The following is a 144,179-nucleotide window of genomic DNA, read 5'->3' on the forward strand; positions in this document are numbered from 1 at the left end:
TGGATGATGCCATAGTGGGTGAATATCAGTGTAGATTTGTTCCCCCATGTGGTTTATTTTGTCCTGTTGGTCATATCTTTTAATCTTTCTGTACTTTCTCAGATACAGAGTTGCTTTCAGCATTCAAAGTACCTTTGTGGTGTAATCTGTACAGTGATTATATTTTACAAGTTTTTCCAAAACAATTGTGTACATGGTCTTGATGGAAGAAAGAGACTTCTTGTAGGTGACAAGAGTCCTAAACAGTGCTCTTTGAATCAAAAAAATTGTTGATAATTTCAACAAGAAATGAGAAGTAGCTAAAGCTTTTAATGGTAGTCTTCTGAAAGGCAGAAGGGAAGGCCTCGCTCCCTGCTTCCCCCATAGCTTGTCCTTGATTTGAATTAAAAATGTTATCTGACTTTTTTGCTGCATATCTAGGTCTGCTTCACACACACGCATACACGTACACATATTGCTTTCTCTGTAATGGTTACTGAAGTCATTGGCCTAGAAAACTCAGGAATGTGATCTAAGTTGTATACAGAAGAGAGAGCACAGTCCACCTGTGATTTTCTGCTGATAAAAAATATGCTGTCCACTATGGATCTACCATAAGTGGATGAAGGGGTCTAATGCGTTGGTATAGGGTGGTGTTTCTTCACCTAGAAGTTACTCAAAATAGGCTTGCAAGGATTTTTTACTTTTGCACCTCAGGAAAGCTTTTTATGCCAGAGCCAGAAATATATGTGGAAATGTTTAGTCCCCTTTGGCTTTTGGAGCTAACCTCAGCATATGCATGAGTCTTTGCAGGACAAGGAGACATTTTGAAAAGGTCTCTGAGTATTGGTGAGCCAGATAGACATCTCTTTAGCAAGGTTTAGTGCTTATTTAATATAGTGTATTATTTAATTCCCAAATCATAAGAAATCAAATTAATAATAAAGAAGAAGTTCTTTACTGTGAGGGTGGTGAGGCACTGGAACAGGCTGCCCAAAGAAGTGGTAAATGCTCCATCCCTGGCAGTGTTCAAGGCCAGGTTGGAAAGAACCTTAGGCGACATGGTCTAGGGTGAGGTGTCCCTGCCCATGGCAGGGAGGTTGGAACTAGATGATCTTAAGGTCCTTTCCAACCCTAACCATTCTACGATTCTGAGATTCTATGTGCATACCTTGATGTATCTGAGTTGGTACTGGGAAACTAAATAACAGCAGGAAGGATTAGAGAAACATAGGAATTTTTTGTAGTATTTGCTTCAGATATTGCATAGCTAACTTAGGAAGCATGCAGAAGAAAGAAGCCCATTTCATTAGCTTTTTGGCAAGTATCCGTTGCAAATAAAGGCTGTTTTTTCTTGGCTTGTTTTGTACGAGGACTCCTTTTCAGTGGCTACTGAATAGTGCCACAATCTCAAAGTATGATTACGTGGCTTCAGAGCAAGTAATCCAATCAATTTTTTTTACATGTTTCAAGTAGGTGGATTTGACTTCATAAGAGCTAGAAAATACAGGCAGGTAACTTTAGACATCCATCTTTGAAGATCTGTGTCTTCTTCACTAAGGAGATGATCCTTCTTGAGAGGAGCCTGTTAGGTTCCACTGAAGGTGATGGCTCAGTCTGAGGAGTTAATGCTTTGGTTGTGAAAGTTGTCCTGTTTGCAGTGAAATGTTCTCTGACAAATGTGTCTTCCAGAGATACGCTTGATTGTCATGGTCTTTGAGACCAAATAACTTCATATGGGGAGAAGGCAAAGGATGTATCAAACTGAGGAAATAACAATTACTACTAAACTAGTAGAGGTGTAGGTTCAGTAAGTTTGGGTTTAGAGCCAAATAACAAAGGTTTTTCTTCCATGTTTTCATGTTCTAAATGAATTTGTTACCCTCTTATAGAAAAATAGTGGAAGAAATAGGATATGCTTTAGCTCTCAAAGCTATTTTGTAAAGATGCAGTGGCTGTCACCTGATGGTGGTTTCCAGCATGGATGCTTGCACTGCATCCTGGGTCCCCCATGTCAGTGGAGGCACCACAGAAAACTTCTGGGGGTTATGTTTCTGTTTCATTACACCTGGGCACCAATTACGCTTTTTTTTTCTGTAGTTTTCTGTAGTTTTGTAGCATGTTTAAGTTTCAAAATATATGTAAAAGGTACTAGCATGGAAAATTGATTAGTTAGTGATTCATCTAAATGACATGAAGTGGCAGTTTTTTTTTAATATGAGTGAAAGGCAAACAGTGGGTGCTGAGAACCACTCAGTATGTACTTCTTGTAATCTTCAGTGGGAAGCATATTGGCCAAATGAAGAGAGTCTATGTTATTCTCAAGGGAAGATGATGAAGAGCTATTGGAGAAGCTGAGGCACCTAGAACATAATTAAAGAAAAGATTTATTGTTTTCCCTTTTGCATTTGTCAGGTGCTCTAACAGAGTAGAACTTAATTTCACACTTATAACTTTAACATTAAAACTTATATAACATATAGAAATATATAACTCATTTAACATTATTAAACTTATTTAACATTAACACTTATATAACACACTTATAACTTTCACATTTGGCTAAAATCTCTGTAACTGTTTTTGGAAGCTAGATTCGTTAGTCTTTACGAAGTAATGTTCAGTCCTGTCTTTAAGTGGCACTTGCTGCCATTAGTACCAGGTTGGGAATGTTCCCTGATAAGTTTTTAATTTTAATGAAATGTCATGCTTGATGCTTTGCTTTGTTAGGATGGACACAAATGGTTAGATACCAGCAGTAGTGGATCAGGAAGAGAAGGAATGGGAGACTGGCAGGAGGACAGACCATGCCTTGCTCATCTGATTTTTTTATTTATTTTTTAAACTGCTCTTCATAGCATTAAAAATACTAAATGGCAAAACAAAATCTATGAACACTACTGGAACTGTTAGTAGCTAGAATTTATCTGAAACACTAGTGGCTGACCTTTTCAAGGTCATACTGAACTCTGCTCCTTGCATTGCTCCAGGCCAGATGGACTAGCTCAGGATTCTTGGGATCTGTTGAGGGTCAGATGGCTGAGTGGCAGTTAATACTGCCAGTTAATACTGAGTGCCAGTTAATTCTTGCATACTGTCTTCAAAATGCCCTCAATAGATCCCATCTAAGCTTGCCCCCAGTATCAATTGTCACCATATATGGCATTTGCACTGATCAAAATATATAATTTCTCCCATATTCTTTACTTTTTATGCAGTGTTTTTTTCATTAAACCCTGGGCTGCTCTTCTCACAACCTGTTGTTAAGTGTGTTGTTCTAATAAAGGTACTGTGTGAACACTTTTGTTCATGAGTATGTTTCTGTGGTCACTCATGGTTTGACCATTGCTGGTATGCAAGTTACCTTTGCTAATTTGCTTCAGACAAAGGTTTGGTTTAGACGTTTTTTTTTTTTTTGTGGGAGTTTCTTTTGTTTGGGTTTCTGTTTGGGTGGGGGTGGTGGTGGTAGTGTTTGGTTTTGGATTTTTTTTTTAGTAACTGCATGGAATTACTCAGCAGCTATAATTTTTTTCTCCCTATGATTGATTATTTGTGGATACGGCAGACAGAGCTTTCTGTTTACTGGTGAATTGACTCCTATTTCAAAAATTGCCTTTTTCCTGTTTTCCTACTGCTAATGAAATCTGGTCCAGTGTTGCTATTAGATAAAGTCGTTTTCCCAAATAAGATAGCAGAGAAGCAGAGGCACCTAACCATTTCTAAACATTGAGAAGTACAGGAAAATGGATTGGACCTACTATTCGGCTTTATATATTGTTATATGACATTTGTAAGAAAAATACTTGCAGAGAATTAGTATTAAATTCACTGAGCCATTCAAAATTAAAACTTGCTTGTGTATTTCAGAATAGTTTTCTAAATAACATGTGTATTGCATAATTTGTGTTAAAATATTGAATCATTGATCCATAGAGAACCAGTTGTTAATAACTGTTCAATTACTGTTTATAAATCTTCAAAATGAAGCCACAGAAATAAATGACAGTTTTGTCTTCTGTATTGCACAATATGTTTCATTAGACTGTTTCCATGCACTACATTAGAACCATAGAATGGATTAGGTTGGAAGGGACCTTCAAAGGTCATCTACTCCAACTCCCTTGCAATGAGCAGGGACATCTTCAACTAGATCAGGTTGCACAAAACCACATCCCGCCTGGCCTTGAATGTCTCCAGGGATGGCGCATCTACCACCTCATTGTAAAAAAAATTTTCCTCACGTCCAGCCTGAATCTTCCCTCTTTTAGTCTAAAACCATTACCCATTGTCCTATCGCAACAGGCCCTGCTAAAAAATCTCTCCCTGTCTTGCTTATAGGCCCCTTTTAAGAACTGAAAGGGCGCAATAAGGTCTCCCCAGAGTCTTATTTTCTCCAGGCTGAAAAACCCTGTCGTGGTTTAAACCCTAGCCAGACAGCTTGTTCACTCACTCCCAGTGAGTGGTACCAGGCTGAGAGCAATCGAGGCCCCCCCCCCCCCCACTGGGGCTCTCCCCTTCCCCACTCCCAGAGGAACAGGGAGGAGGATCGAAAGAGTGCAACTCCTACAGGTTGAGACAAGAACAGTCCAGCAACCAATGTACAACACAAATCACCACCGCTACTACCAATGACAACAATGATAAGAGAAAATAACAAGGGAAGAGAATACAATACCACCGGCCAAGAAACGAGTCCCACCCGGAAGCCCGTGTCCTTCCGGGTAACTCCCAGTTACCACCCCCCCGGGCATGACGTGCTGTGGTATGGAATACCTCCCTGGCTAGCCTGGGTCAGGTGCCCCGTCTGTGCTTCCTCACAGCTTCCCCTCCTCCCTGGCAGAGCATGAGCCTCACAAAGTCCTTGGTCAGGGTAAACATCACTTAGCAAAAACCGAAAACATCGGTATCACCAACAGTGTTCCCAGGCTGGAAGTCAAAACACAGCACTGCATGAGCTACCACGAAGGAGAAACATGACTGTTACTGCTGAACCCAGGACAAACCCCAACTCACAGAATCAAAAACTAACAGAATCACAAAATCACAGAATCGTTAGGGTTGGAAGGAACCTCTGGAGACCATCTAGTCCAACCCTCCTGCCAAGGCAGGGCCACCTGTGGAGACAGTGTTCTCACAGGAGAATGGATAATTGGTACGTGAAATCTGAATAATCCCAAAAGATGCAGCAAGGCCATGAGAGGCCAGAGGAAGCTTAAGCAAGCAAGATAAGAAGAAGCTGGAATTCACCAAGTTATGAAAACTGTGGACTGTTAGCAAGCTTTCGAAGTCAAGTTCTCACACCTGTGCTTAGCCAATTATATGTTAGTCACTAAGGGTCTTCAAGATATGTATCCAATCATAATATGCCAAATCACTGTAAGTGCATGTAAGCAATAGAATATAAGGAGTTAAGGCTTCGCAATAAATGGCTTTGGTCTGATCATATTGATCTCTGACTGAGTGCATATATTTTCTGTGGCAAACAGCGCCCAATGTGGGGCACACCCCTATTTTTCATACTGAAACTGAAGGAATTAAAGCACGTAGCACTGAAGAAAGTGGAAAACGCGGAGCCACAGAAACGTCATTTGGGTTCGATCCGGCAGGACCAGGATCGAGAGGTAGATGCCTCAGAAGGGAGCCTTGTGAGCCCGGAAGACACCGCACAGTGCAAATAAGGTAACAGCAGACTGTTGACGTGGGAGTCATGGACAACGCAAAGACGATCAATGTGATCAAGCGATTGCCAAATTTATTACAAAGCCTTAACTCCTTATATACTATTTCTTACATGCAGTTACAGTGATTTGGCATATTATGATTGGATACATGTCTTGAAGACCCTTAGTGACTAACATATAATTGGCTAAGCACAGGTGTGAGAACTTGACCTTGAAAGCTTGCCAGCAGTCCACAGTTCTCATTAACTTGGTGAATTCCAGCTTCTTCTTATCTTGCTTGCTTAAGCTTCCTTGGGCCTCTCATGGCCTTGCTGTATCTTTCAGGACTATTCAGAGTTTATGTACCAATTATCCATTCTCCTGTGAGAACACTGTCTCCACATCTCCCCCTTTTTGTTTTATATATGTTTTGGATGACTCTACTTGAGCAGGGGATTTGGACTAGATCATATCTCCAACATATGCCAACTACAGGCTGCTGGGCCTGCCCCTTTTTTCTCCTGTATGGCTCTCTGGTAACAGGGGAAGCCATCCTTCACATCAAGGTCTGGCATGGCATGTGTCCCCACCGCTCCACGCCTGCCGGGTTGCAGCCAACAGCGGAGCTAAAGGTTCTTCTTGGTGGCTAACACAGAGGCCAACCCAGTCTTGCCCTTGATTGTGGTAGCAGGCCTTTTGTCAGCCTCAGTCCTTGCACCTTGTTGTCAATGCACAGTTTCACCTGCTTCATCCAGTAACAAGTCACTACTACAGCAAGGCACACACAAATTTACATTAGCAGAGTACCTATTACAGGGTGCAGCAGTATGTTGAAGATGCTGATGGCAGCGAGGGACTAGCCAAAGAAATTTCTTACCAGTGGAATTCTCCCACCCTCTTAATTTGTTCCATTACCTGCTTTATAGCACTACCATTGTATTAAAATTTCTCTAGCTTTTGCCTTAGCATTTTCTAGCAGCTACTGCAAATTTCCATGCTCTAACATCTCTTTTACGAGTGACAAATCTATATAATACAAGGTGTAGTTTCTTATTAGCAACTGGCTAGTAAATACAAGTGGTTTTATACACAAAATCACAGCCTCTAATAATAGCTACTTTACAAGCACACATATATTCAAGCTGTTACTTTTCATTTGCCCCCAGGTGATGTTTTGCAATCATTCGTTTTTCTCTTCCTCTATCTCATTCTGCTTGGGGTATTCACGGTCAGCTCCTGTAGCTGAGGCATCAGGTTTTTCCATTCGTCTGTCCAGCTCATGGGAAGGCTTGACAAACTTTGCAAGCAGTCCAGGTTATCAGTTCTTGAGAAGTAGACAGGTTAAACTGCATATGTGCAGCATCACTGCTGTTTCCCCCCCCCCCCCCCCCCCTTTTTTTTTCTTCACTCCTCAGCTCTGGCGTCCATCCTGGCCGTTCCAGGAGGTCAGCTTTTTTGGTTTTTTTTTTTGTTTGTTTGGTTTTTTGTGTGGTTTTTTTTTGGCTGTTTGTTTTTCCAAAAAGTCACTCACCCTGCTTTGCACAGCTACAAACACCAGCCTGTTCGGAAGCAGCTATAAAAGCCTGCCTGCTCAGCAACAGCTACAGTTGCCTGCCTGCTTCAGCAGCAACCGTAAACACCTGCCGGCAACCGCACTTTTGCATTAACCCTTTCTTGCCTGAAATGTTAAACTGTTACCGGTTAAAAACTTTTACATGAACCCAACAACAAAAAATACACAGAACACCGTCTGCCCTCAACACACACACACACATACATACACACACGTATGGGATCCCACAGACACACTCCACACAACTACAATATTTGAAGCACAAAATCCAGACAATCATTACTCCCACTGCAGTCCCACGTACAGAATGTGGCCCAAGGACCCTGTGGAGACTATCAGGAAACCAGCTCCGAGAAGCATCATTGCAGTGCGAGGTGGCAGGCTCATCCTTGGTGGGCGTCCCCGCAGAGGCTCTGCCCCCCCCACATCGCATGAGGCCTGGGCTTTTATACTGACCAAAATGCACACTCATTCAGACACAGGTGGCCAGATTATGTTGGAAGAAGTGGCCAGCAATATCTATGAGGGTCTCCAAAGGTCGACAGAAATGTGGACATACTTATATTTACCAACCTCTAGTACATGAGTATCACAGAGAGACTGTATTAAATGAGTCGTATAAGGGGTCCCAAGTCCATGGTCCGTCACAGTATGCCCAATACCCCTGATAAGAGCATAAGAGAGACCTTCCCACAACCAGAAAATCACACAATACATCTGTATTCCCCGCTGGTCTCGCTTCCCTGGAGGTTTGGGGGGGAGGGTGGGGGTGGTGGTGGTGGGTGTTTTTTTCTGTTGTGTTTTTTCTTCTTTTAATGTAAAAAAAGCTTGCTCGCTTCACTTTAAGAAAGGCTGAAAACATTCATAAAACGGATGACAGTTCATTCAATCACTGACAAGGGGGGTGTCCTGGGGTGATGCTGACTCTTTCCAGGGTTTCACCCATCTAGCTGGCACCTACCGCAAACTAGAATCTGTAATTTACACACATATAACCTCAACCAGTTAGTTTTACTTCCGCAGGACCTTTCCAAATGCCAGTTTCCAAATCCTTGTACTGGACAAGAATACCTGGAGTTTTAGTTATATAACCTGAACCTAATGCCTGACCATGTATTATAGCAGGGGGATCATTAAAGTCTCCTGTCAATCGCAAAAAAAATCATAACATATACAGCTTGAGTATAAGAGTATTTTAACCCATATGTGGTCACTGCTTGTCAGGCCTCCTTAACTATTTTGACATAAAAAGCTTCCCACTCTTTAACCCCCTGCTGTGTAGTAAACACAGGATATGCAGAGTCCCAATGCAGAAAATTCACCATTAATTATCACATCTTTGATTAACCCGTGCCAATGCTGAGCAGGACTTGTGTCCCCCAATACCTCTCCCACCCCCTCCCCCTGTTTGCCTTCTTTACGGAAGGGGTTTTGCGGCGGATAAGGTGGAGGTACCATTGGAGATGTCTCAATCCGAGTCCCGAGGGCATCCTGGGTTCAGCAGTAGCAGTCATGTTTTTTTTTTTTCCTTTGTGTTAGCTGGTGCAGTGCTGTGTTTTGACTTCCAGCCTGAGAACAGTGTTGGTGAAGTCGATGTTTTCAGTTGTTGCTAAGTGATGTTTACCCTGACCAAGGACTTTGTGAGGCTCATGCTCTGCCAGGGAGGAGGGGAAGCCGGGAGGAAGCAGAGACGGGGCGCCTGACCCAGGCTAGCCAGGGAGGTATTCCATATCACAGCACATCATGGCCGGGGTGGGGGGTGACTGGGAGTTACCCGGAAGGACAGGGGCTTCCGGGTGGAACTCGTTTTCTTGGCCGGTGGTATCGTATTCTCTTCCCTTGCTATTTTCCCTTATCACTGTTGTAGTTGATAGTAGCGGTGGTGATTTCTGTACATTGGCTGCTGGACTGTTCTTGTCTCAACCCGTGGGAGTTGCACTTTTTCGATCCTCCTCCCCGTTCCTCCGGGAGTGGGGAAGGGGAGAACCCCGGTGGGGGGGGGACACAGACCTCGATTGTTGTCAGCTCGGCACCACTCACTGGGAGTGAGTGAACAAGTTACCTGACTGGGTTTAAACCACGACAGTTCTTTTTGGCGCCCAACGTGGGGCACGAGGGGTTGAGATAAGAACAGATCTGACTGGATTGATAGTCACTCGTCACAATGCTGATTTATTGGCTCTCAAGGTTGTTCCTCTTGATCTCACAGTTTCAGTATATCGTATCTTACGTCCATCCGGTATTTGCTGTATTAGTGTTTTCCAAGTGTGGGGCTTGGGCTAAGGTTTTTGTCCCATTGTACTTTATGGTAATGACTTGTAATACAATAGAATCATTGATCATGAAACTGATCTGGCTTATGTTCCCAGTGTGGTCACCACCTTTATACTTTGGGAGGTATATGATGGAGGTGCTTAGCAATTACACATCTTTTTTCTCCTTCTCAGGTGCTCAACCTGTGAAGGAGACATCCTTTTACCCTCCCAGTCCTCCCCCCAGACCATTTACATTTGAGAGTTTTGAATTTTTTGAATGGCCTTTTAATGCTGTTGAGACTTCTTTGCTGATGGTGATGGGAATCACCATGCTAACACGCATACAGAGTGTGTTTTGCCCACTACTGATTTCAAGAGTTAAGCAGATTCAGGTTTGGGTCTTGTCTGGGGTCAAACGACGATGTAGGAGGACCGAGAGATTTTCCCTGAGGCTGGACAGCCATGAGTGGCAGGGTGTGTGGGATAGTATGGGCAAGTATCTAGGTCAGTGGGCCCCTCCAGTACTTTGGAATTTCACTACCGAACAACTGCAAAATCCAGAAGAATTAGTAAAACACTTAAATGAGGTGTGTGGTCATTCTGGCCATACCAGAGATGGACAAATCACGGCAACGTGCTGGGGCTTGGCCTATGCTTACAGGGCCTTGTTCAACACTATCCAGCACCTTCAAAAGGAAAAGAATGTCGGCGGATTTGAGGGCAAAGTGACAGTCGCTACTCAAACTTTGGCTGCAATGAACTGCGCAGCTACCCCAGTGGCAAGTACAGCAGCTGCTCAAACTTCAACTGCAACAGACAGCGCGGTTACCCCAGCTCCAAGCACAGCAGCTGCACCACCCCCAGCAACAAGTACAGTCGCTACTCAAACCACAGTGATAATCACTGCAGCCAAACCAGAGGACCAATTCGTACCAATATCAGTTGCCCCTGTACGCAAGAGAACAAGCAAAAAGGAGGCAAAAAGGGTGAAGCGAGATGAAGAACCAATGAATTCACCACCCGGTCCAGAATCTGATCAGGAGTCATCATCACATGACGAAGAAGAAGAAGAAGAGGTAACTTCTCGACCTCGGACCTCAACCGAGCTGCGGAATATGCGAAAAGATTTTACCCGTCAACCAGGGGAGCACATCATCACCTGGTTACTCCGATGCTGGGACAATGGGGCCGATGGTCACGAACTAGAAGGTACAGAAGCCAAGCAGCTGGGATCACTTGCTAGAGAAGGGGGAATTGACAAAGCAATTGCAAGAGAGAAAAAGTCCCTCAGCCTTTGGAGGAGGCTCTTGGCAGCTGTGAAAGAAAGGTTTCCGTACAAGGACGATGTTACGAGTCATTCGGCCAAGTGGACTACTATAGACAAAGGCATCCAGTCTCTGAGGGAATCAGCCATCGTAGAGATGATCTATCACATCAAGCCGAATAACGGGGATACACCTATAGATCCAGATGAAGTTGAATGTACACGACCCATGTGGCGAAAACTTACACGGAATGCACCGTCATCATATGCCCATTCATTGGCAACAGTGACCTGGAATGACATAGTACCACTAACAGTGGATGAAATGGTTCATAAACTCCGAGAGTTCGAAGACAACCTCACCCCTTCCATCATCTCAGCTGTGAAAAAACTGTCCCAGGACCTCGAAAAATTGAGGGACGATCTATCTGATTTATCCAGCTCCTCATGTGTACCAACACACGTCTCAGCTATTAACAAAAGGCGTCCTATTGTTCAAGAGAGGAGATACAGAAGGTATACGCCACGGGGTACCCTATGGTTTTACCTGCTGGATCACGGAGAAGACATGACAAAGTGGGATGGAAAACCTACTTCAGCTTTGGAGGAACGGGTGAGTGAACTGAAGAGGGGAGCAAGGGCCAAGACTGATCGTCCCATGAGAGCTACGGCTTCAGTCTCTGGTGAGCAGTTTCCCAGATGGAGTGGAAGAGCTGATTTTACTCCAGCTCCTGTGATAATGAAGAATAATCCCTTTCACCACGACTTAAGTGTCCAACGCTGTGACGACCATTAGAGGGGCCCTGCCTCCAGCCAGGTGGAGGTAGGGGACAATCGGATTTACTGGACTGTGTGGATCAGATGGCCTGGCGCATCAGTCCCACAGAAGTTTAAGGCTCTAGTAGATACCGGTGCACAGTGTACCCTGATGACATCAAGCTGTCAAGGGGTGGAACCCATCTATATTTCTGGAGTAACAGGAGGATCCCAAGAGTTGACTGTGCTGGAGGCTGAAATCAGCCTGACTGGGAGGGAGTGGCAAAAGCACCCCATTGTGACTGGTCCAGAGGATCCATGCATCCTCGGCATAGACTACCTCAAGAGAGGGTACTTCAAAGACCCAAAAGGGTACCGGTGGGCTTTTGGTATTGCTGCTTTGGAGACTGAGGAAATTGAGCAGCTGTCCACCTTGCCTGGTCTCTCAGAAGATCCCTCTGCTGTGGGGTTGCTGAAAGTTGAAGAACAACAAGTGCCAATTGCGACCACAACAGTGCACCGGCGGCAATATCGCACCAACCGAGACTCCCTGATTCCCATCCATCAGTTGATCCGTAGACTGGAGAGTCAGGGGGTGATCAGCAGGACCCGCTCACCCTTCAATAGCCCCATATGGCCAGTGCGAAAGTCTAATGGAGAATGGAGACTAACAGTAGACTATCATGGCCTGAATGAAGTCACACCACCATTGAGTGCTGCCGTACCGGACATGCTAGAACTTCAGTATGAACTACAGTCAAAGGCAGCCAAGTGGTATGCCACAATTGATATTGCCAATGCATTTTTCTCAATTCCTTTGGCAGCAGAGTGCAGGCCACAGTTTGCTTTTACTTGGAGGGGTGTCCAGTTCACTTGGAACCGACTGCCCCAGGGGTGGAAACACAGCCCTACCATTTGCCATGGACTGATCCAGACTGCACTGGAACAGGGGCAAGCTCCAGAACACCTGCAATACATTGATGACATTATTGTGTGGGGCGATACAGAGGAAGAAGTCTTTGAGAAAGGGAGGAAAATAATCCAAATCCTGCTGAAAGCCGGTTTTGCCATAAAACGGAGTAAGGTCAAGGGACCTGCACAGGAGATTCAATTTTGGGGAATAAAATGGCAAGATGGACGTAGACAGATCCCCACAGATGTGATCAACAAGATAACAGCAATGTCTCCACCAACTAATAAGAAAGAAATGCAAGCTTTCTTGGGTGCAGTGGGGTTCTGGAGAATGCACATCCCAAATTACAGTTCGATTGTAAGCCCTCTCTATCATGTGACCTGGAAGAAGAATGATTTTAAATGGGGCCCTGAGCAGCAACAAGCCTTTGAGCAAATTAAATGCGAGACAGTTCATGCAGTAGCCCTTGGACCAGTCCGGACCGGGCCAGATGTAAAAAATGTTCTGTACACTGCAGCTGGGGAGAACGGTCCTACCTGGAGCCTCTGGCAGAAAGCTCCAGGGGAGACTCGAGGTTGACCCCTCGGCTTTTGGAGTCGGGGATATAAAGGATCTGAGGCCAGCTATACCCCAACTGAGAAAGAGATACTGGCAGCCTATGAAGGGGTTCGAGCTGCTTCGGAAGTGATTGGCACTGAAGCACAGCTCCTTCTGGCAGCCCGGTTGCCCGTGCTGGGCTGGATGTTCAAAGGCAGGGTCTCCTCTACACATCATGCAACTGATGCTACATGGAGTAAATGGGCTGCACTAATTACACAACGAACTCGAATAGGAAATCTCAGTCGTCCAGGCATTCTAGAAGTCATCATGAACTGGCCAGAGGGCAAAGATTTTGGAATGTCACCAAAGGAGGAGGTGGTGCGCGCTGAAGAGGCCCCACCATATAATAAACTGTCAGAAAGTGAAAAGCAGTATGCCTTGTTTACTGATGGCTCTTGCCGTATTGTGGGAAAGCATCGGAGATGGAAGGCAGCTGTATGGAGTCCTGGACGACAAGTTGCAGAAACTGCTGATGGAGAGGGTGAATCAAGTCAGTTTGCTGAGGTGAAAGCCATCCAGCTGGCCCTGGACATTGCTGAACGAGAAAAGTGGCCAGTACTTTACCTCTATACTGACTCATGGATGGTGTCAAATGCCCTGTGGGGGTGGTTGAAGCAATGGAAGCAGAGCAACTGGCAACGCAGAGGTAAACCCATCTGGGCTGCTGCACTGTGGAAAGATATTGCTGCCAGGGTGCAGAACCTGGTGGTGAAGGTACGTCATGTAGATGCCCATGTACCCAAGAGTCGGGCCACTGAGGAACACCAGAACAACCAACAAGTGGATAAAGCGGCTAAGATTGAAGTGGCTCAGATGGACTTAGATTGGCAACATAAAGGTGAATTATTTTTGGCCCGGTGGGCCCATGACACTTCAGGCCATCAGGGCAGAGATGCAACATATAGATGGGCCCGTGATCGAGGGGTGTTGCAGAATGACTCTAAGAGCAGGACCATAGAGTTCTGGAGGACTGTGCAAGCAAGGCAGGGGGTGGCCCCCACAGGTGGCCGGAGACCGGACCTGGGAGGAGAATGTGGAGGAAGCTGTGGGGGCTAACCAATACTGTTATGCCAAGAAGGAGTGGCTGAATACCACTCCTATATATGTGTGAACTGCGTCACAAATAAAGAGAAGTTGCTTATCACCCATATTGGGTTGGCCTGTCTGCTTCTCCTCGCCGCTTACAACTGCCACCCGAACAGGGACGCGGGCTACAGGGCCCTGGTCGCTGCGGACCCGGATTACAGGGCCGCAACTAGCGGGGACCCGGGATACAGGGCCCCGGTTTAACGGGGACCCGGATTACAGGGCCCCGGTCGACGGGGACCCGGATTACAGGGCCCCGACTAGCGGGGACCCGGGATACAGGGCCCCGGCCGACGGGGACCCGCGATACAGGGCCCCGGTTTAATGGGGACCCGGATTTCAGGGCCCCGACTAGCGGGTACCCGGGATACAGGGCCCCGGCCAACGGGGACCCGGGATACAGGGCCCCGACTAGCGGGGACCCTGATACAGGGCCCCGGCTGATGGGGACCCGGGATACAGGGCCCCGACTAGCGGGGACCCGGGATACAGGGCCCCGGCCGACGGGGACCCGGAATACAGGGCCCCGGTTTAACGGGGACCCGGATACAGGGCCCCGACTAGCGGGGACCCGGGATACAGGGCCCCGGTCGACGGGGACCCGGAACGGCGAGTGAGCGGCACCGTCGGCAGCGGCCGGGAAGCGCGGGCAATGCTGCTGCGGTGGCGTGACGGACCCGGGTGCTTGGACTAACCGAAAGAATCCGCCGCTGGGGCGAACCAGACACTGCTGCGTCGGGAGGCCGATCCGGAGACTGAGGTTACAGGACGACCCAGAAGAAGACGATCCGGAAAAGGCTGGCCATGAAAATGGACCGAGAGGTAGCCCTGGACTTATTACAGTGCTTCTTATAAAAGCGGGGAACTGAGCCCTGAACTTTTTACAGTGCTTTTTATAAAAGCGGGGAATTGAGCCTGAGACTCTAAAGCAGCTAGCAGGTCTCCTGGCTGTAGGGAAGGCTAAGATTTTTTTTGCAGATCCTAATACAATATTTGAGGAGAGTGAGTGGCGAAGGTTTGGTGATGAACTATTTGACTCAGTGCTTAATGATTATAAAAAGGCAAAGAAACTCGGTAAACCACGGAGGGAAGTAATGAACTGTATAAAAAGATACAAGGCAGAAAAGAAAACTGCCGCGGTAGCAACGGAGAAACTAGGAACAGACGTCCCCGGTCGGTTGAAACCGGGGGAAGATTACAACTCGTTCCCCCCCCCCAACTCGCGGGACCACCGGGTTTCCCACCCCCCCCTTCCTTTTCTCTCCCTCCATCAGAAGGTGCCGCGGAGGAGGTGTAACCCCCTGCTCCCCCACAACCCCAGTTCCGAAAGTAGGGACTTTGAAAAGGACAGAGAAAGTATATTAGAAGGGATACGCATGATAAATGTCGAGGAATCCGAAAGAAAGAGGGCGGTGCCTTGGCGCCGGATCGATTGCGGCGCCACTTTGAAGCACGCAGTAGAAAATAGAGATCATACGCTAGTGGGAGATTTAAAGGAACCGCGAGCCTCTCCAACCCACTATGCCCTAGAGGAAAAAATGTTTAACTCAGTCACGGAGGAGCCAGGTCTGCAGATGGCTACATACCGAACGAGAGACATCTGATAAGAAAGACACAGCTGAGAGCAACGGAGACCCCGAGTTCGGCGCAGGATCAGCCCCCGAATCCCCTGAATCCGAGCCAGATTTATATCCTCTGCTTCCAGACCCTGACTCTTCGTGTCCCGGGTCGGTCTGCTCAGACTTACTGGCTCTGGAGACGCTCAGTTGTAACAATGAGTAACCAAATATGTGATCATTACTGGGGAATTTTCTGCAATGGGCATCTTTGCATATCCTGTGTTTACTACACAGCAGGGGGCTAAAGAGTGGGAAGCTCCTGATCTCAAAATAGTTAAGGAGGACTGACAAACAGTGACCACGTATGCATTAAAATCCTCTTATACTCAAGCTGTATATATTATGATTTTTTCTTGCAATTGACAGGAGGAGCCCATACAATTTCTCTGTGATACTCATGTACTAGAAGTTGGTAAAAATAAGTATGTCCAGGTTTCTATCAACCCTTGGAGACCTCTGTAGATACTGCTGGCCACTTCTTCCAGCACAGGCTGGCCACCTGTGTTGGAATGAGTGTGCATTTTGGTCAGTATAAAAGCCCAAGCCTCATACGATGGGGGGGGGGGGGGGCTGGGGCTCTGCGGGGATGCCCGCTAAGGTTGAGCCTGCCACCTCACACTGCAATGATGCTTCTCGGAGCTGGTTTGCTGTTAGTCTCCACAGGGTACTTGTGCCACGGTCTGTACGTGGGACTGTAGTGGGAGTAATGATGGCTTTTGCAGGGTCTAAAAAAAAAAAAAAGAGGGGGGGAGAGAGAGAGTAATGATGTTACATTTAACTTTAACCTGTCTAACCTGTCTACTTCTGAAGAACTGATAACCTGGGGGATGGGGTATATTTGTGTCCTCCTGCCTACAGGTCCATGGTGACTGCCTGCAAAGTTTGTCAAGCCTTCCCATGAGCTGGACAGATGAATGGAAAAACCTGATGCCTCAGCTACAGGAGCTGACCGTGATTACCCCAAGCAGAATGAGATAGAGGAAGAGAAGGAACAAATAACTGCAAAACATCACTTGGGGGCAACTGAAAAGTAACATCCTGAATATGTGTGCTTGTAAAATAGCTATTATTAGAGGTTGTGATTTTGTGTATAAAACCACCTGTATTTACTAGCTAGTTGCTAATAAGAAACTGCACCTTGTATTGTATAGATTTGTCACTTGTAAAAGAGATGTTAGAGTATGGAAATTTGCAGTAGCTGCTAGAAAATGCTAAGGCAAAAGCTAGAAAAATTTTAATACAATGGTAGTGTTATAAAGCAGGTGATGGAACAAATTAAGAGGGGGGGAGAATTCCACTGGTAAGAAATTTCTTTGGCTAGTCCTTCACTGCCATCAGCATCTTCAACATGCTGCTGCACCCTGTAATAGTTACTCTGCTAATGTAAATGTGTGTGTGCCTTGCTGTAGTAGCGACTTGTTACTGGATAAAACAAAAGGGGGGAGATGTGGAGACAGTGTTCTCACAGGAGAATGCATAATTGGTACATAAACTTTGAATAGTCCTGAAAGATACAGCAAGGCCATGGGAGGCCTGAAGAAGCTTAAGCAAGCAAGATAAGAGGCTGGAATTCACCAAGTTAATGAGAACTGTGGACTGTTGGCAAGCTTTCAAGGTTGAGTTCTCACACCTGTGTTTAACCAATTATATGTTAGTCACTAAGGGTCTTCAAATCATAATATGCCAAATCACTGTAAGTGCTTCAGCCAGGGCCTTGGCTCAACTAAGCAGACTGGGTTGCTGAGTTGCTAAGCAGACAAATGCTACATTGAAGGCAATTCCTGATTTGTTTTAATGTTGACTCTGTCAGACATGCAACACTGCAGAACCTTTTGTTGTTGGAACAGGGACATGGATGTGAAGAGTTTGATGGAATGTGTTGTATGAGTCTCTCTGATTATGCTAATTCTATGCACGCACAGCTGAGAACCCTGGCTCAGCTTACCCAGCAATAGTAAATGAGCAATATCCTAAGAATAACTAGATGGTTGTCTTCACGGGGCATTACAGGTTGAGTCAAACACTGTTGTTTGAAGTATTGCACTTATGTATCATTGTTAGGTTAATCATCGTAGCTATTAGACTTGTTTATAGTTGTGTGATAAAACAGGTGAACAGAATAACCCATAATGCCTTGCTCGCACAAAGAAAAAGGGGGGAATTGTTGCAGAATGACTCTAAGAGCAGGACCATAGAGTTCTGGAGGACTGTGCAAGCAAGGCAGGGGGTGGCCCCCACAGGTGGCCGGAGACCGGACCTGGGAGGAGAATGGGGAGGAAGCTGTGGGGGCTAACCAATACTGTTATGCCAAGAAGGAGTGGCTGAATACCACTCCTATATATGTGTGAACTGCGTCACAAATAAAGTAGAAGTTTGCTTATCACCCATATTGGGTTGGTCTGTCTGCTTCTCCTCGCCGCTTACAGAGGGGTGGACTTAACAATGGACACTATTGCCCAGGTTTTTCATGAGTGTGAATCATGTGCTGCAATTAAACAAGCCAAGCGGTTAAAGTCTCTTTGGTATGGAGGACGATGGTTGAAGTATAAATATGGGGAGGCCTGGCAGATTGACTATATCACACTGCCACCAACCCGCCAAATCAAGCGCCATGTGCTTACCATGGTGGAAGCAACCACCGGGTGGCTGCAAACACATGCTGTGCCCCATGCCACTGCCCGGAACACCATCCTGGGCCTTGAGAAACAGATTTTGTGGTGACACGGCACCCCAGAGAGAATTGAGTCAGACGATGGGACTCATTTCCGGAATAACCTTATAGATATTTGGGCCAATGAGCATGGCATTGAGTGGGTATATCACATCCCCTACCATGCACCAGCCTCTGGGAAAATCGAATGGTACAATGGGCTGTTAAAAACTACACTGAGAGCAATGGGTGGGGGAACTTTCAAGCATTGGGATACACACTTACCAAAGGCCACCTGGTTGGTCAACACCAGAGGATCTGCCAACAGGGCTGGCCCAGCCCAGTCAGAACTTTTACATATTGTTGAGGGGGACAAAGTTCCCGTGGTGCATATGAAGAATTTGCTGGGGAAGACAGTCTGGGTAATTCCTGCTTCAGGTAAAGGCAAACCCACTCGTGGGATTGCTTTTGCTCAGGGACCTGGATATACTTGGTGGGTAATGCGGGAAGATGGGGAAGTCTGATGTATACCTCAAGGGGATTTGATTTTAGGGGAAAACAGCCAGTGAACTCAATTGTATGCTGTTGCCTGCTGTGTAATGCTTTTATAGCCCATCAACTAGATGTCTCCAGGTCACCAGCGACTGGCCCTGACTTCCCTCCAGCCATCATCCCAACAGAGAATGAACTTTGAACATCATGGACCGAATGGACTCGGCAGCATTATAGGGATTGGTCCATGCACTAAGAAAATGATCTTTTCCTCTTGGTCTGTATGTATATGGATGTAGATATATGGGAGAGCGATGGTGTATTGAAAATGTTGGATCTGAGCACGACGTGAATGGTATGGAATAAGGGGTGGATAATGTCCTGGGTTCAGCAGTAGCAGTCATGTTTTTTTTTTTTCCTTTGTGTTAGCTGGTGCAGTGCTGTGTTTTGACTTCCAGCCTGAGAACAGTGTTGGTGAAGTCGATGTTTTCAGTTGTTGCTAAGTGATGTTTACCCTGACCAAGGACTTTGTGAGGCTCATGCTCTGCCAGGGAGGAGGGGAAGCCGGGAGGAAGCAGAGACGGGGCGCCTGACCCGGGCTAGCCAGGGAGGTATTCCATACCACAGCACGTCATGGCCGGGGTGGGGGGTGACTGGGAGTTACCCGGAAGGACAGGGGCTTCCGGGTGGAACTCGCTTTCTTGGCCGGTGGTATCGTATTCTCTTCCCTTGTTATTTTCCCTTATCATTGTTGTAGTTGATAGTAGCGGTGGTGATTTGTGTACATTGGTCGCTGGACTGTTCTTGTCTCAACCCGTGGGAGTTGCACTTTTTCGATCCTCCTCCCCGTTCCTCCGGGAGTGGGGAAGGGGAGAAGCCCGGTGGGGGGGGGACACGGACCTCGATTGTTGTCAGCTCGGCACCACTCACTGGGAGTGAGAGTGAGTGAACAAGTTACCTGACTGGGTTTAAACCACGACAGAGGGCTTCAAGCTTTTTCATCAGTTGTTGCAGCTGAGCGTCTCCAAGCCCAGTAAGTAGTTGCTGATGAGCTGAGCAGACGGACCCGGGAGACGACGAGTCAGAGTCTGGAAGCAGAGGATATAAATCTGGCTCGGATTCAGGGGACTCGGAGTCTGATCCTGGGTCGAACTCAGGGTCTCCGGTGTTCGCATCTATGTCTTTCTTGTCAGGTGTCTCTTGTTCGGTATGTGGCCGTCTGTGGACCTGGCTCTTGCTTTCATCGGCTCGGGGTGTTGATTTTTTCGGCGCCGTTCCAGGTACCACAGGGGGTGCAAAAGTCATAGCCGCAGCACTATGATGGGGGTTAGGGGAGACAGCCCCTTCTGGAGCTGTGGCGGCAAATACAGAAGCTACCGCCGCCCTTTCCAATTTCATCTCTTTCAAAGTCTCAAACACCTATCTCCAAAGTGTAGAGTGTTTCTGTGCATCTTTGGTCCCTTTACTAACCTCGCGATCATGGGACCACTTTAACAGCCATCATATTGCAGTCCTCTCTTAGAGAGAATGTGTTGGAGAAGCTTCACCACCGCCTGTTCCTCTTTGGATAGCAAGTGCCCCATCTCCTCCCCGGTCACTCACCTGATCAGGGCAAGATTCCCGAAGTTTTGCAGACGTCTGACTTCCCAGTGCCAGGGCAGCGCTGAATTTCGGCTGTCTCTCCACCCCCTCCTTTTTGTCGGACCTTCAAACTCGTCTTTGTCGAGTACCCGATCGGAGGGTCCCTGTTCGGGCTCCACTTGTTGACGCGGGAGTCACAGACAATGCAAAGACGATCAATGTGATCAAGCGATTGCCATATTTATTACAAAGCCTTAACTCCTTATATACTATTTCTTACATGCAGTTACAGTGATTTGGCATATTATGATTGGATACATGTCTTGAAGACCCTTAGTGACTAACATATAATTGGTTAAGCACAGGTGTGAGAACTTGACCTCGAAAGCTTGCCAACAGTCCACAGTTTTCATTAACTCAGTGAATTCCAGCTTCTTCTTATCTTGCTTGCTTAAGCTTCCTTGGGCCTCTCACGGCCTTGCTGTATCTTTCAGGATTATTCAGTTTATGTACCAATTATCCATTCTCCTGTGAGAACACTGTCTCCACAGCCGATGGGTCTGGAAGAGAATTAGGATGGGGAATCAATTAAGGAAAGAAGAAACGGCCATCCTCAATCTCTTCCAGCATATCCTCTCAGCGAGAGGGATAGAGTATGACAATCTGTCAAAAAGACTATTGCTCTGCAGTAAAGAAAACGAGCTGATCCAGGGGGTTAATGAAGCCTTTGAGTTTGGGACTTGGGAAAAAATCGCTAAGGAAGAAACCTCTGTTTTTTGGATGTTTTCAGTCCTTCTTAAGGTGAAGGGAGTAACCTTTAAAGAGACAGACTTAAATTTAATGTTGAAATAGTTGAAGACGCGTTATCCAGAGACTGATGAGTCTACCGTGTTTGAGGTCTCTTTGTGCAATGGTGCAGGAGTTAAATTGTGGGATGCAGTTACAAAAGGCAATGACACTGTGAAAAATTTGTTAGTCATTTGGAGATCTATTTTAGAGACGTTAAAGTCAAAAAATGAGATCGTGGAGCTCAGTCGTCATTCCCCTACCCCCCCTCACCCCCCCCACCCCACCACCAACCTCTGCTGGTTGCCGCCATGGCTGCGAAGACTGAGGACAGAGATGAAGATGATCCTTTTAACTCAGGCCCTATTGACCCCTGGAAGGGGCCTGTGCACGTTCATCAGACTGCTGTTGCTGCTCCTGAGGTTCTGATGCCTGATAATTCTGATGCTGACCTGGATGGTTCTTTTGACCTGGAGCCTATTGATCTGGAAAAAGAGCCTGATTTATATCCCCCAGATCCTCATGATAAATGCACCGCTGTAAAGGGAGAAGCGAGACCAGTGGGGGATGCAGGCGTATTGTGTGCTTTCCTGGTGGCGTATGTGCTGGATCAAGACCCACGGTGAGAAGGTCTCCCGTATGCTCTTATCAGGGGTATTGGGCAGACTGTGGCAGACCATGGACTCTGGACCCCATATACAACTCAATTGATACAGTCTGTCTGTGATACCCATGTACTAGAAGTTGGTAAATATAAGTATGTCCAAGTTTCTATCGACCTTTGGAGACCTTTATAGATATTGCTGGCCACTTCTTCCAACGTAGGCTGGCCACCTGTGTCGGAATGAGTGTGCATTTTGGTCAGGATAAAAGCCAAGCCTCATGCGATGTGGGGGGGGCAGAGCCTCTGCGGGGACACCCGCTAAGGTTGAGCCTGCCACCTTGCACTGCGGTGATGCTTCTCGGAGCTGGTTTCCTGATAGTCTTCACAGGGTCCTTGTGCCACGTTCTGTACGTGGGACTGTGTAGTGGGAGTAATGATTGTCTGGATTTTGTGCTTCAAATATTGTAGTTATGTGGAGTGTGCTTCTGGGATCCCATACATGTGTGTGTGCGTGTGTTGAGGGCAGATGGTGTTCTGTGTATTTTTTTGTTGTAGGGTTCATGTAAAAGTTTTCAACTGGTAGCAGTTTAACATTTCGGGCAAGAAAGGGTTAATGCAAAAGTGTGGTTGCCGGCAGGTATTTATGGTTGCTGCTGAAGCAGGCAAGCAGCTGTAGCTGCAGCGGAGCAGGCAGTCATTTATAGCTGCTGCTGAGCAGGCCGGTGTTCGTAGCAGTGCAAAGCAGGTTGAGCAACTTTGGCAAAAAAAAAACGATTCAGCTCCCGGTACTCCACCGGCAGAAGAGCCAGGATGGACGCCAGAGCCGAGGTGTGCAAAAAAAAAAAAAAAAGGCATTCTGTCTGAAACCTCTAAAGTACAAATTGGGAAAACAAATAGGAATGCATAAATTTTTATGCATGCCAAATTCTCTAAAATCTTTATTAGGGCAAGAAGCAACATTTAAAGAAGGAAAAATAAATGGAAAAACAATCAATTAATTGCAGTTTTGAGTTTTTCTTTAATTCAGCAGAAAAGCAAACAGGAGGACCTCCCTGAAATAGAAGAAATCCTTAATCAGGTATATGTGGGAGTATGGGCATCTGAAGTTCCAGGTAAGGAGAAAAATGCTTTGCCTGTTAAAGTGAAAATAAAAAAGGGGGGCCTTCCCAATTAGAATAAAACAATATCCCTTAAAATTAGAAGATCAAAGGGAATAAAAAAAAAAAAAATTGCTAAATTTTAAAATATAGATTATTAATTGAATGTGGTGGGGGTGGTGGGGGGTGGGTGGGGCACACTTTCTTAGACCTTCCTCTTCTGGTTGACATACCTGTAGAAGCCCTTGTTCTTTTCCATCCCTTGCAAGGTTCAGCTCCACCTGCATCTTGGCCTTCCTGACCCCATCTCTGTACAACCAGTCAGTGTCCCTATGTCCTTCCCAGGATATCTGTCCCTGCTTCCAATGCCTGTCCTTTTCCTTCTTGCCCTCTAGTTTGACTAGCAGGTCTCAACTCAGCCGTGACAGTCTCTTGCCTTCCTTACTCTATATCTTACACCTGGGGATCATGAGATCTTGTGATCTATGGAAAGTGTCCTTAAAGATCTTCCAGCTCTGTTCTGCTCCCTTGTCTGTGAGGGCAGTTTTCCAGGTTGAGGTTTTCCAGGTTAGTCCTATTGACTAACTCCTTAAAGAGCTAGAAGTTGGATTTCTTAAAATTCAGCATCCTGACTATACTCTTTGTATGTCCCACCTCCCTCAGGACTGCAAATTCCAGCAGTGCATGATCACTGCAGCCCAGGCTGCCTCCAATCTTGATGTCACCGTTTACCTCACTCACACTGGTGACCATCAGGTCCAGTATCGCATCCCCCTTGGTAGGGCTGTCTATTACCTGGCTTAAGAAGTTATCCTCAATGCACTGGAGTCTCCTGGATTGCCTACAGCTCACCATGCTACTTTTCCAGCAGATGTCATGGTGGTTGAAGTCCCCTAGCAGTTCAAGAGACTGCAAGCGTGATGCCTCCTGTAGCTGGAGTAAGAAATCTTCATCAACAGTCTCCCCCTGATTGGGCAGCCTGTAGTAGACACCAGTCACCAGGTTTCCTTTGTTTCCTTGGTCCCCAATTCTTACCCACCAGCTTTCAACCTGCTCATGGCTCTTCTTCAGAAACAACTCTTTGTGCTCTGCCCATCTCTTGATGTAGAGGACAACCCATCCACCCTTCCTTCCTCGCCTGTCTCTTCTGAACAGCCTGTCGCCATTGATAGCCACACTCCAGTCATGGAATCCATCCCAGCACATTTCAGTAATGGCCACCAGGTCATAGCTTTCCATCTTACTGGTGGCTTCCAACTCCTGCCATTTGTTGCCTATGCTGTGTGCATTGGTGTAGAGGCACTTCAGCTGGGTTGTCAGTCTTGTCACCTTCTTAGAGAAACACCTCTTAATTCCTTTGGAGTGTTTCACTGGTGTTTCCCTGTTGGCATTAATTCTAGTGTATTTAGCTTTATAGTTCATGAAGCAAATAGTTCAGAGTGAACAATGCAATTATTCATGTGCAGACCACTAAGCTTATTCATAAAAAATAATAGTCATCACACTATTGAGCTTTCTCAGTACTTTAGAATTACAATTTGAGTCCATTTCTTAGATTTTCTCAACTAATAAGATGGGAGCTAATATCTGATGGTTTAAAACTAATAATTAAAAGAATTTAAAAGATTCTTAATACTGCTATTTGGGGAGGGGGGGGTAGGTTAGAAGTTAAATTTTATCTGAAAAAAAGCCTTGTGTCCTTTTTGCTTGATTCATGAAAAGCTGAAATGTTTAAGAGCAAAATCGTTGCTTCCTGACAAAGCAGGAGGATTTTGAGAAATGTCAGGCTCCCTGGTCCAAGCTAGCACATCAATATTTTGACTCAGGAATAGTTTTTGTTGTGTGAAAATCAGGATCAAGGCAGGATTGAGTACACTCTGGGCTATTTGGTTTTATTTTTGTGCTGAGGTACAGTAACATGCAGACTGACAACCGAACTGTTGTCATGTAGCTAACTTCAGCTTGACTAGAATAGATGAGGGGTTTTGCTTCAGATGTAAAAATAAACAAAACCTGTAGGCTTAGGCTACAAAATGAGGATCTCCTGCAGTATGTAGGAAACTGTACATTCACAATAAAAATATTTTTTCCACAGATCCAACAGTTTACGAATATTTAATATACTATAGTTTTAGCCAAGCTTGAGTTAAAATAGGAAGGATTTTTTTTGAGTGCTTCAGAAACTGTGTTCTATAAAAATGCACCCAATAATTAAATTCTAAAAAAAGATAACTAGCTTACTAAGCAAAAGCTTTCAGACTTGGTTGGTCTTTCCCACCTGTGTGGAGGAAAAGCACAAGAATTCTTTGTGCAGGCAAGAGTGGATCAATTTTGTTGTCATGTGAGGAATATAGTTGCTTCTGCTTTTTAGAGAACAAGTACAGATTGTGAAGCCTTCACTGTCATATTGCAATTCAAGTCCACGGGCCTTTTTTTTATTATTTTTTTATTTCAGCTGGGATGTTAATCATGGTTATATGAACATATGAAATGCTGTGTTATTCTTTCACTACTGGGATAGTGTTTTCTGTCTTGTATACAAAGTGTTCATGCAACTGACATGGTTTATGCCATGGAATAAATAATAAAACCCAGAGTAACTCTGTTTTTAGCTAGCACCTGTATTATTTTAGTGCTGTACTGTTCCTATACAGACAAAGATTTTTGTTTGAACTATCGGTTTGGTTTTTTTTAACTGAGGGAAAAAGTGTAAATTCAGCCCTTTTTAGACAGTTTTTTTTTCCCCTATTTTAAGCTTTTAGGCATGTTCTCTATTTGAACTCTACCTGCTGATGTAATGTCTTTCTTTTTAATGAAGCACAGCTAGGTTTTGTCTCTTTCTAGAAAGCAATAATATGAAATTTAGTGTTGGGACAAAAGTAACTTGTCCCATTAATCTTGAAGTTAAGCAAGAATTAATGCTTAACCTCTGAAAAAAACATTAAGTCTTAGGTGGATTGTTTTTCTAGTTGTAAACATTTAAGTCTTTAATTGCTAGACAGTTCTGAGTGTCTAAATTTGGTTATTAACAGTAGTTTTAGATGTTGCTTGAAAGAAAATGAATTTTGTTTACAATATCCATCTGCTTATTACATTTTGTTACTGAACAGGAAGTGCTATTTCCTTTCTCAGAATACATTGTTTCCTTGGTGTCTACAATGAGAGAAAAAACCCAAATCCGACACAACTACTCCTTCTGACCAGTGAAAACTTCTCATTTTTTCTAAGTAAGGATTTGTGATAAATGAACTTTAGTAATGCATGGCTGATAGGCATTGTAATTTTAACATCTTATTGCAGTGAACATTGTAGGTAATATGTTGTAGGTCATCATACAATACATAAATGTAGTTTTAACTGCATAGCTAAAAATTTTAGAAATTGAAGACTGGATGCGTGAAAGCAGCTGATGTAAATATGCAATTGCTTCTCACTGTAAGTAAATTTTTATATAGCCTTATCTTCCACTTTAAATTGTGATTTTATTTTTGAAACAATTTTATCGTAAGAGTTGGCTTAATCAAGCTTGCTTATTTTTATATGGCTAACTTCAAGAAGTTAGAAGGGGATCATGTACCGCTGCTTAAGAATGTAGTTTTCTTGGTGATTTAGCAGATAATTCAGGAGAATCAGGAAATCTTCCAGACTGTTCACATTTTTTTTTTCAGTGTCTGACAGTACTTTTTGCTGCACTGTTGTTGCCAGCAATCAAACTACTTTGCTTTAGGTCAAAAAAGCACAAGCCCAGATGGATTATACTTTCACTTCACAGATATGAACTTGCTGTGAGTTTTGCTATTATAGCTGACTTGAAGTGCTTCTGAGTCATCACTCATAAACTAATACACAGTATGTTTAAATTAGACACAGGAATTGTGAAAATAAGGCTAGTGCCCTTGAGAACCATTGAACCCATTGAAACTATTGCAAATAAAAAATCCCTTAACTTACTTTCTTTTAAAAACCTCTTTATTCTTAACAATTTGCAGACTCTTAATTGTGAACCTCTTATTTTTTTAATTAGCTGTTTAACAGGAAATTGTGGTTGACTTTATGAAGTGTATGCATTTATTAAGTTTCTATTTTTAAAAAAGGCGTATTGCTGTGCTGCAATCAGTAAAAGATACTGTAGTGTATAAGTACTGTAGTAGTATAAGATGCTGCTGTGGCAACACTCCCCTCTAATGTTCATTATTGTCCTGGGTTCAGCAGTAGCAGTCATGTTTCTCCTTCTTGGTAGCTGGTGCAGTGCAGTGTTTTGACTTTTGGCCTGGGAACAGAGCTGATAGCGATGTTTTGGTTTGGCCAAGGACTTTGTGAGCCTCATGCTCTGCCAGGGAGGAGGGGAAGCCAGGAGGAAGCAGAGACAGGACACCTGACCCAAACTGACAAAAGAGGTATTCCATACCACAGCACGTCATGCCCAGGAGGTAGCTGGGAGTTAGCCGGAAGGGCTGGGAGACTGCAGGGTTGGAGGAGGTATGGGTCGGTGCTTGGTCGGGCTTGGGGGGCGAGTTATCAGTTGGCTGGTGGTGAGGTGATGTATTCTCTTCCCTTGTTATTTCCTTTATCATTGTTATTATTGGTAGTAGCAGTAGTGGTTTGTGTTATACCTTAGTTACTAAACTGTTCTTATCTCAACCGGTGGGAGTTGCGTTCTTTTTGATTCTCCTCTCTGTCCCTCTGGGAGTAGGGAGAGGGAAAAGAAGGGGGGGAGTGAGTGAACGAGTTACCTGACTGGGTTTAAACCATGACAATTGTGTAAAAAAATACATTTGAGTATAAAACTGTCCTGTAGTGCTTTGTACTCCATTATTTAGGGTTCCATGAGCTTGCATTTCCCTAGTTTGTTAATTTTTTTTTATGTTTCACATGTTGTCCTGAGTTCAGCAGTAGCACTCATTTTTTCTCCTTAGTAGCTGATGCAGTGCTGTGTTGTTGACTTTTGGCCTGGGAAAAGCGCTAATAACACTGATGTTTTTATCTATTGCTCAAATGTTTGGTCTGGCCAAGGACTTTCTGAGTCTCATGATCTGCCAGGGAGTAGGGGAAGCCTGGAGGAAGCAGAGACAGGGCACCTGACCCAAACTAGCCAAAGAGGTATTCCATACTACAGCACGTCATGCCCAGGATGTAACTGGGAGTTACCCGGAAGGGCACTCACTGCTTGGTTGGGTTTGTTTTGGCGGGTGGTATCGTATTCTCTTCCCTTGTTATTTCTGTTATCAGTATTATTATTGGTGGTAGCAGTAGTGATTTGTGTTGTACTTTGGTTGCTGGACTGTTCTTGTCTCAACCCATGGGAGTTGCATTCTTTCGATTCTCCTCCCCATCCCTCTGGGGGGGGGGGGGCGGGGAAGGGGTAGGGAAGAAAGAGGGGGGAGAGAGAAACTGCGTGGCTTGCTAACAGGACTTAAACCACGACACGTGAATTTTTTGCTAGATGAATATACAAACTGCAAGCTTATTAGAACCAGAAAAATCAAATCTAAGTAACTCCTTCACATAAGTTTGAACTCTGCTGAAACTTTGATGCCAGAGTATTCCTATTAGACTTTTTCGGTAATGCTTTTTTATAAATGGCTCAAAAGTAATTTCAAGAGATTTCATTATTTTATTAAACAGTTGTGATTCTAACACTAGCATATTCCGTATAATCATGGTTAATAATAGCAACTAGCTATGCATAAGTGTAGTTGCACTGATCAGTGTGACTCCTGTGTAACACTTGATGGGAGTGCAAATTTAAAGCTAAGATCATCTAATGCAGTAAACAAGTGTTTGGGGGCAGCTTTCCTAGAACAGAAATAAGGGTTATGTTGGTAAGTTTCTTTCATAAGACCATTGAAAATACTGAAAATGCACCAAAAAAGCAATACCTTGAATAATAAAAGACAGTTCTTACTCGAAAAAAATTCTAAATGCATCTTGATTAGTGCATAGCTTGAAATTATGGTTCTCTGCTCAGCTCACTTCCCTTGAGGGTTCTGTTTTTTTCTAATGCAACTTTTGATGCTCCAGATTCTCAGTCATTACCATTTTACATTTAAACTTTTTCAAGCCCTAGCAAATGATAACTAACTTGTCCTTAGGCACATGAATTTACATTTTGATCTTCCAGGAAAGAAAAAAGCAGTAATTGCAGTAATTACATTACTGTAATGCTTTCCCCTAAGCAGGGACCCCCTCCCCCCCCCCCCTTTTTTTTTTTTTCGGAAATTTGAGACTTCTGCAACTCTGCAACTTTATGGGAGAAGTCTGTTCTGTTAATCTCAAGTATTACTTGGAGCTTCCCTCTGGTTTTGAGCCAAGCCTCTAAGACATGGGGCCTTACTCTTCTCATGCATTACGTAAACCTAAGGGGCAAGCAGCTGCAAGTTGTCTTGAAATATTCCATATCTTGGTGTCAAAATTCAGTGATTATGCAACAAAGCACTGTATTAGTAGTGTAAGATCACTCTTCTTGATCACATGTCTTTTCAGGTAGTGCAACACTGTGCACAGTGATTAGCCCAGATACCAGATGCTGTGTAGCTGTTTTACTTGTATTGCAGGCAGAAAAGCTGGCTGTGGTTCTTATAGGGCACAGCACACCTTATTTTTGCTGTATTGCCTTCAGGTTTAACACAATTTTACTTTGCAGCAACCATTCATATTGTGCTGTAGAAATAGAAATCCTAGTATTTATCAACTGATACTGTATGTAGCAGATGGATCCAATGTTATGGCTCTTAAATAAGCAGTCAGCATCTGTAGAAAAAAAATATTTTGGTTCCTACTATCCAAATGGGAGAATTGCTATCCTCTGAGATGCCATGAATGGCAATTGCAGAAGTGCTCTGAGACTCAAATCAGTTGCTGCTACAGCTCTAACATGTGGCACAAATGGACAGGAAAAATGGTTTTTGCTTCTGTGTTGGGTATAGATTAACAAGATGATAGACCCTATTACATGTTAATATCAGTACCTCAGGAATATGAAAGCTTTGCATGTCTAAATAAAAGCTTGATTATAATGTTAGCAAATTTGATAAATTTGTTTTGCTTTAATGTAAAATGATCAATTTGTAACTCTAGCATGGTTTAATTCCTGCAAGGTGGTGAAACCTATTCCTGGGAAAGGAAACGGCTTGGAAATGAACAAACTCTCTCTAGAGCCTCAGGCTGAAGGACAAAGCACTGCTACTTCACCTACACAGAAAAGAAGACATAGTCATCTTTCTAGTAACTCGTCATCATCACTTAGGACAATTAAATCTGAATCACCAGGTGTTAGAAGAAAAAATATATCTCCAGTGCCTGTAAGTTGCAAGCTCTGATGAAATTTTTAATTTAGCTACATACTGCAATCTTTTGCTTACAGAAGCAATAGGTATCATCCTACCTGGGTAAGCAAGATGCTGATATAAAGCATCTTTTATGACAGGGGTTATGACTGACAGGGTATCACTTAGAATCACAGAATCATAGAATAGTTAGGGTTGGAAAGGACCTTAAGATCATCTAGTTCCTGCCCCCTGCCATGGGCAGGAACACCTCACAGTAGACCATGTTGCCCAATGTCCAACCTAGCCTTGAAAACTGCCAGGGATGGAGCATTTACCACATCTTTGGGCAACCAGTCCCAGTGCCTCAGCACCCTCACAGTAAAGAATTTCTTCCTTATATCCAACCTGAACCACCGCAGAAAAAATGTGGACTCAGTCAGAGATCAATATAATCAGACAAAAGCCGTTTATTGCAAAGCCTTAACTCCTTATATACTATTTCTTACATGCACTTACAGTGATTTGGCATATTATGATTGGATACATATCTTGAAGACCCTTAGCGGCTAACATATAATTGGCTAAGCATAGGTGTGAGAACTTGACTTCGAAAGCTTGCCAAAAGTCCACAGTTCTCATAACTCGGTGAATTCCAGCTTCTTTTTATCTTGCTTGCTCAAGCTTCCTCGGGCTTCTCATGGTCTTGCTGTATCTTTTGGGATTATTCAGAGTTCACGTACCAAATATCCATTCTCCTGTGAGAACACTGTCTCCACACTGAACTTCCCCTGATTAATTTTTAACCTATTGCCCCTTCTCCTATCGCTACAATCCCTGATGAAGAGTCCCCCTCCAGCATCCTTGTAGGCCCCGTTCAGATATTGGAAGGCTGCTTTAAATTTTTATTACTAGGAAATAAATTGAGAAATATAAATGTTCAGTTGTGAACACATGTATGTTCTCTTAGCTTGATTTGCATGAAGAGGTGCCAGGAGTTCTTTGCTTTCTGTGGGTTTTTTTGTTTTGTTTTGGGGTGTGTTTTTTTTGTTTTGTTTTGAGACAAGGGGGAGCGCAAAATTACAAAATGAAATGTATAAACCTTTAGAATCAGTTTTAAGCAGTGTTAAGTTTGATGGCTTTGTAACAGTAGCAATGGAAAATTACTGAGGTGCATGATACACAGAAAAAAAAGTAGACTATAGCTAGAGAATATACTGAGAATTCTTGTACAAGATAAATCGTTATAGTTGACATAGTTTTAAGAAAAACAGTCTAGAAGAACAGGACACAGGGATAAGGAGTATCTGGGAATGGCAGGTGTCCAGGATGGGCTACAGTTAAACTAACTGGTAAGTAGGAGGACAGGAGGATTATTATGTCTCTGGTGCTAACAAACCAATTAAGCTGGTATAAGCATCTACTGCTGGTGCTCCAAAGGTGGCCAGATGTGATGAAGATTGTTGGAAGAAGTAAATGACCCTAAGAGACCATTACCACAATTCTGTATGCATGCGGGGAACTTTCTGTAAAATTATGTAATCCATATGTAGCCTCATGAATATGTATGTATGCCCAGTGGCTATAAAAGGATGGCTTGTGCAGCAACACAGGGACACACATTAGGTGGAGCTATCCCCTCTGTCTCCTGATGCCGCAATAAAGAATACCTGCTTGTCAGCTTGAAAACTTTGTTGGCGAGTTTGTTCCTGGAGTTTTCTCCGAATAATTTGGCACCACAGATGGGACACTTTCTGCGCAGTTGCAGGACCTGCTGAGGACAGGGCTCCCTAGGGCCCTCAGGAGTTTTTCCCAGAGGGACCCCTCAACTCATCCAGATCACTGCAGGAGCAGACAAGGACCATCTTCATAAAAGGTATTCTTTTCTTTTGTATAGTCTGTAAGGTGCAGGGGCATCTTGCATAAAGACTAATTTGGTAATTGGGTTGGTTTGGTGAGCGTGCACAAGGTTTTGAAGCCTTCCATAAATCGAGATAGGAAATCTTGTGGGTAAAGGCGTATACCCGGCTGCTAGCCTCCATTTGGTATACACCCACAAGAAGCAGGGGGCTTCTTGTGGTTTTGGTCCTGCAAGACGCAGTGGGCATCTTGTAGAAAAGGTTTTGGAATTTACTGGTATACAGCCACAAGAAGCAGGGGTCTTCCTGTGGTTTGGGTTCTGCAAGACGCAGGGGGTATCTTGTGGAAATGGCTTTCGATCTTGTTGGTAACTGATTTATTTTGTGGCTTGTTACATAAGGATTTTGGTCTTGTGATTTTGGTGTCAGTGACCGACTGTTATAACTAAGCAGGGGGCATCTTGTGATTTGGGTCCTACAAGACACAGGGGTGTCTTGTGGAAATAGTTTTGGGTCCAGTGTGCTATCAACAGCCCATAAAGGATTTGATTCAGTGATGCTGTCAGCATGGGTCCCTGAATAGGTTAGTCAAATCACCGTCCGATACAGTGGGCTGTCCAGTACGGGTCTCACAGTGGGACGCAGACAGGCTGGTCGGCACAAGGGTCTCGTCCTTCTTGGTACACTGACAGGCTGGCCAACTATAAAGGGTTCAAGGAACCCCCCTATTAATGTTACAATATGGTCTGATCCATAGGGGTTAGGATGTATTGCTTTTGATTCTACTGGTATTCATCTTATTTTGCGGCTTGTTACAGTAATGATTTTGGTCTTGTGATTTTGGTATTGCTGACAGGATGTTATAACTGTGTTGTTAACTGTTGTTTGTTTTATTGAATTTTAGTCTCTGTCTTTGTCTCAAGTGTTGTAACTGTGTGGAGTGTGTCTGTGGGATCCCGTTTGTGTATGTGTGTGTGTGTGTGAATGTGTGATTGATAATGGAAAATCAGCAGAGTGAAGAGATCTTGAAAAAGAGTCCTTTTGGGTGCATTTTGACACACTGGAAAGAACTGTGAGGGTCTCCTGGGGGCTCAGTAAATAAGAAAACATTGGTAAAATATTGTAACCAATGGTGGCTTTTGTATATACTATATTACTATAGTAATGTACACAGATATGTTTTTCACTTTAAGAAACCATGCAGATTGACAGACTGAATGCAAAATTAATATAGCTCTGCCAGATTCCTTAATTTTGGCCTTGGAAAAGGACAGAGAAAAACTGAAAGTTAAGCTGAAGAGGTGTTGTTCAGTCTGTGATATTGGGGAAAGATGTTTAAAGTTAAAAAAACAGTAATCAGGAAGAGAGGTTGAAAATTATGTATCACAGGTACCTCTGAGAGGATCACCCTCTGCATCTGTCCAATCTGATACTGATAAGGAGGAAGAGATTGCTGTCACTGGCAACAAGCGGCACATTCACATTCAGAGTTAGGAAGGGGTTAAACCAGAAGTGACAGAAGTGATGTTGCAGAGGCAGGCATCTGCAGGCCCTGTGCAGCTGTGAAAAAAAAAAAAAAAGGGAAAACAGAGGGGGAAAGGGGGGAGCTCGGGCAGCTCCTGTGTTTGAGCATGGAGGAGTGACGACGGGCAGAGGTTGGGGGAGTGGGCTCTTCTGTGGACACGGATCGGTGTGCGTGCTATGGGGAGTTTGGACATTGGAAGTGAGACTGCCTTGGGGGGGGGGGGGGGGGGCAGTGCCATGGGGTGGCTCCGGTGACTGAATTGGAACTAGACTGAGAGGGACCTGGGGAATCTACCCTAGCAGATCCACTGGTTAAATTAAAACTACGGACTAGAGGAAATAAAGAGGAATTTTAGGAATTTTAGTGGATACTGGAGCAACTTATTTGGTGTTAAATCAGAGAGGAAAGAATTCGTTACAGATGTGGGAGCTACTGACCACCAAAAAAAAGCAGGGAAAAAAAAAAAAAGCCATTCTATCTGAAACCTCTAAAGTACAAATTGGGAAAACAAATAGGAATGAATAAATTTCTATGCATGCCAAATTCGAGGGCGAGAAGCAACATTTAAAGAAGGCGAAATGGAACTTAGACTTAAAAAGAGTCAATTAATGGCAGTTTTGAGTTTATCTTTAATTCAACAGAAAAGCAAAAAGAAGGACCTCCCTGAAATAGAAGAAATCCTTAATTAGGTATATGTGGGAGTATGGGCATCTCAAGTTCCAGGTAAGGCAAAAAAATGCTTTGCCTGTTAAAGTGGGGGGCCTGCCCAATTAGAATAAAACAGTATCCCTTAAAATTAGAAGATCAAAGGGAATAAAAAAAAATGTTAAATTTTAAAATATAGATTATTAATTGAATGTGAATTGGAATATAATACTCGTATCTGGACAGGAAAGAAATATGATGGGAAAAGTTGCAGATTGGTTTACGATCTCAGGGTAATCAACAAAATTGCAGAGGATATTTGTCCAGTAGCAGCTAATTCGTATGATTTATTGACTAAATTGAATAATAATCAGAAATGGTTTGCCATCCTGGATTTAAAGGATACTTTCTTTTGCTTACCACTGGCCAAAGAAAGCCAAAATTATTTGCTTTCGAATGAGAAAATCCTGACGCAGGAAGAAAAACTCAATTAACTTGTACAGTATTACCACAGGGGTTTAAAAACAGTCCAGCAATTTTTGGAAATCAGTTAGCATTGGAATTAGAATTATGAAAGCCACCTGCTCAGACAGGGACTCTGTTACAATATGTGGATGACCTGTTAAATGCTACAGAAACAAAGGAAGAATGTGTCCACTGAATGGTGGGATTATTGAATTTCTGGGACTGAATGGTTATTGGGTATCCAGACAAAAGGCCCAACTAATCCAAACCCGAGTTTTCTGCCTAGGATATGAAATTAGAGGAGGGCAGAGACAACTTGGAACTGCCAGAAAGGAAGCCATTTGCCAGACTCGACAACCGTCGACCATCAAGGAGCTCCGGACATTCCTTGGAATGACAGGATGGTGCAGACTTTGGATCCATGATTATGGTGTTCTGGTAAGACCACTATACGAGCTGTTGAAGGGAAGCCCTCCCTCTTTGGGCTGGACTGATAAAGCAGAGGAGGCTTTTAGAAATTTAAAGATAGAGTTAATGAGAGCTCCAGCTCTGGGACTTCCGGGTGTGACTAAACCATTTTGGCTATGTTCCTATGAAAAACAAGGAATAGCCTTGGGGTTCCTTGCTCAGAAACTAGGACCATAGAGAAGGACAGTGGCGTATTTTTCAAAACGGCTGGATGAAGCGAGCAAAGGATAGCCCGGATGCGTAAGAGCTGTGGCAGCAGTCGTCATGAATATTGAAGAGGCTCTCAAATTCACCTTGGGACAAAAGATTACTGTGCTAGTGTCCCATGTGGTATCAGCAGTCCTGGAACAGAAAGGAGCCCACTGGTTATCTCCTTCACGTTTCTTAAAATACCAGGCCACCATTGTAGAACAGGATGATATAGAATTGGGGTCACTAACATTGTGAATCCAGCATCCTTTTTGCAGGAACAATCAACAGAACCACTAACACACGACTGCTTGACCACCATAGAGACTGTATATTCGAGCTGACCAGACTTGAAAGAAAAACCTCTGGAAGATGCTGATTCTTGGTTTACTGATGGTAGTAGTTTCATGAAAAATGGTAAACGAAAGGCAGGATATGCTGTTACCATCACTTCACAGGTAATAGAAGCTAAACCTTTACCCTCGAACACCTCCGCCCAGAAGGCAGAAATAATAGCCCTCTTTTTGGAGTACCAGCAGCAATTAGAAACTGATTGGCAACTACATGTTCCATACAGGCCTCAGGCCAGTGGGCAAGTACGAAAGATGAACCATCTGATTAAACAACAGATTAGTAAAATATGTCAGGAAATGAATTTATATTGGTACCAGGCGTTACCACTGACTTTATTAAGAATTCGAGCTAAACCTCGGTCGAAAGAATAGGTCAGTCCATTTGAGATTTTGCATGGAAGACCATATCAGTCCCAGCTTAAAGGAGAAAGTCTTCAGGAAGTGGGAGAAAGTTATCTCAGGCAGTTTCTGATCAATCTGGGAAAACAATTGGAGGAGATAAATAAGAGAATAGTAGGGACAAGAGCAAGAGGTTTGGATTATCCGATTCACCCTTTCAGATCTGGAGACTGGGTTTATGTTAAGAATTTTTCAGGAGATCCTCTACAGAAGTGCAGCGGACAGCACCAGATATTACTGACCACCTTTACAGCAGTGAAGATAAAGGAACAACCTGCTCAGATGCATTATTCAGGAATCAAGAAAGCACCAGAGCCAGAAAAGACATGGTGGATCAAACCTTCAGGACCCTTATGTATAAAATTGCATCGGTCATAATTTGGACTCATATGATAACTGGCGCACAAACTTGGGACCAGAACTTATACCTGAAATTAGTGCAGAATGGAGTTCCATTTCCTAACAGTGTCTCATGGACAAATTTGTGGGTGAACACTAGCAATCTGTATTCAAAGGAAAGGTTAAAATTTGGAATACCTAATCCTAATCCAGGTAATAAATATTACACCTGTGCACAAAGGTGTATTGCACCAGGAACCAGGGTAGGAAATCTTGCTTAAATGCCACAGATGTAGGTCACCATTCAAATTGCAATCATACTATTAGTATAGATGGTATCATAGTTCAGTGGTGGCCCGTTCCTAAAGGGAAAGGATGGTATTGGTTATGTGGAGAAAATTCTCATGAGATTCTACCCCCAAGCTGGAAGGGGGCATGCACCTTAGATGATGTAATACCCAGTTTTAACCAGGCTGTCTAAAGTGGTATTACAAAACCAAATGGCTCGCGACATGTTATGGGCATCACAAGGAGGGGTTTGTTCCATAATCAGTGAAAGCTGTTGTTCCTATATAGACCAAAGTGGCAGAATCGAAACAGCTCTGGAGGAAATTTGAAAACAAACTAAGATATTTCATGAAATAGCCATGGATGACACCTCCTGGGGTTTTGAAGAAATATGGAAAAAGTTAACTTCATGGTTACCCAATCTCTCCTGATTGAGTCAACTGGTTGCAGGAATATTGATGTTATTTTAAGATTGATTACTTGTGGTATGATACAATGTTCCTTCTGGTGTTTTAAACGCTCTGTGTTTTGAAAAGGAATGAAATTAAGCACTAAGCTGAAATGGGAAATTATTTCAAAAAGAATTTTGATGGTAATGGTAATATACAAAATGTTGCAAAAGAATTTGCAAAAGGACAGAAAAATGGGGGAATTTGAAGCAAGGGGGCACAAAATCACAAAATGGAATATAGAAACCTTTAGAATTGGATTTAAGTAATGTTACGTTTGATGGCTTTGTAACAGTAGCAATGGAAAATTACTGAGGTGCATGATACATAGAGAAAAAAAAATAGAGTACAGCTAGAGAACATACTGACAGTTCTCACAAGATACATCGTTATAGTCATTATAGTTGTGACATAGTTTAAGAAAAACAGTCTAGAAGAACAGGACACAGGGATAAGGAGTATCTGGGAACCGCAGGTGTCCAGGATGGGCTACAGTTAAACTAACTGAGAAGTAGGAGGATAGGAGGATTATTATGTCTCTGGTGCTAATGAACCAATTAAACTGGTATGAGCATCTACTGCCCATGCTTCAAAGACTGCCAGAAGTGATGAAGATTGTTGGAAGAAGTAAACAACCCTCAGAGACCACCACCACAGTTCTATACGCATGCGAGGAACTCTCTGGAAAATGATGTAATCCATACGTAGCCTCATGAATATGTATGTATGCCCAGTGGCTATAAAAGGATGGCTTGTGTCAATGTGGAGACACATGTTAGGAGGAGCTGTCCCCCGTGTCTCCCGCCGCCGCAATAACGAATACCTTCTTGTCAGCTTGAAAACTTTGTTGGCAAGTTTGTTCCTGGAGTTTTCTCCGTATCACAACTGTGTTGGTGATACCGATGTTTTCAGTTGTTCCTAAGTGATGTTTACCCTGACTAAGGACTTTGTGAGGCTCATGCTCTGCCAGGGAGGAGGGGAAGCCGGGAGGAAGCAGAGACGGGGCGCCTGACCCAGACCAGCCAAAGAGGTATTCCACACAACAGCACGTCATGCCCGGGGGGGGGGGGGGGGTAACTGGGAGTTACCCGGAAGGACACGGGCTTCCGGGTGGGATTCGTTTCTTGGCTGGTGATATTGTATTCTCTTCCCTTGTTATTTTCTCTTATCATTGTTGTCATTGATAGTAGCGGTGGTGATTTGTGTTGTACATTGGTTGCTGGACTGTTCTTGTCTCAAGTTGCACTCTTTCGATTCTCCTCCCCATTCCTCTGGGAGCGGGGAAGGGGAGAGCCCCGGTGGGGGAAGGGCCTCGATTGCTCTCAGCCCGGCACCACTCACTGGGAATGAGTGAACAAGCTGTCTGGGTAGGGTTTAAACTACGACAGACTCTGATCAGGAAATTGTAAATAATTTGGCCAATTTTGAAGCGAAACAAGAAATTGAACAATTTCAAATCATGTCCTTAATCTCTGATGGCAAGCTAACAATTGAAAAATCTAAACCTAGGTATTCAAAAGAGGATAGAAAATTGATTGATGATCTAAAGGGCCAGGAAAATAAAGAGGGTTGGGCTCAAATACCTGATGGGCGAATTGTAATCCCCTATAACCAACACTGGAAGTTAGTTCAGGAATAACATAATAAAACTCATTGGGGTAGCAACTCTTTGTATAAATATTTAGTCACACAAATTGTAGGAAGGAATCTATACACCACAGTTCAATTAGTGACAAAACAATGTCAGTTATGTCTTAAGAATAATCCTAAAACTGAAAATTGAAATCAAATTGGGAAAACTGGGAGAGTGTCCTGGGTTCAGCAGTAGCAGTCATTTTTCTCCTTCTTGGTAGCTGGTACAGTGCAGTGTTTTGACTTTAGGCCTGGGAACAGAGCTGATAGCGATGTTTTGGTTTGGCCAAGGACTTTGTGAGCCTCATGCTCTGCCAGGGAGGAGGGGAAGCCAGGAGGAAGCAGAGACAGGACACCTGACCCAAACTGACCAAAGAGGTATTCCATACCACAGCACGTCATGCCCAGGATGTAACTGGGAGTTAGCCGGAAGGGCTGGGAAACGGCGGGGTTGGAGGAGGTATCGGTCGGAGCTTGGTCGGGCTTGGGGGGTGAATTATCGGTCAGCTGGTGCTGAGGTGTTGTATTCTCTTCCCTTGTTATTTCCTTTATCATTACTATTACTGGTGGTAGCAGTAGTGATGTGTGTTATACCTTAGTTACTAAACTGTTCTTATCTCAACCGGTGGGAGTTGCATTCTTTTCGATTCTCCTCTCCGTCCCTCCGGGAGCAGGGGGAGGGCAAGAAAGGGGGGGAAGTGAGCGAACGAATTACCTGACTGGGTTTAAACCACGACAGAGAGGAAGTTATCCGGGACAGCAGTGGTAAACAGATTTTTCTGAATTACCACGAAAAGGGGGTTATCGATATTTGTTGGTGTTAACGGATATTTTTTCAGGCTGGCCAGAAGCATTCCTTTGTAGGATAAATGATGCAAAACAACTGATTAAAACATTATTTAACAAGATAATACCTCATTCTGGCATACCCAAAGCAATTTCTTCCGACCAGGGTTCACACTTTAGTGCAAAATTGTCACAAGGAATTAGCAAAAAATTAGAAACTGATTGGCAACTACATGTTCCATACAGGCCTCAGGCCAGTGGGCAAGCAGAAAAGATGAACAACAGATTAGTAAAATATGTCAGGAAATGAATTTCTATTGGTACCAAGGTTTACCACTGGCTCCATTAAGAATTCAAACTAACCCTCGGTTGAACAAAGAGGTTAGCCCATTTGAAATTTTTTATGGAAGACCATATCAGTCCCAGTTTAAAGGAGAAAGTCTTCAGGAAGAGGGAGAAGGCTATCTCTGAGAGTTTCTGATCAGTCTGAGAAAGCACTTGGAGGAGATAAATAAGAGAATAGTAGGGACAAGAGCAAGAGGTTTGGATTATCTGATTCACCCTTTCAGATCTGGAGACTGGGTTTATGTTAAGAATTTTTCAGGAGATCCTCTACAGGAGAAGTGGAGCAGACCATACCAGATATTATTGACCACCTTTACAGCAGTGAATATAAAGGAACAACCTGCTCAGATACATTATTCAAGAATTAAGAAAGCACCAGAGCCAGAGAAGACATGGCAGATCGAACCTTCAGGACCCTTATGTATGAAATTGCGTCGGCCATTATTTGGACTCATGATAACTGATGCACAAGCTTGGGACCAGAACTTATACGTGAAATTAGTGCAGAATGTTGCTAAGGTTTTAATTGTAGTGACTGTTGGGTGTGTGCACAGTTGCCTAAATCAGGAGAAAATCCGGACCTTCCATTCTCCTAACACTATCTCATGGACATATTTGTGTGTGAACACTAGCATTCTACGTCCGAGGGAAAGGTTAAAATTTGGGATAGTTAAACCTAGTCCCGGTAATAAATATCATACCTGAGCACAAAGATGTATTACACCAGGAACCGAGGTAGGAGACCATGCTTGTTTAAATGCCACAGATGTAAGTCACCATTCAAATTGCAATCATATTATTAACATAGATGGTGTCGTAGTTCAGTGATGGGCCGTTCCTAAAGGGAAAGGATGGTATTGGTTATGTGGAGAAAATGCTTATAAGACTCTACCCCCAAACTGGAAGGGGGCATGCACCTTAGGTGCTGTAATACCCAATTTTACTACTATCAACAGGAATCCTTCCGGGACCTGGATTAGAAGTTTTGCTAAACGAATTAAGCGACGGTTTAACCCTATTGTTGAACGGCACACCACATTTCATAGTTTTGTAAGATGGCTAATTCCATCTTTGGGAGTAAGTGAATTAGAGAAAGCAATTGTAAATATCTCAGCAACCATAGAGGAAATGGAAAGTAAAAACATTGATATAATTCAGGCAGAACAACAAGAGATAACTAGCCTATCTGAGGTGATATTACAAAACTGAATGGCTCTAGACATGTTACTGGTGTGAAATACGAACTCAACAAGGTAACAAGGATTTATTGAGGGGCAAAGTCAGTAAAGCAAAAGCAACAGCGCTGAGTGCATGACCGTAGCCAGAGGCACGAGTGATTAGCATTTGTTACAGGTTTATATACTTTCACTATTACATTAGTTACATGCATATTCATAATTCCTGCATATGGGTGGGGAATATTATAACTAATGCCCAGAACTTATTATCATAAGTCCCCTCCTCTTGGCATCTGCGCACTGCTCTCTGGTGCTTGTGGTCAGGGGTCTTGAGGATAAAGTAAGCAGTCTTCCTCTTGTGAGTGGGGGTCTTCAAGGTGAAGTAAGCATTCTTCCTCACAGTGTACTTTTCACCTTTGGCACAGTTGGACGCCCCAGTAATCAAACAACTAGCTGAAACCAGCTATATCTGTATTCTGATAACTAGCAAAGATTTAAAACAGTGTGACCTTCCTGCAAAATTTATTGCAGGATAGGCAGACAAGGAGTATCCCAAGCTAGCAGATATTTGGGAGGCTGTCTCTAAACTAACTGATAAGTTAGTTTAAACTAACGTTTAGTGCAGCCACTACATTCCACAGATTTACAACATAAACATTGTTCTCTTTCTACAACCTAAGTTAAGCTAAAAAGTACTTTAACTCTTATGTTTTTCAGGCACTACCTTTTCTTATATCAAGCCTCCTCCCTCCCCCCCCTTTCTTTTACCTTTACTAATTCTTTGCTATGTGACTCCGTTTTGCTCAAGAGTTCTGGCCCTTTTTAACTTGTTGTCTAATCTTGTGTCTTTAGCGAGCTTTGTTTCTGTTACTGTAACCTGGTACAGTTATAGCCACATAACCACACCTATGATTTGCAAATACATTTATGTGCTTATCACAATTCTCCCCCTTTTTCTTTTTCTTAATCCATTTGGCTTGAGCCATAATTTCCATTTCCGGCTTTTCTCTTTTTTTTTTTTTTTTTTTTTTTGGGGAAGGTTAGTTTTGCCTCCTTAAACGGATCATCATAAGACAGATTTTTTAGCATTCTAACTTTTGATTCTGTTCCCTCAGGAGTAATTATTTCAAACTGTAATTCCCCTATGGTCCTACGGACCATTCTACTCATCAGGGGAACAACACAAGGTGCAGGTAAACCAGTTATTAGCAAAACAAAACCCAGCAGAATTCTCTTAACCCCCCAAAGTTCAAACAGTTATTGTTCCACTGTTTTTCCATATCCAAGTTAAACCCCTTCCAGGTTCAAACGGGAACATGTGCGACCTTTTTCATTTCAGTAATTATATTCTCAATAGCTTTTCCTTCATCATCTATCTGTAAACAACAGTTAGAGAAACTGAATTTCGTCCACACACCCCCTTCCTGGGCCAAGAGGTAATCCAGGGCTAAGCAATTTTGATAGACTGCTGTAAGAATTTTGCTATTCTGTTTGGCTAATACAGTTAATGCATCACCAATTTTGTTAGTCACAATTTCCAGGACTGCTTGCAACCTAATTATGCGATTTAACATATATATATGAGTCTGGTATCCCCAGGATCCATCCTCAGCCCAGGAGGCAGGATCGTGATATGCAATAATTCCTTCTGGGGGCCACTGATCATATTTCCAGTTTCCAATCTGTAGGCCCCTTTTTGCCCGGGAGATTTCAGATGCATCAGAATAGACTGGCACCCCTAATCGTTCCCCCCTACTTATTGGTAATAAAAAGAAACTTGTCTGGATGGTTCCCAAAACACATGTTCCGGTCCAATTCCCAGGTAATTCAGAGTATGCATATTTACCACAGATCCAATATAGTCCTTCTGGAGCTTCCCACTTATCCCCAGGATTCTTATTTAAAGTCCAATTTTTCCCTCCATCTGCAATATCCAAAGGATGGCCCCAAGTTGTCCATTTTTTTACTGTTTCATTGCAAATTCGACTGTTTTTACAAGTTAAATCCCCTACTGTTTTTTTTCCCTTGTCTCCCAGGAGGCTTTTGCCAACAGTTTTGGCCAATGATACTCGTCTGTAGTGCCCATTGTTTTGCTCTCTGGACTTTGCTTGAGTTCCTTATATTATTGTTAGTGATATTAATTTCCTTCGACTCTCAAGGCCATTGTTCCCCCATATTGGTACCTCCACAAACATAACAATTACTTATATTGAGTACTTTTGCTATATTTTCTGCCAAGTTCACAAACAAATTTCTGGCAATTGTGGGAATTTCATATTTGGCCCCAGTTTCCATTTCATGATAGGAAGACTGGAACAGTAGTTCCTCCTCCTTGTTCGAGTGTACAACTTCCTGGATCTTAATATAGATTAGAGTTCCTGGGTCTGAACCAGTTCTGTCAATCTGCAGGCTGAAAATGTGTTCAGCCATTTTCCAATCCTCATTCCGGGTTCTGGGTTTATTTATGGTTAAGTTCAGTGGGTTACACTGGTTTCTCCTGCATTCTTTTGGGGTGGTCAGTCTCTCTAGCTTAACTACCCAATATCCTCGCACCTCTGGTCTCTTGGTATACTTTCCTGGAGTATAATCTGTGGACTAAATAACTCAGGTCCAAGAAGTACAATAATTCCAGTTCCTTGTACAATCAGAACTTGCCCCTTTAGATTTATACCTCCAAGAGGAGCACATATATTTCCAGTCATGGGAATAGGTTTGCACCCATTCCATATTTACACATCCCCCTGACCACTTACCACTGTCTATTGCTTCACAAGCATCAAAAATTATGCTTGCTGGATTATTTATGTTGGTAATTTCAATTCGCCCTACTACTATTCCGTCTTTCCCCAGGGACCGCACTTCCAACCACCATTCCTTTACTTTTGCTTTAGGATCATAACAGATTATCTTGCCTTTAACATTACATCTGGCGTACTCTGTATTGTTATGGGTACACATCTCGAGCGGGGTTCCACTGCATCGATAATGGGTGTGATAGATTAAAGTTTGCATGGTCAAGCGCCCGCTCAAAGTGGTCTTTATACATTCCGTGCAATCGGAGGAGGCTCGTACTCGTGATAGGGACAGGAACCATAAGATGATCAGAGGTCTAGTATGACATATACCTCCACACCTCTGGCCTGTGGGGTTGCTACCCACAGCTGAGGCATGTTTGTGCTTCTTGGTGGCAGGCATAGAGGCCAACCTGGGCTTGCCCTTGGCCATCTTATTTCCTCCTATTCAATTTTCATGCAAACTTTATTCACAGACCCTTATAGTGGATTCCCACTTATGTTCAGTTACCTCCCACTCCGATGGTACCAATAAGTCCTAGCCACAGAGTAGAGTAAGTATGTCAGTGTCCCGTAATGGCTGACTATATTCAATCCAGGGTGAATTTATACGACATGGCATACAGCGCAGGTGTCTATTATGGGAGCTGCAATATCACTTCTGTTTACAAGTCTTACACCGACAGAACATCCGACTAGTGTGTCTTGTATTGGGGTGTCTCAGACATGATATATATATATACCTTGGGGAAGGCTCTTGTTCTTCTATTACAGGATCACTAGCCCGAGCCAGTTCCCCATGTATATCTGAATAATATAATCCAGATCCCCCAAACTGGGGTATATTACCTCCCCAGGAGGAGAACCGGAGTTTCCTCAAAGTATCCCACAAAAGAATTTGAAACCAGTCATACAAGCTCGCCCTTAACCTTTTGTCTCCCTGTATTTGCGAGTTATTACCTATATATTACTACATAGTCCTCTTCTTGAGAGTCGGTTTGGTGTCACCTGGCGCAGATACGACAGTCCACTCCGTAGGTTCTTCCACAGGTCCTCTAATCCTGCTGGCATGGGTCCATCCTCTTTCTCTGGTCCGGACTGCAGCTTCTGTTGTCAGCAATACCTGAAAGGGACCTTCCCATTGTGGAGTTAAAGATTGCTCTCTCCGGGTCTTAATCAATAACCACTCTCTGGTATTAATGTTATGAATTTTAAAGTCTAGAGGTGTCAACTGGGGAAACCATCTTTTTAATCTTAAATGTTCCAGAGTCTGAGCTATTGTGGTGTTATATCTTCTGATATTCTCCTCTCCTCCTTTATAAGTAGCGGTCTCCTTTTTGGGTTGTCATAAAAGGTAATCCAAACATAATTTCATAAGGAGATATCCCTAAATCCTATCTGGGTTGTGTTTGAACTCGTAACAATGCTAAAGGCAAACACTTTACCCAAGACATTTGGGTCTCAATCATTAGTTTAGTTAATGTTTGCTTCAAGGTTTGATTAATTTTTCCACTCCTCCTGAGCTTTGAGGATGCCATGGGGTGTGCAATTCCCATTTTATCCCCCAGGCTTGGGTTACTTGTAAAATTTTTGATGTAAAATGTGTTCTATATGAGTCGATTCTGCTAATCATCCCATAACTAGGGATAATTAGTTCGAAAAGAGTTTTTGATACTATGTTTGCCATAGCTCTGACAACCAGAATTGCTTCCACACAATGAGTTAGGTGATCTACTATTACTAATAGGAACTTCCACCTCTGCACAGGAGGGAGTTCAGTGAAATCTATTTGGATGCTTTGAAAGGGCCGCATCGCCAATTCACGCCCCCTGGAGGTAGTTTTTCTCATGACCTTTTTATTCACTCTGGCAAGTCATGCGTTTATCACTTATTTGTTTCGCTAACCCAAAAATTCCAATACATCCATACTTCCTTAAAAAGTGGTCAAACAGGGCCTGTGTGCCCCAGTGAGTCTTTTGATGTATGTTTTCCAATATCTGTCTGGTCAGTGGTGTATTAAGGAGTTGACTCCCATCAGCGAGTTTCCATTTCCCATGTTGATCCTATTCTCCCCCTATTTTACTCAACTCTTTCTCTTCTGACTCACTGAATTTTGGAATCTCCAATTCCCCTTTCTGAGGTAACAGAGCCAACATGATTCCCTCAATTCCATTTTCTGCTGCATCTCTAGCTTCTTGGTCTGCTAAATTATTTCCCCTTATTTCAGGTGTCATACCTCTCTGATGTCCCCTAACATGCACTACAGCTATTTCTTCAGGTAATTTTAACGCTTCCAAGACTTCCAAGATAAGCCTTTCATGAATCAACCCCTTCCCTTTTAAATTTAAAAGCTCCCATTCTTCCCAAATTTACCCAAAGGTATGCACTACACCAAATGCATATTTCGAGTCATTATAAATTGTTCCCTTCCTATGCGCTAGGTATTCTAAGGCTCTTTTCAGAGCATATAGCTCACATTTTTGAGCAGACCAATCTGAGGGTAATTTCCCCTTTTTCAATGATTTGCATCTTTTCTCCGTTAACTAGCGCATACCCTGACATCCTTTTTCCCTGTAGACATCTAGACGATCCATCTACATATATTCTTTCACCCTCCGGGAGATCCTGTTCCATTAAATCCTCCCAAATCTTGATCTGGTATTGTATAACTTCTAAACAGCTGTGGGTTAAACCTTCTTTTGCTCCCCATATAAGAAAGGAGCAGGGTTTAGGCTTTTGTCCACCATTAATGTTAAATCATCGTTATTAATTAATATCGCTTCATACAAATAAAAGGGTTTGTCCTGTGAGGGTCCAGCAAGCCCTCAGTCCCGTCTGTCAGCATGTCTGTTCCCACTTGTCTGCCTGCCCCAGCACTCATCCTATGCTCAAACGCAGAAGCTGCATGAGCTCCCCTCCTTTCCCCCTTGTTTTTTTTTCTCACAGTTGCTCACCCTGCTTTGCAGGGGCTGCAGATGCTTGCCTCTGCAACAGCACTTCTGCTTTAACCCTTTCTTAACTCTGAATGTGACTGTGCTGCTTGTTAAAAGTGACAGCAATCTCTTCCTCCTTATCAATATCAGATAGGACAGATACAGAAGGTGCACCTCTCTCCGAGGTTCCTGTGATACATGATTTTTCAGCCTATCTTCCTGATTACACCGGGTTTGGTTTTTTTTTGTGGTTTTGTTTGTTTGTTTGTTTGTTTGTTTTAAATTTAAACATCTTTCCCCAGTATTACAGGCTGAACAACATCTCTCCAGCTTAGCTCTCTGTTTTTCCCTGTCCTTTTCCAAAGCCAAAATTAAGGGATCTGGCTGAGCTATATTAATTTTGTAGTCAATCTGTCATGCCTGGTGGTTTCTTAAAATGAAAAACATATCTGCGTAAGTCACTTCATCCCATTTTCCTTGTCGCTTTAAGAACAACATCAATTGTAACAACGTATTATAGTTCAAAAGTTCCATTGAAGGTCCACTTTTCCCCATCTTCCAATTTATATAAAGGCCACCATTGATTACAATATTTGATCAGAGTTTTGTTATTCACACTTTCTCCCAGTGGCCCCCCCCATATCTTTCCAGTGAGCTAAAATGCAACCTAACCGGCTCTTTCTGAGAATTCTCCCACTCTGTTGTCCTCCCATTGTAATCCTTTATATGATACGGTTAGCCCTACATCAATAACATTTTACCCAGAGTAAAAGGTATAACAGAGTGCAGCACCCACAACAGATACGCCTAAATTCAAAACAGTTCTGTAAATAAACCTCTTGTCTCCCACCAAAAGAGATGATAACATATTTTGAACAAGCAGGACACTTAGCTTGGATATGCAAACTACAGTGATGACAGATAGGGCAAGGGCTAGTTCGAGCCCCGTGCCAGGGGGCTCGAACACTACTTTGGCAGTTAACCCCTATATTGCTCTACTGGTTCTTTAGTTCTCACAAATTTCCACAAATTACTCGTACTAATTCACCCAAATACTCAATCCAGTCCCAATCAGACCAATTTCCCAGGCAATTAACACACCAAAAATCCTGATCATCAAATTCCCCCACACTTTATCCTCACAAACAAAACATTCAAAGACAGAAATTGGTTTGCACACAACACTATGGTGGACAAGACAAGAAAACTCAACAATAGGTTCAATTTCAAAGGACATATACGCTTCGTCCATCTCTGGCCACTCTCCTCATGGAGAGCACAGAACTGCGGATCATGACTCCATACTCGCTTTGTAGCTATGCCACGTCTCACTCACACAAAACACTCATTCACACAAGTGCCCATCTCGCAATCACCCACTCCGTCTAAGCCAATAATTGGTTACACATAAAACTCAAGCCATTGTTTACCTGCCAAAGGTTTGTAAAGCCGTTAGTACAGTTACCCTTGTACCAAACCAACCCTTGGGGCGAGCACTCATGCTCTTTACCTCACATAGGACATCTCCTTACGACTTACAGGTATCCCCTTTACCTGATATTCCCCAGGAGGTAGAGCCCCTGGCACCCCTAGTCTTCTCTCTCCTACCTGAACCATATTCCCTGTTAGCTAACATAACCCCCAGTGGACTGTCTGGGGGTATTTTGGCTGGCATTTCCTTGCTCCCTTTCTTTCCCGGGACTTGGCTTACCTGCCCCTTGTCCCATAATTATACCCTGGGGGGTCTTTTGGCCTTTCTTCAGTTACTCGTTCAATTCGTCTCTTCACTGGCCAATTCCTTCGCGGGAGATTGGAACCGCAGTTAGAAAGACTCTGCACTCACGTCACAGATCCCAGCTATCCGGTACGTGTCTTCACAGATCCAGGTTACCTGGTCCATGTCTCATTCACATACCGATCACCCCATTATTCCTGCCTAACCGAACAGTACTTACAGTCCCTTTTCTTGTACGGGTCTTCATGCACGTGAATTACAGGCGACCGCGGTTTTCCTGGGAGCCCTTCCCCGCTTTTGCTTTATGAGTCCCCTTCTTTGCCCAGGATATAACCTGCAAGTGCCGATGAGACCAGAGGAAACTGAGCAAAGTGCCGAAATTGGCAGGGTGCGCCTTACACTCAGATTCCCCAAGGCCCACGGAAGCAAAGCAGGTTTTAACCCGGACAAGCCCCCATTTCTGAAATATGAACTCACTCCTCTAAACAAGATAACAAGGTTTTATTGAGGGACAAAGTCAATAAAGCAAAAGCAACAGCACTGGACGCTTGACCGTAGCCAGAGGCACGAGTGATTAGCATTTGTTACAGGTTTATATACTTTCACTATTACGTTAGTTACATGCATATTCATAATTCCTGCACATGGGAGGGGAATATTATAACTAATGCCTGGAACTTATTATCATAAGTCCCCTCCTCTTGGCATCTGCACACTGCAGACTAGCAAAGATTTAAAACAGTGTGACCTTCCTGCAAAATTTATTGCAGGATAGGCAGACAAGGAGTATCCCAAGCTAGAAGATATTTGGGAGGCTGTCTCTAAACTAACTGATAAGTTAGTTTAAACTAACGTTTAGTGCAGCCACTACATTCCACAGACTTACAACATAAACATTGTTCTCTTTCTGCAACCTAAGTTAAGCTAAAAAATACTTTAACTCTTATGTTTTTCAGGCATTAGCTTTTCTTATATCAAGCCTCCCCCCCCCCTTTCTTTTACCTTTACTAATTCTTTGCTATGTGACTCCGTTTTGCTCAAGAGTTCTGGCCTTTTTTAACTTGTTGTCTAATCTTGTGTCTTTAGCGAGCTTTGTTTCTGTTACTGTAACCTGGTACAGTTATATCCACATAACCACGCCTATGATTTGCAAATACATTTATGTGTTTATCACACTGGCATCACAAAGAGGGGTTTGTTCCATAATCAATGAAAGTTGTTGTTCCTATACAGACTAAAGTGGCAAAATTGAAACAGATCTGGAGGAAATTTGGAAACAAACTAGGATATTTCATGAAATGGCCATGGATGACACCTCCTGGGATTTTGAATACGGAAAAAGTTAACTTCATGGTTACCTAATCTCTCCTGGTTGAGTCAACTGGTTGCAGGAATATTGATGTTAATTATTTTGATATTGATTACTTGTGGTATGATACAATGTTCCCTCTGGTGTTGTAAAGGGTCTATGATAAATTATGAAGAATGGAAGAGAAATGAAATCAAGCCTCAAGTAGAAATGGGAAATTATTTCAAAAAGACTTTAGACGGCAATGGTAGTATATAAAGTGTTGCAAAAGAATCTGCAAAAGGACAGAAAAAGGGGGGATTTGAGAAAAGGGGGGGCACAAAATTACAAAATGAAATATATAACCCTTTAGAATCAGTTTTAAGTAATGTTAAGTTTGATGGCTTTGTAACAGGAGCAATGGAAAATTACTGAGGTGCATGATACACAGAAAAAAAGAGTAGACTACAGCTAGAGAACATACTGAGAATTCTCACAGGATTAATTGTCATAGCTGACATAGTTTTAAGAAAAAACAGTCGAGAAGAACAAGACACAGGATAAGGAGTATCTGGGAACCTCAGGTGTCCAGGATGGGCTATAGTTAAACTAACTGATAAGTAGGAGGACAGGAGGATTATTATGTCTCTGGTGCTAACAAACCAATTAAACTGGCATAAGCGTCTACTGCAGGTGCTCCAAAGGTGGCCAGAAGTGATGAAGATTGTTGGAAGAAGTGAACGAGCCTCAGAGACCACCACCACAATTCTGTACGCATGGGGGGAACTGTTTGCAAAATGATGTACTCCATATGTAGCCTCATGAATATGTATGTATGCCCGGGGTCTATATAAGGACGGCTTGTGCAACAATACAGGGACACACGTTAGGAGGAGCTATCTCCTGTGTCTCCCAGCGCCTCAATAAGGAATACCTGCTTGTCAGCTTGAAATCTTTCTTGGCAAGTTTGTTCCTGGAGTTTTCTCTGAATCAGTTTTGGTTTGTGTTTTCTGTTGTTGGTTACTTGTATGTTTGGGTTTTGTGGGTTACATCCCCCATAATTTTACATGTCACTTGTCGTGGTTTAAACCCAGTCAGGTAACTTGTTCACTCACTCTCACTCCCAGTGAGTGGTGCCGAGCTGACAACAATCGAGGTCCGTGTGTCCCCCCCCCCACTGGGGTTCTCCCCCACTCCCGGAGGAAACGGGGAAGAGGATCGAAAAAAATGCAACTCCCACGGGTTGAGACAAGAACAGTCCAGCAACCAATGTACACAAATCACCATCGCTACTATCAACTACAACAATGATAAGGGAAAATAACAAGGGAAGAGAACATGATACCACCGGCCAAGAAACGAGTTCCACCCGGAAGCCCGTGTCCTTCCGGGTAACTCCCAGTCACCCCCCACCCCGGCCATGACGTGCTGTGGTATGGAATACCTCCCTGGCTAGCCCGGGTCAGGCGCCCCGTCTCTGCTTCCTCCCGGCTTCCCCTCCTCCCTGGCAGAGCATGAGCCTCACAAAGTCCTTGGTCAGGGTAAACATCACTTAGCAACAACTGAAAACATCGACTTCACCAACACTGTTCTCAGGCTGGAAGTCAAAACACAGCACTGCACCAGCTACCACAAAGGAAAAAAAAAACACATGACTGCTACTGCTGAACCCAGGACACACTTCTCCAGGCAAGTATTCCCTTGATGCAAGTGATGCACAATATAATTGCTTGCCACATGCTGACCAATACCCAGATGGTCACTGAGCAGTGATCACCCATTCCTGGCCACTTCTCTTCAGTTTATATACTGAGCATGAGATTTTATGGTATGGAATACCCCTTTGGTGAGTTCAAGTCAGGTATCCTGTCCAGCTACTAGGAAACGAATTAAGTCTGTCCCAGTGGAAATCTGGAGATTATCCACCCCTTATTCCATATAATTTTCCTAGAATCATAGAATCCGAGAATAATTAGGGTTGGAAAGAACCTTAAGATCATATAGTTCCAGTCCCCCTGCCATGGGCAGGGACACCCCACACTTGATCATGTTGCCCAAGACTCTGTCCAACCTGGCCTTGAACACTACCAGGGATGGTGCATTCACAACTTCCCTGGGCAACCCATTCCAGGGCCTCACAACCCTTACACTAAAGAACTTCCTCCTTATATGCAGTCTAAACTTCTCATGTTGAAGTTTTAACCCATTACCCCTTTCCCTATCACTACAGTCCCTAATGATGAGTCCCTCCCCAGCATGCTTATAGGCCCCCTTCAGACACTGGAAGGCTGCTATAAGGTATCCACACAGCTTCTCTTCTGCAGGATGAACAGCCCCAGCTGTCTCATCCTATCTTCATACACGAGGTGCTTCAACCCCCCAGTCATCCTTGTGGCCCTCCTCTGGACTTGTTCAAACATTTCCATGTTTTTTTTATGCTGAGGACACCAGAACTGTACACAATACTCCAGGTGAGGTCTCACAAGAGCAGAGTAAAGGAGCAGGATCACCTCCTTCAACCTGCTGGTCATGCTCCTTTTGATGCAGCCCAGGATACGGTTGGCTTTCTGGGCTGCAAGCGCAAACTGAAGCCGGCTCATGTTCATTTTCTCATTGACCAACACCCCCAGGTCTTTCTCTGCAGGGCTGCTCTGAATCTCTTCTCTGCCTCACCTGTAGCTGTGCCTGGTATTGCTCCGACCCAGGTGTAGGACCTTGCACTTGGCATGGTTAAACTTCATAAGGTGTCAAGCGTGTCAAGGTCCCTCTGAATGGCATTCCTTCCCTCCAGCGTATCAACAGAACCACACAGTTTGGTGTCATTGGCAAACTTGCTGAGGGTGCACTCAATCCCACTGTCCATGTCACCAACAAAGATGTTGAACAAGACCGGTCCCAACACCGATCTCAGAGGGACACCACTAGTTACTAGTCTCCAGCTGGACACTGAGCCATTGACCACAACTCTTTGCGTGCAGCCATCCATCCAATTCTTTATCCACTGAGTGGTCCATCCATCAAATTGATCTCTCTCCAATTTAGAGATGAGGATGTCATGTGGGACAGTGTCAAGCGCTTTGCAGAAGTCCAAGTAGATGGTGTCAACTGCTCTACCTCTGTCCATCAGTTCTGTAGCCCCATCATAGAAGGCCACCAAATTGGTCAGGCAGGATTTCCCCTTAGTGAAGCCATGCTGGCTGGCACCAACCACCTTGTTGTTTTTCACATGCCTTAGCATGCCTTCCAGGAGAATCTTCTCCAAGATTTTGCCAAGCACAGAGGTGAGACTAACTGGTCTGTAGTTCCTTGGTTCATCCATTTTCCCCTTCTTGAACATGGGGGTTATATTTCCCTTTTTCCAGTTGTCAGGAACTTCACCTGACTGCCATGATTTTTCAAAGATGAAAAACATCAGGCCAGGTCCCAGTATTCAAAATACACCATCACCTTTCCTGTCTTTTTTTTTTTATATGTATATATACACACACAAACAGAGATATTCCCCTAATCTCTGGACCATCCCATAAGTGTCCATTGCATTAACTTATTCCATGACTTTGGGCTCCATCTGTTCCAAGATTCAGGGCAGGAAAGATGGATGGTGAGGTGTTGGATTGTTGCATATTTAACCCAGTTCTGATTCCAACACCACTGCACTTGTCTGGTTTCATCCAAGTTCATTTTTCATTAATATGGTGAGAAAAAGGGAGTCAGGTTCAGATCCTCAAATCCAGAGCAACCGTGACAGGCACCGTGAGGTGCCCAGTGTGGTGATGACCATATAGCTGCCATGGAAGTGATAATGTATAATATATAGCAGTTAACATAATACACTTGAATTCCTGCTTATTCTCACTCAAAATCAAATCCCCTTGAGGTACACACCAGATATTTCCATACTCCCACGTTACCCATAAAGTGCATCCAGGTCCTTGAATAAAAACAGTCCCACAAGTGGGTTTGTCTTTGCCTGAGGCAGGAATAACCCGGACTGTTTACTCCTATGTGCAACACAGGAACATTATTCCATACTACAGTACATAAAAGCTTTGATTGGGCAGGACCAGCCCAATCTGCAGATACTGTAGTGTTGACTAACCATGTGGCTTCTGCTAAATGTGTATCGAGTGCTTGAAAGTCCCACCACCCATTGCTCTCAGTGTAGTTTTTAACAGTTCATTGTACCATTTGATTTTCCAGAGGCTGGTGCATGATAGGGGATGTGATCTAACCACTCAGTGCCATGCTCTTTGGCCCAGGTGTCTATGAGGTTGTTCTGGAAATGAGTCCCGTTGTCTGACTCAATTATTTCTGGTGTGCCAAGTCGCCATAAGACCTGTATTTCAAGGTCAAGGATAGTGTTCCAGGCAGTGGCATAGGGCAAAGCATGCTTCCAGCCAACAAGTGGTTGCTTCCACCATCATAAACATGCTCTTCAGTAGCTTGACTCTTGGGTACATGGCAGGGGGGAAGAAGGGAGAGAGTGATTGAACGGTTGCGTGGTTCTGAGTTACTGGCTGGGCTTAAACCATGACAGTGGCATACCTTTACAACCAAATTCTCCACCCGGGCACCAGTATCTTGCCACAGTGCAACAGGCCAGATGGGTTTATCTCTGCATTGCCAGTTACTCTGCTTCCATTGCTGCAACCACCCCGACAGGGTATTTGCCACCATCCATGAGTCAGTAAAGAAATAAAGAACTGGCCATTTTTCTCATTCAGCAATGCCCAAAGGCAGCTGGATGGCTTTCAGCTCTGCAAATTGACTCAACTAGCCTTCTCCTTCAGCAGTTTCTTCAAGTTGTCATAGGGGACCCCATACAGGAACCTTCCATCTCTGATGCTTTCTCACTATATGACATAAGTAAACAAGGCCTTTTTCTTCTCAATGTCTGGTAATTTCTTATTGTCCTCGGTTCAGCTGTAACAGTTATTTTTCTCCTTCTTAGTAGCTGGTGCAGTGCTGTGTTTTCGATTTTAGACTGAGAACAATGCTGATAACACACCAATATTTTTAGTTCTGGCTAAGTAATACTTACTCCAGTTGAGGACTTTTCAGTCTCATGCTCTGCCAGTAACGAGGGGCACAGGAGACCAGGAGGAAGCAGAGACAGGACACCTGACCCACAGTAGCCAAAGGCGCATTCCGTACCACAGAACATCATGCCCAGTATATAAACTGGGGGGAGTCACCTGGAAGGCCTAGATCATTGCTCAGGTCAGGCTGGGTATCGGTGAGTAGGTAGTGAGGTAGTGAACGATTGTATTATGCATCACTTGTGTTTATTATTTTGTTTTTTTTTCCTTTAGTTTCTCTTTAGTTTTATATTCTCTCCCCTTGTTATTTTCTTTATGTGAAATACAAGCTCACTCCTCTAAATGAGATAACAGGTTTTTATTGAGGGACAAAGTCAATAAAGCAAAAGCAACAGCGCTGGGTGCATGACCGTAGCCAGAGGCGCACTGATTAGCATTTGTTATAGGTTTATATACTTTCACTATTGCATTAGCCATATACATATTCATAATTCTCACGTATAGGCGGGGAATATTATAACTAGCTCCAGGAAATTATTATCCTAAGTCTCCTCCTCTTGGCGTCTGTGCACTGCTCTGCGGTGATTGTGGGCAGGGGTCTTGAGGATGAAGTAAGCAGTCTTCCTCATGGTGTACTTTTCATCTTTGGCACAGTTGGATGCCCCAGTAATCACAAAACTAGATGAAACCAGCCATATCTTGTTGCAGAACGACTCTGAGAGCAGGACCATAGAGCCCTGGAGGACTGTGCGAGCAAGGCAGGGGGTGGCCCCCACAGGTAACCAGAAACCGGACATGGGAGGAGAATGTGGAGGAAGCTGTGTGGGGCTAACCAATACTGTTGTGCCAAGGAGGAGTGGCTGAATACCACTCCTATATATATGTGAACTGCGTCAAAAATAAGGTAGAAGTTTGCTTACCACCCATATTGGGTTTGCCTGTCTGCTTCACGCCGCTTACAAATGGCGCCCGAACAGGGATGTGGACTACAGGGCCCTGGTCACTGGGGACCCAGATACAGGGCCCCGACTAGCGGGGACCCGGATTACAGGGCCCCGACTAGCGGGGACCCGGATTACAGGGCCCCGACTAGCGGGGACCCGGATTACAGGGCCCCGACTAGCGGGGACCCGGATTACAGGGCCCCGGTTAACGGGGACCCGGATACAGGGCCCCGGCTAACGGGGACCCGGATACAGGGCCCCTGCTAACGGGGACCCGGATACAGGGTCCCGGCTAACGGGGACCCAGATACAGGGCCCCTGCTAACGGGGACCCGGATACAGGGCCCCTGCTAACGGGGACCCGGATACAGGGTCCCGGCTAACGGGGACCCAGATACAGGGCCCCGGTTAAAGGGGACCCGGAACGGCGAGTGAGCGGCGCCAGAGGCAGCAGCCAGGGAGCGCAGGCAATGCTGCTGCGGTGGCGTGACAGACCCGGGTGCTTGGACCTAAAGGAATCCGCCGCTGGGGCGAACCAGACACTGCTGTGTCGGGAGGCCGATCCGGAGACCGAGGTTACAGGACGACCCAGAAGAAGACGATCCGGAAAAGGCTGGCCATGAAAATGGACCGAGAGGTAGCCCTGGACTTATTACAGTGCTTTTTATAAAAGCGGGGAATTGAGCCTGAGACTCTAAAGCAGCTAGCGGGTCTAGTGGCTTTAGGGAAGGCTAAGGGATTTTTTGCAGATCCTAATACAATATTTGAGGAGAGTGAGTGGTGAAAGTTTGGTGATGAACTATTTGACTCAGTGATTAATGATGATAAAACAGCAAAGAAACTCGATAAACCACGGAGAGAAGTAATGAACTGTATAAAAAGATACAAGGCAGAAAAGAAAACTGCCGTGGTAGCAACAGAGAAACTAGGAAGAGACGTCCCCGGTCGGTTGAAACCGGGGGAAGATTACAACTTGTTTCCCCCAATTCGCGGGAGCACAGGGTTTCCCACTCCCCCCCCCCCTTCCTTTTCTCCCCCTCCATCAGAAGGTGCAGCGGAGGAGGTTTAATCCCCTGCTCCCCCACCCCCCCAGTTCCGAAAGTAGGGACTTCAAAAAGGACAGAGAAAGTATATTAGAAGGTATACGCATGATAAATGTCGAGGAATCTGAAAGAAAGAGGGCGGTGCCTCGGTGCCGGATCGATTGAGGCGCCATTTTGAAGCACGCAGTAGAAAATAGAGATCATGCGCTAGCGGGAGATTTAATGGAACTGCGAGCCTCTCCAACCCACTATGCCCTAGAGTGAAAAAAATTTTTAACTCGGCTACGGAGGAGCCAGGTCTGCAGATGGCTACATACCGAACGAGACATCTGATAAGAAAGACACAGCTGCGAGCAACGGAGACCCTGAGTTCGGCACAGGATCAGCCCCCGAATCCCCTGAATCCGAGCCAGATTTATATCCTCTGCTTCCAGACCCTGACTTCATCTCACGGGTCGGTCTGCTCAGACTTACTGGCCCTGGAGACGCTCAGTTGTAACAATGGGTAACCACGGATGCGAACATTACTGGGGAATTTTCTGCAATGGGCATCTTTGCATATCCTGTGTTTCCTACACAGCAGGGGGCTAAAGAGTGGGAAGGTCTTGATCTCAGTATAGTTAAGGAGGCCTGAAAAACAGTGACCACGTATGCGTTAAAATCCTCTTATACTCAAGCTGTATATGTTATGATTTTTTCTTGCAATTGACAGGGGGAGCCCATACAGTTTCTCTGTGATACTCATGTACTAGAAATTGGTAAATATAAGTATGTCCAGGTTTCTATCAACCCTTGGAGACCTTTGGAGATACTGCTGGCCACTTCTCCCAGCACAGGCTGGCCACCTGTGTTGGAATGAGTGTGCATTTTGGTCAGGATAAAAGCCCAAGCCTCATGCGGTGTGGGGGAGGCAGAGCCTCTGCGGGGATGCCCGCTAAGGTTGAGCCTGCCACCTCGCACTGCAATGATGCTTCTCGGAGCCGTTTTTCTGCTAGTCTCCCCAGGGTCCTTGTGCCACATTCTGTACGTGGGACTGTAGTGGGTGTAATGATTGTCTGGATTTTGTGCTTCAAATATTGTGCTTGCATGGAGTGTGCTTGTGGGATCCCACACGTGTGTGTGTGTTGAGGGCAGACGGTGTTCTGTGTATTTTTTGCTGTTGGGTTCATGTAAAAGCTTTCAACGGGCAGCTGTTTAACATTTCGGGCATGAAAGGGTTAACGTAAAGGTGCGGTTAACGGCAGGAATTTATGGTTGGCAGGCAGGCCGCTATAGTTGCTGCCCAGCAGGTTGTCTTTTGCAGGGACTAAAAAAGGGGGGGGGAGAGAGAGAGTAATGATGCTGCACTTAACCTGTCTAACCTGTCTACTTCTCAAGAACTGAAGAACTGATAACCTGGGGGAGGGGGTATATTTGTGTCCTCCTGCCTACAGGTCCATGGCGACTGCCTGCAAAGTTTGTGAAGCCCTGCCATGAGCTGGACAGACGAATGGAAAAATCTGATGCCTCACGGAGCTGACCATGATTACCCCAAGCAGAATGAGATAGAGGAAGAGAAAAATGAATGACTGCAAAACATCACTTGGGGGCAACTGAAAAGTAACATACTGAATATGTGTGCTTGTAAAGTAGCTATTATTAGAGGTTGTGATTTTGTGTATAAAAACATCTGTATTTACTAGCTAGCTGCTAATAAGAAACTGCACCTTGTATAGATTTGTCACTTGTAAATGAGATGTTAGAGTATGGAAATTTGCAGTAGCTGCTAGAAAATGCTAAGGCAAAAGCTAGAAAAATTTTAATACAATGGTAGTGTTATAAAGCAGGTGATGGAACGAATTTAAGAGGAGGGGAGAATTCCACTGGTAAGAAATTTCTTTGGCTAGTCCCTCACTGCCATCAGCATCTTCAACATGCTGCTGCACCCTGTAATAGTTACTCTGTGTGCCTTGCTGTAGTAGTGACTTGTTACTGGATGAAGCAGGTGAAACTCTGCATTGACAACAAGGTGCAAGGACTGAGGCTGACCAAATGCCTGCTACCACAATCAAGGGCAAGACTGGGTTGGCCTCTGTGTTTGCCACCAAGAAGAACCTTTAGCTCCACTGTTGGCTGCAACCCAGCAGGCGTGGAGCGGTGGGGACACATGGCATGCCAGACCTTGATGTGAAGGATCAGAGAGCTATACAGCCTGTTACCAGAGAACCATACAGCAGAAAAAAGGGGCAGACCCAGCAGCCTGTAGTTGGCATATGTTGGAAATATAATCTAGCCCAGATCCCCTGCTCAAGTAGGGTCACCCAAACCATATATAAAAAACATAAAGGGGGAAGATGTGGAGACAGTGTTCTCACAGGAGAATGCATAAGTGGTACATAAACTTTGAATAGTCCTGAAAGATACAGCAAGGCCATGAGAGGCCTGAAGAAGCTTAAGCAAGCAAGATAAGAGGCTGGAATTCACCAAGTTAATAAGAACTGTGGACTGTTGGCAAGCTTTCAAGGTTGAGTTCTCACACCTGTGTTTAACCAATTATATGTTAGTCACTAAGGGTCTTCAAAGCATGTATCCAATCATAATATGCCAGGTCACTGTAAGTGCCTCAGCCAGGGCCTTGGCTCAACTAAGCAGACTGGGTTGCTGAGTTGCTAAGCAGACAATTCTACATTGAAGGCAATTCCTGATTTGTTTTAATGTTGACTCTATAAGACATGCAACACTGCAGAACCTTTTGTTGTTGGAACTGGGACATGGATGTGAAGAGTTTGATGGAATGTGTTGTATGAGTCTCTCTGATTATGCTAATTCGATGCACGCACAGCTGAGAACCCTGGCTCAGCTTACCCAGCAATAGTAAATGAGCAATATCCTAAGAATAACTAGATGGTTGTCTTCACGGGGCATTACAGGTTGAGTCAAACACTGCTGTTTAAAGTATTGCACTTATGTGTCATTGTTAGGTTAATCATCGTAGCTATTAGACTTGCTTATAGTTGTGTGATAAAACAGGTGAACAGAATAACCCACAATGCCTTGCTTGCAAAAAGAAAAAGGGGGGAATTGTTGCAGAATGACTCTGAGAGCAGGACCATAGAGCCCTGGAGGACTGAGCGAGCAAGGCAGGGGGTGGCCCCCACAGGTAACCGGAAACCGGACATGGGAGGAGAATGTGGAGGAAGCTGTGTGGGGCTAACCAATACTGTTGTGCCAAGGAGGAGTGGCTGAATACCATTCCTATATATATGTGAACTGCGTCACAAATAAGGTAGAAGTTTGCTTATCACCCATATTGGGTTTGCCTGTCTGCTTCTCCTCACCGCTTACAATATCTGTAATTTTTCTGATAGCTGGCAAAGATTTAGAACAGCGTGACCTTCATGCAAAATCTATTGCAAGCAAAAAAGGACGGGCAGACAAGGAGTATCCAAAGCTAGCAGATGTTTGGGAGGCACTGTCTCTAAACTAACTGATAAGTAGAAGGATGGTGTGAAGTAATTCCCTCATGTTTAGTGGGGCCACTAAATTCTGTTGTCTCACCACAGACTTACAACGCAAACGTTCTTCAACCAAAGTTAAGCTAACAGTACTTAAACCCTATGTTTTCCAGGCACTAGCTTTCCTCATATCAAGCCCCCCAACACCCCCCCCCCTTTTCTTTTACCTTTACAAATACTTTTGCTATATGACTCCTTTTTGCTCAAGAGTTCTGGCCATTTTCAATTTGTGTCTTTAGCAAGCTTTGCAAACTCATACAGTTATATCCACATAGCAACACTTGTGATTTGCGAAAGCCAATACATTTATGTGTTTATCACACTTATCATTATTATTACTGGTGGTAGTAGTAGTAGTGGTTTTGTATCATGCCTTAGTTACTGGGCTGTTTTTATGTCAACCGCTGGGTTTTACATTCTTTCAGTTCTCCTCCCCATCCCTCCGGGACTGGGGGGGAGGGGGGGAAAGGGGGGAGTGAGCGAGTGGCTGCATGGTTCTGATTTACTGGCTGGTCTTAAACCACAACAGTTATACACTGGGGCCTCTTCAGCATGCGTCACCTCTTCTGGTGACATTCCAAAATCTTTGCCCTCTGGCCAGTCTATGATCACTTCCAAGATTAATGGATGACTGGGATTTCCTACTTGAGTTCATTTTGTGATCAGTGTGACCCATCAGTTGCATGATGTGTAGAGGAGACCTGTCCTTTGAACATCCAGCCCAGCATGTTCAAGCAGGGTGCCAGGAGGACCTGTGCTTCAGTACTATTTTCTTGTACTATTCTTGTACTATTTTCTTCCCTTTTTCAAAAACTTTTTCTGCTATATCGCCCCACACAATGATGTCATCAATGTATTACAGGTGTTCTGGAGCTTCCCCCCCGTTCCAGTTGCAGTCTGGATCAGTCCATAGCAGATGGTAGGGCTGAGTTTCCAGACCTGGAGTAAACAATTCCAAGTGTACTGGACACCCCTCCAAGTGAAAACAAACTGTGGCCTGCACTCCCCTGCCAAAGGGATTGTGGCATACCACTTGGCTGCCTTTGACACAAGTTCATATTGAAGTTCTAACATGTCTGGTACAGCAGCATGACTTCATTCAAGCTACAATAGTCTACTGTTAGTCTCCACTCTCCATTGGACTTCCACACTGGCTCTTGAAGTGCTATCAGGTCCTGCTGATCACTCCTTGGCTATCCAGCGTACAGATCAGCTTATGGGTGGGAGTCAGGGAGTCTTGGTTGGTGCAATATTGCAGCCAGTGTGCTGTTATGGTAGTAGTCATCATCTGTTGTTCTACCTTCAGCAACCCCACAACAGAAAGGTGCTCTGACAGACAGCCCTTCTGGTCCTTGAAGTACTCTCTCCTGAGACAGTCTATGCCAAGGATGCATGGAGACTCTATACCAGTCACAGTGGGGTGCTTTATCCACTCCTTCCCAGTCAGGCTGATTTCAGCCTCCAGTACAGCTGTTGGGATTCCCATCACTCCAGAAATACAAATGGGTTCTGCCCCTTTATAGCTTGATGGCATTAGGATACACTGTGCACTGGTGTCTACTAGAGCCGTATACACCTACTGGTCTGACGTGCCAGGCCATCTGATCCACACAGTCCAGTAAACCCAGATGTCCCTCTCCACCACCTGGATGGAAGTAGGGACCCTCTAGTACTGGTCATAGGATTCTCCATGTCCTTCTTGTAGAAATGGGTTAGAATGTCTTTCCATAGGATCAGGAGTAATATCAGCCCTTCCATTCTGGTTGGGAAATAGAAACTGGAGTAACAAGTCTGCTGGAAGAACCCCCATTTGTGGGTGGTTTCCCATGCAGTTCATGTACCTGTTCCTCCAGATTTGAGGTAGGCTTTCCATCCCAGTTCCTCATGTCCCCTTCGTGGTCCTGCAGGTAAAACCACAGGGTACCCTGTGGTGTGTACCTCCTATATCCACCCTCTTGAGTGAGAGGATGCTTCCTGTTAATACCTGAGACATGGGTCCGTATAGGTGGGGAGTAGGATTTATCCTGTTATTGTTGCTGTAACACCTTGAACAGTTTTCACACTGGACAGTTTTCCACATCATGCTGCAAGTAAGGTGTTCCAAAATGCAACTTCGAGAACAACATTCTGACCATGGAATATTAAACCAATACAATGAATTCTTATTATGACACATTTGTTTTAACATGATCCGGTCAGATCTGTTGTTATCTCAACCCTTTGTGCCCCATGTTGGATGTCTAAAAGGACTGTCATGGTTTAGCCCCAGCTGGCAACTAAGTGCCAGGCAGCTGCTCACTCATTCCCCCTCTGTTGTGGCTTATCCCAGCTGGTAACTCAGAACCACTAAGCAGCTCGCTCACTCCCCATCTTCTTCCCCCCCCTGCTCCCGGAGGGATGGGGAGGTGAATTGAAAGAATGTAAATCCCATGGGTTGAGATAAGAACAGTCCAATAACAAGGTACCATACAAAACCACTGCTACTACCACCAATAACAATAATGATAAGGGAAAAAACAAGGGGAGAGAATATAAAACTAAAAGAGGAAAAGGAAAACAATAAACACAAGTGATACACAATACAGTTGCTCACTACTTGCCGACCTATACCCAGCCCGACCTGAGCAGTGATCTGGGCCTTCCGTGCTGTGGTATGGAATGAATACACCTTTGGCTACTATGGGTCAGGTGTCCTGTCTCTGCCTCGTCCCAGCTTCTTTGGGCCTCCTCACTGGCAGAGCATGAGAGACTGACAAGTTCTTGATCGGAGTGAGCATTACTTAGCGACAACTAAAAACATTGGTGTGTTATCAGCATTGTTCTCAGATTAAAGTTGAAAACACAGCACTGCACCAGCTACTGAAAAGGAGAAAAATAACTGTTACAGCTGAACCCAGGACATCCTCCCACATCAGGATGGGGAGGAGAATTGTAAAAGAGGTACATCCCATGCATTGAGATAAGAACAGTTAGAAACATCATAGAATGGTTAGTGTTGGAAAGGCCCTTAAAATCGTCTAGTTCCAACCTCCAACACATCCTACTAGACCAGGTTGCTCAAGGCACTGTCCAACATGGCCTTGAACACTACCAGGGATGGAACATTTAATAATTGAAATAAAGCACAATATAATAATAATAATATGATGGTAAAGGAAATAACAAAAAGAGAACAAGTCAGAGATAAAAAAAAAAAAATAAAACCACAACAAAATCACAACAAAAAAAACCCAACAGCACACAACAAAAAACAAATAAAAAAGAAAAAACAGGTGATGCACAATGCAATTGCTCACCATACACTGACAGATACCCTGCCTGTCCCTGAACAGTGATCGGCCCCTTCCTGCTAACTCCCTGCGATTTATATACTGAGGATGACATTCTGTCCTTTTGACTACTTCGGGGCAGGTGTCCTGTCTGTGCTCCCTCCTGGTTTCTTGTGCCCCTCCTCCTTGGGAGAGCATGAGAGACTGAAAAGTCCTTGATCAGGGTAAGCGCTACTTAGCAACAACTAAAATATTGGTGTGTTATCAACATTATTCTCAAGACTAAAGCCACAACACAGCACTGTACCAGCTACTAGGAAGAAAATTAACTCTAACCCAGCCGAAACCAGGACAGCAGGTTATATTTTCTTCAGGCTTTGGGGACTCTCTTATTCTTTGTCATTTTGGGAAAAAAATACATAGTTAAAAATTACTGTTGTTCTGGAAATGCTCATGATGGCACTGCTTATGTAGTTTCATGTGGAGGCAGTGTTCTCACAGGAGAATGGATAATTGGTACATAAATTCTGAATAATCCTGAAAGATACAGCAAGGCCATGAGAGGCCCGAAGAAGCTTCAGCAAGCAAGATAAGAAGAAGCTGGAATTCACTGAGGTAATGAGAACTGTGGACTGTTGGCAAGCTTTCGAGGTCAAGTTCTCACACCTGTGCTTAGCCAATTATATGTTAGTCGCTAAGGGTCTTCAAGACATGTATCCAATCATAATATGCCAAATCACTGTAAGTGCATGTAAGAAATAGTATATAAGGAGTTAAGGCTTTGTAATAAATTTGGAAATCACTTGATCACATTGATCGTCTCTGCGTTGTTCGTGACTCCCGTGTCAACAGTTTCAGAGTGGACAAATAGCACCACCTCAAAGAGCCCCATCTCCAGATGGCTCTTCTCCATACAGCCCTGAGAAAACAAATCATCGTGTCAACAAAGTTATGTGAGCCAGGCTATACCTGCTTCAGCAGATAGAACCTAACTCTTTCTTAATTGGAGGAGACAGCCCTGATAATAAATACAGAGTGTTTATTGGGCCTCAGGTAGAGAACGTTTTTGTGTTGTCTGTAGCTTTTATTAATTTATTTTAATCTTGGAAAACTGTACAAAACCAAATTAGATCAAGTTTGTCACCAACCCTTGATAGCAGTTCTATAAAAGATGTAATCTGTGCTTAGGCAATATAATGACCAGCTTCTGTTTTTTTAAAAAAATGTAGCACTTATTAGTTTTTTTCTAGCATTTATCTTTAAAATAAATAAATAAATTACTCAGGGGAAGGAATTACTAATGCTCTGTAGATTTCTCATTCCTAGAAGTGGCTCCTAATTATATGTCTTAAGTACTTTTTGGCTATTATTTGCCCACTTAGTTTTCTTAGTTTCTCAATGTGAAACACTATATTTATTCTATTCATGGGTTATTAAAGGACGAGAATATGACACAATTCCTTTAATGGTGTGCTAATTTCATTGATGCCCATGGTGAGGTTCTTTTCAGAGACTTGTGTAGTGATGCATTGGAGGACATTTAGGGTTTTGAGTAAACAGAAGCATCTCATTTAAGTTAGATTGTTGTCATGTTATGGGTATATGATGATTATATGCATAATTTTCTTCTAGTATGAAGTACAGCAATAGCTTCAGCTGATTTTAAAACATAAAAAAGAGGGGGCGGGTGTCAAGAGAAAACTGGTGTTATAATTGTCTGCTTTACCATACATATTCCTGAGTAATGTTTTGGGGATTTGCATTTTCTGTAAGGCCATGCAAAAAGATACTTATGTCATATATATGAACTACTGTTTTGTTGTGGTTTTTTTTTAAGCCAGGGGGAATGTCCAGTATATGTCTCTGTGATGCACTTCATGATCTATGTAATTATCAATTCAGTAGAGCCCTAGCATATTCTTTTCTTTGCAGCTGTGGCCGTGGGATGTTTTGTATTCATCTTCTGTTTGTTATGTTACGGGTCTTTCAGCTTGAGCCCTCAGACCGAACGCTCTGGAGAAAGATGTTGAAAAACTTTGAGGAAATCAATTTCTAATAGAACTAATAGCAGATCTAAAATACACTCCAAGTGAAAGTCTTTAGGGTATTATCTTAAAAATATTGAGATCTGCTGTATTTCAAAGCAACAGGAATGTATGTTTTTAATTATATCTTTAATTTGGGTACAAGGGCTCTGCAAGTAGAAAACAAAATACCCTGCAAATAAAAGGTATAACTAAAAGAAATAGCAGAGAGCTGTAGCTTAGTGAGTGATTCACATCTTGGATTTTTTACTCAAATTTGTATGTCTCATTATCTGAAAGGTAAACAGAACAAGAATCTTCAGAAGTAACTGTGTTCATACTTAAAGCTACTATTTTTAATAAGCAAATAAATAGTTTTTTGTTGTAAAATTTCTTGTGCTCTATTATTAAGATTACTGAAGTTACTACTACTTCATTATTGTGAATATGAATAGATTTTTCTCAGAAGTAGTTAAACTTCAGTAATAATAGCTTTTAAATACAAGCTATTCATAGCATAAAAATGACTGTTGCTATCTTTTTCTGATGTTAGGTTGAGAGCTTGTTCCAGAAATATCACAGTAGTCATAGCTCGAGGATCAAAGCTCTATCTCACAGCACCATCCAGAAGTTTGTCTCACGCATGTCAAATTCTCATACATTGTCATCATCTAGTACTTCTACATCTAGTTCAGAAAACTGGTTAGTATTTTTCTAAAAGAATTAAAAGCTTTATTCTGTTGGGGTTTATTTTGTTTTGAAGGTTTGGAATCACCTACATTCTTTTTGTTCAAAGCTGCTTTAATTTCAAGCCACAGTAGGTCTCTGTATTTGCAAACAATCAAGAGTCAAGCATGCATTAGTCACAGTCATGCCAAGTGCCCAAGGCTGGGCCTTTCAACCTCTAATTGTTTTCAGACCTAGTCTGAAAAGATGTCATGCATTTTGTGATGTTCCCTTTCATTTCAACAGTGTTGTTTGTACTCAGTGCTTCTAAAAATTTGATTGCTCACTTATTCAGACCAAGGTTTAGGTGAATGATTCATGAATAGCATATTGTTATTTGGAAGTGACTGTTCCAAACTTGGATGTAAATCTTTTTGACTGTTAAATCCTGTTCTGAATTTTGATATGCCATTTTTGCAATCACAAGTATTTATTTTTATAGTATGAAGGATGAAGGACAGATGTGCCCCATTTGTTTGTTAGGCATGCTGGATGAATAGAGCCTAACTGTGTGTGAAGATGGCTGCAGGAACAAATTACACCACCACTGCATGTCAATATGCATGTTGTCATCTTTGTCTCATTAAATTCTGGTGACTCTAAATATACAAAAGTATTATAATTTACTCTGTGTGTTGTAGGTTTTTTTTTGTTTTGTTTTGTTTAAAAAGCTAAACAGAAACCTGCTCTTAAGTGATGACTCCTTTGAGAGTTTGGTATTGTTCAGGTACTATTGATATGCCTTATTTATCTGTTATTAAATGACAACTTGATTTGTGAATGCTTTGAGAAAGAAGTTAACTGCAGGTCTAGAGGTTTGAGCCTCTTACTGAGTATGAAGATCATGTACAATTAGAGGAAGTTAGGAACAGACATTTTACCCCTTTGACTTGTCATTAGAATGCATGGAAGTTATCTACTAGGATTGTATAGTGAATTATGGAATATTTTTTTAATATACTGCATTAAAGTATTTAAATAGTTTGCTTTAACAAATAAAAATCAATATCCCATGCTTTGATACCTTTGAAAAAGTATTGTGCATGCTTGAAGCACAAAAAGAACTTCGTTTCAATTTATCAATTTAAATTGCAGTGATAAACTGAAGTATTTCTGCATGCAAAAATATTTAAATGCACATATTTATCAGGCTTCTGCAAATGGTTCAATTCAGAAGTGTTTATATGAAACTGACATTCTTCAGTAGAAGTAAAAAAAACAACAAACCATCAAACTCATATCCTGTTTTTATGCACTATAAAACTGAAGTACATATTATCTTGTTGCTGTGTTCCAGGGGCAGAAGAATGCAGAAGCAACAGAGAGCCACTTATATGTCCTCTTTGTAGATCTAAATGGAGATCTCATTATTTCCATAGGTAAGGACTGAGTCTAACAAACTATCTGTTTCTGGATCCTTTGTTGATGTTCCTAAATATGCTGAAGTATTTACTTATCTAAATGTTTCATTTGTTAATCCATGTTATTTGTTGTTAATCTGTAGTCATGATTTTCCAAGCCCTGTGGATTCTTCTGTTCTCCATGTGGTTCACCAAGAAATTCAGCAGCAATCTACAGTTGTATCACAGAGAAGAACCCAAGATAGTAATTTTAACCTTACTTATTATGGAGTCCAGCAGATCACTTCTGCATGGCTATCTGAGCCATGGATTCAGGTAATTTTATTTTGTAAAAGAAGTTTCAAATGTAAAACCTGATCTTTTTAACTGTTTTTCTAGATTTGTCAACTCAACAGTTACAAAATTTAGTCTGAATCCCATCACTTTTATGGTTGATTCTTATTGGAAAGAATTATATTTAACTTGTATCAGAAGAAAATGTCTTGTTTTCACTGGAATTTTCAGTTTTGAGCATTATCTCAGGCCTTATATTAAAGGTCCATGTAATAAAATGTAGTTTTCTTAATTCTACTTTTGGTTGTGCAACTGTCACGTAAATACAAAGTTGGCATTTGTTGTTACCCAAGTGGGATTGCAGGAGACAAATAACCTAAATAGCCTCTAGAGTCCAGAGGTGGGTTCAACTGATATGGGATCACATACTGAGAGTGGGGCAATTTGTATTGGCTATATTTCTTCTGTAACTGTTGTCTGGTATAGACGGACCTTAGTTTAGAGGTTATTTATATCAGTAAGCTCAACATGAGCTGGCAGTGTGCACTTGCAGCCCAGAAAACAATCGTATCCTGGGCTGCATCAAAAGGAACGTGAACAGCAGGTTGAGGGGGGGAATTGTCCCCCTCTACTCCACTCTGGTAAGACCCCACCTGGAGTACAACATCCATTTCTGGACATGTTGGAGCAAGTCCAGAGGAGGCTACAAAGATGATCAGATGGCTGGAATACTTCTCCTATGAAGACAGTTTGAGAGAGTTGGACTTGTTCAGCCTGGAGAAGGCTCCAAGGAGATGTTAGAACAAACTTCCAGTACCTAAAGGGGGCCTACAAGAAAGCTGGGGAGGGACTTTTTACAGGGGCATGTAGTGACAGGACAAGGGGGAATGGCTTTAAACTGAAAGAGGGTAGATTTAGATTCGATATTAGGAAGAAATTTTTTACTGTGAGGGTTGTGAGACACTGGAACAGGTTCCCCAGAGAAGTTGTGGAGGTCCCATTCCTGGAAATGTTCAAGGCTAGGCTGGACGGGGCTTTGAGCAACCTGGTCTAGTGGAAGGCACCCCTGCCTGTGGAAGGGGGTTGGAACTGGATGAGATTTAAAGTCCCTTTCAACCCAAAACATTCTATAAATGAAATCTATACTGAATAATTAAAATTCAGAGTGAATGAAACCATCCATACAGTCATTACCCCACTTCTCTTAGCAGAATTTTTGGAGAACTGATTACTTGAAAATGAAACATCATAAACAATGTCACAGAATCTTTTTAAAGACACTACTTTCTGGCACATTTTTGCTGTCAGGCTTCTTAAGATGATCTTTCACCAGAAACATTTTCTTCCTCTTTTTGATTACTTACTGCTCTTAAGTACTTAAGTTGCAGTATTATTCAATTTGATTCCTGTAGTGTTGCTTTTCTTTTTGGCAGGTATTTGGAGTGGAGTTAGCTATCTGGCTGCTTGTTTTCTCAAAACTGGAATATAAGAGAGATGGCACTTCGACCTCTTTCCCATGACGTTAGTGGTGCTCTGTTACTGGCTAATGGTGAAAGCACTGGAGATTCTGCAAGTAGCAATGGAAACAACATGAGTACTGGAGCTTTGAGTGCAGTTTGTGGGTCATTTCAGATCAGCGTATCAAGAAATGTGGTAGAATCCTGCTGCAATGTCCAAGGTCTGTGCTGACCCTGTCTACAAAGTATATGTTGCTGCTTTAGTAAGTAGCTGTTTACTCATTGTATTCTAGTAATTTCCAACTTCATTTTTGAAAGGGGGGAGATATATGAAGTCAGGAATCCTAATAATTGCTGTCAAGCACCACTGACTTTTAACCATCATCTGAAAGTGGTTTGAACAAAATCATCAGCAAGAGTGAAATGGCATGACTCCACTGGTCAAATATAAGGAAATGCTGCAGTGCAAAGTGTTAACAGTACTTGTATGACCAGATTCTTTCTAATCTCAAAGAATATGTGACTAATTCTAATAGTGAATATATAGTAAGATTTTTGTTCTTTGAAAAATTCACTGATATTTTGTATGCAATTTACATAGAATTATTTACAACTCTTAAAAAAAATTAGTTAATTTGATTTCATGTGTATTGTTTTTTCCTTTCTCTTAGAAAAACTTAAGAGCCATGCTGGTATATACTTCTTGTCATACTTTAGCAGAGAGGACTAAACTACAGCAACTTCTCAAGCCAATTGTAGAAACAATATTAGTTAAATGTGCAGATGCTAACAGGTATGGTGTCTCATGAACTTCAAATGGATTTTGGATTGTTACTGAAATGTCTTGAAGCTTCACTTGTTGCTATTTTACATGGAACTAGGAGACCATTTATAGGTGGTGGTGAAATAAAATGTGTGGATCATATCTATAAATGTTTTTGTTAAAGTCTAATTGCTACCAACTGACTTCTGTCTTAAAAGATGTAGGGTTTGAAGGCACCTGATTATATTTTTTCCAGCACTTAGGGATCTTAAATGGTGCTTTGCTTGCATAAGGCCTTTTTCCCCCTTAAAACAAAGGAAGATATGTTGGGTGCAGTCATCAACAACCCCTTCCATCTCAGTTGATATTGCTTTAGTATAATTCTCATGACCCCTTTAAGCAATCAGTAACTACCAATTATCAAATTTTGTATCTTTATGTGTGTTTCCTACTTCAACAAAAGCTGTTGTACATGTATGTCATAAAGTGTAAACATAACACTGCTGCATTTTACTTCATAGCATAATGTTAGGAGATGGCTATTCTGAGTGAATGCATTTGGCAGTTCTGTCTTGAGTAGCCCTTGTCTTCCTCTCCCAAACTACCCCATCTGCTCTGCCAGACCAACCATTTCTTCAGCTGTACTGTAAACTAGATGCAAAAGTACATCAGATTGATTTGGGTTTTTTGCTCTTTCAGTTTAGTTCCTAAGCAGCATTGCTTCTGAAACTGCAACTAGAGATGCACTGGCAATAGTTTAACAATAGAAAATATAAAATTAAAGGTATGAGTGAAATAGAACTGTTTCTTATGGTGCTGGATTCCTGGATTTGGCCTGTTTGTACAAAAGGATGAGATCCTAATGTGTAGTTGAATTAATTTCTTTTAATAAGGAGATTATTGCCTGAAAGTCTTAATGAATATGAGAAATTGGAAACTTATTTCTATTTTTTTTTTTATTTATTAGTGATAGACATTACACCTCTGGAAATATCCTTGCAAAAATTGTCACAACTCTACTGGTAGCTTACAGATAGAAGATTATAGAACCGTATATGAATAAAGTGTTGTGAAATAATTTTCCAAATGCAATTCCAAGTTAATGATTATTGAAATGTAATGATTGATTTTGTTGTTGTTATTGTTGAATGCATTTGCTAAAAGTTGCTTGGGGCATTTCTTTTCATTTCTCAGTCAAACGAGTCAACTTTCAGTCTCAACGCTATTGGAGATGTGTAAAGGCCAAGCAGGAGAGCTGGAAGTTGGGAGCGAAATACTTAAATTTGGTAATAATAACTCTACATATATAATTGAATTATAATTATAAGCAAATATACTGAAGTGTTTTAAATTTAATACAGATTTTATCCTGTATTTGCCAGCATAGCAAAGAGAACAGTGTTGCTCTCAGCAGTTTGGGTTGGGAGGGTGCTGTTAATTTGAATGCAAATTGTTTACCTCTGTATGATGTAGTTCTGTTCTTTATTTAGATTAGAATTTAGATTGTGAACATATCTAATCTTTACTTTATCAACTTTTTTTATAGGGTCTATTGGTATTGATGGTATTGATTATGTCTTAAACTGTATTCTTGTAACCCAAAATGAGTCTAGCAATTGGCAAGCTCTACTGGGGCGACTTTGTCTAGTAGACAGACTTCTGTTGGAATTTCCTGCTGAATTTTATCCCCACGTTTTCAGTGGAGGTGTTTTACAGGCTGATACTGTAGTAGACAGGTACTCACTTAAATTATGTGACTATTATTCTTTGCAGTTGAATGTGTTGCTAGTGATTTCTTCAAAAATTGGTTGTTTTCATTCCTGTAAACAAATAGTGCATATTTATATGTGAAAGCGCACCTGCTTTACAGAGTAAATGATTGCTTTTTTTTAACTTCTGAGCTGTGAAACAATTCTGAAGAACCAGTGCAACAATAAGTCTCCTTTCTACTGCAGAACTGACAGCTAAATAGTTTAACTTGAAATGGCTTTCTCGACACTAGTTAACTAAAGCATATCAGTTTATAAGATGCTTTTTTTTTTTATTTTTTACTTTCAGGTATAAGAAACTTATCTGCCTCTTAAATTTTGTCTTGCAGTCAACTGACAATTCCCACTCAGTGGTTGGAAAACTATCACAGAGAGTATTTTTGGGTGCAGCAAGAATGGTGGCCAGAGTGCCCCATGTTTTTTTAAAGCTGTTAGAAATGATGAGTGTGACAAGCTCAATTCATCACACAAGGATACATAGACATCTGATGGCAATAGCAGATGAAATGGAAATTGCAGGCTCCATCCAGCTAGGCATGGAAAAAATGCACTCTGGGGAATGTCAACATGAAGAAGTTTTGCAACTACCTGTACCAGATAAGTCTCCAGAAGCTACAGAAAGTAATACTCCCAACAATACTGTCCGGATATAAAGGAAAAGGGAGAAAAGTTTAAGTGATGATAAACTGCGTGCTAGTCTAGAGGACGATTCTGAGATGCTGGCTGACCTTGCTATGGGACTTCCCATTTCATCAGTAACCAGTGAGCAACCAAAGCCAGTGTCCTGGGTTCAGCAGTAGCAGTCATTTTTCTCCTTTTTAGTAGTTGGTGCAGTTCTGTGGTTTTGACTTTCGGCCTGGGAACAGTGCTGATAACACTGATGTTTTTAGTTGCTGCTAAGTCATGTTTACCCTGACCAAGGACTTTGTGAGGCTCATGCTCTGCCAGGGAGGAGGGGAAGCCTGGAGGAAGCAGAGACAGGACAACTGACCCAAACTAGCCAAAGAGGTATTCCATACCACAGCACATCATGCCCAGTATATAAACTGGGGGCAGTTACCTGGAAGGGTTAGATCACTGCTGGGCTTGGGCTGTAGGAGAAGAGGAGTTTGGACTTGGTCAGAGTATGCTGAGTGACCTTAATTCTTTGGGGAATTAACTTTGAACCAGACTCTCAAAAAAAAAGATTCACAAAAGATAACATCGCTGGCACATATGCGACCTGCGGTTTCACACAAAAAGGGTTCAGGCAGAACGATGATGGCTACAAGCTGCAGGGAGCAAGAAGAGGAAGATGAAGGGAGTAAAATAAGAGAAGAGTGGAGAAAAGTGCATTTAGATAACATCGCTGGCACATATGCGACCTGCGGTCTCACACAAAAAGGGTTCAGGCAGAACGATGATGGCTACAAGCTGCAGGGAGCAAGAAGAGGAAGATGAAGGGAGTAAAATAAGAGAAGGGTGGAGAAAAGTGCATTTAGATGGAATCAAGGAAGGGGAAAAGTTGCAATTAACCCCTCACTTGTCATTTCCAGTGGTGGTTCAGCCCAATCTGCCTGGGATCCATCAGTCTTTCAATTAGGAACTGGTAAAGGAGGTTCGAAAAGCTGTGATGCAAAATGGGTTACAATCACCATTTACCCAAACATTACTGGAAAATGTTTTGGGTTGACCAGTCTCTTTCACCATGATAAGACAGGGGAAGGATGAACACTATATGCAATTTATGGATCGCTTGAGAGAAGCCATAGATAGGCAGTTCGATCATCCAGAAGCAAAAGAGTCTTTGTTACTAAAATTGGCTATTGAGAACGCGAATGTGGACTGTGGAAAGGTTTTGCTGTCCCTGCCAAAATCTACATCATTAATAGAGATGGTAGAGACTGCAGAACGCGTAGGCTCTTTGGAACAGCAACAGACAACTTTAGCCAGTGCATTTGCTACAGCCATGCAACCCCTAGGAACCACAAATATGTTATGCTTGCGACAAACTAGGTCACCTTAGCTTCCAGGGCCCGAAAGGCAAAGCAGACAAATCCAAGGGCCAATCAGATCAGGTCCCAGGATTGTGCCCCCGATGTCAAAAGGGTCGTCATTATGCCAACCAGTGTCGGTCCAAATATGATCGGGAGGGCAAACCCCTTGACCAGGGTTCAGGAAACCGGAAGCGCAGCGCGGGGCAGGGCCGCGCCATGACACAAATGCCCCTGAATGTGGTGAGTTGGCCCCAGTCATTAAACAGCAACCTTCAGGGAGCTTAGACCAACTCACCACAAAAACTTGTGGAAGTGCCTGAATGGATGTAGTGACGACTGAAGGAGTCACATTAATAGCACCTACTGTCCACATGGTAGCGCTTAATGCGCATGGACCTTTACACCACGGCCTTAGTGCCATGTTATGAGGATGTCCTAGTGTAATGATGCAGGGAATCTTTGTGCTGCCTGGCGTAACTGATGCAGACTATATGGGACAGATTAAGGCAATGGTATGGACTCCGAGCCCCCCAGTGCATATCCCTAAGAACACACGTATAGCACAACTTACTCCATTTTTAAATCAGGCACCCAGAGCTGAGTCAAAGAAAAGGGGAACTGAAGGCTTCGGCTCCACAGGACAAGAAACAAATATTATGTGGACATTAGAGATTCAGCAAACAAAACCACAGATTCAAATAATGATGGGCTGGGGAAATCAGTCAGTTTACCATTCCTAAGAAAAATGGAAAATGGAGACATAGAAAGGGCAATTTTACAAGAAGTTGCTAATCACAGGTTGTGGATCTTGTTAAAAACCTTATTACATCTTGTGAATACTCGTAAATGTACATATTTTATTATGCATATTCGCAGTCATTCAGGCCTTCCAGGAAGCCTTAGTGAAGGCAATAACAAAGTGGATAAATTAGTTGCCCCAGCATGGGCAGGACCCTCTGTAAATATCTTTCAACAAGCTCGAGCGTCCCATGCCTTCTTCCATCAATCAGCAAAAATGTTAGTTCGACAGTTTGGACTGTCCCTAACAGATGCCCGAGGCACTGTGCAATCTTGTCCCGATTGTCAAGGCCAAGCAGTAGATATAGGCCTTGGAGTCAACCCTCGAGGCCTCTAGCCTCTTCAGCTTTGGCAAATGGATGCGACTCATGTACCCTCTTTTGGGAAACTGAAATATGTCCATGTTACTATTGACACTTTTTCTCACTTTGTCTGGGCCGCTCCCCTGGCTGGTGAGACTGCACGCAATGTAATCATGCATCTATGTGGTTGTTTTGCAGCTATGGGAGTACCTTTACAGCTAAAAACAGACAATGCATCTAGCTATACCTCTTCAATACTTTCTAAATTTTTGAATATTTGGGGTATTTCTCATATCACGGGTATTCTTCATTCTCCTACAGGACAAGCTATTATTGAACGATCATTCAGTCAGCTGATCGGAGCTAGCCTAGCTAGAGCCACAGCCGGCAAGCTTCAGCGACCGCGAGGGTCAACGGAGATTAGGAAAATCAGAGGGGATAGCACAGAGGCATCGCGGTTCCCGACATCTCCCGATCCCCGAAACCCCAGCAGCCCTTGCGAGAGAGAGGCTGACGTGGAGGGGGGCGTTCCCACGGTGACGGTGACCACTCCCCTGCCGCTTGCCTTGAAAAAGCCTTTGAGAGAGCAGCGACCAGTCGCTGCCCACCAGGTGCAGGGAGGAGCAAGCAGGTCGTGTTGCTGACCCTGTTGCTGGTGTCCCAGACTGCGGACCAATATGGTTGCCTCCAGAAAGAGAGCTTGCAGTAAGGTGACTGCAGCAACTCAGACAGAGACCCCGTCCCAAACCGTGGCTGTTCAGGCATCTGAGTGCAGGGAGTGCCAGAGCCTGCTGCTGCCGGGGGAGGGAGGACAGCATTCCACCTTTGTGAGGTGTGAGCAGGTAGAAGATCTGCTTAGCCTGGTGGCAAGACTTAAGGAGGAGGTTGAGACACTGAGGACCATCAGGGAGTGTGAAAGGGAGATCGACTGGTGAAGTAACTCCCTGGCGGGCCAGTCGAAACGGTTCCAGGGAGATACCCCCCAAAAGGGGAAGGACCCCCTGCCTTCTCACACAGAGGGGGATGGCCCGAGACAGCCCCTGCCCTGTAGCTGTTGCGCAGAGGTAGGGGACCAAAAAGACGCCGAGGGTTGGAAGCGAGTTCCAGTTCAGTGTCGTGGGAAACCCTCCCCCCTTCCTGCCCTGCTTCCCCAGGTGTCCCTCCATAATAGGTTTGAGGCCCTGGATCTTGAAGGAGAGGTAGGTGAGAATGTGGGGCAAGGCCAGCCCACAAGGCCACATAGGAAAAGGGAGTCGACTTTGCACCTCAAGACTGCCTCTGTTAAGAAAGAAAGAAGGGTCATTGTAGTAGGGGATTCCCTTCTGAGAGGAACAGAGGGCCCGATATGCAGAGTTGACCCTCATCATAGGGAAGTGTGTAGTCTGCCTGGAGCCCGGATCAGGGATATCACTAGGGTGCTCCCCAACCTGGTGCACCCGACAGACTACTACCCGCTGCTGGTCTTCCAGACAGGTGGGGAGGAAGCTGCTTCCCGCAGTCTGAGGGGGATGAAGAAAGACTACAGGGCCTTGGGGCAGATGGTGAAAGAGTCTGGGGCTCAAGTGATCTTCTCCTCACTCCTTCCATCTTCCACTGATGATGTGGGAAGGAATGGGAAGATTCAGTTCATAAACAATTGGCTTCGAGACTGGTGCTACAGGCAGGGCTTTGGATTCTTTGATAACAGCTGGTTTTATAGGGCACCAGTCTGGACAATGACAAGTGAGAAAGGTTTGTCTCACAGATGCAAAAGGATGCTGGGGCACAAATTAGCAGGGCTCATTTGGAGAGCTTTAAACTAGATTCGAAGGGGGATGGGGTTGTAGCTGGGCTTGTCCCAGTGGGGCAGCACTCCAGAATTAATGAAGACTGGGAGGCCTCCTATAATCCTAGGGTGAAATCGGTGTGCTCAGCTCGCTCCCTGGAATGTCTGTACACCAAGGCACGCAGCATGGGAAATAAGCAGGAGGAGTTGGAAACCTGTGTTAAGTCAGGAGATTATGATCTGGTGGCAATTACAGAGACGTGGTGGGACAGCTCACATGACTGGAATATAGTCATGGAGGGCTATGTCCTTTTCAGGAAAGACAGGCCAGCCAGGAGGGGTGGTGGGGTTGCTCTTTATGTGCGGGAGCAACTACAATGCACCGAGTTCTGTCCAGGGACAGATGACGAGCGAGTTGAGAGTCTGTGGGTGAGAATTAAGGGGCAGGCTGGCAGGGGGGATACTGTTGTAGGTGTCTGTTACAGACCACCAGATCAGGGTGAGGAAGTTGACGAGGCCTTCTACAGGCAGCTGAGAGCGGCCTCACAGTCACAGGCCGTGGTCATCGTGGGGGATTTTAACTTCCCTGATGTTTGCTGGAAGGACCTCTCGGCAACCCAGCCGCAGCCCAGGAGGTTCCTCCAGTGTATGGATGATAACTTCCTCCTGCAAATGGTGGATGAGCCGACCAGGAGAGGAGCGCTGCTGGATCTCATCCTCACTAACAAGGAGGATCTGGTTGAAGCAGTAAGGGTTGAGGAAAGCAAATGTCACTACAGTCTTCAAAAAGGGCAAGAAGGAGGACCCGGGTAACTATAGACCGGTCAGCCTCAGCTCCATCCCTGGGAAAGTGATGGAACACCTTATCCTTGGTGCCATCTTAAAGCATATCAAGGATAAGAGGGTTATGAGGGGCAGTCAGCATGGCTTCACCAAGGGGAAATCATGTTTGACCAATCTCTTAGCCTTTTATGAGGAAATAACACGGTGGATGGATGATGGCAGAGCAGTGGATGTGGTCTACCTTGACTTCAGCAAAGCATTTGACACAGTCTCCCACAGCATCCTCACAGCTAAATTGAGGAAGTGTGGACTGGATGATCAGGTAGTGAGGTGGACTGTGAACTGGCTGAAGGAGAGAAGCCAGAGAGTTGTAGTCTATGGGGCGGAGTCTAGTTGGAGGCCTGTAACTAGTGGAGTGCCTCAAGGGTCAGTACTGGGACCGGTATTATTTAATATATTCATCAATGATTTAGATGAGGGAATTGAGTGTACTATCAGCAAGTTTGCTGATGACACTAAGCTGGGAGGAGTGGCTGACACGCCAGAAAGCTGTGCTGCCATCCAGCGAGACCTGGACAGGCTGGAGAGTTGGGCAGGGAATAACTTGATGAAATATAACAAGGGAAAGTGTAGAGTCCTGCATCTGGGCAGGAACAACCCCAGGTTCCAGTATAGGTTGGGAAACGACCTGTTAGAGAGCAGTGTAGGGGAGAGGGACCTGGGGGTCCTAGTGGACGACAGGATGACCATGAGCCAACACTGTGCCCTTGTGGCTAAGAAGGCCAATGGCATCCTGGGGTGTATTAGAAGGGCGGTGGTTAGTAGGTCGAGAGAGCTCCTCCTTCCCCTCTACTCTGCCCTGGTGAGACCGCATCTGGAATATTGTGTCCACTTCTGGGCCCCTCAGTTCAAGAAGGACAGGGAGCTGCTGGAGAGAGTCCAGCGCAGGGCAACGAAGATGATTAAGGGAGTGGAGCATCTCCCTTATGAGGAAAGACTGAGGGAGCTGGGTCTCTATAGTTTAGAGAAGAGGAGACTGAGGGGTGACCTTATAAGTGTCTATAAATATATAAAGGGGGAGTGTCACGGGGATGGAGCCAGGCTCTACTCAGTGGCAAACAATGATAGGACAAGGGGTAATGGGTACAAACTGGAACACAAGAGGTTCCACTTAAACTTGAGAAGAAACTTCTTCTCAGTGAGGGTGACGGAACACTGGAACTGGCTGCCCAGGGAGGTTGTGGAGTCTCCTTCCCTGGAGACATTCAAAACCCACCTGGACACATTCCTGTGTAACATTATCTAGGTGTTCCTGCTCCGGCAGGGGGATTGGACTAGATGATCTTTCGAGGTCCCTTCCAATCTCTAGCATACTGTGATACTGTGATACTGTGCGCACAGCAAACTTTGAAACAGTTGTTGGAAAAACAAAAAACGGGGGAAGAAGGACTTACACCGGTAGCAAGGATACAGAAAGCTTCATATGTTATGAATTTTTGCAATTGGCAGGAGACTTTAATGCCCCTCCGCTATAATACATGGTCAGGCATTAGGTTCAGCTTATATGACTAAAAATCTGGGTATTCGGGTCCAGTACAAGGATTTGGAAAACGGCATTTTGAAAGGTCCTGCGAAAGTAAAACTAACTGGTTGAGGTTATAAGTGTGTAATTACAGATTCCGATCTGCGGTGGGTGCCAGGTCAGTGGGTGAAACCCTGGAGAGAGTCAGCACTGCCCAAGGAGACCCAGGACACCCCCCTTGTCCATGATTGAATGAATTGAAACTTGAGCATAGGAAATCCATTTTATGGATGTTTTCAGTCCTTCTTAAAGTGAAGGGAGCAATCTTTTTTATGTTAAAAAAAAAACCAAAAAACAACCCCCCACCCCCACCCCCCGAACCTCCAGGGAAGCGAGACCAGTGCGGGATTCAGATGTACTGTGTGCTTTTCCAGTGGTGGGAAGGTCTCTCGTATGCTCTTATCAGGGGTATTGGGCATACTGTGACGGACCGTGAACTTGGGACCCCATATACAACTCATTTGATACAGTCTCTCTGTGACACTCATGTACTAGAAGTTGGTAAATATAAGTATGTCCAGGTTTCTGTTGACCTTTGGTGACCTTTATAGATATTGCTGGCCACTTCTTCCAACATAGGCTGGCCACCTGTGTCGGAATGAGTGTGCATTTTGGTCAGGATAAAAGCCCAAGCCTCATGCGATGTGGGGGAGGCAGAGCCTCTGTGGGGACGCCCGCTAAGGTTGAGCCTGCCACCTCGCACTGCAATGATGCTTCTCGGAGCTGGTTTCCTGTTAGTCTCCACAGGGTCCTTGGGCCACCTTCTGTTTGTGGGACTGTGTAGTGGGAGTACTGATTGTCTGGATTTTGTGCTTCAAATATTGTAGTTGTGTGGAGTGTGCTTGTGGGATCCCACACGTGTGTGTGTGTGTGTGTGTTGAGGGCAGACGGTGTTCTTTGTATTTTTTTTGTTGTTGGGTTCATGTAAAAGTTTTGTAACAGGTAGCAGTTTAACATTTCAGGCCAGAAAGGGTTAATGCAAAAGTGCGGTTGCCGGCAGGAATTTATGGTTGCTGCTGAAGCAGGCAGGCAGCTGTAGCTGCGGCCAAGCAGGCAGGCTTTTATAGCTGCTGCTGAGCAGGCCAGCATTTGTAACCGTATAAAGCAGGAAAAAAAAAAAAGGGCAATGATGCAGCAAACTCCTCAATGGTTAAGAACATGCAGTTTAACCTGTCTACTTTTCAAGAACTGATAACCTGGAGGAGGGGGTATATTTGTGTCCTCCTGCCTACAGGTGCATGGAGAATGCCTGCAAATTTTGTCAAGCCTTGCCATGAGCTGGACAGATGAATGGAAAAACCTGATGCCTCAGCTACAGGAGCTGACCGTGAATACCCCAAGCAGAATGAGATAGAGGAAGAGAAAAACGAATGATTGCAAAACATCACTTGGGGGCAAATGAAAAGTAACAGCTTGAATATATGTGTGCTTGTAAAGTAGCTATTATTAGAGGCTGTGATTTTGTGTATAAAACCACTTGTATTTACTAGCCAGTTGCTAATAAGAAGCTACACCTTGTATTATATAGATTTGTCACTTGTAAAAGAGATGTTAGAGTATGGAAATTTGCAGTAGCTGCTAGAAAATGCTAAGGCAAAAGCTAGAGAAATTTTAATACAATGGTAGTTCTATAAAGCAGGTGATGGAACAAATTAAGAGGGTGGGAGAATTCCACTGGTAAGAAATTTCTTTGGCTAGTCCCTCGCTGCCATCAGCATCTTCAACATACTGCTGCACCCTGTAATAGTTACTCTGCTAATGTAAATTTGTGTGTGCCTTGCCTATGGGACTGGATTGGTATGTGTGTGCTGTGGGGAGTTTTGGACGTTGGAAGTGAGACTGTCCTGGGGGGGGAATGCCATGGGGTGGCTCCGTGGGCTGAATTGGAACTAAACTGACAAGGGACCTGGGGAATCTACCCAGCAGATCCACTGGTTAAATTAAAACTAGGGACTAGAGGAAATAAAAACAAATTGGGAAAACAAATAGGAATGCATAAATTTTTATGCATGCCAAATTATCTAAAATCTTTATTAGGGCAAGAAGCAACATTTAACAAAGGCAAAATGGAATTTAGAGCTGAAAACAATCAATTAATTTCAGTTTTGAGTTTATCTTTAATTCAACAGAAAAGCAAAAAGGAGGACTTCCCTGAAATTGAAGAAAACCTTAATCCGGTATATCTGGGAGTATGGGCATCTGAAGTTCCAGGAAAGGCAAAAAATTCTTTGCCTGTTAAAGTAGAAATAAAAAGGGGGGGGGGGGCTGCCCAATTAGAATAAAACTATATCCCTTAAAATTGCTGGGAAAGGGAATTAAAAAAAAATTATTGATAAATTTTAAAACACAAATTATTAATTGATTGTGAATTGGAATATAATACTCCTATCTGGCCAGTAAAGAAAAGTTGCAGATTGGTTCAAGATCTCAGGAATCAACAAATTTATAGAGGATATTCATCCAGTAATAGATAATCCGTATACCTTTTTGACTAAATTAAATCAGAAATGGTTTGCCGTCTTGGATTTAAGGACTCTTTTGCTTACCATTGGCCAAAGAAAACCAGAATTTTGAATGGGAAAATCCTGACACAGTATGGAAAACCCAATTAACTTGGACAGTATTATCTCAATGATTTTAAAACAGTCCAACGATTTTTCGAAATCAGCACAGGAACTAGAATCAGGGAAACCACCCACTCAGATGGGGAATATGTTACAATATGTGGATGACTTCTAATTGCCACAGAAACAAAGGAAAAATGTGTCCAGGGAATGGTGGGATTATTGAATTTTCTGGGACTGAATGGTTATTGGGTAGCCAGACAAAAGGCCCATCTAATCCAAACGGATAATTGGTACATAAACTCTGAATAATCCCAAAAGATACAGCAAGGCCATGAGAGGCCCGAGGAAGCTTAAGCAAGCAAGATAAGAAGCAGCTGGAATTCACCGAGTTATGAAAACTGTGGACTGTTGGCAAGCTTTCAAGGTCAAGTTCTCACACCTGTGCTTAACCAATTATAGTCACTAAGGGTCTTCAAGTCATGTATCCAATCATAATATGCCAAATCACTATAAGTGCATGTAAGAAATAGTATATGAGGAGTTAAGGCTTTGTAATAAACGGCTTATTGTCAGATCCTATTGATCTCTGACTGGGTCCATATATTCTGCAGCAGATGCACCCTGTCATCAAAAAATTTTTAGGATGTGCCACTGATGGGCAACCAGTCCTCAAACTGAAATGGAAAACTGAAAAACTGGTTTGGGTAGATCAGTGGCCATTAGCCACAGAAAAGGTTGCCATTCTGCGATAGCTCGTCCAAGAGCAGCTACAAGCCAGACACATTCAGCCATCAGCAAGTCCATGGAACACCCTGGTATCTGTCATCCCAAAGAAATTGGGGAAGTTGTTTTTTCACAATACCCATTGATCCTAGAGACAGTGCGAAATTTGCTGTTTCGGTACCTGTAACAAACAAACAAGGACCTATGCAGAGATATCAATGGGTGGTATTGCCACAAGGCATGAAAAAGTCACCAACAATATGTCAAGGTTATTTTGATGTAGCATTGCATACATTTTGGGAGAGGCACCCACAATTATTAGTGTATCATTATATGGATGATATACTGGTGGCTGGGGAAAATGACCTAGAACCTGTTAAGCAAGAATTGTGTTCAGTGTTGCAACAACATTAATTGCAAATTGCCCCTGAAAAGGTTCAATATACTGCACCATGGAAATATTTGGGTTGGAAAATCTTAGATCATACCACTGAACCTCAGAAATTAACCATCAAGGTCGATATCCATACACTTAACGATGTGCAAGTCTTGTTAGGAAATATCAGTTGGATTCAAACATTATTGGGAATTGACAACAAAACTTTAGAACCGTTGTTTGAATTGTTGAAGGGTGACACAGACTTAAATGCACCCAGACAACACCAGCAACAAAACAAGCAATAGCGATGGTAGAAGCAGCATTAAGTGAGATACAGGCACATCGTGTAGTGAATGGATTTCCTATTGAGTTTTTGATTGTCAATAATGATTTTCAGCCAGTAGGATTAATCATGCAATGGGTTGAATCTGATAAGGAGAAATTGAAAATTCTCGAGTGGCAATTTTTTGTCACATCAACTGTCAAGAAACATTGTAACCAGACCTGAAACGTTTGCTCAGTTAATTATGAAAGGAAGGGATCGTACCGTAGACCTATCTGGTAAAGAACCTCAAACCATAATTATTCCCATGACAGAATAATATTTGCAGTGGTGTATGCAGAATAGTTTAGCACTGCAGATAGCTCTAGCAGGATTTGATGGAGCAATCAAGGTCCATCATCCTAGCCATCGAATATTGACCTTTATTCAGCAGTAATGCATGGAGGAAAAACCCAAGTGTAGTCTCAAACCTGTGAATGGTATCACAGTCTTTACAGATGAGAGTGGAAAATCAGGCAAAGCAGCTATTACCTGGCAGGAACAGGGCCAGTGGAAATCACATATAGTGTTTTCTGGGGGATCACCCCAAATTGTAGAACTGAAAACAGTGACTGAGGTGTTTAAACAATGGAACACATGCCCAATCAATATATTTTCAGACTCAGCATATGTAGTAGGAGATGTGCAATGATTAGAAAGGGCTTATTTGAAATATGTTGCAGTTGAAACCTTGTTTAACAATATGAAACAGTTATGGCTGGTGTTAAAACAAAGAACTGAAGTGTACTGTATATGTCACCATCATAGTCATACAAACTTGACAGGATTCTGTGCAGAAGGAAATGCTAGAGCGGACCAATTAACACAGCCTGTCAGTGTGTCACCTGTGCCCAACATATGGCAGCAAGCTTGCATTTCTCATGAATTTTTCACCAATCAGCAAAGGTCCTAAAATGGCAGTTTTACTTGTCAATGACAGATGCAAAAGCTATCATACAAGCCTGTCCTGGTTGTCAACAACTTAATAAGGGTCCTACATTGTCAGTTAACCCTAGAGGTATTCAATCACTTCAAATATGGCAAACAGATGTCACACATATCCCTGAATATGGCAAACTGAAACATGTTCAATGTTTCTGTGGACACCTTTTCTCTGGCAGTTTGTATGACTGCTTTGGGAAGAGAAACTCCTAGACATGTGCAAACTCATTTTCGTCACGCCTTCACTACTTTAGGAGTCCCATGACAAATAAAAATGGACAATGGTCCAGCATATGTTTCACAATTGACTGAAAAATTTTTCCAAAACTGGGGAATCCAGCATGTCACTGGTATTCCCCACTCACCCACAGGACAAGCCATTGTTGAGCACACTCATCAAACTACCAAAGCATATTTGCAAAAACAAAAAAAGGGGTAGTCAGGAGAACAGCCAGCAAGTAGATTAGCAAAGGTCCAGTATGTCATGATTTTTTTATGCTTACCTGGTGATAGTGTAATTCCTCCCATTGTGAAACATATGCAAACCATGTCAGCGGGAATGCTCGAATATAAAGATCAAATTAAGGTTATGGTAAAAACTTGGGAAGGAAAAAGGGAAGGTCCAGTACCATTACTAAGATGGGGATGAGGATATGCTTATGCCATTACAGATTCAGGCCCACATTGGGTCACCAGGAAATGGCTGAAGCCGACAGTGAAAGGCGACTCACCTGGTGGATCGTCACAGCATGCATCACCACAGCAGTAGCGGAGGAACCATGGTCTTGGCTCCCTCTGCAGCAGCCAAAAACGAATGTATGGGTCACATTGGCTAATGTGACAAACCTAGATACCCTGTGCCTTGCAACTGCCACGCCAGGGAATCCCTTTTCAACGTGCCTTGTGGGAATCCCTGTGGAGACCTGGCCAATACCCCTCCAAGCCCCGTATAGGATTGGGACAGGGTCCGGCCAGGTTGAGAATTGGGATGGGTGGACCTCAGTCCTGCCCAAGGCCGCCTTGGAGCCTCAAGAATTAGATTTGTTTGGGTCCATAAAAATGGACTATTGCTTGTTTTTCAGTTATTCAGGGAGCAATCAGTCTTTAGTGTGGAGTGTTAAAGCTAGTTTAGCAGCATATAGAAATAGTAGCGCTTGGTGCAGATATACTGTGTACAAAAAATCTAGTGGTCACTATAAGCCTAGAGCTTTGCCTCCAGGAGTGTTTCTTATTCGTGGGGGTCGGGCATGGCCAGCAATCCCTTCACATATCAAAGGTGGCCCATGTAGCCTAGGGAGATTAACCTTGCTAACTCTAAACAGATCCATGATTTTACAGCAGCATATCCGTAGTCGAGGAAAGCAAAGTATACATACATTTAAATCAGAATGTAAAGATGACATCAAATTTTGGAATAGAGGAAAAATAGTGGCAGCTTCCTTCTTTGTTTCAGGTATAGCAGCAGCAAAACATTAGGAACATTAAACAAATTAGGCTGCTGGCTACCTAAACAAACAAATACAATGTCCATTGCCTTAAACAACTTATTGGCAGACATTGATTCTGTCCGACATGCCTCTTTGCAAAACAGGGCTGCCATAGACTTATTATTAGCACAAGGTCATGGCTGTGAAGATTTTGAGGGTATGTGCTGCATGAATTTGTCAGACCATTCAGAATCTCTTCATAAAGCTATTCAGGAGCTGAAAAAAGGAGTAACAAAGTTGAAAATAGATGATGGATTTTTTGGATTAGGAAACTGGCTTAACTCTCTAGGACTTGGGACATGGCTTGTGTCATTGATCAAAGGAGGTCTTATAATGTTATTCATTGTTATTTTTATCTTACTGATTGTTCCATGTTTATTGAGTTGCCTGCAACAAATATTAGAAAAAATGGTAAAGCAAGTGATGTTTTTAGAAAAACAACAAGGGGGAGATGTAGGAGGAGTTTGAACTTGGCCAGAGTATGTTGATCAACCTTAATTCTGTGGGGAACTAACTTTGAGCAAGACTCTGTAATTTTAGCTCTTTGGGGAACTAGCCTCGAGCAAGAAAAGTGGAGCAAAAGAAGCAGAACAAAAGGGGACGAAAACGAGAAGTAGAAGAAGGAACTGAGAAGTTCGAAAGGTCGAAAGGATAGTGTCGAAAAAGCAGACTAATCAATTGTAATTTTAGATTATGCGTGCGGACAGCAGCAACTAACCAATTGTATTGTAGCTTTAAGTGTGTGGATATGATCAAAACAGTATCACAGTATCACAGTATGCTAGAGATTGGAAGGGACCTCGAAGGATCATCTAGTCCAATCCCCCTGCCGGAGCAGGAACACCTAGGTAATGTTACACAGGAATGTGTCCAGGCGGGTTTTGAATGTCTCCAGGGAAGGAGACTCCACAACCTCCCTGGGCAGCCTGTTCCAGTGTTCCGTCACCCTCACTGAGAAGTAGTTTCTTCTCAAGTTTAAGCGGAACCTCTTGTGTTCCAGTTTGTACCCATAAATAAACCATGTAATCTAAAGTAAAACGGTCTTCGACCTGCAATCTGAGTCTGTGCCTTAAATCCCCTCATTGGGCTGGGTATCGGTCAGCGGGTGGTGAGCGGTTGTATTCTCTTCCCTTGTTATTTCCCTTATCATTATTATTACTGAGAGTCACTGAAAATTAAGAGTGATCTTCTGGAGAAATGCCACCAAAAACTCTTCAAGAATGGCATGGGGAAACTTCCCTTTTAACTCTCCTCTGCTCAGGTGTCCTGTCTGCTTCCTCCCAGCTTCCCCTCCTCCCTGGCAGAGCATGAGACTGAGAAAGTCCTTGGTGAGGGTAAGCATCACTTAGCAACAACTAAAAACATTAGTGTTATCAGCGCTGTTCCCAGGCTGAAAGTCAAAACCACAGCACTGCACCAGCTACTAAGGAGAAAAATAAATGCTGCTGCTGAAGCCAGGACAGTAGCCACGCCGAAATCCATACTATTCACATCATGCTCAGATCCCACATTTTTCAATATACCATCACTCTTGTCTCATATACATATATATACATACACACACACAAAGAGACAGAGAGATCATTCCTTAGTGCATGGACCAATCCTTATAAAGCTGCTGAGTTCATCCAGTCCATGATGTTGGGCTCCATGTCTTGTAACAGTCTTTCAGGGAAGGACAGACGGTGTACAGTGTTGGATTATTGCCTGCTGATGACACCTCAAAACTCATCTGGTCACTGCTGAGCTCGTCTGGTTTTGTCATTCTTTGTTGGAATGATGGTTGGAGGGAAGTCAGGACCAGTCACTGGTGACCTGAAGACATCTAGTTGGTGGGCTATAAAAGTGCTACATAGCAGGCAACAGCATACAATTGAGATCATTGTTAAGTCCACCCCTCGAACACGAGCCCAACTATATGTTGCATCTCTGCCCTGATGACCTGAAGTGTCATGGGCCCACCGGGACAAAAATAATTCACCCTTATGTTGCCAATCTAAGTCCATCTGAGCCACTTCAACCTTAGCAGCTTTATCCACTTGTTGGTTGTTGTAATGTTCCTCAGTGGCCCAACTCTTGGGTACACGAGTATCTACATGGCATGCCTTCACCACCAGGTTCTGTACCTGGGCAATGCTATCTTGCCACAGTGCAGCAGCCTAGATGGGTTTACCTCTGTGTTGCCAGTTGCTCTGCTTCCATTGCTGCAACCACCCCCACAGGGCCTTTGCCACCATCCATGAGTCAGTATAAAATACTGGCCACTTTTCTCGTTCAGCAATGTCCAAAGCCAACTGGATGGCTTTCACCTCTGCAAACTGACTGGATTCACCCTCTCCTTCAGCAGTTTCTGCAACTTGCCACTGGGGACTCCATACAGCCGCCTTCCATCTCCGACACTTCCAAAGCACTGGAGGGGCCCAATGGACTAGATACTTGCCAATTCTGTCCCACACACCCTGCCACTCATGACTGTCCAGCCTCAGGGAAAATCTCTTGGTGGTCCTCCTAGATTGTTGTTTAACCCTAGACAAGACCTGAGTTGGAACTGGCTTAGATTCCACGACTGGACAAGATTGGGCATTCTCAGGGTGGTCACAGCATAGGCAAAACATAGAGAGCATATGCAGCAACAAGCTGCTTCCCAGCAAGAGTAGCAGGGTGCTTTCAAGGGCATTGAAAGGATATTCAGGATCTTTTACTCTTCTTGAATCTCCTCCCACTGTAAATAACCTGGTGGAGGAGCAGAGGGTGTGAGGGAATACCTCCTTCATAGGTTAACCACTCAAGGAGGAAACAAAAGTTGTGTAATTGCTTAACACTTCCATTATATACCCAAAGTATAGAAGTGGTGACCACACTGGGAATACAAGCCAGATCAGTTTCATAATCAATGAGCCAATTGTATTACAAGTTATTACCATAAAGTACAGTGAAACAAGGACCTTAGCCCAAGCCCCTCAGCCGAGAAATACTAAACCAGCAAATGCCAGCTGTAAGTAAGGCACAACATGCTGAAACTCTGAGATCAAGAGCATCAATTTTGAGAGCCAATAAATCAGCACTGCTATGAGTGACTATTAATCCAAAACAATAAATGCTTATCCCAAATACAATTAGACACACTCTGGTCAGATCTGTCGTTATCGCAACCGTTCGTGCCCCATGTTGGGCACCACAAAGAACTGTTGTGGTTTAAGCCCAGCCGTAAATCAGACCACGCAGTCCTCAGTCACTCTCCCCACCCCCCACACTTTCCTCCCCCCCTCCCGGAGGGATGGGGAGGAGAATGGAAAGAATGTAACTTCCATGGGTTGAGGTAAGAACAGTCCAGTAACTAAGGTATAACACAAAACCACTACTGCTACCACCAATAATAATAATGATTATTGGTTTTAACAATTCTGAGCTCACCTTCTGGTGTGTCTTGATGTGTATAATTGCTGCCTTCTCAGGTAGCTGGACCGCTTCCAACAGTATTATTTTTTGTGCATGTTTCGTGTTTTTCCCTTGTGAGTTCAATAGTCCTCTTTCTTCCCAAATGACTCCATGTGCATGCACAATCCCAAATGTATATCTTAGTCTGTATAGATGTTTATATTCTTTTCTTTTGCTATTTTTAAGGCTCAGGTCAGAGCAGTCAGTTCCGCTTTTTGTGTAGAAATGTTTATCAGCAAAGGTCCAGATTCTATTACCTTTCTGCAGGTGGTAACTGCATATCCAGCATGTCGTCTTCCAGTGATGACATAACTGCTCTCATCAGTAAAACAGGTTTCTGCATCATCCAAAGGGGTATCCTTCAGGGCTGGAGGGCTGGAGTATGTGGCATCAATGGTTTTTAGGCAATTGTGGTGTAACAGTTCTCCTTCGTTTTCACTGACGAAAGAAGCTGGGTTGACAATGTTAGTCGCTATAATCTCTACATCATCTTGTTCCACTATGATGGCTTGATATTTCACGAACCTCTGAGGGGAAAGCCAGTGTCCGCCTTTCATTTCCAGCACTGTGGACACTGTATGGGACACTAGCAAAGTTATTTCTTTTGGCCCAAGGCGAATTTGTGTGTTGCAGAATGGCTCCAAGAGCAAGGCCATGGATCCTTAGAGGCCTTGTGCGAGCAAAGCAAGGTGTAGGCCTCACAGGTAACCGGAAACCGGATGTGGGAGGAGAATGTGAAGGAAGCTGTGCGGAGCTAACCAATACTGTTGTGACTAGTAGGCGTGGATAAGCACCACTCAGATATAAGCGAAGTGCGCCACAAATAAAGCAGAAGCTTGCTTATCACCCATATTGCATTGGCGTGTCTTGCTTCTCCTCGCCGCTAACAAATGGTGCCCGAACAGGGACCAGGACTACAGGGCCCCGGTTACCGGGGACCCGGAATAAAGGGCCCTGGTTAACGAGGACCCGGAATACAGGGCCCCAGAGAATGGGGACCCAGAATACAGGGCCCTGGTTAACGGGGACCCGGAATACAGGGCCCCGGTTGACGGGGACCCGGAATACAGGGCCCTGAGTAACAGGGACCCAGAACGGCGAGTGAGCAGCACCGGCGGCAGCGGCCGGGGAGCGCGGGCAGTGCTACTGCGGTGGCGTGACAGACCCAGGTGCTTGGACAGACTGAAAGGAGTCTGCCGCTGGGGCGAACCAGATACTGCTGCATCGGGAGGATGATCCAGTCTTGGACGATCTGGAGACCGAGGTTACAGGACGATACAGAAAAGGATGATCCAGAAAAGGCCGGCCATGAAAATGGACCGAGAGGTAGCCCCTGATTTATTACAGTGCTTTTTATAAAAGCGGGGAATTGAGCCTGAGACTCTAAAGCAGCTAGCGGGTCTAGTGGCTGTAGGGAAGGCTAAGGGATTTTTTGTAGATCCTAATACAGTTTTTGAGGAGAGTGAGTGGTGAAAGTTTGGTGATGAACTATTTGAGTCAGTGCTTAATGATGATAAAACGGCAAAGAAACTCGGTAAACCACGGAGAGAAGTAATAAATTGTATAAAAAGATATAGGGCGGAAAAGAAAACTGCCGCTGTAGCAACAGAGAAACTAGGAACAGACGTCCCCGGTCGGTTGAAGCCGGGGGAAGATTACAACTCGTGCGGCGCTCCCTGTTCTTGGAGCACAGGGTTACCCCCCCCCCCCCCTTCCTTTTCTCCCCTTCCTTCTTCAAAAGAAGGTGCAGCGGAGGAGGTGCAACTCCCTGCTCCCCCACCACCCCAGTTCCAAAAGTAGGGACTTTGAAAAGGACAGAGAAAGTATATTAGAAGGGATATGCGTGATGAATGTCAAGGAAGCTCAAAGGAAGAGGGTGGCCCCTCGGCGCTGGATCGATTGGGGCGCCATTTTGAAACACGCAGTAGAAAATAGAGATTATGCCCTAGCGGGAGATTTGAAGGAACTGCGAGCCTTTCCAACCCATTATGCCCTAGATTGGAAATTTTTAACTCAGTTACAGAGGAGCCAGGTCTGCAGATGGCCACATACCAGAGACATCTGATAAGAAAGACATAGCTGCGAACAATGGAGACCCTGAGTTTGGCCCAGGATCAGACTCCGAGTCCCCTGAATCCGAGCCAGATTTATATCCTCTGCTTCCAGACTCTGACTAGTCATCTCCCGGGTCCGTCTGCTCAGCTCATCAGCAACTACTTACGGTCCTTGGGGACGCTCAGCTGCAACAATTGATGAAAAAGCTTGAAGCCCTTGAGACTCAGATTGACACATCTCCATTGGCGCCTCCACCTTATCCTCCATAAAACCCCTTCCTTAAAGAAGGCAAACAGGGGGAGGGGGTGGGAGAGGTATCGGGGGGGGAACAAATCCTGCGTGCTGTTGACATGGGTTAATCAAAGATGTGATTATTACTGGTGAATTTTCTGCAATGGGCATCTCTGCATATCCTGTGTTTACTACACAGCAGGGGGCTAAAGAGTGGGAAGCTTTTTATCTCAATATAGTTAAGGAGGCCTGACAAACAGTGACCACATATGGGTTAAAATCCTCTTATACTCAAGCTGTATACGTTATGATTTTTTCTTGCAATTGACAGGGGGAGCCCATACAGTTTCTCTGTGATACTCATATACTAGAAGTTGGTAAATATAAGTATGTCCAGGTTTCTATCAAACTTTGGAGGCCTCTGTAGATACTGCTGGCCACTTCTTCCAGCACAGGCTGGCCACCTGTGTCGGAATGAGTGTGCATTTTGGTCAGTATAAAAGCCCAAGCCTCATACGATGTGGGGGAGGCAGAGCCTCTGCGGGGATACCCGCTAAGGTTGAGCCTTCCACCTCGCACTGCAATGATGCTTCTCAGAGCTGGTTTGCTATTAGTCTCCACAGGGTCCTTGGGCCACGTTCTGTACGTGGGACTGTAGTGGGAGTAATGATTGTCTGGATTTTGTGCTTCAAATATTGTAGTTGTGTGGAGTGTGCTTGTGGGATCCCATACGCGTGTTTGTGTGTGTGTGCTGAGGGCAGACGGTGTTCTGTGTATTTTTTTGTTGTAGGGTTCATGTAAAAGTTTTCAACTGGCTGCTGGCAGGTATTTATGGTTGCAGCTGAAGCAGGCAGGCCGCTATAGCTGCTGCCCAGCAGGCCGGCTTTTGCAGGGATAAAAAAAAAAAGGGGGGGAGGGAGAGAGAGTAATGATGCTGCAAAAATGCAGTTTAACCTGTCTACTTCTCAAGAACTGATAACCTGGGGGAGGGGGTATATTTGTGTCCTCCTGCCTACAGGTCCATGGTGACTGCCTGCAAAGTTTGTCAAGCCTTGCCATGAGCAGGACAGATGAATGGAAAAACCTGATGCCTCAGCTACAGGAGTTGACCGTGAATACCCGAAGCAGAATGAGAAAGAGGAAGAGAAAGAACAAATAACTGCAAAACATCACTTGGGGACAACTGAAAAGTAACATCCTGAATATGTGTGCTTGTGAAGTAGCTATTATTAGAGGCTGTGATTTTGTATATGAAACCACCTGTATTTACTAACTAGTTGCTAATAAGAAACTACACCTTGTATAGATTTGTCACTTGTAAAAGAGATGTTAGAGTATGGAAATTTGCAGTAGCTGCTAGAAAATGCTAAGGCAAAAGATGGAAAGATTCTAATACAATGGTAGTGTTATAAAGCAGGTGATGGAACAAATTAAGAGGGTGGGAGCATTCCACTAGTAAGAAATTTCTTTGGCTAGTCCCTCACTGCCATCAGCATCTTCAACATGCTGCTGCACCCTGTAATAGTTACTCTGCTAATGTAAATTTGTGTGCCTTGCTGTAGTAGCGGCTTGCTACTGGATAGAAAACAAAAGGGGGGAGATGTGGAGGCAGTGTTCTCACGGGAGAATGGATAATTGGTACATAAATTCTGAATAATCCTGAAAGATACAGCAAGGCCATGAGTGGCCCAAAGAATCTTAAGCAAGCAAGATAAGAGGCTGGAATTCACCAAATTAATGAGAACTGTGGACTGTTGGCAAGCTTTCAAGGTTGAGTTCTCACACCTGTGTTTAACCAATTATATGCTAGTCACTAAGGGTCTTCAAGGCATGTATCCAATCATAATATGCCAAATCACTGTAAGTGCTTCGGCCGGGTCCTTGGCTCAGTTAAACAAGCTAGGCTGCTGGCTTGCTAAGCAGAGAAAGGCTACATTGAAGGCAATTTCTGATTTGTTTTGATGTTGACTCTGTGAGACATGCAACACTGCAGAACAGAGCTGCTATAGACCTTTTGTTGTTGGAACAGGAACATGGATGTGAAGAGTTTGATGGAATGTGTTGTATGAATCTTTCTGATCATTCTAATTCTATACACGCACAGCTGAAAACCCTGGCTCAGCTTACCCAACAATTGCGAGTGAGCAATGACCTAGGGATAACTAAATGATTGTCCTCATGAGGCATTACAGGTTGACTTAAAACACTGCTATTTGAAGGACTGCGCTTATGTATCATTGTTATTTCAATCATTGTAGTTGTTAGACTTGCTTATAGTTGTGTGATGAAACAAGTGAACAGAATGACCCACAATGTTTTGCTCGCACAAAAGAAAAAGGGGGGAATTGTTGCAGAATGGCTCCAAGAGCAAGGCCATGGATCCTTAGAGGCCTTGTGCAAGCAAAGCAAGGTGTAGGCCTCACAGGTAACCGGAAACCGGATGTGGGAGGAGAATGTGAAGGAAGCTGTGCAGAACTAACCAATACTGTTGTGACTAGTAGGCGTGGCTAAACACCATGCAGATATAAGCGAAGTGCGCCACAAATAAAGCAGAAGCTTGCTTATCACCCATATTGCGTTGGCGTGTCTTGCTTCTCCTCGCCGCTAACATTTGTGTGCTTCTTGGATATTTAGAACAACTGCTGCAATGGCTCTGAGGCATCTGGGCCACCCTTTGGCTGCTGTGTCTAACTGCTTGGACAGGTAAGCAACTGCTCATCTGTATGGACCCACGTTCTGTTTCAGTATCCTCAGGGCAATCCCCTGTTTCTCATGGGAGAATAGAAAGAATGGCTTACTCACATCTGGAAGTCCTAGAGTTGGAGCTGACATGAGAGCATTCTTCAGCTGGTGGAAGGCTTGAGTGGCTTCTTTTGTCCACTGAAGATTCTTAATTTTTTTTATGATTAGTGCATATAGAGGCTTGACAATTAGCTTATAATTGTAGATTCACAATCTATACTATCCATAATTCTTTCACCATCTGGGGTTTTGGCGTTTGACATATTGTCTCTTTTCGTTCTTGTCCCAGTGTTCGCTGTCCAGCACTAATTTCATATTTTAGGTAAATTAGTTTTGCTTTACTCTCTGGGCTTTTTCATGGATACTCTATATCCCTGGAGTTTCAGAAAATTTAAGAGGCTTGCCATCCAGGCAACACAGGCCTCTTCTGTCTGGAAGGCTATTAAGATGTCATCTACATAATGCAATAGCTTCCCTTCTTCCAGCGGAGCCTCCTAGGACTCTAAGTCTTTTGAAAGTTGTTCTCCAAACAGGGTGGGACTGTTCTTAAGTCCCTGAGGCAGCACCATCCACGTGAGCTGGGTTTTGTGCCCACTCTTAGGGCTTTCTCATTCAAATTCCAAGATTTTCTGGCTGGCTTCGTGGAGAGGGAGGCAAAAGAAGGTATCTTTCAGATCTAAACCAGTAAACCAAGTTAGCTCTGGTGTCAAGCATGTATGTATTTGCTATCACAGGGTAAAGGTCCTCAGTTATTTTGCTAACAGTTCCTAAGTCCTGTACCACTTGGTATGGCCTGTCAGGTTTATGAACAGGTAAAATAGGGGTGTTAAAATCAGACTGGCACTCTTTCAGCAGTCCTAATTGTAGGAAATTTTCAATTATTGGGTAAATTCCTTCCCTATCCTTCTTCTTCAGGGGGTATTGTTTAATTATGACTGGCTGTTTTCCCTCCTTGAGCTTAATCTCTAGGGGGGTGCATTTTTGGCCCTTCCAGGTATGTTCGTAGCCCATACTCCTGGGAATACCTGATCCAGTATATCTTCCCTGACTTCTTCCTCGACATGGTTAGTAACCAAAACTAAGCTTAACATTTCTATATACTGCTGGTCTTTTAAAGTGATCTCGCCTCCTTTGAAAGTAATGGTCGCTCCCAGGTGTTCCAATAAATCTCTCCCTAGGAGAGCTTTTGGGGAGTTAGGCATATATAAGAATTTATGAATGTCCCATTGTTTTTCCAATTGATATTTCAATGGTTTATAAAAATAAGCCTTTTCACTTGGGCCAGTCATCCCTTTTATCATAATATAATTATCCCCCAAAATCATTAAAGCTTTTTTTAAACCCAAATGCGATGTGCCCATATCAGCTAAAAATTCTATTTTTCTATTTTTGTTCCCTAGCTTCATTACAATCAGTGGATTTGCTAGGGAAGATTCCCTAGGTCCCTGTCAGTCTAGTTCCAATTCAGTCACCGAAGCCACCCCATGGCACTCCCCCCCCAGGTCAGTCTCACTTCCAGCATCCAAACTCCCCATAGCATGCAGTCCAATCCGGTTTCACAGAAGAAGAGCCCACTCCCCCACCTCTGCCTGCTATTCCTCCTCCTCCAGTTTTAAAGCAACCATCACAGCTGTAGCTATAGCATGATCCAGCCTTTTTTTAAACCTGTTTCCCTGCTCTGCAGAGGCTACAGATGCCTGCCACTGCAACAGCACTTCTGTTTTAACCCTTTTTTAACTCTGAATGTGAATCTGCTGCTTGTTGCCAGTGACAGCAATCTCCTCCTCCTTATCAATATCTGATATGATTCTATGATAGGACAGATACAGAGGGTGCTCCTCTAGGAGGTATTTGTGATATATAATTTTCCTATCTATCTTCCTGATTACTGCTTTTTAACTTTAAACATCTTTCCCCAATATCACAGGCTGAACAACATTTCTCCATCTTAACATTCAGTTTTTTTCCCTGTCCTTCTACAAAGCAAAAATTAAGGGACCAGGCGGAGCTATATTAATTTTGCGTACAGTCTGTCACAAGCAGGTATTCTTTATTCCGGCACCGGGAGACAGGGGGAATAGCTCCACCTAGCGTGTGTCTCTCCTATTGCTACACAAGACGTCCTTATAGAGCCACTGAGCGTACGTACATACATATTCCTGAGGCTACATATGGTTTACATCGTTTTCCAGAAAGTTCCTCGCGTGCGTACAAAATTGTGGTGGTGGTCTCTGAGGGTCGTTTACTTCTTCCAACAATCTTCATCACTTCTGGCCGCCTTCGGAGCACGCAGTAGATGCTCATACCAGGTTAATTGGTTCGTTAGCACCAGAGACATAATAATCCTCCCATCCTCCTACTTATCAGTTAGTTTAACTGTAGCCCATCCTGGACACCTGCCATTCCCAGATACTCCTTATCTCTGTGTCCTGTTCTTCTAGACTGTTTTTCTTAAAACTATGTCAGTTCTAACTATTTATCTTGTACAAGAACTCTCAGTATGTTCTCTAGCTGTACTCTATTTTTTCTATGTATCATGCACCTCAGTAATTTTCCATTTCTACTGTTACAAAGCCATCAAACTTAACATTACTTAAAAGTAATTCTAAAGATTTCTATATTCCATTTTGTGATTTTGTGCCCCCCTTGTCTCAAATCCCCCCTTTTTCTGTCCTTTTGCAAATTCTTTTGCAACATTTTATGTATTACCATTGCCATCAAAAGTCTTTTTAAAATAATTTCCTGTTTCTACTTGGTGCTTAATTTCATTCCTTTTCCAATCTTCATAATTTATCATAGATCGTTTACAACACCAGAGGGAACATTCTATCATACCACAAGTAATCAATATTAAAATAATTAACATCGATATTCCTGCTGATACAGAGGTTTAGCTAATGTACAGGGCGGTTGTACAAGGGGGTTGCACAAGGGGGTTGTAGAAGGGGATTGTACAGGGGGGTTAAAAGAATTCCGCTTGCTTAACAAAAGTACTACTTGCTTATACTCATTCAGCAAATACCTGTCATGTTTACCATGCAGTACCAGAACATAAGCTACTGATAAGGGGAGAAACAGTTACCTAGTTCCAGTTAAAACCAGCTTTGCGGTTTGGACAGTGACCAGACCCCCTAGAGAGCATGCATGATGACAAGAGGTGAAAAGTTGAAGCTGAAGAAGACTCACTTCATCTTGAGACCACCAGGAGGCAGTGCGTACGCACAAAGGACCTTTTAACCCATTATAATATGAAGCGGGGATAGGTCATGAATATGTATAGACGTGTTGATCAATTCAATGTGTATGTATAACTTTAGAAGATAAATATAGAGGGAAACGACACTGAGGTGAGCAAGCTTTGGAGAAGCAGTCCCCATGCACCTCAGCGCTGAATAAACGCGTACCTACTTTACAACTTTAACGAGTTGTGGAGTCTATCCTCTATCTTTGTATCAATTTGACGAGCCAGGCAGGAGATCTCTGTCAACCACAGGATCAGCTTGGGGCGGATATCCTAGGCGCCCCCGGCCACTTGCCTGGAGGAGCTCTGCTTCTCATCCATTCACTGCGGAGACAGACAACAATCTGTGCTGACTGCAGAAAAACGGTATGCTTGAAATTTATGTCGGTAATCTTGGGGGTCTATAAGTTGTATGCTTGACCCGGGGCTGCTGCTAAGGCGTGCAGAGACATCTGGTGCACAGCACAGTTCCCCTTGGCAGGTAGGGCTTGCAAGCAGGGGACTCGTCGACTGATATAGCGGCTGCTAGTGATCCTGAGGGTGGATCGGGCAAGTCCGGGTTTTTGCCGTATCCCAGGTTTTGGGAGCCAGGACGGACCTGCTAATGACCGTAGTGGAAGCAGGTGAAGGGTAGGCGAACCCACCAGGTCTCCGCGGCATCCCAGGTTTTGGGAACCAGGACGGACCTGCTAATGACCGTAGTGGAAGCAGGAGAAGGGTAAGCGGAACCATTGTGTGAGTGCGTCTGTGGGATCCTGTGTGTGAGACTTTTGTGCAACTGGAACATTGGACTATAACACTATGTTACAATTAATGGTGTTTCTGAGGAGAGAAGGGAAATGGGATGAGGTATCATCAGCCGACATGTCCTTCACCCCCCAAAATCATCCGGAGTGGCAGAGAGCATGCGGGATGATACCACCCAGGATCCCCTGCTATTAGTCCTAGAAAGGTATGGCAGGGAAAATAAAACCAAACCTAAGCAATGTTCATCATGTGACATTGGTCAGAGGTGTACTAAACAGGATAGAATTCACCAAGATGCAGATCAGGAATTAGTGGATGTATTTAAACCCCCGCCAAAGAGACAGGTAGACATGGATTTGGAGGACACCATTACTCCCCCAGGGAGTCTGGTCTCCTCACGACCCCGACAGAAACATATCCTACAGGCACCTCTTCAGGAGGCAGTAGGACCTGAAGGGAATACGGTGTTAATTAAAGTACCTTTTTCCACCCTGGACTTTGAGGCATGGAAAAAAGTAGCTAAGGATTATCAAAATGATCCCATGAATGTTATGAAATATTTGCGGTTTATAGTAAAGCAGCATAATCCAGACTGGAATGACATACAGCTGCTATTAGAAGCAATGACAGAAACAGAAAAACACCTGATATTAAAAGCAGTGGGAGATCTAGCTGATGATTATTACAAAATGAGACAAGATGTGAAGAAATTCTTTCCTCTCCCGGATCCGAAATGGTATCCAAATCGATCAGCAGAACTTGAAAGGCTGCGGGCTTATCAAGAATGGATTGTTAAAAGAGTAGAGAGGGCTATTCCAAAAACTATAAACTGGTCAGTGTTATATGCAGTAAAACAAGGCCCTTCAAAATCACCGTCTGAATTTTTAGACCCATTAAGGGATGCAACGTGCCATAATACACCGTTAGAACCGGGGTCAGAGGTGGAAATCCAACAGGTAGTATCTCTGTTTCTGGGACAATCTACTATGGACATTAGGAGAAAACTCCAAAAGTTGCGACCAATGGAAGGGAGATATCTATAAATCCTGCTAGATGAGGCATGGCTAGTGTTCAGTAAGCGGGAGGAAGGCTATAAGCAAAGAATGAAGAAATTAGTGGCAGTAGGGGAAGAAGGGGGAAGAAGAGAACAAAGACAAAGACCCCGACTGGGTAAAGGACAGTGAGCACTGTGTAAGAAATTTGACATTGGAAAAACGAATGTCAGGAAAACAAAGAGAACTGCTGCCCAAATAGAGCTACTAAAAGGAGCGTAGTCGTGCATGTAAAGGAAGAATGACGAGGACTGGGGGAATCTTCCCTAGCAAATCCACTGGTTATAATGAAGCTAGGGGAAGAGGAGAAGGAAGTAGAATTTTTGATCGACATGGGCGCAACATATTCAGTTTTAAATAAAGCCTTGATGCCATTAGGGGAAGACTCACCTCATCTCATGGCTTGATTTTGCGAACGAAGATTTGGGAAGGGCTTTACCCACGCTTACTACACACGTGCTGATGACTAAAAAGGCCAATGTGAGGTAGGAAAATCCGGCTGCAAAAAGCACACCGAAAGGTCTCCTTGGGTGGTGTCGTGGTTTAAACCCAGTCAGGTAACTTGTTCACTCACTCCCAGTGAGTGGTGCCGAGCTGACAACAATCGAGGTCCGTGTCCGTCTCCCCCCCCCCCCCCGCACCGGGGCTCTCCCCTTCCCCGCTCCCGGAGGAACGGGGAGGGGGATCGAGAGAGTGCAACTCCTACGGGTTGAGACAGGAACAGTCCAGCAACAAAACACCACCGCTACTATCAGCTAAAACAATGATAAGGGAAAATAACAAGGGAAGAGAATACGATACCACCGGCCAAGAAAGCGAGTTCCACCCGAAAGCCCCTGTCCTTCCGGGTAACTCCCAGTTACCCCCCCCACCCTGGGCATGATGTGCTGTGGTATGGAATACCTCCCCGGCTAGCCCGGGTCAGGCGCCCCGTCTCTGCTTCCTCACAGCTTCCCCTCCTCCCTGGCAGAGCATGAGCCTCACAGAGTCCTTGGTCAGGGTAAACATCACTTAGCAACAACCGAAAACATCGGCTTCACCAACACTGTTCTCAAGCTAGAAGTCAAAACACAGCACTGCACCAGTTAACACAAAGGAAAAACATGACTTCTACTGCTGAACCCAGGACAGGTGGTATAGGCGGGACGCAATTCTTTCTATGTTGTCTTTTCTCCTCGAGACTAGTTCTGCGTGAGTTCTCAAAGGGGTCAACGGCATTATGTATGGTGTGCCTCCAAGTCTCCCCACTGGAGGCCAAGGTGGACCACTGATGGTAGTCAATATGGCCAAGGCTAAGGTATTGTTTCAGGGAGTCTTTATATCTCTTATTTGGGGCACTTCTCTTGCGTAAAACATGATCTTAGGGAGGTGGTGATCCTTCATCCTAGAGATGTGCCTGGCCCAGCACAGCTGCAATTTCAGCAATATGGCCTCGATGCTGGTGACTCCTGCCTGCTCGAGAACAGTAACATCTGACACACAGTCAGTCCAATGGATGCTTAGAACTGTACGGAGGCAGCGCTGATGAAAGCATTCGAGGAGTCGAAGGTGAGGGCAGTAGATAACCCATGATTCAGTCCCATATAAAAGAGTAGACAGTAAAATGGCTCTACAGACACTGAACTTTGTACTTTTCTTCAGACTCTTTTATGGAGTTTACCGAAGGCTCTATATGCCTTTACTATTTTGTTGTCTATCTCGTGGTCGATCGTGGCATCCGAGGAAATAATGCTTCCCAGATAGCTGAATTACTGAACTGACTTAAGCTCTGACTCGCCAATGGTAATGTGGGGATGATGGTAATTTTCTTGTGGTGCAGGTTGGTAGAGAACTACTGTCTTCTTCAAGCTGACTTCCAGCCCAAAAAGCTCAGCTGCCTTGTCAAAGCATGATGTTAAGCGCTGCAGAGCTGCTTCTGTGTGGGCAACAAGGGCGGCATCATCAGCAAAAAGCAGTTCATGGACAAGATGGTTTGGGGTCTTAGTGTGGGCCTTCAGTCGCCTTAGATTGAATAGGCTACCATCAGTACAATATTGAATATAGATGCCGTTTTGTTCGTCGAGGTCTACCGTAGCCCTTTGGAGCATTATGCTGAAGAAGATTGTGAATAAAGCTGGTGCGAGAAAGCAACCTTGTTTCACACCGTTGGTTATTGGGAAGGGCTCAGAGAGTGCATCGCTATGTCTGACTTGCCCTTGCTGATCCTCATGTAACAGAATAATCATTTTGAGGAACTTGGGGGGACAACCTAATCGTTCCAAGATCAGCCATAGGCCTTTTCTGCTCACAGTGTCAAAAGATTTGGTGAGGTCAACAAAAGTTACATAGAGCCCCTTATTCTGTTCGCTACACTGTTCTTGCACTTGTCTGAGAACAAATACTATGTCTGTGGTACTTCTATTAGCTCTGAAACCACACTGACTTTCAGGTAGAATTTCTTCTACAATAGCGGGTACTAATCTGTTCAATAGTATTCTTGCAAGAATTTTTTCCAGCAATGGAGAGCAGAGTTATACCTCAGTAGCTTGAGCAGTCTGATTTTACACCTTTTTTCTTATACAGAGTGATGATGATTGCATCACCAAAATCTGATGGTAATTTACCTTGTTCCCAACAGCACACAACTATCTCATGAAATTTAGCATGAAGTGCTTGGCCTCCATGCTTCCAGATTTCAGCTGGGACTCTGTCAACCCCAGCTGCCTTGCCAGTTTTCACCTGCTGTATAGCATTAAGAGTCTCTACCATGGTAGGGGCTAAATCCAATTCATTTTTCATCGTTTGTTGTAAAATGTGCTGGATTCCTTCGCCTTGGACTACACAGTTATCACTGAGGAGTGTTTGAAAATGTTCAGACTAATGATTCAGGATGGAGATTTTATCTGTAAGAAGCGTTTGGCCATCTGCACTAAGTAAGGGGCTTTGAACCTGAAATGTGGGTCCATACACTGCCTTCAGAGCCTCATAGAATCCTCTGTGGTCACCCAGATCTGCACATAATTGAGTCTTTTCTGCTAGGTTGAGCCACCACTTGTTCTGAATGTCTCGAAGTTTCTGTTGGAGTTTGCTACATGCAAGATGAAAGGCTGCTTTTCTTACGTGGCAAAGTGGCTGAGAGAGGTGTGCTTGATAAGCAGATCTCTTCTTTCTCAGCAGTTCCTGGACCTCCTGGTTGCTATCATCAAACCAGTCTTTGTTTTTCTTTAAGGAGACCCCAATGGATTCTACAGAGGACTGCAGGATGCTATTTTTAATATGTTGCCAAAGTGCTTCAGGAGAAGAATCTATAAGCTGGTCTTCAAGCCTAGTTTGAAGGTCAGCCTGAAAGCTGTCCCTCACTGCAGCTATTTGGAGATTATTAACATTGAACCTCCTCCTCGGAATGCCGCCCCTCTCAGGTTTGGGCTTCAAGTGGAAATTAAGTTCGCAGTGCACAAGGCGATGGTCTGTTTGACATTCTGCACTAGGCATCACTTGGATGTGACAGACATCACGAATATTTCTCTGGCGCACTAAGACATAATCAATAAGGCGCCAATGTTTAGATCGAGGATGCATCCAGGTTGTCTTCCAGCTGTCCTTCTGCTGGAAAATAGTGTTGGTGATGGTAAGCTGTTGCTCTGCACAGAACTCTAGTAAGAGGTGACCGTTATCATTGCAGCTGCCAACACCGTGCTTGCCTAGTACTCCTTTCCAGGCTTCAAAGTTCTTACCTACTCAGGTGTTGAAGTCACCAAGGATCTTATCTTCTATAGGAACCTTTTGAGTGAGGTGACGCAGGTCGGAGTAGAATTTTTCTTTTTCTGCAGGGTCAGCTTGCAGAGTTGGAGCATATATGCTGAAAAGAACAACATGTTGCTTATTGTGTAGTGGAAGATGTAGGGAGATAATACGATCGGAATGACCTACGGGCAAATTTTCAAGTTTAGAGACTATGGAGTTTTTAATCATGAAGCCAACTCCAGAAAGATGACTTTCAATTTTGGATTTGACCAGTAGAGTGTATAGCCAGCACCATGTTCTTTAAGGCTACCTTCCTCAGGAAGAGCAGCAATATCGATGTTAAGTCGTGACAATTCGTGGGCAATTAGCGCAGAACAGCGCTCAGGACGCCCACTGTTCGCTGTATCAAGCATGGTTCTGATGTTCCAACATGCGAGTGTCAATCTGGACACACCCTTGGAGGCAGGTGTATGCCTTTGTCTCTGTCGTTAATCGACTGCAACAGAAGATGCCCATTGGCTGCAGCTAGCCAACCAGGTAGAGGGGGAGATGAGCTTTGATTAGGCCACCTTTTCTAGGCCTCTCTCCATATGGAGCAAGCAATACTCTCCTTGAAAAAAAGGCTGCTTGGTCATTCAGGATGTTGCCAAACAAGACTGTCATCTCCTGGGTCACTCTCGAGCGACCAATGTCCTGAACTGCTTGCATGCAGGGTTGGGTCTGCAACTTCCAGTACACCTTATCACCTGCCATTTTGTCCCTTGCCTGTCGCTACACGGCTTTGCAAGTGTGGGTAAGCCCTTCAGGCTTACGCAGTGGATTTTGTAGGTGAGGCACAGCGTGTGCATAACTGGCCCCACCCTTTACACCTGAGGTTTATCTGCCAGGGCCTAGCAAGCTTGGATGGTGACAGCAAAGTCCTCAGGTTGTAGGTTTGATTAGAGTGTCCTTCTCTTAGATGGATGGCCTTACAGGGCTATACGAGCTCCATCTGCCCAGGTTTGAAGTTAGAGCTGTCCTTCTCCTAGGATGGTTGCCCGAAGGCTAGTGAGCCCATCCTGCCCATGGACACACTTTGTCTGACCCTTCAGTTGAGACCTGTCTGGCATGGGAGACCCTACCAGAGGCATGTGTCACCACCAGCATAGCTCCCAACCTCACAAGGACACTCAAGCTCTTTCCCCATGAAAAGGGGGTGTCCGCGAAAGAGAGGGGAAGAGTATATTACGGAAAAAGGGGCAACTGGCCAAAGTGAAAAGGCGTACTTTTGCAAACCATTGAAATATCAACTGTGAAAGCAGCGGGGCATTCATAAATTCCTATACATGCCCATTTCCCCAAAGGCTCTCCTGGGGAGAAATTTATTAGAACAATTGGGAGCAACCATTACTTTCAAAGGAAGCGATATTACCTTGGAAGTAAATGACCAACAATATATAGATGTAAGCGGTGAGGAGAAGCAGACAGGCCAACCCAATATGGGTGATAAGCAAACTTCTACTTTATTTGTGACGCAGTTCACATATATATATATAGGAGTGGTATTCAGCCACTCCTCCTTGGCACCACAGTATTGGTTAGCCCCACACAGCTTCCTCCACATTCTCCTCCCATGTCCGGTTTCCGGTTACCTGTGGGGGCCACCCCCTGCCTTGCTTGCACAGTCCTCCAGGGCTCTATGGTCCTGCTCTTAGAGTCATTCTGCAACAATTCCCCGCTTTTTCTTTGTGCGAGCAAGGCATTGTGGGTTATTCTGTTCACCTGTTTTATCACACAACTATAAGCAAGTCTAATAGCTACGATGATTAACCTAACAATGATACATAAGTGCAATACTTTAAACAGCAGTGTTTGACTCAACCTGTAATGCCCCGTGAAGACAACCATCTAGTTATTCTTAGGATATTGCTCATTTACTATTGCTGGGTAAGCTGAGCCAGGGTTCTCAGCTGTGCGTGCATCGAATTAGCATAATCAGAGAGACTCATACAACACATTCCATCAAACTCTTCACGTCCATGTCCCTGTTCCAACAACAAAAGGTTCTGCAGTGTGGCATGTCTTGGAGAGTCAACATTAAAACAAATCAGAAATTGCCTTCAATGTAGAATTGTCTTCTTGGCAACTCAGCAACCCAGTCTGCTTAGTTGAGCCAAGGCCCGGGCTGAAGCACTTACAGTGATTTGGCATATTATGATTGGATACATGTTTTGAAGACCCTTAGTGACTAACATATAATTGGTTAAACACAGGTGTGAGAACTCAACCTTGAAAGCTTGCCAACAGTCCACAGTTCTCATTAACTTGGTGAATTCCAGCCTCTTATCTTGCTTGCTTAAGCTTCTTCAGGCCTCTCATAGCCTTGCTGTATCTTTCAGGACTATTCAAAGTTTATGTACCAATTATGCATTCTCCCATGAGAACACTGTCTCCACATCTTCCCCCTTTATGTTTTATATATGGTGTGGGTGACCCTACTTGAGCAGGGGATCTGGGCTAGATTATATTTCCAACATATGCCAACTAGAGGCTGCCTGGGCCTGCCCCTTTTTTCTGCTGTATGGCTCTCTCATAACAGGCTGTATAGCTCTCTGATCCTTCACATCAAGGTCTGGCATGCCATGTGTCCCCACCACTCCACGCCTGCTGGGTTGCAGCCAACAGCGGAGCTAAAGGTTTTTCTTGGTGGCTAACACAGAGGCCAACCCAGTCTTGCCCTTGATTGTGGTAGCAGGCATTTGGTCAGCCTCAGTCCTTGCACCTTGTTGTCAATGCAGAGTTTCACCTGCTTCATCCAGTAACAAGTCACTACTACAGCAAGGCACACACAAATTTACATTAGGAGAGTAACTATTACAGGGTGCAGCAGCATGTTGAAGATGCTGATGGCAGCAAAGGACTAGCCAAAGAAATTTCTTACCAGTGGAATTCTCCCACCCTCTTAATTTGTTCCATCACCTGCTTTATAACACTACCATTGTATTAAAATTTTTCTAGCTTTTGCCTTAGCATTTTTCTAGCAGCTACTGCAAATTTCCATACTCCAACATCTCTTTTACAAGTGACAAATCTATATAAGGTGCAGTTTCTTATTAGCAACTAGCTAGTAAATACAGGTGGTTTTATACACAAAATCACAACCTCTAATAATAGCTATTTTACAAGCACACATATTCAGGATGTTACTTTTCAGTTGTCCCCAAGTGATGTTTTGCAGTTAATCATTCTTTCTCTTCCTCTATCTCATTCTGCTTGGGTTATTCACAGTCAGCTCCTGTAGCTGAGGCATCAGGATTTTCCATTCGTCTGTCCAGCTCATGGCAAGGCTTGACAAACTTTGCAGGCAGTCGCCATGGACCTGTAGGCAGGAGGACACAAATATACCCCCTCCCCCAAGTTATCAGTTCTTGAGAAGTAGACAGGTTAGACGCAGCATCATTACTCTTCCCCCCCCCCCCCTTTTTTTTTTCTTTTTTTTTTGCAGAAGCCATCCTGCTGGGCAGCAACTATAGAGGCATGCCTGCTTCAGCACCAACCAAAAATACCCACCGGCAACCGCACCTTTACGTTAACCCTTTCATGCCCGAAATGTTAAACAGCTACCCGTTGAAAGCTTTTACATGAACCCAACAACAAGAAAAATACAAAGAACACCGTCTGCCCTCAGCACACACATGCAAACACACGCCACACAACTACAATATTTGAAGCACAAAATCCAGACAATCATTACTCCCACTACAGTCCCACGTACAGACTGTGGCACAAGGACCCTGGGGAGACTAACAGGAAACCAGCTCCGAGAAGCATCACTGCAGTGCGAGGTGGCAGGCTCAACCTTAGCGGGCGTCCCCGCAGAGGCTCTGCCTCCCCCACATCGTATGAGGCTTGGGCTTTTATACTGACCAAAATGCACACTCATTCCGACACAGGTGGCCAGCCTGTGCTGGAAGAAGTGGCCAGCAGTATCTACAAAGGTCTCCAAGGGTTGATAGAAACCTGGACATACTTATATTTACCAACTTCTAGTACATGAGTATCACAGAGAAACTGTATGGGCTCCCCCTGTCAATTGTAAGAAAAAATCATAACATATACAGCTTGAGTATAAGAGGATTTTAATGCATATGTGGTCACTGTTTGTCAGGCCTCCTTAACTATATTGAGATCAAGAGCTTCCCACTCTTTAGCCCCCTGCTGTGTAGTAAACACAAGATATGCAAAGATGCCCATTGCAGAAAATTCCCCAGTAATGATCACATCCTTGGTTACCCATTGTTACAACTGAGCGTCTCCAGAGCCAGTGAGTCTGAGCAGACCCACCCAGGAGACAAAGTGTCAGGGTCTGGAAGCAGAGGATATAAATCTGGCTCGGATTCAGGGGATTCGGGGGCTGATCCTGCTCCGAACTCAGGATCTCCGTTGCTTGCAGCTGTGTCTTTCTTATCAGATGTCTCTCGTTCGGTATGTAGCCATCTGCAGACATGGCTCCTCCGTAACTGAGTTAAAAATTTTTTCAGTCTAGGGCATAGTGGGTTGGAGAGGCTCGCAGTTCCTTTAAATCTCCCGCTAGCGCATGATCTCTATTTTCTACTTCAAAATGGCGCCTCAATCGATCCGGTGCCAAGGCACCGCCCTCTTTCTTTCGGATTCCTCGACATTTATCATGCGTATACCTTCTAATATGCTTTCTCTGTCCTTTTCAAAGTCCCTACTTCCCCCGGTTTCAACTGACCGGGGACGTCTGTTCCTAGTTTCTCCGTTGCTACCGTGGCAGTTTTCTTTTCCGCCTTGTATCTTTTTGTACAGTTTATTACTTCTCTCCGTGGTTTACCGAGTTTCTTTGCCGTTTTATCATCATTTAGCATTGAGTCAAATAGTTCTTCACCAAACTTTCGCCACTCACTCTCCTCAAAAACTGTATTAGGATCTACAAAAAATCCCTTAGCCTTCCCTACAGCCACTAGACCTACTAGCTGCTTTAGAGTCTCAGGCTCAATTCCCCGCTTTTATAAAAAGCACTGTAATAAGTTCAGGGCTCAATTCCCCGCTTTTACAAAAAGCAGTGTAATAAGTTCAAGGCTCAATTCCCCTCTTTTATAAAAAGCACTGTAATAAGTCCAGGGCTACCTCTCGGTCCATTTTCATGGCCGGGCTTTTCCAGATCGTCTTCTTCTGGATTGTCCTGTAACCTCAGTCTCCGGATCGGCCTCCCGACGCAGCAGTGTCTGGTTCGCCCCAGCGGCGGATTCCTTTCGGTTAGTCCAAGAACCCGGGTCCATCACGCCACCGCAGCAGCATTACCTGCACTCCCCGGCCGCTGCCGCCGGCGCCGCTCACTCGCTGTTCCGGGTCCCCGTTAACCGGGGCCCTGTATCTGGGTCCCCGTTAAACCGGGGCCCTGTAATCCGGGTCCGCATTAACTGGGGCCCTCTAATCCGGGTCCCCGTTAACCGGGGCCCTGTATTCCGGGTCCCCAGTGACCAGGGCCCTGTAGTCCGCATCCCTGTTCGGGCGCCGTTTGTAAACGGCGAGGAGAAGCAGACAGGCCAACCCAATATGGGTGATAAGCAAACTTCTCCTTTATTTGTGACGCAGTTCACATATATATATAGGAGTGGTATTCAGCCACTCCTCCTTGGCACCACAGTTTTGGTTAGCCCCACACAGCTTCCTCCACATTCTCCTCCCATGTCCGGTTTCCGGTTACCTGTGGGGGTCACCCCCTGCCTTGCTCGCACAGTCCTCCAGGGCTGTATGGTCCTGCTCTTAGAGTCATTCTGCAACATATAGATATGTTGAGCTTAGTTCTGGTTACACGTCAAACTGAGGAAGAGGTCAGGGAAGATGTATTGGACCAGGTATTCCCTGGAGTATGGGCCACAAATATACCTGGAAGAGCCAAAAATGCAACCCCGATACAGATTAAGCTCAAGGAGGGAAAACAGCCAGTTAGGGTCAAACAATACCCTTTAAAAAAGGAAGATAGGGAAAGAATCCACCCAATAATCAAAAACTTCCTACAGTGTAGAATCCTGGGAAGCTCCGCCATTAGAAGGAAAATTACTGCAGTACGTGGACAGCATCTTAATCGCTACCCAGACAGAAGCCTGTGTGGCTTGGATGGTAAGCCTTTTAATTTTTTTGGGACTCCAGGGATACAGGGTGTCTAAGAAAAAGGCTCAGGTAGTGAAACCAAAAGTAATTTACCTGAGTTACAAAGTCAGCGCTGGACAACGAACTTTGGGACAAGATCATAAAGAGGCAATATGTCAGACCCCGAAGCCCTGGACGATAAAAGAACTGCAAACCTTCCTGGGAATGACAGGGTGGTGTAGACTGTGGATCTATAAGTATGGATTGTATGTAAAGCCTCTATATGCACTCATTGCTGATGGAAACAGAGACCTTCAGTGGACAAAGGAGGCTATGCAAGCCTTCCACCAACTAAAGAATGCTCTCATGTCAGCTCCAGCTTTAGGACTTCCAGACGTGAGTAAACCATTCTTTTTGTTCTCCCACGAGAGACAAGGGATTGCCCTAGGAATACTAGCACAAGACTTAGGTCCATACCGACAAGCAGTTGCTTATTTTTCTAAGCAATTGGACTCTGAGGCTAAAGGATGGCCTGGGTGCCTTAGAGCTGTTGCGGCAGTCGTGCTAAATATCCAAGAAGCACGCAAATTTACTCTGGGACAGAAAATGACAGTGCTAGTGTCCCATACAGTGTCTGCAGTACAAGAAGTAAAAGGTGGACCTTGGCTTTCCCCTCAGAGGTTCCTGAAATATCAAGCCATCATGGTGGAACAAGATGATGCAGAGATAGTGGTAACTAGCATTGTCAACCCAGCTTCTTTCCTCAGCGGAAACGAAGAAGAACCTGTACATCATGATGGATTGCCTGGAAACCATTGAGGCCACATATTCCAGCTGTCCAGACCTGAAAGATACTCCTTTGGGCAACACAGAAACCTGGTTTGCTGACGGAAGCAGCTATGTTGCCAGTGGAAAATGGCATGCTGGATATGCAGTCACCACCTGCAGAGAAGTAATAGAATCTGGACCTTTACCAATAGACACTTCTGCACAAAAGGCAGAACTGATCGCACTAACTAGAGCTCTGAAACTAGCAAAAGGAAAATGTATAAACATCTATACAGACTCAAAATATGCATTTGGAGTTGTGCATGCACATGGAGCCATTTGGAAAGAAAGAGGACTGTTGAACTCACAAGGGAAAAACATCAAACATGCACAAGAAATAGTGAGACTGTTGAAAGTAGTCCAACTGCCTAAGAAAGTAGCAGTCATGAACATTAAGGCACACCAAAAGGTGAGCTCAGAGCTGGAAGAAGGAAATAAGCTAGCGGACAGAGAGGCAAAAGAAGCAGCAAGGGGTGAGGTAATTACTGAAGGGGCCTTAATCTCTGACAGGAACATCTCCTTGGAAGGTAAGACAAATTATAATAAGGAAGATCATAAATTAGTTACAGATCAAGACAGAACATTCAATGAAGAGGGGTGAGCTCGCACACCACAAGGGAAAATAATTGTTCCCTCATCTCTGTTATGGTCCCTAGTAAAGAATGAACATCAAAAAAACACTGGGGAGTGGATGCCTTGCATAAATATTTGATAAACAAAATTATGGCTAGAAACTTATATGCTACCATTCAACAAGTAACTCACCAATGTGATCTCTGCCTTCAAACAAATCCCAAAAAGACCCCTAAATCCAAAGTGGGCCAAACTGGGAGGGGTAATGGACCAGGACAACAGTGGCAGATTGACTTCACAGTACTACCAAGAAAAGGGGGGTATAGACATTTGTTGGTATCAACAGATACCTTTTCAGGTTGGCCAGAAGCTTTCCCGACCAGAAGTGCAAAAACCCAAGAGGTAAAAAAGGCGTTGTTACAGGAAATAATACCATGGTATGGAGTCCCAGCCTCTATATCTTCAGACAGGGGACCACATTTCATTTCAAATGTGGTGCAGCAAATTAGCAAATATTTGGGTATTGATTGGCAACTTCATACCCCCTATCATCCTCAGTCGAGTGGCCAAGTGGAGAAAATGAATCATTTGATCAAACAACAAATTGTGAAATTAGGCCAAGAAGAAAGTCGACCTTGGCCCCAGGCATTCCCATTGGTCCCACTGAGAATTCGGACTAAACCAAGAACATGAGAAGGGTTGAGCCCCTTCGAAATTCTATATGGAAGACCATATGGAGTTCAACAGGGAACGTCTCCCCAAGTGGGAGAAGAGACTATGAGCACCTATATAACAGAATTAGGGAAGCAACTCAAGAAAACTGAAAAGCATGTGGCTGGAACTTGGAGTAGGGGATTGGACAGTCCAGTACATAATATACAACCTGAAGATTATGTGTGTATAAAGTCTTTCAAACCTACAGGAAAAGACGACCTCGAACCAAGGTGGAAAGGACTCTTCCAAGTATTACTCACGACCTTCACAGCTGTCAAAATTAAGGAGCAAAATTCCTGGATTCATCACACTCGAGTTAAGGCTCCAAAGGCTCCTTGGAGAACCGCACTGGGTGGTAATGAACTGAAACTAAAACTTACCTGCGTGAGATAAATGCACTTTGGGTAAAATGTTCAGCGATCTAATCTGTGGAATTCTAGTCAAAGTTTTATGTACAATCATATTGTATCAAAAGGGAGAAGGAACTGCAAGTTGTTTTATACATGATCCAATTTGGGATCTAGCCCACCCTGGGTACACAGGATACATGGGATCAGAATCTGAGATAAAACATCTAACCTTATCCATAGTAGTTTTCCGCAATAACCAAACAGTACACCCCGGGAACAGAGAATAGTTCAAGGAACTATGGGAGAATTAGTCAGTATAGGGTGCTGACTGGATTGTGACAGAGACAATATGACGTGTAACTCACTAAAACGTAGAAAGATAACTACCCACAAGAAACCAACCCAAATTAGCGTCCAGACTTCCTCGACTGACAAGAAGAAACAAGTGACAATCTGTGAAAAATTAACTGAATCAGATTGCTGGCATAATTTTACATTAACACAAAATGTTGAAGTAGTTTGTCTATGGGCTCATGATACTAGAGGAATACCAATCTTCTTCAAGATAAATACTAGGCCTGTTAACACTCCTGCCATTCCTACCTCTACCTCTGCCAGCACTCAGACTCCCACTAGAGTGGTGACCACTCAAACTACAGGGGTTAACACCTCAGAACCCAAAATCTATGAAGCTGGTCCATATATAATAAGAAACATGGGCCAACAGCAAATGATATTCAACCCATAATGGTCTCTTAAAAGGGTTGAATTACTAAGGCAAACCAATATTTCTGAGATTCAACCAGCCGGCCTCCGTTTCCTAAAAACATCCCTCGAAGGATGGGCAACATGGTTACAAAGACAGGTACCCTTTAAGAACAGGAAACTGAGAGATTTGACTGGGATACTGGGAACAGGACTGGGGGTCCTGAATGGGATTGATTCAGAAGTATTAATGAATAAACTGACCACTGCAATCAGTGACTTGACAAAAATCTAACAACCCCTACAGTCTTCTCTACTAGCATTAGGAACTAGCCAGTGGCAATTTTCAGAAGTGTTAACAAAATGAAAAAAGGTTGAGGAACAAGATCGTAAATTAATAATAGATGCACTTGGTGTAGCCCAGGATAATGTATCCCTAGCTCTTAGTTGTATACAAGCACAACTGTGGATGCAGTCGGCAGCCACTTTAATTATAAGGGAAGGAAGTGAAGGGATTTTTCCTGTCAAGTTTTGAAAAGCTGTTTGGGATAATGCTGATGATTTGGAAAGAAAGCTCCAATCTTGGTGGACCCTAGTAAATTTTACCTATGACCTCACTACAAACATGACTACAGCCTTTGTGCTTACAATACATAATGCCACAATTTACACCGTCTACCCCATTATTGCATTAGGATTGAATCATGAGGGAGCAATACTTTATCCCTCCGAACATAGGGTGTGGGCTCGAAAGATAAATGAGAAATGGCAAACTGTAAATTTAGAATCCTGTATTACACAAGAACAACAGGGATTCATTTGTGAGGGTAACACAATTGATGCTAAGGACATATGTCTTGATATAGAACAAGGCATTTGTCATTTCAAAGTTCATCCAGATATTACTCAAAAAAACTGTGCTTGTATATATTGGCCAAGGCTGCCTATGTTTACAAACTGCTTGTGCTTTTGTCAGAATAGATAATAATGAAATTGTAGCTGCTAAGAACCATTCTAATTTGTGTATTTTTAACTTTGTTAAGATTGTCGGATATGACATCATGTGTTCAGCACCAGTTGTATCCCACCAACTGATAAAGTCCAATTACACAATGTACCACGAGCTATCACCTACCCCCATTGGAATGAACCTTACATTGGTAAGACAATTAATAAAACATCCTGACCTGATAAACATAATAAAAGAGGTCCAGGAAAACTGAAAGAAAACTTTAATTACAGTTGATCATGACACGGAAGAAATACACAGAGTTTTATTAAGGGTAGAACAAGATACAAGCCACCATTGGTGGGATGTACTTTTCGGATGGTCACCAACTGCAACTGGTACACTGAATACGTTGTGTCACCCCATTGTTGTCCTTCTAATATAAGTTAGTCTTAGTTTCGTATTGTCTAATGGATTGTTTGGAACTGGCAAATGTTACAGCGCATAATGGTTTTGACCTCTCTGTTAAACGCACATGTTAAGGGGTTGAAAGATACCTTCCGCAAGGAACTTGTCTGAGACTAAAACAATTTACTCACATTATAGAAAAGGGGGGACTGATACAGAGGTTTAGCTAATGTACAGGGTGGTTGTACAAGGGGCTTGTACAAGGAGGTTGTACAGGGGGGTTAAAAGAATTCCGCTTGCTTAACAAAAGTACTGCTTGCTTATACTCATTCAGCAAATACCTATCATGCTTACCATGCAGTACCAGAACATAAGCTACTGATAAGGGGAGAAACAGTTACCTAGTTCCAGTTAAAACCAGCTTTGCGGTTTGGACAGTGACCAGACCCTTAGAGAGCATGCATGATGACAAGAGGTGAAAAGTTCAAGCTGAGGAAGACTCACTTACTTCATCTTGAGACCCTCGTCCAACGACCACCAGGAGGCACTGCAAATGCTCAAAGGACCTTTTAACCCATTATAATACGAAGCAGAGATAGGTCATGAATATGTATAGACGTGTTGATCAACTCAATGTATATGTATAACTTTAGAAGATAAATATAGAGGGAAATGACACTGAGGTGCGCAAGCTTTGGAGGAGCAATACCCATGCACTTCAGCGCTGAATAAACGCATACCTACTTTACAACTTTAACGAGTTGTGGAGTCTATCCGCCATCTCTGTATCACTGCAACCAGTTGCCTCAACCAGGAGAGATTAGGTAACCATGAGGTTAACTTTTTCCATATTTCTTCAAAGCCCCAGAGGTGTCATCCATAGCCATTTCATGAAATATCTTAGCTTCCAAATTTCCTCCAGATCAGTTTCAATTCTGCCACTTTGGTCTATATAGGAACAACAACTTTCATTGATTATGGAACAAACCCCTCCTTGTGATGCCAGTAACATGTCTAGAGCCATTTGGTTTTGCAATACCACCTTTGATAGGCTGATTATTTCTTGTTGTTCTGCCTGGATTATATCAATGTTTTTACTTTCCATTTACTCTGTGGTTGCTGAGAAATTTACAATTGCCTTCTCTAATTCACTTATTCCCAAAGATGGAATTAGCCCTCTTACAAAACTATGAAATGCAGTGGGTTGTTCAATAACAGGGTTAAACCCTCACTTAATCCATTTAGCAAAACTTCTAATTCAGGTCCCGGAAGGATAACTGTCGATAATAGTAAAATTGGGTATTACAGCACCTAAGGTGCATGCTCCCTTCCAGTAGGGGGGTTGTGGCATTTAAACAAGCATGATCTCCTACCCTGGTTCCTGGTGTAATACATCTTTGTGCTCAGGTGTAATATTTATTACCTGGATTAGGATTAACTCTCCCAAATTTTAACCTTTCCCTTGGACGTAGATTGCTAGCGTTCACCCACAAATCGGTCCATGAGACAGTGTTAAGAATTGGAACTCCAATTAATGGGAGATCCAGGCTTTCTCCTGATTTAGGCAACTGTGCACACACCCAACAGTCACTACGACTAAAAACATTAGCAACATTCTGCACTAATTTCAGGTATAAATTCTGGTCCCAAGATTGTGTGTCAGTTATCATATGAGTCCAAATTATGACTGACGCAATTGCATACATAAGGGTCCTGAAGGTTCAATCTGCCATGTCTTCTCTGGCTCTGGTGCTTTCTTTATTCTTGAATAATGTATCCGAGCAGGTTGTTCCTTTATCTTCACTGCTGTAAAGGTGGTCAATAATATCTGGTATGGTCCACTCCAGTTCTCCTGTAGAGGATCTCCTGAAAAATTCTTAACATAAACCCAGTCTCCAGATCTGAAAGGGTGAATCGGATAATCCAAACCTCTTGCTCTTGTCCCTACTATTCTCTTATTTATCTCCTCCAATTGTTTTCCCAGACTGATCAGAAACTGTCAGAGATAGCCTTCCCCCACTTCCTGAAGGCTTTCTTCTTTAAACTGGGACTGTTATGGTCTTCCATACAAAATCTCAAATGGGCTAACGTCTTCTTTTGACTGAGGTTTAGTTCAAATTCTTAATGGAGCCAGTGGGAACACTTGGTACCAATATAAATTCGTTTCCTGAAATATTATACTAATCTGTTGTTTAATCAGATGATTCATCTTTTCTACTTGCCCACTGGCCTTAGGCCTGTATGGAACATGTAGTTGCCAATCAATGTCTAATTTTTTGCAAACTTCTTGTGACAATTTTGCACTGAAGTGTGAACTACGGACAGAAGAAATTGCCTCTGGCACTCCAAAACTAGGTATTATTTCATTTAATAATGTTTTAATCAGTTTTTTTGCATTATTTATCCTTCAAGGGAATGCTTCTGGCCAGCCTGAAAAAGTATCCATTAACACCTACAAATATTGACAACCCACTTTTCTTGGTATTTCATAAAAGTCTATTTGCCACTGCTGTCCAGGATAACTTCCTCTCACAATTGTCCCAGTTTCATTTCTATTTTCCGTTTTAGGATTATTCTTATGACATAGCTGAAATTGTTTTGTCACTAATTGAACTGTGGTGTATAGATTCCTTCCTACAATTTGTTTGACTAAATATTTATACAAAGAGTTGCTACCCCACTGAGTTTTATTATGTTCTTCCTGAACTAACTTCCAGAGTTGGTTATAGGGGATTACAATTCACCCATCAGGTATCTGAACCCCACCCTCTTTGTTTTCCTGTCCTTTTAGACCTTGAGTCAATTTTCTATCCTCTTTTGAATACCTAGGTTTAGATTTTTCAATAGGTAGTTTGCCATCAGGGATTAAGGACATGATTTGAGATTGTACAGCTGCTTGTTTGGCTTCAAAATTGGCCAAATTATTTCCAATTTCCTGATCAGAGTCACCTGGTTGATTTCCTTTACAGTACATAATAGCTACTTCTTCAAGTAACTGAACAGCTTCCAGTACCTGTAGAATTTCTGTAGCATGTTTAATATGTTTCCCTTGTGTGTTCAAAAGTCCTTGTTCTTTCCAGACAGCACCATGTGCATGTACCACACCAAATACGTATTAAGAATCAGTCCAAATATTTATCCTTTTATCTTTAGCCAATTCCAGGGCTCTCGTTAATGCTATTATTTCTGCCTTCTGGGCAGAGGTGTTTGAGAGTAAAGGTTTAGCTTCTATTACCTGTGAAGTGGTGGTAACAGCATATCCTGCCTTTTGTTTACCATTTTTCATGAAGCTACTACCATCAGTAAACCAAGAATCAGCATCTTCCAAAATTTTTTCTTTCATGTCTGGTCGGCTCGAATATGCAGTCGCTATGGTGGCCAAGCAGACTTGTGTTAGTGGCTCTGTCAATTCCGCCTGCAAGAAGGATGCTGGATTCACAACATTAGTGACCACAATTTCTATATCATCTTGTTCCAAAAGGGTGGCCTGGTATTTTAAAAACGTGAAGGAGATAACCAGTGGGCTCCTTTCTGCTTCACTTTCCACTAAGAAACCATATCTTAAAAATTTATCAATTATTTCTTTAATTCCCCTTCTATCTTGTATTCTTAAAGGGTACTGTTTTATTCAAACTGGGCTGCCCCCCCTTTTTATTTCAATTTTAATAGGCAAAGCATTCTTTTCCTTACCTGGAATTTCTGATGCCCAAACTCCTGGATATGCCTGATGGAGGATTTCTTCTACTTTGGGTGAAATGGTCTTTTCGATTTCCTGTTGAATTAATGACACACTCATAGCTTCAATTAATTGGTCCTCTTTTACTTTTAGTTCTATTTCACCTCTTTTGAAAGTTATGATCGCCTCCAAATGTAGTAATAAATCTCTTTCCAATAATGATTTGGGTGAATTTGGCATATATAGAAATTTATGCACCCCAATTTGTTTTCCTATCTTATATTTTAAAGGTCTTAGAAAGAATGCTTTTTCCTGATGGCCAGTAGCTCCCACAACCATTACAGACTCTTTTCCTTTTAGTGTCAGATCTTGGTTCAGAACTGAATAAGTTGCCCCAGTATCTATAAGAAATTCCACTTCTTTTTCTGTGGCCCCTAGCTTGATTTTAACCAGTGGATCCGCTAGGGTAGGTTCCCCAGGCCCCTGTCAATCTAGTTCCAATTCAGTGGTCAATTGAGTTTGTTGTTTTCCTTGTGGACATTCCCATTTCCAGTGTCCAAACCCTTTGCAGTTTGCACATTGATCCTGACTAAGGGGAGTTCTCCTATACCCCCCCCCCCCCCCCCCCATTCCCATTCCCCGGGCATGATCTCTGCCTCTCATTCCACTATATCCCTCATTCACTTGCCCCAGTGCTGCATCTGTAGCTTTTGTTACGATCTTTCCTAATTTCATTAGCTTGTTCTCTATTCCTGTATACTTTCCAAGCCACTTCCAGTAACTTTTCCATATCCCTTATTTCAGTCACAGATAACTTTTGAAGCTTTCGCCTGATATCCTTTGATGACTGCCCCACAAAGGAATTTGCAAGCTGTAATTTTCCTTCCTCTGAGGAAGGATCCGGTGTGGTACATTTTTGCATAGCTTCTCTGAGCTTATCCAGAAACTCTGTTGGCGACTCCCTCAGCCCGTCTTATTTCAAACAGCACCTACTAATTTACTGCTTTAGGTGTAGCATTTTCAAGCCCAAATTTAATCCAAAAATGCATAATTTCCATCATCATCATAATCCCAATCTGGAGCTGTAAAGGGAATATGATCTTCAACCCTCCCCTCTATCGCCCCTGCAGTAATCTGAGCACTTACCTGAGTACAAGCAGTTTTTTTAACCAATTGTTTTTCTGTCTCTGTTAATGCATCCATGATTACATCTGTATCTTTCCAATCAGGATCCTGGCTTTTTACCAGTATCTCAAATTTCTTTGCTACCCCTATAGGGTCATTTCAATAGTCTTTTGCAATCTGCTTCCAATTATCCAAATCTCCTAAGGAAAAATTCACTTTTAATTTGGTATGTCCCTCTGGTCCCATTGCTTCCCTCAGAGGGGCTTGCAGGACAGTCTTAGTTTTACTATGAATCTGGGCAGCAACAGGAGAGGAGGGAATTTGCTTTACACTTTGTCCTTGTTTTACACTTTGTTCGTGCTTTACACTTTGTTCTTCCTTTGCATTTTGTTCTGCTTTATACTTTGTTCTTGCTCCTCATCTGAATCAGAGGATTACTCCTCAGTCGGAGGTGGTCTCTGATCCAGTACTTTTGGGGAAACATCATCCTCCATTCTATCCTCAACCCTGTTATCCTCAGCTCTTTTCTTAAGTTTCAAACAAATTTCCCCAAAATCACAACCAGAACATCTTTCCAATCTATTCCCTGCCTGCTTCCTTTCTTTTTCTAAAGCTAAAACTAAAGGATCTGAAGGTGCTATATTAATTCCACATTCTTTTTGCCATTCTGGGAGGTTTCGCAACGTGAAAAACATATCTGCGTATATTACTTCATCCCATTTTCCTTGCTGCCTCAAAAACAACATTAATTGCAACAATGTATTATAATTCAGAGTTCCATTTTTAGGCCATTTTTCCTGATCCTCCAGAGTGTACAAAGACCACCATTGTTTACAATAATTTGCCAATGTTTTCTTATTTACTGAGCCCCCAGGAGACCCTCACAATTTTTTTCAGTGTGCCAAAATGCACCCTAAAGTACTCTTTCATGATCTCCTCACTCTGCTGATTTCCCATTATGAATCTCTCACTCACACACACACTAGGGATCCCACAGACACACTCCACACAGTTGCAACACTTGAAACAGAGACAGAGACTAAAATTCTATCAAACAGACCACAATTAATAACACTTATAACAGTCTGTCACCGATACCAAAATCACAAGACCAAAATCAGCACTGTAATAAGCCACAAAACAAATCAAATACCAATTTTAATACTTTTACCAGTATACATATGCCACTAGTAGAATCAGTTTTAAGTAACGTTAAGTTTGATGGCTTTGTAACGGTAGCAATGGAAAATAACTGAGGTACATGTTTCACAGAAAAAAAAAAAAGTAGAATGCAGCTAGAGAACATAATGAGAATTCTTGTCTAAGATAAACCGTTGTAGTTGACGTAGTTTTAGGTCCTTTTGACCTTAGTACAAAAACAAGTATAAGAAAAACAGGATAGAAAAACAGTACGTGTAGATAAAGAGTATCTGAAACTAGCAGGTGTCCAGGACGGGCTGCAGCTAAACTAACTGATAAGTAGAAGGACAGGATGATTGCTATGTCTGCAGTGTTACTGAACCAATTAAGCTGGTATAATCATTATCTACTGCGTGTGCTTCAAAGGCTGCCAGAAGCGATGAAGATTGTTGGAAGAAGTAAACGACCCTCAGAGACCATCGCCTCATTTTTGTACACATGCGGGGAAACTTTCTGGAAATATGATGTAATTCATACGCAGCCTCATGAATATGCATGAATGTGCGTAATGAATATGTATACCCAGTAACTATAGAAGGACGGCTTGTTTAGCAATACGGGGACACACGCTAGGTGGAGCTATTCCCCGTGTCTCCCGGCGCCGCAATAAAGAATACTTGCTTGTCAACTTAAACTTCGTTGGCGAGTTCCTGGAGATTTCTCCGAATCGCTATTCAACACATATCACAGTTCTGAAAAATCTTATCCACTTCATCTGTAAAGACTGAACACCTGAGGTAAAGATTTAAGTGTGAGCATTCTTGCTGCCTCTTTCTGGATGTCTACCTTACCATCATCTTCCTCAAATAAATTAAAGTCAATGAAGGGTGATGATGGCTAGTGAAGGATGGCATTAAATGATCAGTGACAGGACTCCAAAATTACAGAGAAACAACAGATCATGAAATGTTTCTGTATAAATGGCCAGGTTTTCAAATGCCTACTTCTCTACCTTTCTCTCTTTACTGTTGCTATTTCTGATTTTTCTTTCTGCCAGCTCCTGTCTAAGAATAATAGAAATCCAGAGAAGGAAACATAGGAATAAAGAAAAGCAACAAAATTGAAACAGAAGGTGAAAAAGACAAAATGAAGTATGCACCCAGTATAGAGAAAAATACCTCCTGAGATGAGGCAAAACAAGACTTGGGCAAAAGATGAAGGTAGTGCTGCGATGGGGTGTTTGCTTATGAGCAGAGCAGGGGGATGAAGAAGAAAGAGGGTGTGGGGAAGTTATGTACAGAATGTTGTCCTGTCTGTGTGCATGAATGCTATCTGCTGCAATGAAATGAGAGTGAAACAGAACTAGGGTTACAGTAAAAAACCAATGTGATTATTTCCTCTGATTGTTGTTATAGTTCCTTTAGACTTATATTTTTGTTTTGAAATTATAAGACTGGTAAATTGAGAGGAAACAAAATGGGAAAAATGCTTGTAAAGGGACTGTAAATTCCTATTTGTTTCCTGTCACTTTCTGGTGTCCACTACAGGAACCTGATTTTCTACATGTGTTCCTCTGTGCCTAACTTTACTCATGAGGCAAATTTTCAAGCGAATATGATTGTTAACATGAATGTAGTCACTTGCGGGTTTGCATCACCACAAAATCAGTAGTAGAACTTCTGAAGGACTTTGCAGTGTGGGCCACATATTCATCCTATCCTTATAAGTTACCTTTCTCCATTGTGGTTTTTTTTTTTAGTGATGGTCAGTATTGCATTTATGCTAAAGGCTCAGCAGCAGCAGATGAAGTTAATGTCTATTAATTGACATTAGCTTACTCTTTTATTACAAGCAGGCCTATCTAATTAGAATTTCAAAACTACTGGCTAGCTTTCAAAGAACAATTAAAAAAAAAGGCAAGAAAAGCTCTTAATGCCTCTCATTGTTTTCTCCTTAGCATTAAACTGATTAACTTCTTTTCAAATAGTGTTGGGATTATGTACTTTATACAGTGGTTTGCTATAAAATTTAACCATGATGTACAGTTAAGTAAAAATCAGCAAATAGGTCTTTACAGCTGCATATTTGTTGTTAGCCCTTTGAAAGTAATTATGGTCTCTCATTGCTGTCCTGTAGTAACTAGGAAGAAGGCTTTGCAGGATGTTCCTGGTTTGATTAGGAAGAAATGAGTAAAATCCAACCATACACAGAAAACTAGGTGTAGAGTTTTTCATTCATGTATTTGCAAAATTATGAGAGGCCTTCTGAAATCAGGAGAGCAGACTCAATGCTTACTTGTATTCATGGCTAAAAAGTGCATTAAAGCTTCTAGAAACTCAGAATCTTGCCCATAGGCAGACTGTATGTTTAGGTACTTCATGGAGTATACTTTGAACAGTTTACAGTAGGCACAATATTAACATATTTCTGGCTGTGCAGGAAACATTTAACATTGGCTATGAAGTCTGAAAGCTGTGTTGAAGCAGAATAGTATGTTTGTATTTTTGTAACTTGAAAAAGAGCAGAATTGAATGTTTAACACAATGTACTGATTTTCCTGGCAAAATTGGATTTCTGAAGTCTTGTAATGGGAAATTTCAATATTTTTCATAGATGTTGAGGCTTTGCTGGGATGTCATTTAGTAGATGTATTCATTGCTTTGTCATGATACATGTTTCTTGTGGTAAGGCAGTCCTCATATGCCTACCTCAAAGAGAAGAGGGTAGGTCATATCATATAGTCACCACTCTGCCAAACTGGATGTGAATTGGGGAAAAAAAAATCCATTGAGGGGAGATGGATAAGGAGACTATTTAGCTTATCTTCAGTTTGATATAGTTGATTTAGACTGCAGGGGAAAATACTGGTGTGTTTGAACAATTTTGTCATAGCAAAGTGTAAAAGTAGTCAAGCAATAGGGGCTTGGCTACTTTTCAGTTAAGATAGTTGCTCGACCTGATCTTTTTCCTAGGCAAATTTATTTCAGGGAGGATCTTGCTGTGTTACTTGTCTGGACAATACTAAATCATGTTTATTAATATGTGTGTCTTGTTTTGGATTTTAGTAATCAATGGAGCCCCCTTGGAAAACAAATACAGGCTAAAACAGTTCCAATTCCATTGGGGAGCTATAAACGACTGGGGTTCAGAGCACACAACTGACTGTAAATTTTACCCAGCAGAGGTATGAGATAAAATGCTGAACAATGCAAATGCTTGTGCAGACCGGAGGTTAGGTCTCAGGCTGTCTGTAACTATACTCCATGCTAGAAAACTCCCAGTTTGAAGAATTACAGCTTACTGTTAAGGATCAGGTCTGGTATGTGCCAGAGCTCCTCCACCATTTTATTAGTAAGTTCACATTCACTGTGTTTTCTGGAGAAGAGCAGAGTCTTAAAATTGAACATTGGCCCCATTACTGAAAGTTTCAGTTAATGTTTTCTTCTCCCTGAATGGCCCCAGGGGTAGCTGCCAGACAAGTCAAAGGCAGGCAGTGAATTACCATTGATATTCCATCTCTGTCAGGATGGAGTGGCACAACTCTGTCCTTCCCCCTTTTAAAGGGGGAAAAGGGTGAGACAAAAAGCAGACTGAGGGCACAGCTGGATCTTAATGAACTCCCAGGTAATTTGGTGAAGATCAGGTGGGCAGCAAATACTGAGGTAAGTGTGCAAGCTCAGATTTCAATTTAAGAAATGTAAGTGCTTTATCTCTGAGCTTCAGTAAGCTAAGAGTTCACATTTTCTTGGTAGTAGAATGCAGGCACTGCATCTTGGCTGCTGTCTGTAGTGGGCCTCCAAATCTTCCAATCCTTACTGCTTTAAAATCACTATTATTACTAAGTGCTTGCAGAGAAGCAAAACATATACTAAATACTCTTTAAAAAATACAGATTTAAAGAAAAAAATTTAAAAGAAATTTTAAAGAGAAAATGGAAGATTATTTAATTCTCACACCCATACCTGTAGCTCAAGAAGCCTGGTCCTGCTTACCTTGTATGCAATAAATTTCTTCTGCATGTGACCCCAGAGCCTTGGATAATGTTAAAGGTTATTTCCAGTTAACAGCAACATTTTGTGTGTTTCTTAAGGTGTTAGAATCATACAGCAGTTCTGTGGTAATGTAGCAGTTATCACGATCACTTCATTTTCAGTTTTAACTTCTAAGCAATCATTACAGTAGCAAAATTTTTGTAAGTAACTACTAAGGCAGAAAGAGTCGATAAAAAGGGCAGAGCCAATGGGGAAGAATATAGATTAAGTTGCTCAGAGAGGAAAGTATAACAGATATAAGCACAGTTACATGCCAAATATGGAGAATTTGAAAAATGGTTATTGCTTATTTTTGAGAAGATGTTTATCTCCTATGAATGTGTTCAGAATTATGCCTGTCAGTTTGGCAAGGTATTTGTTAACAGCAAGTTACAGCCCCCAAGTTTTGGGGTTGGTTCTGGATATCTGTTTATGCACAAACCTCCTTAATGAAGTGCTTATATTAGACTGTAAGCAATGCAGAGAAAGTTTTTTATGTGCAGGAGAATGTTCCTTAGCAAAATAGCATGCTTTGTACTCTTCCTGTTAAGAGATGGAAGAGTCCTTCAGTTCCAGGTATACTAAGCTTTTTTTGTGCCTTTAACTAGTATTCCTGTAATTGGCCTCCCACAGACAAAATCCCTTTCATATGTGTGGGGGAAAAAAAAAAAAAGGAAGTACCATTCTTTTCCAATAACACTTTGGTCCTCTTTTTTGTGCTGTGTGAGTTCTGAGGTAACTCACTGCAGTAGTGTCTCAAATTGCCAAGGACCAAATGTAGCAAAAATCAAGATCTAAGTTTCTTGATAGCATTGCTGTGATTTCTCATTCATTTATATTTCAGTTGCATTTAGTACACTGGAATGCTGTTGCATACCCAAACGTTTGAAGAAGCTGTAATAGAAAGTAGCAGCTTGGGTGTTATTGGAGTGTTTTTAAAGGTAATTTCACTTTGTGTAATAAGATGTAGCGATGCCTTTTTATTTTGTTAAAACAAATTTAGGACAAAATACCTCTAGATTGTTGTTTTCAAAAAATACTGATTAAGGTAGATATGTAGAATGTCAGATTAATGACTCCTGCCTGTCTTCTGTAGCTAGGAGAAAGTCATGAAAGGCTGCAGAAACTGGTTGGTGCCTTGCCAGCAGTTAAACACAAAAGTATTTTTAAGTGTCACTCAGCATAGCTAATACAGTCATTCCATGTAAAGAATACTTTGAGAAGAGCAAAACACTAGTAAAGTCTTTCTTCCTTAAATGTCAGTAGGAGGCCTGATTGACACCTTGGGTGAATTGTTGACTATACTGGAGGAAGGGGGAAGCTAATTTTTAAGGAGGAATTGTACACTTTAAGCTTTCCAAACCTCTTGCTTTAAGAAATTATGGTGTTGAGATTTCTGTCCGCTTAGAAGGGCATTCACGGGTTTAATGCTGGCCGTCACTGACACCTCACTGACGCCTGCCCTTCTGCTTCTATGAAGGCAGGTGGCACTGAATTAGTTTTCATATGTCATTTAACTGGAAGGAACTTTCTGTGCTGTGTAAACTGGCAGTTTATTTCTTGTGGAATTAAAGCTTTCTACTTTTTGTCTGATCTTTGAGGAGATTATATTTTTTTTATTTTTAAATTCTGTAAGTTTTCTGCAAGGGGAATGGGACTCTTTCTTCACAGCTGATTTCTGATTTCTGCCAGGAGGAGTGCTGGGTCTCTGCTAGTGCTCAGTAGCAGCTCATGCTCCTCCAGGGGCCCATTTGTTTTTGAAAGCACACACAAAAAATACACATCAAGAATTTTGCTGGCTTGTAAGTGCATCCAGTTGAAGTCGCTGTGCCATTATTTATCGCAGTAAGGATTTTTTTAAATCCAAATAAACCACAGTGGCAGTGCAGTGAAAATTCTGCCAGATAAATGCCAAACAAGTCAGTTCAGTGCCTAAAGACCTACAAAAGTCTGTGAATATACATCCATTATGAGAATATAATATTTTACAGAATACAAATTTGAAAGAAACTAAAATCAAGATCTTTAAAAGAAAAATATAGTATCAAACATTAGGCTCATCAAGCTGCTTGTGGGCTGCTCTGAAAGGTAACTCATTTCTGAAGGGTCACCCAGCAACTCATCAGCACTTGGTTTAAAACGTATGAAAACCTTTGTTGCCTTGTTAGCACTGATACAGATAATACCCATTCTGATGTCCTTGCACCTTCCTCTCTCACATGCAGGGTGAAAGCTCCCATCTAAAATCTCTCATCCGCCCCCCATTGTTGAAAAATCCTTTACTGTAGTATTTTTTCATTCTCAGTGGGGAGCCGATAAAGCCTATCTAAGCAAAACCAGGATCTTCCTTTCCTGCACTGCTTGTGTATCCTGGAAATACCTCAGGAGTAAAATGTTTAAGTAGGAAATCATGGGCTCTGAAGCTCCCACTGTCTGGTATCTCACTTGTGGAAGTGCACATTCTGGAGACATGTATACTTGATATGATTTAAATAAAACTTTAGTTGTCCTCCCTCTCCCAGCTGCCTAAAATCATGTGGTGAAAAGTAAAAGCACTGTTGTTTGCAGTCTATTAAGTGTATCTCGCAGAGTGACCTGAACTTATTCCATCATTTATTATTTTTCCTGTTTCTTTCTAGGTCCCACAAAGACACAGTCAGTTGCTCCTTCGCAATCCTTATTTCTTCTGTCCTGAATTCCTAATGGCTTGTGGGGACAACAGAAATATTTAAATTTTGTCTACTCACTAGCTGCCTCTAATGCCTCACACTCAGCTTACCAATTTTGTACAAGTTTATGGGGGTTTAAATGATTATTTTATGTAGATCATTATTAATATTCTGATTCATAAAACTTGCTAAGAACTTGCCAACAAAGTTTAAGTTGACAAGCAGGTATTCCTTATTACAGTGCTGGGAGACAGGGGGGATAGCTCCTCCTAGCATGTCTCAGCCGAACCTCAAACAGACTGTGGTTATATTGTTGCTTAACATACATACATTTTCATTAAACTTCATACATATTCATTAACCACCACTTTACATAATTATACACCCATTTCCACGTGCGCACAACAACGTGGTAGTGGTCTTTGAGGGTCGTTTACTTCTTCCAACAATCTTCATCATTTTCTGGCAATATTTGAAACATGTGCAGCTTAATTGGTTTGTTAACGGTGCAGATATAATCATCCTGTCCTTCTACTTATAAGTTAGCTTAGCTGCAGCACATCCTGAACATCTGCTAGTTTCAGATACTCTATCTACACATCCTGTTTTTCTGTCCTATTTTTCACAATTCTTTTTGTACTAAGGTCATAAGGACCTAAAACTACCAACTACACCGATTTATCTTATACAAGGATTCTCATTATGTTCTTTGGCTGTATTCTGACTAGCTTTTGTGTCACATTTACCTCAGTTATTTTCCATTGCTATTGTTACAAAGCCCTCAAACTTAACGTTACTTAGAACTGAATTTACTTACTTACAAATGATTATATTTAATTTTGTACTTCCTTGTCTCAATTCACAACATCTAATTTTGCATATGCATACATAACACATACAGTATTTAGTCTGATTGTTAAGATCTTTTTAAATCTTTTTTTCCTCAAAATACAATTTATTTTTTCTTTCCTTGGAATTAGGACACTTATTGAACTGATGTCGTTGATCCCTCCTGTTTGATACCTTCATGCCCTGATTATTGGACCTACATGGGCCTCCTTGACTACTCCCCCACTTACTAAATCAGTTACATGAATTATTAAGAAGCAGCCAATAGAGGTCGATGAGAATCAGGTAAATCTCATGCTTATGTTTCAATTCATACACCTGGTATTTGTTTGGGGAGGAATCCTGACATTAACAACAGCTGATATTGAAAGAATTACTTAAGACCTCTTTAATAAGCAATTGAAGATGCTTCTCTAGCTCTCCAATAGAATTTTATCTTGATCTGTGATAAATAATGCCTTATGCTGGAAGCTGCCCTTGAAAATTTCTAAGATTATTTATTGGAATACTATTGCTCTCCTTACCAGGATGCAGCCCTTTTTGTGGTAGGGAGGGAGAAGAAAGGGCATGTTTTGTGGAATTCCAAACTCTGATCTTTTGTGCATGTTCTTGATAACCATATGCATTTGCACAGGAATATTGCAGAGAATGAAAGGGCTGTTATTCACTTGTATGGATTCTAAAGGTACAGTGGGGATGGTAGGTGGCTCAGAGTACTTCACATGCAATTCTGATGGCAAGAGACAGAGTGAGTTCCCATTGGGTTTTCTCCTTCGCCTTTGTGAGCATGTTTTCTCTGTATTTGGCTATACTGTTGTCCTGGGTTCAGCTGTAGCAGTTATTTTTCTCCTTCCTAGTAGCTGCTGCAGTGCTCTGCTTTTTACTTTAGTCTGAGAACAATGCTAATAACATACTGATGTTTTTAGTTGTTGCTAAGTAATGCTTACTCCAATCAAGGACTTTTCGGTCTCTCATGCTCTGCCAGTGAGGAGGGGCACAAGAAGCCATGAGGAAGCAGAGACAGGACACCTGACCCAAACTAGCCAAAGGGGTATTCCATACCACAGCATGTCATGCCCAGTATATAAAGTGGGGGGAGTTACCCAGAAGGCCCAGATCGCTGCTCGGGTTGGACTGGGTATCAGTCAGTGGATGGTGAGCAATTCTATTGGGCATCACTTGTATTTATTCTTTTATTTTCCTTTTCCACTATTGGTTTTATATTTCTCGCCCCCTGTTATTTCCCTTATCATTATTATTAGTGGTGGTAGCATTAGTAGTTCTGTATTATACCTTAGTTACTGGACTGTTCTTATTTCAACCCGTGGGAGTTACATTCTTTTTCTACTGCTACCACCACTAATAATAATGGTAAGGGAAATAACAAGGGAAGAGAATACAATACCACCTGATGAAACCCAGCCCGATGGAGCAGTGAAACAGCCCTTCCGGGTAACATCCAGTTACCTACCAGGCATGACGTGCTGTAGTATGGAATACCTCTTTGGCTAGTCTGGGTCACGTGTCCTGTCTCTGCTTCCTCCTGGCTTCCCCTCCTCCCTGGCAGAGCATGAGACTCACAAAGTCCTTGGTCAAACTAAACATTTGAGCAGTAACTAAAAACATCAGTGTTATCAGCGCTATTCCCAGGCCGAAAGTCAAAAACACAGCACTGCATCAGCTACTAAAAAGGAGAAAAAAATGACTGCTACTGCTGAACCCAGGACAGCTGTCGTGGTTTAAGCCCAGGCTGTAAATCACGCAGTCACTCTCTCACTCCCCTCCTTTTCTTCTGGAGAACCCAGGACAACAGTATCCACCCATTATTCCATACCATTCAAGTCATGTTCAGATCCCATATTTTCAATATACCATCGCTCTTACATATATACTGATTTAGAGAAAACTCCAGGAAGAAATTTGCCAACAAACTTTTCAAGCTGACAAGCAGGTATTCTTTATTGCGGCCCCGGGAGAGAGGGGGGATAGCTCCTCGTACCATGTGTCCCCGTATTGCTACACAAGCCGTCCTTATATAGTCCCTGGGCATACATACATATTCATGAGGCTACATATGGATTACATAATTTTCCAGAAAGTTCCCAGAAAGTCTACTTTTTTTCTGTGTATCATGCACCTCAGTAATTTTCCATTGCTCCTGTTACAAAGCCATCAAACTTAACATTACTTAAAACTGATTCTAAAGGTTTATATGTTCCATTTTGTAATTTTGTGCCCCCCCTTGTCTCAAATCTCCCCTTTTTCTGTCCTTTTACAAATTCTTTTGCAACACTTTATATACTACCATTGCCGTCTAAAGACTTTTTGAAATAATTTCCCATGTCTAGTTGAGGCTTGATTTCATTTCTCTTCCAATCTTCATAATTTATCATAGACCCTTTACAGCACCAGAGGGAAAACTGTATCATACCACAAGCAATCAATATTAAAATAATTAACATCAATATTCCTACAATCAGTTGCCTCAATCAGGAGAGATTAGATAACCATGAAGTTAATCAGATGGTTCATCTTTTCTACTTCCCACTGGCCTGAGGCCTATATGGAACATGTAGTTGCCAATCAATGTCTAATTTTTTGCAAACTTCTTGTGACAATTTTGCACTGAAGTGTGAACTTCGGTCAGAAGAAATTGCCTCTCTTACTCCAAAACTAGGTATTATTTCATTTAATAATGTTTTAATCAGTTGTTTCGCATTATTTATCCTACAAGGGAATGCTTCTGGCCAGCCTGAAAAAGTATCCATTAACACCAACAAATATTGATAACCCCCTTTTCTTGGTATTTCAGAAAAGTCTATTTGCCACTGCTGTCCAGGATAAATTCCTCTCCCAATAATCCCAATTTGATTTCTATTTTCATTTTTAGGATTATTCTTAAGACATAGCTGACATCGTTTTGTCACTAACTGAACTATAGTATATAGATTTCTTCATACAATTTGTTTGTTTATGTATTTATACAAAGAGTTATAAGGCCAATGAGTTTTATTACGTTCCTCCTGAAATAACTTCAGGAGCTGGTTATAGAGGATTACAATTCGCCCATCAGGTATCTGAACCCCACCCTCTTTATTTTCCTCTCCTTTTAGATCTTGAGTCAATTTTCTATCCTCTTTTGAAGACCTAGGTTTAGATTTTTCAATAGTTAGTTTGCCCTCAGGGATTAAGGACATGATTTAAGATTGTTCGGCTTCAAAATTGGCCAAATTATTTCCAATTTCCTGATCAGAGTCACCTTGTTGATGTCCTTTACAGTACATAATAGCTACTTTTTCAGGTAGCTGAACAGCTTCCAGTACGTGTAGAATTTCTGTAGCGTATTTAATCTGTTTCTCTTGTGTGTTCAAAAGTCCTTGTTCTTTCCAGTTACCACCATGTGCATGGACCACACCAAATGCGTATTCAGAATCAGTCCAAATATTTATCCTTTTATCTTTAGCCAATTCCAGGGCTCTCGTTAATGCTATTATTTCTGCCTTCTGAGCAGAGGTGTTTGAGGGTAAAGGTTTAGCTTCTATTACCTGTGAAGTGGTGGTAACAGCATATCCTGCCTTTTGTTTACCATTTTTCCTGAAGCTACTACCATCAGTAAACCAAGAATCCGCGTCTTCCAGAGGTTTTTCTTGCCTGTTTGGCTCGAATATACATTTGCTATAGTGGCCAAGCAGTCCTGTGTTAGTGGTTCTGTCGATTGTTCCTGCAAAAAGGATGCTGAATTCACAACATTACTGACCACAATTTCTATATCATCTTGTTCCACAAGGGTGGGCTGGTATTTTTAAAAAAAAATGTAAAGGAGATAACCAGTGGGCTCCTTTCTGTTCCAGAACTGCTGATGCAAATGGGACACTAGTACATTAATTTTTATCCCTATGTGAATTTGCGAGCCTCTCAATATTCATGACAACTGTTGCCACAGCCCTTAGGCATCCAGGCCATCCTTTGCTCACTTCATCCAGCTGTTTTGAAAAACATGCCACTGCCCTTCTGTATGGTCCTTGTTTCTGACCAGGGACCCCCAAGGCTATTCCTTGTTTTTCATAGGAATATAGCCAAAACGGTTTAGTCACATCCGGAAGTCCCAGAGCTGGAGCTCTCATTAACTCTATTTTTAAATTTCTAAAAGCCTCCTCTGCTGTAGCAGTCCAGTCCAAAGAGGGAGGTTTTCTCTTCAACAGTTCGTATAGTGGTCTTACCAGAAGACCATAATCATGGATCCAAAGTCTGCACCATCCAGTCATTCCCAGGATTGTCTGGAGCTCCTTGACGGTTGACGGTCATGGAGTCTGACAGATGTCTTCTTTTCTAGCAGCTCCAAGTTCTCTCTGTCCTCCTGTTATTTCATATCCTAGGTAGGAAACTCGGGTTTGTATTAGTTGGGCCTTTTGTTTGGATACCCAATAACCATTCAGTCCCATAATATTTACTAATTCCACTCTCCACTGGATACATTCTTCCTTTGTTTTTGTAGCAATTCATAGGTCATCCACATATTGTAACAGAGTCCCTGTCTGAGCAGGTGGCTTCCATGGTTGTAGTTCTCATGCTAACTGATTTCCAAAAATTGCTGGACTGTTTTAAACCCCTGAGGTAATACTGTCCAAGTTAATAGAGTTTCCCTTCCTGTGTCAGGATTTTCCCATTTGAAAGCAAACAAATTTTGGCTTTCTTTGGCCAATGGTAAGCAAAAGAAAGTGTCCTTGAAATCCAGGATGGCAAACCTTTTCTGATTATTATTCAATTTAGTCAATAAGTCATACGAATTAGCTACTACTGGACGAATATCCTCTGCAATTTTGTTGATTGCCCTGAGATTGTGAACCAATCTGCAACTTTTCCCATCATATTTCTTTACAGTCCAGATAGGAGTATTATATTCTAGTTCACATTCAATTAATAATCTATATTGTAAAAATTATCAGTGATTTTTTTTATTCCCTTTGATCTTCTAATTTTAAGGGATATTGTTTTATTCTAATTGGGGAACCCACCCACCCCACCCCCCTTTTTACTTCCATGTTTACCAGGCAAAGCATTTTTCACCTTACCTGGAACTTCAGATGCCCTTATTCCCAGATATACCTGATTAAGGTTTTCCTCTATTTCAGGGAGGTCCTCCTTTTTGCTTTTCTGTTAAAGATAAACTCAAAACGGCAATTAATTGATTGTTTTGAACTCTAAATTCTATTTTGCCTTCTTTAAATGTTGCTTCTTGCCCTAATAAAGATTTTAGAGAATTTGGCATGCATAAAAATTTATGCATTCCTATTTGTTTTCCCAGTTTGTACTTTAAGCGTTTCAGAAAGAATGCCTCTTTTTTTTTCTTTTTTTTGTCCTTGGAGGCCAGTAGCTCCCACATCTGTAACAAATTCTTTTCTCTCTGATTTAAGACCAAATAAGTTGCTCCTGTATCCACTAAAATTCCATTTTATTTCCTCTAGTCCCTAGTTTTAATTTAACCAGTGGACCTGCTAGGGTAGATTCCCCAGGTCCCTGTCAGTCTAGTTCCAATTCAGTCACCGGAGACACCCCATGCCAATCTCCCCCCAGGGAAGTCTCACTTCCAATGTCCAAACTCTTCATAGCACGCACACCAATCCGCTTCCACAGAAGAAGAGCCCACTCCCCCACATCCACCCAACATCCCGCCTCCCACACTCAAACACAGGAACTGCACGAGCTCCCCTCCTTTCCCCCTTGGTTGTCCCCTTTTTTTTTCCTCACAGCTGTTCACCCTGCTCTGCAGGGGCTGTAGATGCCTGCCTCTGCAACAGCACTTCTGGTTTAACCCTTTCTTAACTCTGAATGTGAATCTGCTGCTTATTAACAGTGACAACAGTCTCTTCCTCCTTATCAATATCAGATAGGACAGATGCAGAGGGTGCTCCTCTCAGAGGTACCTGTTATACATAATTGTCCAACCTATCTTCCTGATTACTGTTTTTTAACTTTAAATATCTTTCCCTGTTGATGCGGGAGTCACGGACAATGCAGAGAAGATGAATGGGATCAAGCAATTGACAAGCGAAAGCCTTAACTCCTTATATACTATTTCTTACATGCACTTACAGTGATTTGGCATATTATGATTGGATACATGCCTTGAAGACCCTTAGTGACTAACATATAATTGGTTAAGCACAGGTGTGAGAACTTGACCTCGAAAGCTTGCCAGCAGTCCACAGTTCTCATTGCCTTGCTGTATCTTTCAGGATTATTCAGAGTTTATGTACCAATTATCCATTCTCCTGTGAGAACACTGTCTCCACATTTCCCCAATATCACAGGCTGAACAACATCTCTCCAGCTTGACTTTCAGTTTTTCCCTTTCCTTTTCCAAAGCCAAAATTAAGGAATCTGGCAGAGCTATATTAATTTTGCATTCAGTCTGTCACTCCGTGTGATTTCTTAACGTGAAAAACATATCTGCGTACATTAGTTCATCCCATTTTCCTTGCCTCCTCAAACCAACATTAATTGTAACAATGTGTTATAGTTCAGAGTTCCATTTTTAGGCCATTTTTTTCTGATCTTCCAAAGTACTCAAAGGCCACCATTGGTTACAATATTTTACCAATGTTTTCTTATTTACCGAACCCGCAGGAGACCCTCACAGTTCTTTCCAGTGTGCCAAAATGCACCCTAAAGGACTCTTTTTCATGTTCTCTTCACTCTGCTGATTTTCCATTATCAATCTCACATTCACACACACACATACACAAACGGGATCCCACAGACACACTCCACACAGTTACAACACTTGAGACAAAGACAGAGACTAAAATTCAATAAAACAAACGACAGTTAACAACACACTTATAATATCCTCTCACCAGTACCAAAATCACAAGACCAAAATCATTACTGTAACAAGCCACAAAATAAGATGAATACCAGTAGAATCAAAAGCAACACTTCCTAACCCATATGGCTCAGACCATATTGTAACATTAATAGGGGGGTTTCCATGAACCCTTTATAGTTTACCAGCCTGTCAGTGTCCCAAGAAGGACAAGACCCTTGTGTCCGACCAGCCTGTCTGCGTCCCACTGTGAGACCCATGCTGATAGCATCACTGAATCAAATCCCTTATGGGCGGTTGATAGCACACTGGACCCAAAACCATTTCCACAAGACATCCCCTGAGTCTTGTAGGACCCAAACCACAAGATGCCCCCTGCTTCTTGAGGGTGTATACCAGTAAAATCCAAAACCTTTTCTACAAGACACCCCCTGCGTCTTGCAGGACCCAAACCACAAGAAGCCCCCTGCTTCTTGTGCGTGTGTACCAAACGAACGCTAGCAGCTGGGTATACGCCTTTACGTATGAGATTTCCTATCTTGATTTACGGAAGGCTTCCAAACCTTGCGTACACTTACCAAACCAACCCAATTGCCAAATTAGTCTTTATGCAAGATGCCTGCTGCACCATACAGACTATACAAAAGAAAAGAATACATTTTATGAAGATGGTTCCTGTCTGCTCCCGCAGTGATCCGAATGAGTCGAAGGGTCCCTCTGGGAAAAATTCCCGAGGGCCCTAGGGAGCCCTCCCCTCAGAGAGTCCCTTCGTGGTCGCCAAATTGATTTGGAGAAAACTCCAGGAAAAAACTTGACAACAAAGTTTTCAAGCTGACAAGCAGGTATTCTTTATTGGGCGCCGGGAGACACGGGGGATAGCTCCTCCTACCGTGTGTCCCCGTATTGCTGCACAAGCATTCCTTATATACCTGGGTATACATACATATTCATGAGGCTATATATGGATTGCATCCTTTTCCAGAAAGTTCCCCACATGAGTACAAAATTGTGGTGGTGGTCTCTGAGGGTCGTTTACTTCTTCCAACAATCTTCTTCACTTCTGGCAGCCTATGATGCACGCACAGTAGATGCTTATACCAGGTTAATTGGTTCGTTAGCACCAGAGACATAATAATCCTCCTATCCTCCTACTTATCAGTTAGTTTAACTGTAGCCCATCCTGGACACCTGCCATTCCCAGATACTCCTTATCCCTGTGTCCTGTTCTTGTAGACTGTTTTTCTTAAAACTATGTCAACTCTAACAATTTATCTTGTACAAGAGTTCTCAGTATGTTCTCTAGCTATAGTCTACTTTTTTTTCTCTATGTATCATGCACCTCAGTAATTTTCCATTGCTACTGTTACAAAGCCATCAAACTTAACATTGCTTAAAACTAATTCTAAACGTTTATATGTTCCATTTTTTAATTTTGTGCCCCCCATTGTCTCAATACATATATGTATATATATACATCCACATACACAGACAGAGAGAGAGAGATCATTCCTTAGAGCATGGACCAATCCCCATAAAACTGCTGAGACCATTAGGTCCATGATGTCGGGTTCCACTTCTTTTGGGGCAGGAAAGGCTGTGTGCAGTGTTGGATAGTTCCATGCTGATGCTGACCATTCCTTTGCTGCAGAACTCGTCTGGTTCTATCAAACTTCATTCCCTGTTGGGATGATGGTTGGAGGGAAGTCAAGGCCAGTCGCTGGTGACCTGAAGACATCTAGTTGATGGGCTATAAAAGTATTACATAGCAGGCAACAGCATACAATTGAGTTCATTGGCCGTTTTCCCTAAAATCAAATTCCCTTGAGGTACACATAGGACTTCCCCATCTTCCTGCATTACCCACCAAATATATCCTGGTCCCTGAGCAAAAGTAATCCCATGAGTGGGTTTGCCTTTACCTGAAGCAGGAATTACCCAGACTGTGTTCCCCTGCAAATTCTTTATGTGTACCACAGTAACTTTATCCCCCTCTACAGTGTGTAAAAGTTCCAAATGGGCTGGACTAGCCCTGTTGGCAGATCGTCTGCTGTTGACCAACCAGGTGGCCTTTGGTAAGTGTGTATCTCAATGCCTGAAAGTCCCACCACCCATTTTTCTCAGCGTAGTTTTTAACAGCCCATTGTACCGTTCGATTTTCCCAGAGGCTGGTGCATGGTAGGGGATGTGATATACCCACTCAATGACCCAAATGTCCTTGGCCCAAATATCTATAAGGTTATTCCGAAAATGAGTCCCATTCTCTGACTCAATTCCCTCTTGGGTGCCGTATTGCCACAAAATCTGTTTCTCAAGGCCCAGGATAGTGTTCCGGGCAGTGGCATGGGGCACAGCGTATGTTTCCAGCCATCCAGTGGCTGCTTCCACCATGGTAAGCACATGGCGCTGGCCCTGGTTGATTGGCGGGAGTGGGATATAGTCAATCTGCCAGGCCTCCCCATATTTATACTTCAACAATCGTCCTCCATACCAAAGAGGCTTTAACCGCTTGGCTTGTTTAATTGCAGCACATGTTTCACACTCATGAATAACCTGGGCAATAGTGTCCATTGTAAAGTCCACCCTTCGATCACGAGCCCATCTATATGTTTCATCTCTGCCCTGATGGCCTGAAGTGTCATGGGCCCACCGGGCCAAAAATAATTCACCCTTGCCAATCTAAGTCCATCTGAGCCACTTCAATCTTAGCCGCTTTATCCACTTGTTGGTTGTTCTGGTGTTCCTCAGCGGCCCGACTCTTGGGTACATGGCATACCTTCACCACCAGGTTCTGCACCCAGGCAGCAATATCTTTCCACAGTGCAGCAGCCCAGATGGGTTTACCTCTGCGTTGCCAGTTGCTCTGCTTCCATTGCTTCAACCACCCCCACAGGGCATTTGCCACCATCCACAAGTCAGTATAGAGATAAAGTCCTGGCCACTTTTCTCGTTCAGCAATGTCCAGGGCCAGCTGGATGGCTTTCACCTAGGCAAATTGACTCTATTTACCCTCTCCTTCAGCAGTTTCTGAAACTTGTCGTCCAGGACTCCATACAGCTGCCTTCCATCTCCGATGCTTTCCCACAATACGGCAGGACCCATCAGTAAGCGAGGTATACTGTTTTTTACTTTCTGACAGTTTATTATATGGTGGGGCCTCTTCAGCATGCATCACCCCCTCCTCTGGTGACATTCCAAAATCTTTGCCCTCTGGCCAGTCCATGATGACTTCTAGAAGTCCTGGATGACTGGGATTTCCTGTTCGAGCTTGCTGCATAATTAGTGCAGCCCATTTACTCCATGTAGCATCAGTTGCATGATGTGTAGAGGAGACCCTGCCGTTGAACATCCAGCCCAGCACAGGCAACTGGGGTGCCAGGAGGAGCTGTGCTTCAGTGCCAATCACTTCCGAAGCAGCTCGAACCCCTTCATAGGCTGCCAGTATCTCTTTCTCAGTTGGGGTGTAGCTGGCCTCAGATCCTTTGTATCCCTGACGCCAAAAGCCGAGGGGTCGACCTCGAGTCTCCCCTGGAGCTTTCTGCCAGAGGCTCCAGGGAGGACCATTCTCCCCAGCTGCGGTGTACAGTACATTTTTTACATCTGGCCCGGTCCGGATTGGTCCCAAGGCTACTGCGTGAACTATCTCTCATTTCATTTGTTCAAAGGCTTGTTGCTGCTCAGGGCCCCATTTAAAATCATTTTTCTTCTGGGTCACATGATAGAGAGGGCTTACAATCAAACTGTAATTTGGGATGTACATTCTCCAGAACCCCACTGCACCCAAGAAAGCTTGCGTTTCTTTCTTATTAGTTGGTGGAGACATTGCTGTTATCTTGTCGATCACATCTGTGGGGATCTGGTGATGTCCATCTTGCCATTTTATCACCAAAAATTGAATCTCCTGTGCAGGTCCCTTGACCTTACTCTGTTTTATGGCAAAACCGGCTTTCAGCAGGATTTGGATTATTCCCCTCCCTTTCTCAAAGACTTCTTCCGCTGTATCGCCCCACACAGTAATGTCATCAATGTATTGCAGGTGCCCTGGAGCTTGCCCCTGTTCTAGTGCAGTCTGGATCAGTCCATGGCAAATGGTAGGGCTGTGTTTCCCCCCCTGGGGCAGTCGGTTCCAAGTGAACTGGACACCCCTCCAAGTAAAAGCAGACTGTGGCCTTCAGTCGGCTGCCAAAGGATTTGAGAAAAATGAATTGGCAATATCAGTCATGGCATACCACTTGGCTGCCTTTGACTCCAGCTTATACTGAAGTTCTAGCATGTCCGGTATGGCAGCACTCAATGATGGTGTGACTTCATTCAGGCCACAATAGTCTACTGTTAGCCTCCAGCACAGTCAACTCTTGGGATCCTCCTTTCACTCCAGAAGTATAGATGGGTTCCACTCCTTGACAGCTTTATGGCAGCACGGTACACTGTGCACTGGTATGTATTTGAGCCTTATACTTTTGTGGGGCTGATGTGCCAGGCCATCTGATGCACACAGTCCAGTAAATCCGATTGTCCTCTTCCTCCACCTGGCTGGAGGAAGGGCCCCTCTAATAGTCATCACATTGGTCACTTACATGTTTTTGACAGGGATTATTCTTCTTTATCACAGGAGCTGGAGTAAAATCAGCTCTTCCACTCCATCTGGGAATCTGCTCACCAGAGACTGAAGCCGTGGCTCTCATGGGATGATCAGCCTTGACCCTTGTTCTCTTCAATTCACTGACCCGTTCCTCCAAAGCTGAAGTAGGTTTTCCATCACACTTCGTCATGTCTCCTCCGTGATCCCACGTGTAAAACCATAGGGTAGCCCGTGGCGTATATCTCCTGTATCTCCTCTCTCGAACAATAGGACGCCTTTTGTTAGTAGCTGAGACGTGTGTTGGTACACGTGAGGAGCTGGATAAATCAGATAGATCGTCCCTCAATTGTCTGAGGTCCTGGGACAGTTTTTCCACAGCCGAGATGATGGAAGGAGTGCGATTGTCTTTGAACTCTCAGAATTTATGAACCATTTCATCCACTGTTAGTGGTACTATGTCATTCCAGGTTACTGTTGCCAGTGAATGGGCATATGATGACGGTGCATTCTGTGTAAGTTTTCGCCACATGGGTTGTGTACATTCGACTTCATCGGGATCTATGGGTCTGTTCCCAGCATCCGGCCTGCAATAGATCATCTCTACAATGGCTGATTCCCTCAGAGACTGGATGCCTTTCTCTAGAGTAGTCCACTTGGCGGAATGACTCATAACATCGTCCTTGTATGGAAACCTTTCTTTCACAGCTGCCAAGAAGTCACCTCTTCTTCTTCTTCTTCGTCATGGGATGATGACTCCTGATCAGATGCTGGCCCAGGTGGTGAGTACATTGTTTCTTCATCTTGCTTCACCCTTCTTGCCTCTTTTTTGCTTTTCCTTTTGCATACAGGGGCTGCCAATGTTGGTACGAATTGGTCCTCTGGTTTAGCTGCAGTGATTATCACTGTGGTTTGAGTACCGACTGTACTTCTCGCTGGGGGTGGTGAAGCTGCTGTGCTTGGAGCTGGAGTAGCTGCGCTTAATGTTGCTTTGCTCTCAGATCCGCCGACATTCTTTTCCTTTTGAAGGTGCTGGATAGTGTTGAACAAGGCCCTGTAAGCATAGGCCAAGCCCCAGCACGTTGCCATGATTTGTCCCTCTCTGATATGACCAGAATGACAACACACCTCATTTAAGTGTTTTACTAATTTTTCTGGAATTTACACTTTTTCAGTGGTGAAATACCAAAGCACTGGAGGGGCCCACAGGCCTAGATACTTAACCATAATATCAGACACAGCCCTGCCACTCATGGCTGTCCAGCCTCGAGGAAAAACTCTTGGTCCTCCTATATCATAGTCTAACCCCAGACAGGGCCCAAACCCAACTCTGCTTAACTCGCGGGACCAGATGAAATGGTCATGGGCAAGACACACTCTGTATGTGTGCCAACATGGTGATCCCCATCACAATCAGCAAGCTCATCTAAAGGTATTTAAAGGCCATTCAAACCTTTAAAACTCTCAAATAATGATGTAAAGGGTCCAGGGGAGGGGTGGGGGGTAGGGGGTTGGGAGGGTAATAAAATGCCTCCTTCACAGGTTGACCACCTGAGTAGAAAAAATATGTGCAATTGCTAAGAGCTTCTATTATATACCTCCCAAAGTATAAAGGTGGTGACCACACTGGGAACATAAGCCAGATCAGTTTCATGATTAATGATTCTATTGTATTACAAGTCATTACCATAAAGTACAATGAGACAAGAACCTTAGCCCAAGCCCCCCACCTGATAAACACTAATACAGCAGACACTGGCGATAAGAAAAATGTCCATCTGTGTTTAAACCAGGCTGAAATGCCCCAGAAAAGTTCTAGTATTCTGAGAAAGGCAAATGCAAAATGTTAGAGAGAGTGAATCTTTCTCAGCTGCTTCTCTTTCTCTATGGATGAACATTAGCAGCAGAGGTTTCTCCTATCTGTTGCATGGTTCAGTCATCTGAAACTTTGCAACACCCCTCCCCCCCAACAACAAAACGAAAAACAAAAACCAACACAAAACCAACAAACAAAAAATAAAAAAAGAAATTATTGGTATGAAAGGCTGTGAATAGGGTCAAGTGCAAATGCAATATTTTATCAGACTTGTCTTCCTTGAGCTATGTTATGCTCTTTTCAAGATCCCTCTGAACAAATTTCAGAGGCCCTTATTTATTTGTTCAGAATTGGGAATTTAGAGATATGGTTCCTTCCTACTGAACAGCTGCCCAACGTAAGTGATATTTATACTCTTATATAGTGTCATTTTTGCATGTTGCTATTAGAAACTCCTGGTATTTGTAAATAAGTGGAAAATAACTCAGAATTTGAAATTCCTGAAATACAAACTTCAGTCTACAAAGATGATGCAATACCTACAAATCAGCATTGTCTTGTTTTGATTTTCACTTCTTCCAGAAATCCTGCCTTAGACTTTGGCTGAGTTTTTTAACTTTTCTGTGCCTTAGTTTTCACATCTGCAGAATATAAATGCTTGTTTCTTTGTGAAGTTTTTGTAAGATAGTGATGATACTTTTTATAAACTTGCTAATTATTATAAATTGGCTCAAAAGAAATAGGCAAAACACTCAAAACACAAGTACACTAAGTAAAATCAAGTTTCCTGCAAATATTTTTCAAATTATGATGGCTATTATGTATGTTTCAAATATTCTAAGAGACACTGAAAAGCATAATGTTTTTTTCCTTCCTACAATGTGACACATCTGACAGTGTTATAAAATGAAAGTTAGCGAGGTGTAATACTATACTTAGGAGAAATTGTTTCTCACCAAGCTCTTAATTAATTACAATTTAATCATACATATATTCCTTCATTAAAAAACTCCTACACTCCTTGACCAACAGTAAGGCATACAGAAGAAGTACTGTGTTATCTGATTTTTTGTGCACAGCTGGCTAACAATTGCTTCCAATTATATTGCAAGTGAAGTCGTGGGCAGGAGCTTAGGGGGAGTGAGTCCTTGCTAAGGAACAGGCAGGATGGTACCATCTGGACAAGTGAGAAGACACCTTACAGAAATTATGAGGAAGACTGGAGTCTAGAAGGAGGGAGAAACTCAATACAGGGGTTGTGCAAACAACACATAAAAGAGGCTGAAGGGCAAATTGACCAAGATACTGGATAGCTAGAAACTCCTTGACACTTGAAACTGAATGACAAATAAACCCAAACAAAACCAGTGATTCCAATCAAGGATGATTCAGAAGGCAGTGCTCACTAAAAAATTCCTTCTCTTGGACAAGGGGAACTGAGGGAGCGAATTGGCCAGGAGAGTCAGGCTGCCTAAGTTTATTTTTGTAGTCAGGCTGCCTACAATAACTTTTATTACAACTATTCATGATTATACACAAATGAAATTGATTAAATTAATAAAAAAACTCTAAAAATTCCCCTAAATAAAAATTTGTTATGCACACATTATGCCACCTCTTATGTAATCCTGTAAGTCTCAAAGGGGGAAAATGTAGGCTTAAATTGTAGGTTTAAACTAACAATAGTATGTGTGTCTTTAACATAGTAAAATACAGCAAACTCTTCTAACTTGCTAACATGTAGAGAGAAAGGAATGTTCAGGTGATGGGAGAAGGAACATCATGGCACTGATAACAACTAAGGAGACAGCGAATAAGACCAAGGATGCCAGCCTTCAAGATAGCAGAGTGGCGCCCAACATGGAACAGAACAGAAGCAAGGACATACCAGTCGCTAACTCAGCACTAGCACCTTGCAAGCATTCGCAAGCACTGAGGGTCATTCAGTAAACACAGTGAGGAAGACTGTCAGTGACCACCAGATACCCCCACTCAGCAAGAAAGCACATGCTTAATTAGGATGCAAATATCATAATTAGTTCCTGAAAATCTCATGAATATGTAAATAATTTTCTGGAAATGCTGTAAATATACATGATTATGTTAAACATATAGCTCCTACCGGCAAGTAACAGGGGCACTCACCTTTGCGAAACTATTCATGTGTTTACCCAGTACTGCAATAAAGAATGCCTGCTTTCTAAAACTCCAAACTGACTCTTAGAGAGTTTCTCTGACCGACTTTTACGGTAACAAATTGTTGGTCTAACTTAAATTGGAAAGAAACAAAGAACAAATCAAACTGATGTTTGGAAAGCAAGCTGATCGCAAAGGGTTCAAACAGCAAATCCTGTGCGTGGCAACAGGATGGTCTTGCTAATATCCCATTCTTGCTTTTTGTGATCTATTCTCAATTAACAAAAAATATCTTCCTAAGACTGAAGAGTATCCTAGAGCCATCAGATATTTGCTAGATCATGAAAAGAGAGCTCATTCTTGTAGTGTGTTTTTGTTTAAACCCAGCCAGCAGCTAAGTACCATGCAGCCCTTGGGAACAGAATAGAAAGAAGGTAAAACCTGTGGGCTATTCATGATTATACACAAATGAAGTTGATTAAATTAATAAAAGAAACTCTAAAATTCCCCTAAATTAAAATTTGTTATGCACACATTATACCATCTCTTATGTAATTACCAGTGATGTCATTACATGCATGTGCTGTATCTGTCTGTAAGTCTGGGTAAAACACCCTCTTGCTGTAAATCTGCTGGCTGTTGGTAAACTTAACAAAAAATAAGCTACTTTGCCTATTACTAATATTAAATTATCAGTATAGGAAAAAATTAAACTCCTTTAAAATAAAAATAGCAGAATACTAAAAGTCTTGAGAAGGAGGTAAGGGAAATTAATCCCTTTAAAAATGTGGCATGAGAGATAAGCAAGCAAGACTATTTTAAGAAGTCTCACTTTCTTACATTATACAGAATTCCAGTTGGTACTGCATAAAGCTGTGTTACTTCTGCTCCTGAAAATTAAAGCACAGGGAGATAAAACTAGGGGATTAAAAAACTTATTTTGTGTGCCTATTCTTTACCGCAAATGCAATCCTCAAAACCATGGTATCAGAACAAGCAGTGTGATTAGAAGTAGTAAGTGATGTCAGTAACACACAGACAGGGTTCCTTCCTTCTTCCCATCTTGAAGCTCAAAGACTATAGATTTGTGGGAGATGGCGACTTGTATTTTTACAACAAACTCTTTGCTTTTCCAGTAAATTAAATAGTGCTAGAACATGGTCCCCCATAACACCAAACTATTAGGATGTGCCCCACATGTTTTGTGCCCTGCTCCCACCAGCCTGCCTCTTTAGTACCCTTCAGGAGTTATTGTGTTCAACGGTCCATCTGCAACAGGCAGTCTCTGCAGGAAACAGATTTTGCTAGCAGAGGTGTGTGCGATTCTGTGCTTTTTGGTGGTTTTAATGTCTAGGAAATATCCCTGAGCATATTTAATTTACTAATAGAGATACAGCCTAAGCGTCTAAGACCAGCTTCATTTCCTGAACAGACAGTCTTTACTTCTTTTGCTATTATGCTTACAGAAAAGGACTTTGAGGCCATTAATCTAGAGCTTTGGGTTAGCTGGAGGAGTATGAAGTGAAAAGTATCACAGCATTTATGCCACCCAGATACAAGACCAAGACTTCAAACATGATTACGGTATTCACTGAACACCATAAATCTGTTTGATGTGTCCATGATAGCATATACCTAAGAGTGCAGAATGTAAAAGACTTAATACTTAATTTTATCATTCTTTAAGGGTAAATAACAAAAAAAATGCTACAGACCTCAAGAAATTTTCTTCTAGAGTTTCTGTACTCTATCTTATAACTCCTCATCTATAACTGTTCAGCTTCATTACGCTATTGGTTTGTTTTTGTTGTTTGTTTTTTGTTTTTTTTTTTAAGACTAGATTCTTC

At 43.1% G+C, this 144,179-nt stretch overlaps 1 pseudogene; it reads left to right on the forward strand.

Moving 5' to 3' along the window:
• Positions 1-21,525: 21,525 nt before the first annotated feature.
• On the forward strand, positions 21,526-72,810 carry LOC133281582 (mitogen-activated protein kinase kinase kinase 1-like; annotated as a pseudogene).
• Positions 72,811-144,179: the final 71,369 nt, after the last annotated feature.

The sequence above is a fragment of the Pezoporus flaviventris genome, unplaced genomic scaffold, assembly GCF_033815535.1.
Source record: "Pezoporus flaviventris isolate CSIRO_AGI_PZ_B2104156 unplaced genomic scaffold, CSIRO_AGI_Pfla_v1 ptg000103l, whole genome shotgun sequence".
NCBI lineage: Eukaryota > Metazoa > Chordata > Aves > Psittaciformes > Psittacidae > Pezoporus > Pezoporus flaviventris.